Source organism: Mustelus asterias, chromosome 13 (genome assembly GCF_964213995.1).
Source record: "Mustelus asterias chromosome 13, sMusAst1.hap1.1, whole genome shotgun sequence".
In the NCBI taxonomy this organism is placed as follows: Eukaryota; Metazoa; Chordata; class Chondrichthyes; order Carcharhiniformes; family Triakidae; genus Mustelus; species Mustelus asterias.
In genome coordinates, this window is record NC_135813.1 from 24,824,578 (window position 1) to 24,960,646 (window position 136,069).

The 136,069-nt window shown below is 44.2% G+C and overlaps 1 protein-coding gene across 1 annotated transcript; it reads right to left on the bottom strand.

The window, feature by feature from the left end:
• Nucleotides 1–10,413: 10,413 nt before the first annotated feature.
• lhx6a (LIM homeobox 6a) lies at nucleotides 10,414–117,823 on the bottom strand. The gene is made up of 9 exons (XM_078227593.1): nucleotides 117,746–117,823; nucleotides 116,179–116,250; nucleotides 114,366–114,548; nucleotides 111,375–111,496; nucleotides 44,375–44,595; nucleotides 20,374–20,474; nucleotides 19,565–19,660; nucleotides 14,344–14,518; nucleotides 10,414–10,506 (listed from the first exon to the last, which is right to left on the bottom strand). Exons 1-9 carry the CDS (start codon nucleotides 117,821–117,823, stop codon nucleotides 10,427–10,429), a joined length of 1,128 nt encoding a protein of 375 aa, XP_078083719.1. The 3' UTR covers nucleotides 10,414–10,426.
• Nucleotides 117,824–136,069: the final 18,246 nt, after the last annotated feature.

Genomic DNA, 136,069 nt, shown 5'->3' on the forward strand with positions numbered 1-136,069 from the left:
GAGAGAACTGTAAGAAAATAATCAAGAGATATAAAGGAAGGAATGAGGTCTAGAAAGGAAGCATAACCAAAACTTTGAAAAGATATCACAGCCAGCAGTAGAAGTTTTTATTACTATATGAAGAGTGTTAACCCAGAATGTGGGCCCAGTAAAGAGAGATTCAAGCGACACTACAATGGATAATTGGTATTTGCTTTCGCTTTAGAGCAAGGAGACCAATCGCAGTGATACACAATAGCATAGAAATAAGTCAGAGGACAGACTTATTGGATTTAACATTTTTTTTAAATGGTAATGGAAAAAAAAGTTAGATAAGATAGACAAATCTCCAGGACCTGATTTAATACTCTAGGGTGGAAAGAGAGATGGGAAGATTAGTGATAATTTTCCAAAATTCTCTATATTTGGAATTGTATTATGGACTGGAAAATATCACTCGGTTATTTAAAACAGAATGGAGTGGAAAATCAAGAAGTTACAGACTTTAATGTCCGTTGTGGGGAAGTTACTGTAAATTTATTGTCGAGTGCAAAGTGACTGAGCATTTGAAAGAGTAGGAGTTGATCGAAGAGTGTGGGTATCTGAAGGGTAGGTCATGTCTAACCAAATTAGTTGAATTTTTAAGATTACTCATTGGATGGACAGAGTGTTGTAATAGCGTGGCCCCTTTAATGGGCAATTGTTTGTGGGCCACATGACCGGGCTGGAACCAATGGTGTGTGAGCGCACTAACAGGGGCCAATCAGGAGCGAGGGCAAACATTCCCAGGGGCTGGAAGGGTGCAGTTGGAGTCAGGGCAAGCTAAGTGTAGAACAAAGTAGGCTGCACAGAAAATGGAGGTCGACACTGGCGCTGTGGCCACTGTCATAGGTGAAAAAACATTCAATCCTTCAATCTTAACCATTCTGAGGCTACCTTGGTGATATACACTGGAGAGGCACTAAAAACAATGGGGACAACCTCCATGCCAATGTCATACATGCCAGCTATCTATCGTGGGGACTGAAGAACAGAAGCCCAGTCTCATCGGACGGGACTGATTATAACAAATAAAACTGAACTGGCTGGAAATATTTAATGTCCAGGATGGAGGATTCACAGATCTCCAATGCAAATATCAGGAGGTATTCCAGAGATAACTCAGTCGGATGAAAGGGGTTAAAGCAAAGAATTACCTAAACTCTGAGGTTACGCCTAGGTTTTTTGCCATCTGTATCACACTAGAAAGTAGAGGTCGAACTAAAAGGTTGTTTTCTATGTTCTATTCGGCTGCCGGTAGTGGTGGTGGAGGCGGATTCGATAGGGTCTTTTAAGAGACTTTTGGATAAGTTCATAGAAGTTAGTTAGTAAGATAGAGGGTTATAGGTAAGCCTTGTAGGTAGGGACATGTTCAGCGCAACTTGTGGGCCAAAGGGCCTGTTTGTGCTGTAGCTTTTCTATGTTCTATGTTCTATGTTGGAAGACCTGGGCATCATCAAACCTCTGCAGCTTTCAGAATGGGCCACGTCCATCGTCCCCTTCCTGAAACCAGACCATAGCATGAGGCTCTGCAGGGACTACAAACTTATGGTAGAGAGAGGAGCTCAGCTGGATCATTACCCCATTCCAAGGATAGAGGATCTCTATGCTAATTTAGCAGGGGGCCTCAGATACATTAAGCTGAACCTAAGGCATGTTCATCAACAACTGGAACTGGAAGAGGACTCCAGAAAGTTAGTTACAATAAATACCCTCAAGAAGTTATATGGATTATCATTTGGTGTCCCGTAATTCTGTGCCACTTTTCAACATGCTATGGAGGGCCTGTTACAAAGAATCCACAAAATGATGGTATACTCGGACAATGTCTTGATTACAAGTGCGTCTCCTGAAGAACATGGTGCAAACCTGGAAGAGGTCCTAAAGTGTTTTAAGGAAGCTGACATGCATTTAAAATGTGAGAAATGTACTTTTCAAGCTGATGAGGTTACATACCTCGGTTTCAAAGCGGATGCAAAGGGGTTGCATCCTCTTGACGATAAGGTGAAAGCTGGTGCCTAGGAATGTGACATAACTGAAGTCTTTATTAGGAATAATCAATTATGGTGGAAGGTTCCTGCCAAAAGCATCAACGATTCTGGTCCCCCTACACCAGTTTTTAATAAAAACATCAGCGATGGAAGAGGGGAGATGTGTAAAAAGAAGCTTGTCGGCCACTTACACAAGAAAGTAGAGCCAGCTCCAGGACACAAGCAAGTGGGCCTCTCGTCATGTCCGTATGTACCAGCCTCTCAACTAGAGATTCTGATGCCCATGGTGGGACGAAGCTTGCCTCAGGCTTTGGTGGCTGAGGCAGGAGAAGGGACCAGCAAGGGCCCGCTCCAGAGGTGGTTAACACGTCCACTCCATCAATAGATCCCATGTCGTTGGCTGCTGAAGAACTCTTGACAGAGTTGCAGAATTCCGCAAGTGTCTGGAAGTCTCCAGACTGGCTGACATTAATTGTCTTTCCCTGGTATCCCTTCTGTAATATTATTGTTTCTCAGACCCCATTTGGAGTGTTGTGAGCAGTTTTGGGCCCCGTATCTAAGGAAAGATGTGCTGGCCTTGGAATGGGTCCAGAGGAGGCTCACAAGAATGATCCCTGGACTGAAGAGCTTGTCGTATGTGGAACGGTTGAGGACTCTGGGTCTGTACTCGTTGGAGTTTAGAAGGATGAGGGGGGATCTTATTGAAACTTACAGGATACTGTGAGGCTTCAATAGAGAGAACATGGAGAAGATGTTTCCACTAATAGAAAAAACTAGAACCAGAGGGCATAACCTCAGGCTAAAGGGACAATCCTTTAGAACAGAGATGGAGAGGAATTTCTTCAGCGAGAGAGTGGTGAATCTGTGGAACTCTTTGCCGCAGAAGGCTTGGAGGGCAGGTCATTGAGTGTCTTTAAGACAGAGATAGATAGGTTCTTGATTAATAAGGGGATCAGGGGTTATGGGGAAAAGGCAGGAGAATGGGGATGAGAAAAATATCAGCCATGATTGAATGGCAGAGCAGACTTGATGGGCCGAGTGGTCTAATTCTGCTCGTAGGTCTTATGGATGTTAACTGTGCATTTATTCACACTCAATGTTATATTGATCGCACAGAAGGAAACTATGGATAATCCAGTCAGACACTTCATTCCTCTTGTATGTATATAACTTGCCATGGTGGTTGCAGTTAAATGAACTGCACATGCTAGGAAAGCGGATATGCATTATATAACAAACTGAGCCTGTGTAAGCTGTCATCCACTACAAGCGCACAGATATCTTTTACTGGCGTTATGAAATCTGCCCTTCGGTGTGACTGAACTGAAATTCATGAAAGCATGAAGGCTGGAGGAAATAGATGTTTGGAGGGAGGATGTACTGGCAGTTTTGAATAAACTGAAGGTCAATAAATCCTCTGGGCCTGATGAAATATATCCTAGGATTCTTTGGGAGGCAAGGGATGAGATTGCAGAGCCTTTGGCTTTGATCTTTGGGTCCTCACTGTCCACGGGGATGGTGCCAGAGGACTGGTGGCGAATGTTGTTCCTCTGTTTAAGAAAGGGAATAGAAATGACCCTGGTAATTATAGACCGGTTAGTCTTACTTCGGTGGTTGGTAAATTGATGGAAAAGGTCCTTAGGGATGGGATTTACGACCATTTAGAAAGATGCGGATTAATCTGGGATAGTCAGCACGGATTCGTGAAGGGCAAGTCGTGCCTCACAAATTTGATAGAATTTTTTGAGGAGGTATCTAAGTGTGTTGATGAAGGTAGGGCAGTTGATGTCATATACATGGATTTTAGTAAGGCGTTTGATAAGGTCCCCCATGAAAGTAAGGAGGTGTGGGATAGAGGGAAAGTTGGCCGATTGGATAGGTAACTGGCTGTCTGATCGAAGACAGAGGGTGGTGGTGGATGGAAAATTTTCGGACTGGAGGCAGGTTGCTAGCAGAGTGCCACAGGGATCAGTGCTTGGTCCTCTGCTCTTTGTGATTTTTATTAATGACTTAGAGGAGGGGGCTGAAGGTTGGATCAGTAAATTTGCTGATGACACCAAGATTGGTGGAATAGTGGATGAGGTGGAGGGCTGTTGTAGGCTGCAAAGAGACATAGATAGGATGCAAAGCTGGGCTGAAAAATGGCAAATGGAGTTTAACCCTGATAAATGTGAGGTGATTCATTTTGGTAGGACTAATTTAAATGTGGATTACAGGGTCAAAGGTAGGGTTCTGAAGACTGTGGAGGAACAGAGAGATCTTGGGGTCCATATCCACAGATCTCTAAAGGTTGCCACTCAAGTGGATAGAGCTGTGAAGAAGGCATATAGTGTGTTAGCTTTTATTAACAGGGGGTTGGAGTTTAAGAGCTGTGGGGTTATGCTGCAACTGTACAGGACCTTGGTGAGACCACATTTGTAATATTGTGTGCAGTTCTGGTCACCTCACTATAAGAAGGATGTGGAAGCGCTGGAAAGAGTGCAGAGGAGATTTACCAGGATGCTGCCTGGTTTGGAGGGTAGGTCTTATGAGGAAAGGTTGAGGGAGCTAGGGCTGTTCTCTCTGGAGCGGAGGAGGCTGAGGGGAGACTTAATAGAGGTTTATAAAATGATGAAGGGGATAGATAGAGTGAACGTTCAAAGACTATTTCCTCGGGTGGATGGAGCTATTACAAGGGGGCATAACTATAGGGTTCATGGTGGGAGACATAGGAAGGATATCAGAGGTAGGTTTTTTACGCAGAGAGTGGTTGGCGTGTGGAATGGACTGCCTGCAGTGATAGTGGAGTCAGACACTTTAGGAACATTTAAGCGGTTATTGGATAGGCACATGGAGCACACCAGGATGATAGGGAGTGGGATAGCTTGATCTTGGTTTCAGATAAAGCTCGGCACAACATTGTGGGTCAAAGGGCCTGTTCTGTGCTGTACTGTTCTCTGTTCTATGTTCTATGAAAGCACCAACATATTACAGAACTACTCTTGCATATAGCAGCTCTGAGTTTGAAAGCAGTGGACAGACACAGCCTTTGCCCGACCCTATTAACTTTGACACCCATAGTCACAAAGTGATTGTGTTGTAACTGTACTTTTACCAACACTCAATACTGTCAGTCTGAGGAGTTACCTCGCTGACATCATCAACATTAACCATGTGTTTTCCTTGTTGTTGTGGAGTTAACAAGAGGGGCGAGGTGAAATAATTCACAATTAGTGATGTTTAAGTTTTAACTTTATTTATTAGTGTCACAAGTAGACTTACATTAACACTGCAATGAATTTACTGTGAAACCCCCCTAGTCGCCACACTCGGGTGCCTGTTCGGGTACACTGAGGGAGAATTTAGCATGGCCAATGCACCTAACCAGCACGTCTTTTGGATTTGTGGGAGGAAACTGGAGCGCGCAGAGGAAACCCACGCAGACATGGGGAGAACGTGCAGACTCCGCACAGACAGTAACCCAAGCCGGGAATCGAACTCGGGTCCCGGGCGGATCAAAGGAAATCCAATTCCATGGCTAACTGGCATTCGTAATATATGGGTTTGTCATATTTCTCCTCCACATGGTGAAAGTTTTCCCCACCTCAGACCCAGCAGGGAGCTCGATCCACGCGCAGGTTGGACACTTTCTTACAAGTGTGCGGGGAGGAGCGAGAGAAACGGTTGACCTGGGAATGGATCGTCCTTCCCCATATCCATTTATTGAGTGAGATTGGCGGAGGCGTGTCTCTCAAATTAAAAAGGTGGGATGACGATGCAGATATTACTTGGAGGAAGAAAAATGTAAGGAGATTAGCCGAGGCTTGAAGTCATCAAAGTGTCAGCACTTTTATTGCATTTAATCACACGTAATACATTAACGATGCACAGTTAAAGTCTAAATGTTACAAAAACTGAAATTTTTAAAAAGTGCTTACGGAAGTTTATATTTTACAATAAATACTTGGTTAACACAGTGTCTTGACATTTTAAAAGTAGCATCCATTTTGTAATGGTAATTGTTGTAAGTCAAGACATGTAGAATCATCACATGCTAAAACAAAATTTACATTTGGATTAAAAACGCTTTAAACACATATGTACAAGAACACATATGACAAGACATGAGCTTATGCTTCAGCATAATCCGTGAACTAGAGTGAAACCTTTTTCAGGCTACAAAGTTGTACATACAAAGACAGTATGCTTGGAAAGAAGTAAACAATTGTCTTTTTTTTCCATCAAAACAAAATATCGTGGTCATTGTGCTTCTCTGCTCTCGGCTGGATGGTCCCCGTAAACCTTTACATTTTCGTTAGATACAGAAATAACAGTAAACCTTGTCTGTATGAGGTATGATGATTCAGCCAATGTTCCTGTGGTTAACTCTGTGCAATTGCTGATACATTGCTTACCGGAATTGCTTCCAAATCCATTGTGCTACTAACGACGGGATCGACACAGCTCAACTCGATTTCCTTTATGGTAAAATGCTGACAAAGGATTTATCTAATTCCATAGCTCTTATTATTTCCTCGCCACTCCAGTCAGCCAGACATGACCGCGACTCCGCATCCTTTATTAGTCACCTCTACCAGTTAAAACACATGATGACCTACGGATCCAAGTACATGATTTAAAATAGGACCTCTGGGGCTAAAAACCATTTTCCCAGCCAGCCAAACAACAGTTATCCCAATGAGGAACGGCAAAGCGTCCCCTCCTGCACTGTGCACAGGCTCACAACGGCTTTGCTGCTGGGACATGGATGGGAAAGATTTATTGGGATATGGGCCGAACGCAGGCAAATGGGGCTAGTTCAGTTCAGGGAAACCTGGTCGGCATGGACGAGTTGGGCCGAATGGCCTGTTTCCGTGCTGTGTATCCCTATGACTCTATGGTCAAATAAACAAGAGATGGATGTTACACGAGAATGCTAGCAAAACTCTGGCCTATCCTAAAGTCAAGGACTGAAGCACTCAATTTGACTTTTGAAACACTGCTCAGGGCGACTCGAGTCCTTGATCTGAAAACTTTAGCAAATATAACACCACGTGACCCTGGAGACACAAACTGACAGTTGCCTCTGATTTCAATCTACTACAGTAAGAGTTTTAACAACACCAGGTTAAAGTCCAACAGGTTTATTTGGTAGCAAATGCCATAAACCCTGTTGGACTTTAACCTGGTGTTGTTAAAACTCTTACTGTGTTTACCCCAGTCCAACGCCGGCATCTCCACATCATTCAATCTACTAGCCAGCGGTAATGGTTTGTAAAAAGAGTGAATGGCACGATTTCAGGTTCTCCCGCATTGCGATGTTTTCCTCACAAATTCAAGCTGCCCGTCTTCAGCATGAATAATCCACTGAAAGGGAGGTCGAGGGACCATACTTTGCAATGCTGCTAGAGTGAGACTCTGCTTTTCTACACTGCCGCAGTCACACCAAAGAAACCCAATCTGTGGGCATACACACCCTAAACAATTGGTCACCTTTCTGGTGAGCTATAAAATAAGCTTTTACAAAGGTAAATCTCATCCTTTAATTCACTGCTTCAGTATTGTCACTCTTGGTTTATATCACTAGCTCACCGGGTCCCAAGATCAGCCAAGCTCTTGCTACATTAGTGTCAAAAAGGATTGATTTCTCAGGTGAACTCAACAGCAGAATTTCGATAAGTTGGGCAAGAATTGTTTGCTTTAATTCAAATTTTCAGATATTCCGTTGTGGCCTCTGGCCATTTCTCTTTTATTTTTCATGCTAACATAGGCCCACGTGCCTCAGTTGGCCAACAACGTCAATCTGTTTCCACCCTCAGAGAAAAATCACATCAACTCAATAAGCGCTTCAGTTTTCCTCCAATTCTGTACCATTTCTTTCCCAAAGCCTCGATTCTTAACGTGTATGCTCTCACAAGTGACCAAAACTCACTCAAGTGACTCTAGAAAGAATGCCCAGAGCAGGCAAGTTGATACTGGAAGTTACCTCTCCACAAATGCACACCCTTTCCCAGCGCAGCTCACAAGGTAACAGTCGCAGATTTGCACCCTTCCAACGCTGGGTCAACATCGCTGCAGTCTTTCTGCTATTCAGAAGCCTTTGGACTGTTAATCCCAGTATCAAAGGGTGGTGCCTTTATTTCGCAAACCAGAAGGACAGCCCCACCAAGTGTTTCTATCCATGTCACTAAGGCAGCAACTCTATTTACAATACAGACAGCCTTGTCTGACTCGCCCTATAGTTCTACATTTCTCACATGGAGCCACATTCCTTTCATCATTACTTGAACAAATGGAAACGGTTAATTTAGGCTTCTTTTTCAGTTGAGACATCATTAATTCATGCCACACAAATAAAACATTACACAACAAATTACAGCCAGTGGCTTCAGCTCAGCTGGTCTGAGACACAATAGTTCAGCCTTGTTCAAATGCAGTAAAGTGGGGAAGAAAGATTATTTTTTGACGAGTTCCTTATTTCAAACTTTAAATAACCATTTCAACTGAGCTGAATGAGACATTGTTGGTTGTAACTAGGATGGAATAGGTGATATGATAAAGTTTGTAGTTTACTAAAAGTAAGCCGCCATAAACCACTTGAGAGTCATTCATGAGCCCAAATGAAGAATGAGTTTTGCTTTCTCTGCTGGTTTAGATTTCTGTGAACCAGCAAGTCCCATTATATATTTACATATCTTGTTTAAAACACAAAGTCATACATTTCAGGAGGCGATGGGCTAGTGGTATTATCGCTAGACTATTAATCCAGAAACTCAGCTAATGTTCTGGGGACCTGGGTTCGAATCCCACCACGTCAGATGATGGAATTTGAATTCAATAAAAAATATCTGAAATTAAGAACCTACTGACGATCATGAAACCACTGTCAATTGTCGGAAAAACTCACCTAGTTTACTAATGTCCTTCAGGGAAGGAAATCTGCCATTCTTACCCAGTCTGGCCTACATGTGACTCCTGAGCCACATGAATGTGGTTGACTCTCAACTGCCCTTAGGCAACTCGGGACAGGCAATAAATGCTGGCCAGCCAGCGACGCCCATGTCCCATGAATGAATAAAACAAAAATCTTAATGGCTTATTTAAATTATGTCTGAAAAATGAAGTCGTTATTGTGTGGGGTATTCCAAGTGACAAGACTGTTGCTAGGGGATGATGCATTCTCAGGGCAGTGAGTAAATTCAGCGTTGATGTGAACTGGCTGACGCACAAGTGGTAGAATAACGGAAAATAGGTGGGGGGGGGGACACTGTCATTAGCAAGTGGCTTTGAAAAGCAGGCTCGATACAAGGGCAATGGGATGACATATTTTTCCAATGTGGAGTAGAGTCCATGACTCACCGCTGATGGGCTGAAGAAATGCTAAACTCAGCTGTCATTGTGTCAAGTGGTTTTAGGAGACAGAAAGTACCAATTCAATCAATGCACTACAAGAAAACCATCCACATTAAGTCTACGTGTGCGATACTAGACCAGAACGTTTAAAGAAGACAGTTGTTGGCAGTGTCGGGAGGCACAATGCATTACATTTCTCATACTGCATTGGCAACAATGTCAACAAAGGTAAACATTTTAGAACTGAGATGAGGAGAAATATTTTCACCCAGAGGGTGGTGAATGTGTGGAATTCATTACCACAGAATGTAGTTGAGGCCAAAACATTGTGTGATTTCAAGAAGAAATTAGACATAGCTCTGGGGCTTAAAGGGATCAAGGGATATGGAAAATCAGGATATTGAATTTGATGATTGGCCATAATCAAAGTGAATGGCAGAGCAAGCTCGAAGGGCCAAATGGCCTACTCCTGCTTCTAATTTCTAGTTTCCATAAGAACAAGGAAAATAGACTAAGTCAAAGTAGCGAAACAAAGTTCAAAGTCTTCTCACCTCAGAGATGTGTATTTACTGATACAATGTCAGAGGTGACTTGATGCAGCAACTGCTTTCATCAACTCTAGTCTCGGAAAGCCTCAATACTGTTACTCGAAATACAATGGGGGGAACGTTGTTTTACCACTGAGATTGGTCCTTATCCTGACAAGAACCAAAAAAAGGTCCAGCCTTCGGATTAGTGAGCATGTTGTTTAGGTAGCAAACTAAGAGCAAAAAACACTGCAGATGCTGGAAATCAGGTCTGGCAAAAGGGTCCATCCCTAAAAAAGGTTAACTTTGCCTGTTCTCTCCAAAGATGCTGCTGGCCGGCTGAGTATCTCCAGCATTTTCTGTTCTGGTTTCTTTACATAATGAATTGGATTCGGTATAATTTGCAAACCAAGCCGTGGGAACAGCATGTAGACAGGTCCTAGCATCTTAATACATTACTGAGAACGTACACAAGCGGGCTTTATGAATTCAATTTTTGCTTGTCACAATGATCCACGGACGCCTTCTGTTCTTCAAAGACTGTCTGCGGCAGAAGGATCAGCGGCTGATGGGCAACTGCGGCAGAGCCAAAGCTTGGTGTGGAATCGGCTGTGCCGTCAACACCGAAAATGGGTGACCTACAAATAAAAGGAGAACAAATGTACCAATAAATGTGAATATAACAGTGATTGGTTTCATAAGTACATGGGAACATTAACAGTGTTACGGTATTGTATGGTTGATAGCAAAAAGATATTCACAGTTAATGGGTTTAGAAGATGAGAGATTAATTCATGGTGGTATCCAGAGGGATTTGGACATCTTTGTACACCAATCAAAAGTTAATATGCAGAAAGCATTTAGGAAACTAGGAGGTCTTGCTGCAATTAAGCAGGGATTTGGTGAGTCTATATCTGAAATACTGGCTACAGTTTGATCACCTTACCTAAGAAAGGATATACTTGCCTTAAAGGGGCTGCAATGTTTACTAAATTGATTTTGGGGATAAGAGGAGGGGATTGAATATAATGGATTTATATTCTCTAGAGCTTTAAAGAGTGAGGGGCCGGCCATTGGTGTGTCTGGAAGTATTTTGCAGCTTGACCCACTCAACTTGTTTGACCGCATTGTGAACACACTTTCCTTGGTCATCAAGTCTTGAAGTGTATAAAATTATTTGAGAACTTGACAGGGTAGATGCTGAGAGGCCGTCTCCCCTAGTTGGAGTTTGGAACTAGGGACTACAGTCTCATGATCAGGGGTCATCTATTTAAGTCTGAGATGAGGAGAATGTTTTCTTCACTTGGGAGGGTTTTGCTGTTATTCTACCATGAGTACATCAGCCAGTTGACACCAACTGAATTTACTCACTATCCTGAGAATGCATCACTCCCCCAGCAACAGTCTTGTGTCACAGGGAATGCCCCACACAATAACACAACTTTGCTGACATTTTTCAGACATAAATTTAAATTGAATATTTGAATCCAAGAGGAGTGTGGCTGCTCAGTTAATGAGTATATTCAAGACTGAAAAATGTCTGAGCAATAAGGAAGTAAAAAGGAAATGGGGAAAGGGGGCAGGAAAATAGGATTTATGTAGAAGTTCTGGCATGATCCTACTGAATAGAAAGCAAGTTCTAAGAGTCAATTACCCTACTCCTGTTCTCATTTTTTATAGCACCTAACATTACCTAATATTTGCATGTGGCCACCAGAATATGGGTAGAAGTATTCAATGCCTGGAGGTCTTGTGGCGCAGTGGGTAGCATCCCTGTCTCTGAGCCAGAATCTTAGAAAATCTTAGAAGAATCTTAGAAACCATACAGCACAGAGAAAGGCCATTCGGCCCATCGGGTCTGCAGCGACCACAATCCCACCCAGACCCTACCCCCATATCCCTACATATTTACCCACTAATCCCTCTAACCTACGCATCCCAGGACACTAAGGGCAATTTGAGCATGGCCAATCAACCTAACCCGCACATCTTTGGACTGTGGGAGGAAACCGGAGCACCCGGAGGAAACCCACGCAGACACGAAGAGAATGTGCAAACTCCACACAGAAGTTCCGGGTTCGAGACCCACCCCAAGACTTGATGGCCAAGGAAAGTGTGTTCACAATGCGGTCAAACAGGTCGAGTGTGTCAAGCAGCAAAATACTTCCAGACACACCAATGGCTGGCGGTAAGAGTGGGAGAGACTCCTGGTCAGCCACGCTTAATGCTGAGTGGCACCCCCTCAAGCTATAAGTCTCTGGCAAGAGACTAGCAACCTGTTCTGGGAATTACTAGCTGAGGAAACAGGACAAAATTCTGCCTTAGTGCACCATTAGGAGTGGGGGGAGGATTGGAATCTGAATTCAATGTCTACTATCAGTCAGGAAAAAACTTCCAAGAGTTATGTAACCTTGTTGTGAACTGGTAAAATAGGAAACCGCCACGATTCAGGGCAGCACGCTGGCACAGTGGTTAGCTGCCTCACAGCACCAGGGACCTGGGTTCAATTTCAGCCTTGGGTGACTGTCTGTGTGGAATTTGCACATTCTCTCTGTGTCTGCGTGGGTTTCCTCTGGATGCTCTGATTTCCTCCCACACTCCAAAGATGTGCAGGTTAGGTTGATTGGCCATGCTAAATTGACCCTTCGTGTCAGAGGGATTAGCAGGGTAAATACATGGGGCTATGGGGTAGGGCCTGGATGGGATTGTCAGTGCAGGCTTGATGGGCCGAATGGCCTCCTTCTGCACTATAGGGATTCTACGATTCCCATTCTCGTTCACTTAATAAGCTGAAAATCTGGGTCAAAGCTTGTGTGTGAAATTATTTTGTACTTAAGAGATGGAAGGGAGCTCATTATGCTTGGATTCTAAGAGTCAAAAAACCTATTTTTCAAGGTGAGAAAGTCTTGATCACACATTTGTGTTTTGGTTCAAATTGTCTCAAGGTAAAGGAGGATCCAGAACAATTTCTTCCCAGATCTGTGCAAATAAGATTTTGAAGACCACGATTACATGTCTAGGAGAATCTTCAACAATCACCGGGCAGTCTCTGGAATTTACTCTGTCAGTTGTAAACCAGAGTCAACTAATAATTACAAGTAGGAGTGTTTCCAATTTGACAGCATAAATTGGGTACAAACTGGTTCAAAATAGCCTGGGGAAATCACCTTTAATTTAGCACATACTGCTCTGAAATCATAACGTTAACTTCAGTGACATCAGAGAATCAAATCCCTACAGTACAGAAGGAGGCCATTCGGCCCATTGAGCCTGCACCAACAACATTCCCTTTCCTGTAACCCCACATATTTACCGAGTTAGTCCCCCTGACACTGAGGGGCAATTTATCATGGCCAATTTCTGGAGTGTGGGTGGAAACCGAAGCACACGGAGCAAACCCATACAGACATGGGAAGAACGTGCAAACTCCAGACAGATAGTGACCCGAGGCCGGAATTGAGCCCGGGTCCCTGACGCTGCGAGGCAGCAATGCTAACCACTGTGCTGCCCATTATAGGTAAACTTGTATAACTGTAATAAACTTCAATTAAGTTACACAGGTAACATTCTGCAGCAATTCATATCACAGGATAAGGACACATGATGGAGGCCATTGGGCCTATCTCAGTTCACTCATCTTGAGTAATTGCCTCAAGAGCTTCCCCTTCATCAAACCACCCAACTGGAACTTGAGGATTTAATCCAGTCTCTTTATACTCCATTCCCCTGAATTCCATTTCAAGTGATGGTGACTGTGTGGGTGACTTCCTCCTGACGTCACTGTGAGGGTTCACTGTGAGGCATTGCTGAAGATTTCAATGCCAATTATATCCTATACACTCCAAAGGCTCCTTCTCAGTTACTGCTGTTCAATGGGGGAAGAGTTTTGCACCTTTCCTTATAATTATGGGTGGCACAGAGGTTAGCACTTCTGCCTCTCAGCGCCAGGGACCAGGGTTCGATTCCCACTTGGGTCACTGTCTGTGTGGAGTTTGCATGTTCTCCCCATGTCTGCGTGGGTTTCCTCCGGTTTCCTCCTACAGTCTGAAAGACGTGCTGGTTAGGTGGTGCATTGGCCTTGCTAAGTTTTCCCTCAGTGTACCCAAACGGGTGCTGGAATGTGGCACCTAGGAGATTTTCACAGTAACTTCATTGCAGTGTTAATCTAAGCCTACTTGTGACACTAATAAATAATGTTACTATACTCTCCGATATCAGGTAGCATGCTCATGACACCTCTTTGCACTGGCGTTTGGGCCTAGATTAACCAAAACTGAACACAGCACTTACATTGCTTAATTTAACAGAATACGGTTCCACTTTATTTATCATAAAACAATTCCTGTACTTGTTCACAAAGCATATATAGCTTAAGGAATTGCACAGTGTTGAATGAGCAAGTCTTTACAATATTTTACTCTGTAGAATATTGTGCGAACCGGGCAGGGAACAGATCCATGTACACATCTACTTACTTTCCACATAACCATGAAGAGCCACCATCCTGGTGCGTTCATGGTGACTGAAAGCTTGGTAATGAATGTCCTCGGGTAGGGACGGAGGAAGGCGTGACCGAGGGGGTCCTGGTTGACCTACTGCGTGCTGTGGAGTGTGCTTTTTGTGGCGTGCTCTGCAGTTTTGAAACCAGACCTACAACAGCAACAGATACAATCCGTCACGATAGCCCATAATAAAAGCTCAAGTCAAACCCAATGATCAGTAATCATTTCCACGGCACACAGCTACAACATTCTCACAAATTTAAAGAAAAATCAAAAACCGCTCCATTAAGTCACTAATATTATTAGTTAACAGAGGGCAAACATGAGCACAACTTAGTGTTTGTTCAAAGCAATTCATTAGAGTGTATTCATAATGAGAAAGATCAGTGCAGACTCAATGGGCTGAAGACTTCCTTCTATGCAGTGTGATCCTATCGATCCATGACTGGACCTACAACAGAGGGGAATTAGAATGTAAATCCATGTGAGTACAATCCTGATCCTCCGATAAATAGACAATAAAATGGAAGTACCCAGACTGACCCTGTATGCATCCTTCTCGTCATCCCCAATTTTTAACTTTGGATATAGGTGGATTGCAGAATTCCTACAGTGCAGAAAGAGGCCATTGGGACCATTGAAACTGCACCAACAACAATCCTACCCAGGCCCTATTCCCGTAATTCCACATATTTACCAAACTAATCCCTCTGACACTAAGGGGCAATTTAGCATGGCCAATCCACCTAACCAGCACATCTTTGATCTGTGGGAGGAAACTGGAGCACCCAGAGGAAAGCCACGCAGACACGGGGGAGAACATACAAACTTCACACAGACAGAGGCCCGAGGCCGGAATTGAACCTGGGTCTCTGGCGCTGTGAGACAGCAGTGCCAACCATTGTGCCATCGTGCCATCCTGGATGCAGAGGCAAGTTGGGAATCCAGTGGATGCTGCAAATATGCTGGCATCACTTGACAAGACAAGGTCACTGAGGTCCTGGAGTGTACTAATTCCATCAGTGCACCTTCATTACTGTGTGCTGGCTCAGCCACATTCAGATGCCAAACACTCAAAGACCTTTTGTACGGTGAACCACGTACACGATCATCTCCCGGGCATCCATATCTCCGTCACAAGGACACAAGTGAGGTAGGAAGATGCTGGGTATTGACACTAACAACTGGGAGACAGCAGCGGCCTCTGGAGGCTGACTGTTCGCAGGAGCATTGGGAAAGGTGAGCAGAGAAGGAAATCACAGCTGGCCAAGAAGAGGCCCCAGAGAAAACAAAGGCCGAGAAATCCTTCACCATGTCAGCCCACTCTCTCCCTCTGCAGCAAATGCAACACAGGCCACCTTGCCAGAGTGCATCTCCTCCGGAATTGCCCCAGGCGATGCTCATCGCCACGACACCAACTATCCCCAAGAGATGAAAGGCTGACAACCACTGCTGCTAATATCAGGCCTGGGCTATTTTAACTCCCGGGTCTCATTAACACAACACTAGTCCGTTCCTGGTCAGCTGGAAGTTGACAGGAAACAGCTGCTGGCCTGAGGAAGTCTGTGTGTCCGCAGTGAGGGGTACGGGTGACTGGGAAGGTATGGTGGGATGAAATGGAGGTGGGGATGGATGTCTGTGGGGCCCAGACTAACCATCCTGTTCCTGCTGACCTCATAAAAGAAAATGTTCAAAGATCTATTGAGGTCTCTCCATTTTCTTGGCAGGTCCTGGTTCTCTTCTGCCCTGCGGAGGAGCCATCGGAGCAATCAATCATGCCTCAACCAAACCCCAATTTGCATGTTTAAAGCCCAGCACCCTTTCAGAAACCTGTATAAAAGTCTCAGTCGGTGAGAGTGGGCAGCTCGCCACACGAAGACACTTTCCAGTCACTGGAAAGCAAACAGGAGCAGAGACTGATTTATCTCTCCCTAACCCACTGGTAGGAGGTCTTGTGGCAAAACGGTTAGTATCCATGCCTCTGAGCCAGAAGCTCCAGGTTCAAGTCCCACCCCAGGACGAGTTGGCCAAGGAAGGTACGTTCATAAGGTGGGCAAACAGGCTGAGTGTCAACTTTCAAAATCCTTCCAACACACACCAATGGCAGGCAGTAACGCAGGAGAGACTCCGGGTCAGCCATGTGGTGGAACTTTAACCATACGTGGTTTCAGCCTACAGTGTATAAATATGCAACTGGATAGTTGGTTCAGTTGGCTGGACAGCCAGTGTGAATTGGATTGGTGCCAGCAGCACCAATGGATTCAGGACCTGCCTCCTTATCCTACCCATGGTGGAGGTCACGACACAGTGGAGCTTTATTTTTATTTGGTCCTCAGATGTGGGCATCGCTGGCTGGGCCAGCATTTATTTAAGAGTCAACCACGTTGCTGTGGATCTGGAGTCACATGTAGGCCAGATCAGGTAAGGACGGCAGATTTCTTTCCCTAAAGGACATTAGTGAACCAGGTGGGTTTTTCCGACAATCAACAATGGTTTCATGGTCATCATTAGACTTTTAATTGCAGATTATTTTATTGAATCCAAAATTTAACATCTGCCATGGTGGGATTTGAACCCGGGTCTCTAGAACATTCCGCTGGGCCTCTGGATTACTGGTCCTGCAACAATACCACTACGCAACTGTCTCCCCTACAGAGAAGAGAAGAGGAACCCATGGGTGCTGATGTTAACTGGAGCACCCCTACCCCAGTGGAGCTAAACTAATTTAAAGACCTGGGATTGGGATACAACATGGTGACTTTGATCTCCAAAGCACACCTTCTTACTGGACAAGCTCGCTGAGTTGTGGGCAGCCAGGATTGAACTTCTGGCCACTTCTAAGTTCAGACTACACTCGTTCAGATCTATTCCTGCAACACTGCAGTTCCAACCAAGATAAGCTTTAGACTGCATCTGAGCATTCAGGATAAGTTCACTCACGGCTTTGGTTAAAAATAAATGAAAATTGATAGCTTATTGAAGAATGTGCCCAAAATTCAGATTTGTGAATCTAAAAAAAAAATCACTTCAAATCCACAGCTGGAAGTTAGATTTGGAAACCAGAAAATAACATTTAGGATAAGCAGTTTGGATTTAAGTTCTCCAGCACACCAATACCTCACTATTAAACAGTCTACTCTTATAATTCTAGGTAAAGATTATTCTTTACCAGAGAGATGGCAATTATTGTCAGGCATATGGAAAACAGATACAATGATATCAACAAGCATATTACACTGTAATTTCTCTCTGCATCTTGGCTGCCATTGTGCGTCTGTGTTCCATCACTTCCATTGTGAAAGCCAATAATATAAAAAGGTGATGAAAATTACTCTTGGAATCTGGAGATATGTAATTCCTTCAGCGCTGAAAATTTTAATTTTCAATATTTGTCATGTTGGAAGTTCTTTCGGAATGTGACATGCATCAACTTTCAGCTCACCGACAATATGAACTGGGCTGGGGAAAAAAACCCAATCCCCACAGGAACAAAATATGCTTTGGGAATAGTGGGATGGGGGGGGGGGATGGGGTGTCTGGATATGAAAGAGCTGCCATGGGCCAAAGCTCAATACCAGACAACAGAGAATTGGAAGGATGAACTCAGTGCACTGGAGTCTGCCCCAATTCTTAGTTCATCCAAGAATGGAGGGTAACTGAACTCAGGCCAGCTGAAAAGTAGAATTTTCCAACGCCGATCACTTTGCGTTGAACTTCAGTGAAAGATGTTTTTACTCACTTTTACATTCCACATAAATTGAAGAAGTTAATACTGTTGAAAAAAAATGCTTTTAAGAAAACTCCTACAAAGATTGAATGCATAAAAGTGCAGCGACAGTAAATGTTAACATATCAGGTATATACAGATCACACATTACAGGAAACAGGTGAGAGAAAGACATCACACGGAGCAACAGTGAACCAAATAATGTGAGCACCAAGGACATGAGTCTTGAGTTAATATGATCCACATCTTAAGATGTGTGCAGTACTATTGCCAAGTCAGGTACTCAGTTCACATCCATGCCAATATATGCAGATTGAGTGAGATCATTCCAATATTATACCCATACTTAGAATTTTTGTTGCATTTTGTAAGCATGAATAACAACTCAAACATGCCATATGGAGCCAGACCATTTATAAAACTCTCACCTTTCATGCAATTGATATTAATGGGCTCTTAAATAAAACAATAATGATTGTAGATCTGACTATCAAAAAGGTAGCACAAGTTGTAATACAGATTAAGTGTGAAATGGCAAACTTAAAGTTTTACTTTTGTTTTCAATCCATTTTGATATTAGAGTTAGCTGACTTTTTTTTATTCATTCATCGGACATGGGCATCGCTGGCTGACCAGCATTTATTGCCCATCCCTAGTTGCTCTTGGAGGGCAGTTGAGAGTCAACCACATTGCTGTGGCTCTGGAGTCACACGTAGGCCAGACCAGGTAAGTTTGTCAGATTTCTTTCCCTCAAGGACATTAGTGAACCAGATGGATTTTTCCCGACAATCGACAATGATTTCATTGCCATCAGTAGATTTTTAATTGCAGATGTTTTTATTAAATTCAAATTCCACCATCTGCCATGGTGGGGTTCGAACCTGGGTCCCCAGAACATTAGTTGAGTTTCTGGATTAATAGTCCAGCAATAATACCACTAGGCCATTGCCCCTCCCCTTCCAGGTCTTTCAGCTGTGAAGCTGCAAAACATTAATTGAGCATTAATTGGCGATTAAGGGCCTCGGTTGCCAGCAGGGTGGGGTTGGTTGTTACAAGGCTTCCTGCCATGGACATAATTGGGGTGGAGGCAGGAAAATGTTAGGATCCCACCTGGCACCCTCCAACTGGTTAAGAGTCTCCCCTCTATCAAATTCTCCATGGGGCGAAGGGGAGGCTATTAACTTAAACCTCCAGTGTCTGCTGCAGTGAAAAACAACTGACAGCCAAAATAATAGAATGGAAACAAATACGGGGACTGACTATGTCTAGAACCTGGCTGGTTATAGATCCCCAAAATAAAAGATCAATAATCATTGTTAGGGCTAGCTGTTCTTCGTGATCTAAGCAAAAAAATGCTGCTGGTATTCATTGTTTGATATAACGTCATGAGCTACTCAGTGCTTTGTCATTTCAGCCGTGACTCAGCTCCTCAATAAGAAATTCTTCATTATGTGAACCTATTCATACCTGGATAACACGTCTACTCAGCCCAGTCATGTCTGCAAGCTTCTGCAGAGTTTGTGCATCAGGGTTATTGTCTTGTGCAAACTGTGCCTGCATCACCTGTACAGATAGTGAGAAAGGTACTGTCAGCAAGGGCAGAGTTCAGTACAAGGATAGTAAAGCAGCATCTCCCATTTAACATCAATTCTTATCTGAGGAAACGATGATCATTGACAAGGTGCTGAAACTGGAATGCGATCTACATTCTGACATTAGCTGTCACCGTGATGGATAGAATTCAATTTAGTTCAAAATCTGAGATGACCAGAGAAAGGGAACTTTGATCCACATGCAAACGTTTGACTTTCTCTGATTTAGGTCATTTTGGGCATCCCTTTATTAAATGTCCATCCTTCCCTGAATAAACACTTGTGTTTATAAATATCTTTTCATTACTCTCCCAATCGCTAGCCAGGAATATGTCTTTGTATACTGCCTCCAGCAACAGCTCCAAGCACCTCAGGAGTCAGCTGTAGCATAAAGCCTTGCTATTTTATATATAGGAATTAAACACCACAACCGATGGGAGATTCACTTTAACATCAAAAAGTGTAAGGTAATATAATATAGAAATAGGAATAATTGATGGGATGTAATCTAAATGGAGAAGTATTCAATCAGTGCTGTTTAAAGTTTTTTTAATTGCACTGGTGAGTTATCCCACGTTCCCCACTGACTGGCGGTGGTATTCATCAAGCATGGTTGAGAATCACAAGTAGCAACATCTATGGAAAGTGTTTGATTTTAAATGGATTTTCCTGTAGCAATGCTACCTGTAATTGCTCTGCAGTGAATGATGTCCGGGCTCTCTTTGCTGGTTTGGGGTGACTGTCTTGGTCTGAAGGTACAGCTCCCTCCAAGGTCAGCCCATTACCTGAATTTAAACAGAATAAAATGTGTACATAAATAGTGGATTTGACTGGCCAGTTTGTAAGATACAGTGAGATAGAATACGCACAATTGCAAACGTGAATATTGTAGGAATGGTTATATCAGTCTTAGTTATAAACATTTTTCAAGCCATTTTGTTTTGCAATCAGGAATTAGCTTGCCTTGGGTTTGAAATATATTGTACCACACGATACTGTAAAAGTAATGGTGGAAAATGTTACTCACTTAAGACAGCGAAATAAAAAAGAACTAGCAACAAAAAGGATGTAACATCTGGGATCCAGTGTTTGGTAACATTGTTCCCTCCATCACTGCTCCCTCCATCACTGCTCCCTCCATCACTGCTCCCTCCATCACTGCTCCCTCCATCACTGCTCCCTCCATCACTCCTCTCCACTCACCACAGTCTAACCCTGCTGAAGTGCCCCATGTCTGCAGAGAACACTTATTTTTGCTTTGATTTTTAGTGCAGGCTAAATGTAAACAGGGATTTCCACAACCCATATCCAGCATGCACGGACAGAATCTCAGGGCACAGGAAGAACGAGGCATCACGGTTCTAACAGAAAGGCTCGACATAAAAATCTCTTGGGATGTTTATACAGAAAGGTTAGAAAGTGGGAAGCGAAAACACAAAGAACAAGAGGATAAGAAACTAAAACAAAATAAATGGCCAGAAGTGTAACAAGTAGACTACATGCACAATATTTTATATATAATTGTCATCATCCACAATATTGTATATATTAGGTGCATTGGCCATGCTAAATTCCCCCTCAGTGTACCCGAACAGGTGCCGGAGTGTGGCGACGAGGGGATTTTCACAGTAACTTCATTGCAGTGTTAATGTGAGCCTACTTGTGACACTAATAAAAAAAATTAAAAATCAATAAGATGATGCGGTAGAAAAGGGTTGTGTGAAGTGTGTTTTTTTGCTCAGGGTATATTGAAGGAAATTGTTCAGGTTGATGTAATCGGCTGGCGAATAAACTGTTATCCCCCCAACGTGAAATGTGAAGGCAACATATTAGGTATGAAACGAACACAATACATCCACATCTCGGGTTTGTAAGTGGACTGGCCATTTATTAAAGCTGACATCCCTGTATTCCCTGTAGGACAGAGTGAGTTCCACCAGTTGAGAATTTCCATTCGTCCCACTAGTTTCCGTTCGGGAAGAGGAGACTGGGCTGTTTTGAAATGGGCTTGTTGTGTAAATGAGAACCGGTACAAAAATACAGGCTCGGTTTGGACTTTATAAATGTCCACAAAGCAAAACCAGTGAAATAGCTGGATGATGTGAAAGTTAATCATTTTACAAGGTTCCCATTCTTGTAATCTTCGGGATCAAAGTAACCCATTTCTATTATAATCTGCTAACGCTGATTAAAGTGTCTATCTATTCAAAATAATGATTTAAAAGTACTTATTATGAAATAACCTCTTTCCTAAAAAGCGGGGAAATTGAAGGAAGTTCAGATGGCGCCCCGGGGCAGTTTTGTAATTGCGACACACACAGCCACCTAATGCAAAACAGAGCAAAATGTTCTAAACTTTCAGACGGATGGGGGACCGGATTGCGCCGGGTCCAGGGGAGTTCGGGATCTTGCTCTGCCTCTAGCAAACTGTTCTGAATCAGGAGACATTCCTCTCCGCAAGTTGTCATCTTGATGCTCCACACCCCATGATTACAATGAGGAGCTGTGAGCTCTCTGGAACACAGCTGCCTGCAATGATCAATAACTCCTCTCCAGAGACTCATTATTCTTAAAAACTGTGCCGCAATTTCCAAACAACTCAAAGCCGCAGCCTCCATCCATCCAGAGCACCCGTCCATCGACCCGCCCTGGTTAAATCTCGATGTAACCCCACTCACTCCAAACTGCAGCCGGAGCTCCCGCTCTACCATCCTGGATAAATGCAGCTCACTTTCCTTTAACCCCCAGGTGCAACTTTTATTTCCAATTCAGAGTTACGATGCAAGATCTCACAAATGCAAATTTGTCTGAAAGGGACAGTGTTGACTGTATTTTCCCAGAGATTTTTCATTGATCCATGACTTTTTTTTTACGGTTTGCCCTTTCAGGCGATTTCCTCTCACGGTCCAAAGATGTGCAGGTTAGGTGGATTGGCCATGCTAAATTGCCCCTTAGTGTTAGGGGGATTATTAGGGTAAATACGCGGGGTTATTGTCGGTACAGGCTCAATAGGCCGATATTGCTACAATACAGACTGTATATCCTGTATTGTATGTCCGGCATATCTACAGGATATACAACGGAGGAATACTGGATATCTATAGAATACACAATACAGGAGTACTGGATATCTACAGGATATACAATACTGGAATACTGGATATACAATAGAGGAGTACTAGATATCTTCTACAGGGTATACAATAGAGGAGCACTAGATATACAATACAGGAGTATTGGATGTACAATACAGGAGTACAGGATATACAATACAGGAGTACTGGATATACAGGATATTCAATACAGGAGTACTGGATATACAATACAGGAGTACTGGATAGACAATACAGGAGTACTGGATATACAATACAGGAGTACTGGATAGACAATACAGGAGTATTGGATGTACAATACAGGAGTACAGGATATATAATACAGGAGTACTGGATATACAGGATATTCAATACAGGAGTACTGGATATACAATACAGGAGTACTGGATATACAATACAGGAGTACTGAATATACAATACAGGAGTACTGGATAGACAATACAGGAGTACTGGATATACAATACAGGAGTACTGGATATACAGGATATTCAATACAGGAGTACTGGATATACAATACAGGAGTACTGGATATACAGGATATACAATACAGGAGTACTGGATATACAATACAGGAGTACTGGATATACAATACATTGGTACTGGATATACAATACAGGAGTACTGGATATACAGGATATACAATACAGGAGTACTGGATATACAATACATTGGTACTGGATATACAATACAGGAGTACTGGATATACAGGATATACAATACAGGAGTACTGGATATACAATACAGGATTACAGGATATACAATACAGGCGTACTGGATATACAATACAGGCGTACTGGATATACAATACAGCAGTACTGGATATACAATACAGCAGTACTGGATATACAATACAGGATATACAGTCTGTATTGTAGCGACATCAGTATGTGCCCTTTTGAATCACTTTTCCTCCTCTCTCTCCCTCCCGCTTTTTGTAACATCAGGCAGCTTTGGCTTCATCCCATTCCCTCCGGAATAAAACCAGCAAGCCAAATAACTGCCAACATCTGACTCCTTCGCCGCTATCTGGCCAGTCAGATCGGCGTCAAATTCTGGACTTGGAAAGTGAATCTAGCTGAGCCTTGAACTGAATTCTAACAAAAAGCCCACGGAGCAGCTGGGATCCATCAGAAGGAGCTGGGAGCAGCGAGCATTTCCCACACACTCTCTGCTCTTTCTCCACAGTGCGAGAGTTAGCCCCCCAAATGTTCCATCGCACTGGTTAAAGGTGATTATCACCTTTAGATTAAAAGTAAATGTCTTTGTGGTACCCACACGCTTTTTTTTCCTCGGAGTTTTGAAGTTTGGTTTGCATCAAACGCGTTAAGCAGGCTTTGTACAGTCACCGCGGCTTTTGTCAGAATAACAGGGCAGTCTTTTTGGGTTGTGGAAAGCACACATTCGAAATGATTTAGTGATGTCCCCGGATCTGGGGAGAATGTATTGTTCCTGTATGACAAACGCCCAGTTCTAATTGGTAAAGGACTGGTTCCAAACAGTTTGAGCTCCTCAACTAAAAACAAAATGCTGGATAAAATCAGCAGGTCTGGCAGCATCTGTGGAGAGAGAATGGCCACAATTCCCCGGCCGTTCACGGCCCACCGCTGCCGCCAGCGAGGATGGAAAATTTGGCGTTCAGTCAAATCTCCATCCATTGCAGCGGGACCGGAGCATCCCGACTGCCAGCGAGGTCAGAGAATCTGGCCCAAAAGGTTAATGTTTCTTTCCAAAAAATAATCACATTGAATCTTTAACTCTGTTTCTGGCTCCACAGATGCTGCCAGACCGCCTGGATTTTTTCCAGCACTTTTATTTCAGATTTCCAGTTCCTGCAGTCTTTAACTTTCAGTCTGAACCCTTTACCTGGCAACTGTCTGAATAGATACTATCTTCTCAGAGTGTGAGAATGGAACAAACACCAGGTTTGCCCTAAAGACGCGCAAGGGAACCAAACTCAGGAATGCTTTATTTAAACAATAATGTCCAAGAGGATGTAAGGAACTGTTTTAGTACATACTGCTCTATCACTATGCCACAAATTGTATCTCCAACTGCTGTCTTTCACACAGCATTGCTAATTACAAAAGCAAGGGACACTGAGGGACGTCCTTCTCCCAGGATACTATCCATAGGTCCATTTTATTTATGATGTTGGACTGGGGTGGGCACAGTAAGAAGTCTCACAACACCAGGTTAAAGTCCAACAGGTTTATTTGGAATCACGAGCTTTTGGAGCGTTGCTCCTTCATCAGGTGAGTGTTCAGGTGACTCACCTGATGAGGGAGCAGCGCTCTGTAAGCTCGTGATTCCAAATAAACCTGTTGGACTTTAACCTGGTGTTGTGAGACTTCTAACTGTGCTCATTTCATTTAGTTTACTGTACTAACATCCATGTGTTTTTCATTCATTCATGGGATATGAGCATCACTGGCTAGGCCAGCATTTATTGCCCATCCCTAATAGCCGTTGGGAAGATAGTGGTGAGCCATCTTGCTGAAGTCCCTCTGGTGTAGGAACAGCCACAGTACAGTTAGGATTTTGACCCAGCAACAGTGAAGAAACAGCGATGTATTTCTAAGTCAGGATGGTGTGTGGCTTGGAGGGAAACTTGCTGGAGGTGGTTTTCCCAGGCACCATAGAGTCATACAGCATAGAACGAGGCCCTTCAGTCCATCATGTCTGTGCCGTCATAAAGCAAAGAAGAACAAACAGAACAAAGAACAATACAGCACAGGAACAGGCTATGTGGCCCATGAAGCCTGCGCCAATTCCTAATGCTTATTTACACCCACTTATTGTCCACACATGGTTTCGATCCCTCTGTTTGCCTCTGTTCATGTGTCTATTAAGATACACTTTGAACATTGCCAACATGACTGCTTCCACTATCTCCACTGGCAGTGCGTTCCAGGCACTCACAACTCTCTGTGTGAAAAACGTACCTCACACATCACACCAAAATTTCCCCCTCTCACCTTGAGCTCGTGTCCTCTTCTAGTTGACCTTTCCACCCTGGGAAAAAGCCTCTGACTATCCACCCTGTCTATGTCTCTCACAATTTTGTAGACCTCTATCAAGTCATCCCTCAGCCTCCGTCTTTCCAGTGAAAACAATCCGAGTTTATCCAACCTCTCCTCATACCTAAACCCTCCAGACCAGGCAACATCCTGTAAACTTTCTCTGTCTCTCTCCAAAGATCTATAGACCTATCTCTTCTAATCCCATTTTGCAGCACATGGTCTGCTGCCCTTCTGGGCGGTGGAGGTTGCGGGTTTGGAAGGTGCTGTTGAAGGAGCCTTGGCGATTTGTTCACATAGAGTAATGGAAACCTGGATCTTTCTGCCCCGTCGATGGTAGTCATGATGTGGAGAGGCTGGCGTTGGACTGGGGTAAACACAATAAGAAGTTTAACAACACCAGGTTAAAGTCCAACAGGTTTATTTGGTAGCAAAAGCCACAAGCTTTCGGATGACATGTTGACGGCTCCGGAGGAGATGCCGTAGCTTCTCCGCTCCGGGGAAGTACTGGACAACGAAGGGTACTCTGTCCGCCGTATCCCGTGTTTGTCTTCTGAGGAGGTCGGTGGGGTTTTTCGCTGTGGCACGTCGGAACTGTTGATCGATGAGTCGAGCACCATATCCTGTTCTTATGAGGGCATCTTTCAGCGTCTGGAGGTGTCTGTTGCAATCCTCCTCATCCGAGCAGATCCTGTGTATATGGAAGGCTTGTCCGTAGGGGCCTCCGGAGCCTTCAACATGTCATTGATGAAGACAAACATCTCGCCAAGGCCATCCCCATACCCCCACTTCTTGCCTTCAAACAACCGCACAACCTCAAACAGACCATTGTCCGCAGCAAACTACCCAGCCTTCAGGAGAACAGTGACCACGACACCACACAACCCTGCCACAGTAACCTCTGCAAGACGTGCCGGATCATCGACACAGATGCCATCATCTCACGTGAGAACACCATCCACCAGGTACACGGTACCTACTCTTGCAACTCGGCCAACGTTGTCTACCTGATACGCTGCAGGAAAGGATGACCCGAGGCATGGTACATTGGGGAAACCATGCAGACGCTGCGACAACGGATGAATGACACAGCTCGACAATCACCAGGCAAGACTGTTCTCTTCCTGTTGGGGAGCACTTCAGCGGTCACGGGCATTCGGCCTCTGATATTCGGGTAAGCGTTCTCCAAGGCGACCTTCACGACACACGACGGCGCAGAGTCGCTGAGCGGAAACTGATAGCCAAGTTCCGCACACATGAGGACGGCCTCAACCGGGATATTGGGTTCATGTCACACTATCTGTAATCCCCAAAGCTTGCCTGGACCTGCAGAGTCTCACTGGCTGTCCTGTCTGGAGACAATACACATCTCTTTAACCTGTCTTAATGCTCTCTCCACTCACATTGTTTGTACCTTAAAGACTTGATTAGCTATAAGTATTCGCATTCCAACCATTATTCTGTAAATTGAGTTTGTGTCTTTATATGCCCGGTTTGTGAACAGAATTCCCACTCACCTGAAGAAGGGGCTTGGAGCTCCGAAAGCTTGTGGCTTTTGTTACCAAATAAACCTGTTGGGCTTTAACCTGGTGTTGTTAAGCTTCTTACTGTCTTTCTGCCCCATCAGACTGGGTGCTGGATTGAAATTTGTTGGATACAGATTGATAGATATCGCCTCAATAATCAAGGAACACAGTGTAAAGTGGATAAGTGGCGTTTAGCACAGATTAGCCATGATCCAAGAATGGCAAACAGACTAAAGGAGCTGAATGGCCCACACCTATTCTGTGTTCCAAGCTCTATTCATTCAATGAATAAATCCCTAGATATTATTTATTATTTCTTAGTAACATTTCTGCAGCACTTGGCATTTCAATTAGCCAATAATTGAATTCAATTAGTTGAGTTTCAGACTTTCCCTTTGCCCAACTCTGCTCAGAGTGAAACTCTCCCTGAGGGATGAGAATGAGATGTTTTTAACTTTCAGATAACAACCCAATTCAAAACAACTCAGTAAATCAAGCTTGCTGTCTCTGACTGATCCTAGCCAAAGTGTCTCCCTGACTGTATGCATCTGAAGGGATAGCCTCATGAGATCTGGCTCATTTCCTGTGCTATCATGCAAGGGCTGCAGCCCCGAATCATTAGGATGATACTGGGACTGAAGGTATTACGTTACGAGGGCAGTGGGCATCGACTAGGGACAGAATTCCCTTCCCACTGGTAGGATCTTCTGGTCTCGCCAAAGTTGACCCCTACCGATGGCGGCACGGTAAGGAATGTAAATCACCATCAACTTCAGTGATCCTGCAGTTGGGGCATAACCTCAAACTTGGAGCTAAGTCATTCAGGAATGATGTTAGAAAGCATTTAACTCACACAAAGCGTAATGGAAAGGTGGGCCCCCCAAAAAAGCTGTGGATTAATTGAAATGTTCAAAACTGAGACTGATAGTTTTCGCTAGATAAGAGTTACAGAACAAGGCAAGTAAATGGAGTTAAGATACAGATCAACCCTGGTTCTAATTAGATGGTGGACAGAGTTTGAGGGATGTTCATAGGTTCCTAAGGCCTGTTGCCTTGTGCATAACCATTACTATGTAATTGAACAGCAGTAAGGGGCAGTGAGCAGTTACAATTTGGAATGCACTGTCAGAGAGTATGGTAGAGGTAGATTCAATCAAGCATTCAGGAGGGAATTAAATTATCTGAAGATAACGGGGAGAAGGTGGGGGAACGGTATTTGAAGTGCTCCTTCAGAAAACCAACACAAATACGAAGGGCCAAATGGTCACCTTCTGAGCTGCAATCATTCTGTGATTCGATAACAATATTATTCTGATGAAGAACTTGGGAAATTGTTGCATCTAAGCTACTCAACCATTGGCACATTCAACATACAACTGCACAACGCTTAAAACCAAAGGAAAGACTTGAGAGATTGCAGACTTCAAGCTCTACTTTGCAATTATAGAGGGAGGTGAGAATTCACTCCATCCAGAGCAAAAGCAGGTAATATAGTTTATTTCTCTATAAGATTATTACCTGATGCATTGAGTGTGTCAAAGATTCAGATGAACTCTAACCTTTAGTTGCAACTAAAAAATTGCTATTCAGGATGAAACACCTTACAATAGCAAGGCAGCACCTGGAGAAGGTATTTATCCAGAAGTTTTAAAAGCCACTCTGAATAAGAATGCTATTGGAATACACACCCCAGGAACGATGGCCATTCCTTACAGTTACCATTCTGCTATTGATGACTAGAACATAGATCCTTTTTGGATGTTCCTGAATTTAGTTGTGTTCTTTTATCCATAAGGGGTAAAGATGTAAGCCCAAAAGCTACTGAATATTTTCACTGATATCAATCAGATTGAAGTTGTTTTCTGGGTAGTTGTGTAGGATATTAAATGTAATCAGAAAAAAGAACAGACTCATTTATCTTCTTATGAACAATGTGTAGGACAGCTTAAAGTTTAAAGTTTATTTATTAGTCACAAGTACATTACATTAAGACTGCAATGAAGTTACTGAGAAAATCCCCTAGTTGCCACACTCTGGCATCTGTTCGGGTACACTGGGAGAATTTAGCATGACCAATGCACCGAACCAGCACATCTTTTGGAGTGTGGGAGGAAACCAGAGCACCCAGAGGAAACCCACGCAGACACGGGGAGAATGTGCAGACTCCGCACTTTATGCAAGATCAGAGTATTGGGAGATTAAGGAAAAGGAGTTTAAATGACATTGTTTTCATAAACATCCAAAAGATGTGGTGGTTAGGTGGATTGGCCGTGCTAAATTCTCCCTCAGTGTACCCAAACAAGTGCCGGAGTGTGGCGACTAGGGGATTTTCACAGTAACTTCATTGCAGTGTTAATGTAAGCCTACTTGTGACACTAATAAATAAACTTTAACAGAAACATTTACCTAGCATATCATGCAGCTGGAAGATTTACAGAGACACAATACGATGATGGGTTCCGCACAGATTTACTAATCAAAATATATATGAAGAAAGTTTACAGCAGACGAGAGAAATAAAACCCAATCATAAGAATTAGGTGCAGGGGTACACCACACTGCTCCTCGAGCCCGCTGCATCATTCATTGCTTCTCACCTTTACTTCCCCGTCCTATCATCATATCCCTTGATTTCTTTAGTGCTTGACAATCTACTGAACACAAGTCTCGAATGCACTCAATAACTAACTGATAATTCTAAAGACTTACAATCTTTAGGTGTCCGGATCACCAACAACCTGTCCTGGTCCCCCCCCATGCCAATACTATAGTTAAGAAAGCCCACCAACGCCTCTACTTCAGCATGTCCACTACGACTCTCACCAATGCTTACAGATGCACCATAGAGAGCATTCTTTCTTGTTGTATCACAGCTTGGTACGGCTCCTGCTCTGTCCAAGACCACAAGAAACTACAAAGGGTCATGAATGAAGCCCAGTCCATCACTCGAACCAGCCTCCCATCCATTGACACTGTTTACACTTCCCTCTGCCTTGGAAAAGCAGCCAGCATAATCAAGGACCACATGCACCCCAGACATACTGTCTTCCACCTTCTTCCATCAGGAACAAGGTACAAAAGTCTGAGGTCACATACCAACCGACTCAAGAACAACTTCTTCCCTGTTGCCATCAGACTTTTGAATGGACCTACCTCACACTAAGTTGATCTTTCTCTACACCTTAGCTCTGACTGTAACACTGCATTCTGCACTCTCTCCTTTCCTTCTCTATCAACAGTATGCCTTGTCTGTACAGCACGCAAGAAACAATACTTTTCACTGCATACTAATACATGTGACAATAATAAATCAAATCAAATCCTCTGAATGAAGAAAATAAAATTGCCACTATCTCATTCCTAAATGGCCGACCACTTAACCTAGCCCCAGACTCTCCAGCCAAGGGACACAATTTCTCAGTACCTAAGGGCTGTCAACGCCTCTAAGAATTTTAAAGTCAATACAGCCCTGCACCTCCAGCTGGTGGAGTTACGGGACGTAATGTGTATCTGTGATGTGGTGGCTACTCACTTATTTTGATAAGTGTTCCCGCGGATGATTAGCACTTGCAACTGGTAACCATATTTCGTGGGAAGGAAGATTAGTAAATGGATCTCATGTCAAGGTGGTGCCATCCACCCAGTGATGGGAGGTAGGAACCCTATATGGTAGACTTTGATGTCGGAGCTGTGAGTCTGCAAGGCTATAGGGCACTGGTGATGATAAATCAGCCAGCTTGACTCAATAATGGAACTTGAAGATGTGGACATATCACTGGGCTGATATTCTCCCTATTTTACTCCATCCAATCTTATAGGAAAATACTCTTGTGGGCAAGGTGGTCCTCGCTAAATAAAAGTGGAAATGTATATTGTTTATACTCCCACAATACTTACTGCCCACACGGGTGTACATTAGCTTTGGTTCTGCCAACTTGTACTTATGTACTTACACAAATAGAATGTGTACTTACAGATGGAGATTGTGTACTCCATAATACCATATAATCCCGATAGTGCAGAAGGAGGCCATTTGGCCCATCAAATCTTCACCCACTCTCCGAAAGAGCATCTTACCCAGGCCCACTCGCCGACCTATCCACATAACCCATGCATTTACCATGGCTAATCCCCCTAACCTTTGGACACTAAGGGCCAATTTAGCATGGCCAATCCACCTAACCTACACATCTCTAGACCGTGGGAAGAAACCGGAGCACCTGGAGGAAACCCAGGCTGCTCCTAATAGGGCTAACAAACTCTAACAGTATGATTTCTCACTAGCTTGGTTTAAACACGTCAGCTACTCTGTCATCCAAAGGAAAATATTAATGAAAAAATATGTGGAGAAGAAAAGTTTACCACAATACGGAAAAAATGTGGTGTACCTCTCAGACCGTGGAGAACTGCTGCAGAACATTTGTAATCCACGGCAGCATTGCTACCTCTACTGTGACTAGTCAAAACCCCACTACTGCCCTTCGCCAGCTTCTCTCAGAGTTCCACATTTGACGTTAGACTGCTGGATACTGTCCATCGACAAGCATTTTGGTTTTTTTGGCAGTAAGTCCGTGACACAACACACGTTTCAAAGTGAAGAAGCACAGGCAGTTGTCAAAAGTTAAAATAATAAAATGGACCGAACAGTTCTGGGGAAAAAAAATAATGGCATCGTTCTCCACCAGCAATAAGTGACCTCTAGATTTCCACACGATACGAGCAAATGAAGAAAATCTTCCTGAAGCCTATACATTTACACGTAGAAACAGAAATCCTTCCAAATAAATGGCGGACTGGTACTCTAATCAAGCAACGAGACATGTCTCTGTTAAAGGGTATTATTAGTACCTATTGCTATACATGCACAATAGCTATTTGGCATGATCACACCAGAAATTAACTTGAAAGTCAAGTGTAAAACAAATTTATAAATCTCTCAATTGAAGTCATAAAACATAATTTTATGATTGCACCTTATCATTTCAGATTTACTAAAGCTTCAGCTTTAAAAAAAACTAATTACATCATTAATTGAGCAATAGCCAAATGCTAAAATGCTGAACATTTAATAATGGGTGCTTATTCAATGAGGAGTTGGCTGTACCTTCAAATTGCTGCCCAATTCTTCTGCTCAAACAAGATCGGTCAGGCAGCAACACAGCTCTTAAGAAGTTCTAATCCCTCAGCTGGATGCTACCTGCTCCTTTACTTGGAGCTCCCATTTGATGTGCGAACTACATTGGAGAGATCGAGGAGCGAGAACTGACCTCGCAAGTGAACAGGAAACTCTGGACTCAGTAAAACCTCAAAACCTCTGACAAAAATCAGTCACTTCTTTCACTGGTCAGCTCCAGATGTACAATTCCTTCAGGAACGTGCTGACATTACAGCTTCACTGGAAGTAAAATACTTTGGGTTATTCTGGAGGTTTTTTTTATTCATTCATGGAACATGGGCGTCGCTGGCTGGCCAGCATTTATTGCCCATCCCTAGTTGCCCTTGAGAAGGTGGTGGTGAGCTGCCTTCTTGAATCGCTGCAGTGCATGTGATGTAGGTTGATCCACAATGCCCTTAGGAAGGGAATTCCAGGATTTTGACCCTGTGACTGTGAAGGAACGACAATATATTTCCAAGTCAGGATGGTGAGTGGCTTGGAGGGGAACTTGCAGGTCGTGGTGTTCCCATGTATCTGCTGCCCTTGTCCTTCTAGATGGAAGTGGTCTTGGGTTTGAAAGGTGCTGTCTAAGGATTGTTGGTGGATTGCTGCAGTGCATCTTGTCGATAGTAGACACTGCTGCTACTGAGCGTCAGTGGTGGAGGGAGTGGATGTTTGTAGATGTGGTGCCAATCAAGTGGGCTACATTGTCCTGGCTGGTGTCAAGCTTCTTGAGTGTTGTTGGTGCTGTACCCATCCAGGCAAGTGGGGAGTATTCCATCACACTCCTGACTTGTGCCTTGTAGATGGTGGACAGACTTTGGGGAGTCAGGAGGTGAGTTACTCACCACAGTATTCCTGGCCTCTGACCTGCTCTTGTAGCCACTGTGTTTATGTGTTGAGGTTGTGAAGGAATGGGACTGCTTATATCCAATTGTTTTCATTCTTAGAGGAAAGATGCACATTTCCAATATCTGAGGGAGGGACAGTAGAAGGCTATAGCTGAAGGAAATACTCTGTGTTATTGAGAGCAGCAAGGAACAGGAGTATGTCACAGATATCAAGAAGGGCAGAGGCTCTTGTCATTTTGTAATTGCTCTCGGATTTCATTTGTTCATTTCAAGGAAGTATATTTAAAAAATCATCATAAGGATAGAATTTTTTCATTATATTCAACTGCTATTACATTAGAGTTGCATCAGATTTAATTTTGGGACAGTTTGATCAGTTTCTTAATGTGGGAATTCATTGAAAACAGTTAAAATGAAATGGGGGAACAGAGAACATAAAAAGTGGAACAGACCATCGCAGCCCAGTTAGCCATTCCCCCCAACTGGAATTATGCAGAATAAAGTATTGGTTTCAAGGAGTAGGTTTCTATCCTTGGCTTAAAATGGTGCCTTTAGGAGATCAAATGAAGAGAAGTCTGGGTGGGATCAGTTTACAAGATGAATGTGCCCGTGGGTTTAGACACTGGCCAATGTGTCTCTAATGCCATGACATCTAAGAAATATTTAGCAAACTGTAGCCATGTTTGGGCCTGGTTAAACAGTATCTGCTTATGTTTGTGAACACAAGTCTCTTTTCTATTTACAGCTTTGCCTCGATTTTACACCATTTCCTTTTCTCCTGGGCTCTTGCCTCTGGTCAACCCATTGGGAGGGCAGACACTGTCGACTCTTGTGTAATTCTAACACTAACAGTACTCCATGTTGTGTAATTCTAACACTAACAGTACTCCATGCTAAAGTGCCAGGAGAAATACATGGAAGAGGGCCAGATTGAGATACATTGGTAGCTTTCCCTCTCTCGAGATGTCCTGAACAAAAACCTTTTTTGAAATTCTGCGCACTAAACCATGAAATATATTTCCTCAATGGTTCAATGAGTAAATGCACCTTGTGGTATGTTATTGAGCCTTAAAGACAAGGAAGGGTTCAGATTGGGTTCCTGTGTCGGATTCGTGGATCTAAACTTGGCAATGCTTGGCCATTGGAATATACCTCAGTGCTTCTAGGCGAGGAAGGGAACATAAGCAACAATGTTCCCAATCCTGGTGGCTATCCATTTCTAATTTTGGAAAGGTCATGCATCATATTAACTGACTGAGTTGTCATCCGATACTCCCCATGGTCAAAAAGATATAGGCTTACCAGTGAGTGAGGAATTAGAGATGCCACCTAATGTTGTGTAGCATGTAGCCCATTAGAGTACAAGATTTCTCCTTCCTCCCCTTCAGTTTTCTCCCCTTATTTTGGAGACAACCAAAGGTAGGTGGGAATAATGAAACACAGTTTATATTAATTAAGCATCAATGACGTCACAAAATCCGCAAGAAAATTATATCCTATCAAAGAAATATCTCATGTACAATTGATTCTATAAGGGTTCCATTCGCAATTTGTTTGAAATGAGAGACTATGCAATACATCTGTAAGAATTATAGCATGGAGGGTTTCGAGGGATTGAGAGAGGATGTGAGTGCTGTACTCAAAAGTGAATCTCTGTGAGCAAAGAACACGTTTCAGCCAATGTCAGCATCAAGCGCTGCCAGATTATGTACGATATAGATCTATAGCTCAGTCAAAGTGCGGCGTAAAGTTTGTTTTGCAAAACACAACAATGCACCTCACATAAGTCTGAGGACTTATAGGGCGGCACGGTAGCACAGTGGTTAGCACTGCTGCTTCACAGCTCCAGGGACCTGGGTTCTTTTCCTGGCTTGGGTCACTGTTTGTGTGGAGTTTGCACATTCTCCTTGTGTCTGCGTGGGTTTCCTCCGGGTGCTCCGGTTTCCTCCCACAGTCCAAAGATGTGCGGGTTAGGTGGATTGGCCATGGTAAAATTGCCCCTTAGTGTCCTGAGATGCGTAGGTTAGAGGGATTAGCGGGTAAATATGTGGGGATGTGGGGGTAGGGCCTGGTTGGGATTGTGGTCGGTGCAGACTCGATGGGCCCAATGGCCTCTTTCTGCACTGTAGGGTTTCTATGATTCAATGAGGACACTGTGCGATAGATACATCAGTAATAACGTAACGGGTGGAGGCAATTCCATGGGAAGCGGTTTTACAATCATAAAAGGTTCAGGGCTGTGGATTCATGCCCTGTAGAAGCTGTTTAAAATTGTTTAACCTCATTTCTAATGGAACCCCTGGAGAAAAAGATCTAGTGAAGAGACTTATCTCATCAGTGTGTGTTGATTTTGAACCCAGGCTCCTGAAGGGAAAGATCAGAACCAAACTATCACCCAGATCATTTCTGAACATGGGAAGAGCATGTTGATATGAGTGATTTTAATATTCTGCATGGAATCCTTAGAAAGAGAGCCAGAGAGTGGTGAATCTGTGGAACTCTTTACCGCAGAAGGCTGTGGAGGGCAGGCCACTGAGTGTCTTTAAGACAGAGGTAGATGGGTTCTTGATAAATAAGGGGATCAGGGGTTATGGGGTAAAGGCAGGAGAATGGGGATGAGAAAACAAATCAGCCATGATTGAACGGCGGAGCAGACTCGATGGACCGAGTGGCCTAATTCTGCTCCTATGTCTTGTAGTCTAAATCTATGATCCAAATCATCAAACAGCTCAAATATCTACCAGAGAGAGATCACTGTTATTTTATTTTACCTAGCTAATGCAAAATTCGAGGATCGAGTTCTACTCACTATGATTCCAAATAATGATCTTATTCTCCCTAATCTCCAAATCTAAAAAAAATTAGGGTTCGCACTGACAGTTTAAAACATGTAACGCTTGCTCTCAACTGAGCCATCAATACAAAGCAGAGAGTTAATGCTTCCCCATTGGGATAAAGGAAACACAAATCATAGGCAATCACACAAAAAACAACATTAACATTGCATTTAGGAACTGATATCAGATTCAACGCCATGGGCCCTTCACAGCTAACCTCACAGGTAAGGAATGATGTGCCGAGCAGTGAACATCCAAGAAAGAGAGGTTCAAAGGAATCTCGGTGAATAATTACTTCGCATGAATACATTGTTTTTCTATTAAGTGAATAAATGCAATATTACAGCTCTATTCCATGAGTAGCAATTTCCAACTCATTGAAACAGACTAGTCCTTTCTAAAACTCTGTCATAAAAACATTTGTTTTTTCACTAGCATTTGCTCTATGCTTCCCATTATCCCATTGCAACTGAAAGGAAGACTACAGCCAGTCCGGGATGTGGGGTCTCTCTTGCATTTCCTGATTTAATGCCCTACAAATAGTTTGTTTTTGTTGTTCCAGATGCAGAATAAAATTGTCTTCTGATGCACACTTTAACATGATGGTGATGAATGGCAGAGCAGGCTCGAAGGACCAAATGGCATCCTCCTGCTCCCATCTTCTACGTTTCTATAGGTAAGGAAGGTTAGGACCTGGCCAGACAACAATCATTTCTACACGGTGCAAAGTTATCAGGTTGTATGTATCAATGTCAAAAATCTGAAATCATTGTGAGAAAATGCTTGGGAAAATCAATGGGGGAACCCTGACCTTAGGAAGGATGCACTGAATTGAAGACAGGCAGTGATGTGGAAGACAGGACTAGATTTGCAGAAATACGTTGAAAGGTATCAGAATCAGATTCACTTAGGTTTGTCTATTCTGCCACTTAGAAGCAGCACAGAAAGCATGAATTGAATGTCGCTGGGATCAACTCGCAAAGAGCTCAAGCATCATTGAAGCTGCAGAGATAGTCTGTGAAACTAGATAAACCAAGCCTCATCTACACCCCCTTAATATAAGAAACAAATTGATCCTGCTCCCAATTTAGCTGCAGCTTCATGGACCCAGCTACTTTGGAGTGCCCAGAATGTGGTGGGTTTTGTGGAAACACTTTTTTCCACAAAGGGTAATGGAAATGTGGAACTCTTTCCCCAAAACACTGTTAAAGCAAGAGGGTCAGTTAAAAAGTTTGAAATAGAGATTGATAGATTTTTGTAGGTAAAGATATTAAGGGACTTGTGCCAGAATTTTACTGGCACGCCTGTGGGCGAAGCTCATAGATTCATAGAGGTTTACAGCATGGAAACAGGCCCTTCAGCCCAACTTGTCCATGCCGCCCCTTTTTTTTTTAAACCTCTAACCAGGACAGATAGACTGAGGTATATTCCAATGGCATTCTCCGTTGGCCTCGGGTGGGATTTTACGAGCCTCAGGCGGACGACGTGGTTAACATTCCGGCAATGGAGTTAAAACAAGTAGATGGCATGAAGATATAACAAGAACAGAGACTGCTGGAGGAACTCAGCAGGTCTGGCAGCATCTGTAAGGAAAGAGAAAGCAGAGTTAACGTTTCGAGTCCTTTTGACTCTTCTTCAGAACCGAAGGGAGGGAGAATGTGTTAGGTTTTAAAGTGTAGCTGTGAGAGATTGCAACAAAATGTAGCAGCTTTAAGGACAAAACACAGATGGCCTGGTGTGGGTGGGGAAGGGGTGTCTGCATTGGGAAATGTATGGGATATTTGAAAAAAGGGGTTTAAGATGAAGGAGAAAGGTCACAACCGAAAGCTGCCAAACGAGGGCTGTAACATTCCCAACCGGAAGATGAGATGCTGCTGCTCCAGCTTGTGCCGGGTTTCTCTGGAGCATTGCAGCAGTGATGTGGAGATGCCGGCGTTGGACTGGGGTAAACACAGTAAGGAGTCTGACAACACCAGGTTAAAGTCCAACAGGTTTATTTCCAAATAAACCTGTTGGACTTTAACCTGGTGTTGTTAGACTCCTTGCATTGCAGCAGACCAAGGATGGACATCCCACACCAGGCCATTTGCCTTTTGTTCGTAAAGATGCCACGTTTTGTTGCAATCTCTCACAGCTACACTTTAAAACCTAACACATTCTCCCTCCCTTCAGTTCTAATAAAGAGCGAAAAGGACTCAAAACATTAACTCTTGTTTTTCTCTCTCCTTACAGATGCTGCCAGACCTGCTGAGTTTTTCCAGCATCCTCTGTTCTTGTTTCAGATTCCAGCATTCACAGTATTTTGCTTATTTAATTGTTAAATATAAATCAGCCATGGTCTAACTCAATGGTGGAACAGGCGTGAAAGGACTGAATAGACTCCTCCTGTTCTTGGATTTTAGCCTTTTTCCTGTAGTGTAGGTGGATGAGGGGTGACCTTATGGATGTTAATAAAACCATGAGGGACATAGATAAAGTGAATAGCCAGGGTCTTTTCTCCAGGGTAGGGGAGTGCAAAACTAGAGGGCATAGGTTTGATTGAGAGGGGAAAGATTTAAAAGGGACCCGAGGGGCAACTTTTTCACACCAAGTGGTGCTTATCTGGAATGAGCTGCCAGAGGTGGTGATAGAGGCGGGTACAATTACAACATTTAAAAGACATTTGTACAGGTACATGGATGAGAAAGGTTTAGAGGGATATGGGCCAAATGCAGGCAAATGGGACTAGTTCAGTTTAGGCAACCTGGTCGGCATGGACGAGTTGGGCCAAAGGGCCTGTTTCCATGCTGTATATCTCTATGAGGCTACGACTCGGTCAGGCAGTTGACTGGCAAAATGGGTGGGGCACAGTGGTTTTAGCAGTGCTGCCTCACAGTGCCAGGGACCTGGGTTCGATTCCCGCTTGGGTCACTGTCTGCGTAGAGTCTGCACGTTCTCCCCGTGTCTGCGTGGGTTTCCTCCAGATGCTCTGGTTTCCTCCCACAGTCTGAAAGACGTGCTGGTTAGGTGCATTGGCCATACTAAATTCTCTCCCTTAGTGTACCTGAACAGGCGCTGGAGTGTGGCGACTAGAGGATTTTCACAGTAACTTCATTGCAGTGTTAATGTAAGCCGACTTGTGACACTAATAAATAAACGTTAATCAATGTTGCCGGCCAAAGACTCAGCCCACTTCCAGGACCAGGCTTCATTAACATGTATACAGTGGGTAGCAATCTGACACCATACTGGGCAGCTCAGAGCCTGATTCAGACAGGAATAGGATAGATCAGGGGAAGGTCATGCTGGGGTGTGGAGAGTAACCTGGCAGGAGAATCTCACCTTATTCCTGCAGAGCTCGGAGGAACACTCCTGCTCACTCTGGCCCCTGAACATGAATTATAACATTGAAGTGGAATGGCTTCATTGGTTTATCTGCCAGGCTTCACTGAACAGAGTGAACATGCTGCCCATTAGGCAATTAAATTGGAATAAGATCTTGATTGGCATTGATTAACTAGGCTGCCTGCCATAATCAGGCAAAGCCTGGCAACCCTTTGGAAAGGACTTGAGAAACAGGGTGGAGAAGCCGGAACTAGCACCTCCATTTTAACTCGGCTACCATCGTGTTTCCTTCTCCCAGTGGGAATTACAATCCTAGGTGAGTTTAATATTTTAATCCCACGGACCATGCAAAGTCATTTTCTCATCAAGATTGTGAAAGATGAAGTGTTAACTCTGTCACTCTCCACAGATGCTGCCTGACCTGCTGAGCATCTCCTGCGATTTTGTTTTTGTAAAATATGCTTTTGTTTGTTTTATGCGATAGGAATAAAAGATTCAAAGACTATAGGATTTCATTGGATAGACCCCACATCCTCTCTATCAGCAAGGACTCTGTAACATTACTTATCTCCATCCCCCCACCTCAGCCCAATTGCTTTTCAAATCCCTTCATTCATGACATTTCTTTTCTCGCTCTAACTCCTCCAGCCCTACAGATTTTTGTGTTCCTCCAATTCTGGCTTTTCGCACATCTCTAATTTTCTTGCCACGCTATTGAGTAATGTGCCTTTGGCTGTCGAGTCCTCATTTGGAATTCTCTTCCTAAACCTCTCCACCACTCCTCCTTAAAAGCACTCTTTCAAACCCTACCTCATCATCCATCCTAATACCCCCTTATGTGGCCTGGTATCAAATGTGGCTTGACCAATTGTCTTGTTAAGCACCTTGGAATCTTTTATTATATAGCCAGTGCTATATAGATGCATGTTGTCGTATGGCTAGTTATTATTAATTTTTAAAATTCATTTATGGGGTATGGGCGTTGCTGGCTGGCCAGCATTTATTGCCTATCCCCAGTTGCCATTGTTCAGAGAACAGTTGAGAGTCAACCACATTGCTGTGGATCTGGATTCACATGTAGGCCAGACCAGATAAGGCTGGCAGATTTCTTTCCCTAAAGGACATGAGTGATGGGTTTTTTCGACAATTGACAATGGTTTCAATGTCATCAGTAGATTCTTAATTCCAGATATTTTTATTGAATTCCAATTTCACCACCTGCCGTGGCGGGTATCGAACCCAGGTCCTCAGAACATTAGCTGAGTTTCTGGATTAGTAGTCTAGTGATAATACCACTAGGCCATTGCCTCCCCTCCTTTGGTCAGGTACACAAGGTCATTTATTGTGTATGAACAATAGATGAGCAGACAATGCAACAATACCACAACTGATTGAGAAATTATGAATCAATAAGGGACCACAGAATGGCCATTGGAAGTGAGGCTCCAATAAGAGCTCACGAATCTTAAAGTTCTATCATTACCATCAAAAAAGAAAATGATTGCACATTTTGATTTTCAATGATTTTGTAAGGCCAACATAAATGGACATTATATCTCCAACATGAAAGTATTCTTATCTTCAATAAAGTACATTGATCTTGACTGATTTTCCAGCAAAGTCTTATTTTGGTTAAATGCCAGAATACCTCTGTGCCACTAAATGGCCCACATATTACTGTGCTGGCGAAGGCAATTACACCCCATCCCCATCCACCACAGCCAACAAAATAGGAAACAGTACCAAGGAGATCACATTTCAGAATAAGCCAGGAGGTTATGTTAACCCTTTATAAAGCACTAACTCAGTGCCAGCTGGGGACCACACTCCAGGGAGGTCAAGGCTTGCGAGAGAGAACAGATGAGATTCATTAGAATGGTTCCAGGAATGACCATTACAGAGACACACTGAAGAAACCGAGATTGTTCTCCTTAGTGTGGAGAAGACTAAGAGCAGATTTGATCGGAGGTGTTTAAAATCTAGGGCGCTTTAGATACAGGAACTAAAAAGCAAATTATTCACAATTTTCAAAAGGCCAATAACCAGAGAGCACAGATTTAGGATGATTGGCCAATAAAAAGAGGCAAGATGAGATGAGGAAACACTAATTTGAAATGGGAGGTAGTGGTTTGGAATGAAAACAGAAAATGCTGGAAATGCTCAGTTCAGGCAGGCACCTGTGGAGAGAAACAGAGTTAACGTTCCAGCTTGATGGTGCTCCATCAGTTCAGATGCTGCCTGATCCACTGACTGTTTCCAACACTGTTGATTTTAATTTCAAATTGCCAGCATCTGCAGTATTTTACTCCTGGACGAGATTTGAAATGCACTACCTCGTAGGATGGTGCAGACAGATTCAATAGTAGCCTTTATTTCCACTTACAATAGAAGCAAGAACTAGGGGGCATAGCCTCAAAATATGGGGGGAGTCAATTTAGAACAGAGTTGAGGAGGAACTTCTTCTCCCAGAGGGTAGTAAATCTTTGGAATTCTCTGACCAATGAAGCAGTAGAGGCTACCTCGTTAAATGTGTTTCAGTCACAGATAGATAGATTTTTAACCATTAAGGGAATTAAGGGTTATGGGAAGCGGGCAGGTAAGTGGAGCTGAACCCACTATCAGATCAGCCATGATCTTATTGAATGGCGGAGCAGGCTTGAGAGGCTAGATGGCCTACTCCTGCTCCTATTTCTTATGTTCTTTAAAAGATAATTGGATATCCACATAAAGATGAAAAGAAATAGGGATACGGGGAAAGAATGGGGGAAGTGGGACTAACTAACTAGGTTGTTCTTCAAAAGAACCAGCGTTGGCTCGATGGACTGAATAGCCTCCTGTGCTGTACTTTTCTATGACAATAACAAGGTAACATTAAGAGGCTTCGAGAAACCTTTGGAAGGGTGCCAGCCCTTTCTGATAAAATGCTCCAAAGTACCCTTTTGTGGGCTTAACATCCATTATTTAAAAAACCATGCCTGTTTCACCATATCCATGTTAATATAACTACTACAATAAATCATTTCTTTACCAATAGATTCAGTTGCACAAAAGTAGATACTGGTAGCTATGACGTGGGCAATTAAGAGCTGCTGCACCTCGGAAAGGTATACAAAATATACTTGAAATGCAAAACAATGAGGAAAGCGAATATCATGAACAATTTATTGCTACTGCCAAACAAAATACTTCAAAATATACAGCTTAAAGAGTATGTTACCGCACTGTCCTTTGAACTCTAGGGTCTCAATTTGAATTATGTGGGGACATCGGAACAAGAGTAGGACATTCAGCCTTTGGAGATGAATGAATTAAATTATGGTTGCTCTGTATCGCGGCCTTATTCACCCATCTTGGTTATATCCCTTAATATCCTTCCCAAAACCTAACCATCTCAATATTGATATTTTTAATTGACTTCTACATTCAACAGCTTTCTGGGGGGTAGGGTTCCTAATTGCCACAACCGTTCAAAGATTGCTTCTTAATGTCACCACTGAATGGCCTAGCATTGATGTCCCCCCCCCCCCCCCCCCCCGAGAAAATAGTTATCTATTCTATTGACCCCATACTGAAGCCTCTCATGACCCAGGCAAATTCTCATCAAAATATGTTAACGGCAATCTCAGTTACGAATGGTTATAAATCCTCGGAATAAAGCTGTCCATATTTTCAAATTGTTCATCTCAATTCAACAAGTCACAAGAATGGCCAGCATAAGACATTGCATGGAAAGAGTTACACATGGAATGCGAAAGTGGAAAGAATTTCCATTTCCCAACACTGATACAAGGAAAATCAAAGCGAAAAGCCAAATAAAAAGAAACCCAAAATGTTGTTACACCATCAAAGCAAAATGGGTAAGTGCCTCCTGGCCATCCAGTTTTAGCATCTGGCGCTTCCTGTGAACCCCACCCAAATTGTTTGGTGGAGTGGCACATGGACACAAAACCCTCAATTTTCAGAGGAAAACAGAAAACAATCATTTCCAGATAAAATTATGTGCCCTATAGCCCAGTCATAGACTGCCATTGATGGCAGGTGTGTCCTTGTAGTCAACACCAAGAATGTGGTGCTACGTAGGCCACAAGGGCAAAAACAAGGTAGACAATGGATAAACGGCATGAAAGGACACAACCAACGTTGACTCTTTGTGGCGAGAGCTACTGTGGTCATTTTTACACCACATACGCATACAGCTCCAGATAAAGCTTAAGGTTTTAAAGTGTATTTTATTAGTGTCACAAGTAGGCTTACATTAACACTGCAATGAAGTTACTGTGAAAATCCCCTAGTCGCCACACTCCAGCACCTGTTCGGGTACACGGAAGGAGAATTTAGCATTATCAATGCACCTAACCAGCGCGCCTCTCGGACTGTGGGAGGAAACTGGAGCACCTGGAGTATACCCATGCAAAGTGCAACTCCTGATTGATTCATGGAAATCCAATGTAACATGTCACCCTATCATATACAGCTTCTGATCCAAGGTAGAGCACAGTGAACAGCCAGCACAACTCAGAACAAGACATGTTACCAGAACAGTAATTACAGCCAGACATAACCAGTGACATCAAGAGGCAGCAAAACATTCCAAAAGACAAAGTGTTTTATGTTGCTTAGACTGATTTGGTGAAAGAATTAAGAAGTGACTGTGGTTCATCAATTCACAGATTGAATATTTTATCTGCCCTCCGAACCATTTGTTTTTTAAATAAAGACATCTCAATCCAAGCACAATATTTCTTGACTGCATATACTGTAGCCTTTGATGGATAGAATGCATTGTGTCACGTTTCTTTGCTGTTCTGAGGGCACAGGCAGTACATTAAAATGTATCAGATGAACAATCTCACTGCAATTACCATTCTCTGCTGCCTGTTTGAGGTTCTCCAGCATGGTGTCGTAGTGGATCCGACACAGCACTTTCTCCTCGACCAGCCCAAATTCCTCTCCCGTGGACAGCTGCCTCTTACACGAGAAACAAGCGAAGCAGGCCAGGTGGTAGGCATTGCCCCGTGCTCTTCGTACCCAGTCACTGGCATAGATCTGCCGGCCACAGCGGGCACACTTCGTGCCAAACCGGCTGAAAGAGAGAAAAAAAGAGGAAACAATATATCAGAAAAAAGGCAATTAGGTCTCAGTTATGTAGCTTGAAGTCATGTATCATAAAATGTCAGGAAATGAATGAAGCTTTAATCGTGGGTGGTCTACAATATGGCGAGTTTTGAAAAAAAAAGCATGATATATAATGAAAAAGTAATGAAAGAAATCTGGTGCCGCCTGCCCCCAACATTAATTCATACCATTAGAAACAGCTGAAGGCGTACCTGTTTTTAGTGAATTTGGTAATTACCATCTGACTCGATCTTAAACTAGGGGCCTGAGCAGGGGTTCTGCAAAAGGCTGCCTTCACTGCTGGATAACAGATTGGAACAATGGTGTATTCCCCCTTAGAAAAGATCGAGTTACACTTTGGAAAAGTTACTTTCCCGCACCTTTGGAATGGTATTATTCTAGAAGAGGAGTGTTCCCCTCGCCCCTACTCACATCGCCTTCAGGGGTCTCCAGTGTCACTCACTTGGAGAAGGGGAATGGGTCACCCCTCAGGTTTGGTGATGTGACACATTTTTTAAAAATGCAGCACTACTTCTGAAAACAGTTCCATATGTTTAAGTGCGTTGGCGAACCTCTTTTTCTTTTTGATCACGGATCCCGCCAGTAGGCCGATTTGGTGTTGACAGAAAGAGGTAAAATACATGTTTGAAATTAAGAATTCGGATATTTCTTGGCTCAGCACGTTTTGCAACAAGACAACTTAAAAAACAAACAGCAACCATAGCAGCAAGGTTCAATGCAGCACCGTAACTTTCACAAATATATAACCTGATTATTTCCTCATTGTGTGCAATCATATTTTAAGGCCAGACACTGATTTTTAGGAAAAAAAGAAATTCACACCTTTGAACTAACTGAATAACAAATTTAATTAAAGTTGATTGAAGATTTTAAAAATCCCACCAAGACAATCGCCGATTATAACAGCAAAGGGTTAACAATATTAAATTTGGTTGAAGATTTTTTTAAAATCCCACTCAAGGTTGGCCACTCTGCTTTGCAGCCTGTTTGTGATCAATAGTCCCCTGTCCAGTGCAATCTCAGTGAGAGCAGCTTTGAGATTCAGGCACAAGGCGGTAGTTTTGGGGAGGAGTTAAGAAAAGCCAGAAGCGGCGCAACAAGGTGTTTATAACACAAGCTACAAGCGGCTATTTTTCACGGTCCTGTGTTTATTTGTGTGGGAAATGCCGTGACGGTATTCATCATCTCTCCCAGACATGAGAGCGAGTAACCGCTCCGCCCCATTGTACCCAACTTTTAACTCATTCGCTGCTGAATGGCAGGACACACAACTAAAGTTCAAAGTTGAAGTTTATTTATTAGTCACAAGTATTAACATTGTAATGAAGTTACTGTGAAATTTCCCTAGTCGCCACACTCCAACGCCTGTTCGGGTCAATGCACCAAACCAGCACGGCTTTCAGAATGTGGGAGGAAACCGGAGCACCCGGAGGAAACCCACGCGGACACGGGGAGAACCTGCAAACTCCACACAGACAGTGACCCAAACCGGGAATCGAATCCAGGTCCCTGGAGCTGTGAAGCAGCAGTGCTAACCACTGTGCCGCCCAATTATCTCTCTCGACGCTGCGGGCTGATCAGTTTCTGAGTTGTGTCTGATAATTTTAGAGACTGGAAGTTTCCCTCTGAAGTCGACAGCATATTCTAATATTGAAGTTCTCTCTCTAGTTGCTCTCCCCCGCCCGCCTTTATAATCTGGCGGCACACGTGGGTTTGATTGAAAAGCAAATCAAACAAAGTTATTAAATGTCAGAGCACCATGGACTTTCAAAAGGCAGAATGTTTGCAATTCTTCGCATTTGTTTAACAGCATTTACATCAGAGAGTCAACTTTTATGACACCGTGGCACATCAGTTCCATGGCATAAGTGTATCAACTTTGAGAGGGGGGAGGGTAGTACTGGATTGTTTAATTTTCTCAAGGCAGGCGGAGAGAGCAGATTGAGGATGTGAAATCACGGATGGAGGTTCCATGGGATATGAGATCAGGGCCCACGGGATTGGAGATGTAGCCAAAGAAAGCAACAGCCCAGAGAAAAAAAATGGACCAGCCTGAAGCTGCCAAACTGGGATTGCAGTGACCACTTTTAACCAAAGCTAATATACCACTTTCAATATTGAATTTGGTGGCCAGCGCGTACACCACTTTATAATCTCTCCGCAGCAAAGTTTCAGACACAATGTATGCATTTCTGAATAAACACAATCTCACCACGCAACAAGGAAACACTTTGTAGCCAGTAATTTGCGACAGTTTGCATTTTTTTACATGTAGCGGCAAAGTCATTAATATTCACTGATAATCACACAATTAATGCATGCAGAATAAAGACAGCGTTTAATGGCCGTTAAATCAGTAATCCTCTCCTTATTGCTATTTTTCTCCCTTTGCATATCTGCGGTTAGACCAATTCCACTATCAGTCAATTTTACTTACGGGCCTAAATAAAGTTGATGAGCTATTATTAAACTCGGAGATTCTAAGATTGAAGAAGTGCCTTTAGGCATTACTGCCAGAATGTCCTTTTACAAAAAAAAATGTCAACACGTCGCTTGACAAATATCAATTTCTCCTAATGCATTTTAAATAATAAAATATTAGTGATTGTGACAAACTTTAGCGGTTTAAAGAAAGTACTAAGCAGAAAATGAACCGACAGATATGGAAGAACAGTGCAATGTTATGACTTGTCTGAGAATCCAGCAAGACAAATCTCCAGCTCCTGCTACCAGAAGCGGCACTGAATTGGACGAACAACGCCCAAGAGGACAGTGACCCTTCTCCGTGCTTGTAATTTGGGTGCAATTGTCCTTTAAACATTGGTAATTGTCTTGATTCTGTGATATCTGTTTTCATTGGAAGCAGCGCTTTTTTCAGTTTAGTTGCTCTCACCACACACTTGCTGGGGACCAAGACAAAAACCGTCCTTACACATGTATTGCACACTTTAACTAAATTGCGTGCCATCTTAGAAATGTGTATTGCAGCTTTGTTTTGGCCGAAGGCAGAGACTTAAACAGGGTTTCTCTGCCAAACTGCCCCGAAAAAAGAACAGAAATACATTAAACAGAAACATAATTACCATTTTACAATAACATTTGTTCCCCTTGACCCAGATACTGGCAAAGCACCTTCCAAAATGGGTGCGTACAGAGCTTTGTCAAGTAAATAGAAACATCTTGTAAATGCAACACAATTTGTAACTGTCGAATTCCGTTATTTTGTGCCACATTTTTTGTCCCCCCCGCCACCCCAATTTCCAAATTTTCCTTGTCTCACCCTGACCCGCTCCCCCACCCCGTCCCAAGCTGGGCATAGCCCAATGGATTCCTGCAGTCCACAAGTACCTCAATCAGTGCCAACAGGTTGTTTGACTGTAATAAACTTCGTAGTCGGGGCTAATTCGGCTCTCAGTTGAATATGGACACGCACACACTTACACACTCATACTCGTATTTCTTCGTTCTGACAAACTTGCATTTATATAGCAACCTCGGTACCTCTCAGAAATGTCCCAAAATGCTATTATAGACAGTGAGTTCATTAGAATGTGGTCGATATCTTTATGCAAGTGAAGTCCAGGTATTCACGAAGCGCTGTATTAGCAGTGGACTGTCTTTTGAGGGAAAGAAGTTTCGTACACTGGCAAGTTTTTAAACCATAGACTATTCCGAGGCTATAAATATAAAATCTACAGCCCTTTAAAGACAACGTGTGTTTGCTCTGCGCTTTGGTCTCAGTCGGTTCAGTTTTATTCAGCCTGACGTCCATGCAGAATATTATTGCAGGAAGCAATATGCGATGGGAAACATAATAGTTTCTCACAAACTAAAAAAAAAGGAAATCAGTCTTTAAAGGGTAATAGAAGCCAGAACTTGTTATTGTTGCAATTTCTCCTATCAATCAAAACAAATAGGAATTCAAGTTATTTTCAAAAATCAACATTTGCAACAATGGAGAGTATTTTTAGAAATTTGCCAGTATAGTTGTAGCGAGTATATCCTTAACTTGCAGTCCTAGCGAGTTTATTTCTTTTAAGGTAAGGACATTTATTCAACTGCCAATGCTGCAGATTTATAGTCAGAAAAGTGGTCAGCCAGGCTCCCTCTTACATTGCCAAGGCACATCTGTAAGTACTGTATAGAAACAGTAAATCCCAGAACATGAATATTACCAGCATTAAAAACTCATTACATAACAAAGTTTAATGACATTTTGCCACTGGTTTATTAAATACACTTTACCATTATCAAATGAAGTTACCACTCACACATTCAAAGGCGGGGGTGATGCAGAGGGAGGGGAGATATAGAAATTTTGCTCAAATACCAATTATGCATCAGCTATGGCTTGGTGGGAGCGCTCCCGAGTCGGAACGTTGAGATTCAAATTCCTGCACGGGTTTGAGCATAGGAATCTCGGCTCAACAGTTCAATGCAGTACTGAGGGAGAGCTGCACTGTTGGAGGTGTCGTCCTCCAGGTGGGTCCCTGTCTGCCCTCTCTGATATGAAGGGTCCCATGGCACGCCGGCATCTCCACATCATGACTATTTTCAAGAGCAGAGAGGGGAGTTCTTCCTGTTGACCTGGTCAACGTTTATACTTCATTCAACATCACTAAGAACTGATTATCTGGACAATTATCGCTTTTCTGTTTGTGGGTGCTGCGCTTGAACTAGTTGCTAAGCTTCCTATTTTACAACACTGACCACAGATCAAATCACTTCACTCACTGTCACGCATTTTGGGATTTTTGAAGTACTGAAAGGCATTCCAGAAATCCACATATTTCTTATTTTTTTATTCTCTGCTGAATTCATATCCGTTTTACATACCATCTTCTCTGCTGTCATCAGACTTTTGAATGGTCCTGTCATATATTAAACTGATCTTTCTCTACCTGCAACTGCACCACTACATTCTATCCTTTCATTCTCACCTGTGTACTCTATGGACAGCATGCTTTATCTGTATAGCGTGCAAGAAACAATACTTTTTCACTGTATCCCAATATATTTGACAATAATAAATAAAATAAAATCATCAGATTGATTCAGATTATGTTGATTGGTGCATTAAAGATGTTCTGGAACATATATTTAATTTATTTTAATGACATTACATACACCATTAAACTTTTATATTACCCATTTAATGAATGAAGATCAGTGGTTGCCTCAAAGATGTTCCTGCTGGATTTGTGCAGTCTAAAATTGTACTTTAACTATAGTCACTGACATTTTTTTTAGAAATTCCTAAAAATTCACAGTGGCATCACCAACATTTGAATGCCTCTTATTGACGGGACAGATGTTGCAGGGAAACTTTCTAGCACGAAGCTGGGACTCCACAATTGCTGCTCTGAGACGATGCAGAAATCCTGGCACAAGAAACATTGTAAAAAGGTTGATAAAAGATATATCCTCACCAACAAAAGTTTTCTATATCTTTGCGAGCCTTTCTTGCTTGTGTCTCTTGAAATTATTTCGCACAAGTTCAACTCTTCAAAATCTGAATTCACAACACCCCAGTCACAATACCCCAGCTTTGACAAAGGGCCATCTGGGCTCGAAACGTCAGCTCTTTTCTTTCCTTACAGATGCTGGCAGACCTGCTGAGATTTTCCAGCATTTTCTCTCTTGACCCCAGTCACAAAGTTCCACTCTGTAAAGTGGGAGCGGTTGCCCGTTTTCATTTAGTCATGAAATGGAGCTTTGTGGCATCAGAGACAATGCTACACAAGATATCTACTCCAACTTGCCTCAAACACAGCATTTTAAATCATTTAAGTACATTAGCAATGGATATTTAAGAGTCATTGATAAATATTTAATGCATTCCTTTATAAGATTTAGTATCTGATAATTCAATTAAATATATTTTCTGTTTAGAAGATTTAATTGTGCGCATCTAAATTTAATTGTGCAAGAATTAAGATTGGATAAGTTTATAAGTTTATAATTTTTCTACGATGAACAACAGTCCGTGCAGTTGAAAGAGAATTTCAAATAGAGAATGAAAGACATTTAAATTGCAAGCCTCAAATTTCAATCCAATCCAAATATCCGGAGGCTTTTTCTGAACCTTCAGGCACATGTATTTTAACCATCCACTGTTCCATTTTGAGATTACAGACAGTCTGTTAATTTACTTCATAAAATAATTGATTGCTGATGGATGTGCAGAGGACCGGTTTAAATTATTAGCAACCAAGACTAACATACAAAAATAGAATATTGCCAAATTGACTCATCAAAATATGGTTTAGGGTTATTACTACCTAACCGTAATTAGGCTGATAAGTGTCTTTATTGAGTGTCACCATTTCATTGTAGGAAGCATAGCATGAGGGGCATTGCTGGCTATCAGAGATATAGGCTAGCCTTCACTTCAATGGAGATGTAACACAGACATTAGTTAACGAAAAAGACCCAATGCAGCAGCATTCAATGATGACTGATTTTGGATAACTATTACTTTTCTCCTCCAGTCCGGCTCTGATCTTTGCAAGCTTTGTTTAATTTATCTATCTTGATGAATTTCTGATTTATACAAAAGCATTCTGTTATCCAAACTATGTATTTTTTAAAAATTAAAAAACTTGGTTTCAGGAGTGACTAGGGTTCTGATCATATTGTCTCAATATGCTGTGTTGTTTGTGTTGGATTATGATGTTATCATTTTAGAATCTTGCCAATCTAAACCACATATGAATTTGTGTCCCAAATGGTTGCCGCAGTAAATATTTTTCACTTTAAAACATTCTCCAAATGCACAAAGAAAATTTCCTGCAGGAGTATAATGTAATTTGTATTTTAAAATATTTATATCACGGTTCAGACTAAATCTGAACTTGAGCTACAGAGTGGTTTGATACTTTGAAAAACCTTTCAGCCTTGTTATCTGCTACCATTCACAGAGAGATCGATCCAGTGGTCTGTTTGAACAGATATATGTTGTTTCATTTACATTTCAAAAATTGGTTTTAATGGGCTTTTAAAAATCAGGAAAATTGACATGGCTTGTCAATGTTGCATCGTAACATCAGTATTAAAAGAAAATTATTTATTTTCATAATTCTGGTGTTACATGAATGTTTTTTTAAAAAATCTTATTTTGGCTGCAGTTTTCAGACTGTAATTGGGATAATATTGCCCAATGGGCATTTGGCTGCAGTCGGTAAAACACATTTATTCGTCACTTGTGAAAATTAACTTTGTCGGTCAGAGAAGCTACATCCAAAGCCAAGAAGGTACCAAAATTGCCGCATAATCGGTTCTGTAGCCAATGTTAAAGCCCACTGCTTGGCTTCAGTTTATTTTCCTGTGTGTGATCTGCCCTTCCACTGCTTTTACTGGACTCAAGACTTTGGCTGATGTCTCAGTTTACATCCGGCTAACTACTCAGGCGTATGTTTTCAAAGTTACCGTTGTGGTAAAAGCCTAAGCTAGACTGCCCATAGGTTGCTCCCCTTTGTCTTAAAGGCATGAACATTTGTGACGTATTCCACTAGATTTTGTAGTTTGTATTCATTGGGAAATCCAGGTGTAGGCCCAAGGTCCCATCATTCAAGAAACATTCAAAATTAAAAAGTAAAGGAGATGAAATTCAGGGGACAGTGTAAAGAGGATTCCCAAATGTAGTTGTAAAAGTTTGAAGATCATTAATGGTAGGAAAAACCGGGAAAATAAATACTTCCATAAGTAGGTGATGCTGGAAATATTTAAAAGTTAGACTACGCAGATATGACACCTGGAGTAATGATGTTATATTGAATATTGCATTTGCCCTAACTGTGTTTTGAACAGCACAATAGGGATAGACTTAAATGGAGAGCCATTTAACCTTGTTAGTGTATAGGGCATTCTTACATTTTGTCAAATACACATTTATAAATCACGTCACTGCCCCTATGATGTGAGGCTCATCTCTTTTATGCCAAGTGTCCATTCCTTGAGTTGTAATGTTAAAAAATAAATAAAAGCATGCTTAAATTACTGGACAGATGAACAATATGACATTAAGAATTACTTCAACTCAATTTCAAAATATTATGTAGAACAGAAAGACTTTCGATGTCATGTGTAGCTTCTCACGGAATTCTCACACATGATGATCTAGCAGCAGCAGATTCCTTTAGCAGCTTAAGGAGTGTTAAAAGGTACACATTATGATTATTCATTCTTCTGTGACCAAACACAGTACAGTAGAATAATATTTTCCAGACACATCAGTTCCATTTTTAACATGAGGCAGGGTACTTGAATAACTGGCTTCATGTGAACAAGAAACGGCAGTGCTTCCCTTCTCATGTGATCTGCTTGTAGCTACACGACAGGGATCCGAGTGCTCATGGCAAGGTAACTCCATAATAATGGAGAATGGAGTTTGTCAGCTGGAACTTCTGGGTACACCTAAACTTCATCCATAACATGGAGATACTTTTCCAATAGCACCAAGAGTGCTCAGTGTTACAAAGTTTTATTGGGAGAGACTATTGTGCATCATTGCTTTAATGGCACAATATTATTACTTCCGTAATGAAAAAGTATGCCCCTCTTCCACTCCTACTTTTACTTCAGGATTAGATAAATACATCCATGTGCATTTTTGATATCCTCATATAAAAAAAAGTTTAAAGTTTATTTTATTAGTGTCACAAGTAGGCTTACATTAACACTGCAATGAAGTTACAGCGAAAATCACCTAGTCGACACACTCCCGGCGCCTGTTCAGGTACACTGAGGGAGAATTTAGCATGGCCAATGCACCCTAACCAGCAGGTCTTTCAGACTGTGGGAGGAAACCAGAGCATCCAGAGGAAACCCATACAGACACGGGGAGAATGTGCAGAATCCGCATAGATAGTGACTGAAGCCATGAACTGAACCCGTGTCCCTGGTGCTGGGAGGCAGCAGTGCAATTCCAATGCAAAGTGTTTTTGGAGAATAAATTGTTGCTTTTTGACTGGCTGTGACGTGATGCATACACTGGATGCAGCAAACTTCCAAAGTAATCAAGGTAAGTTGGCCTTGGTGTGTTTAACTTTTAACCCCCAGTTCTTCAGAAACCTCTTATTTAAAAGAAGTCATACTGCTCATTTATCCAGTAGTTTAAAAATGATTTTATTTATTTTTTAACATTAAATCTCAAGAAATTGACACTTTTAAAAATTCATTCATGGGACATGGGCGTCGCTGGTTGGCCAGCATTTATTGTCCATCACTAGTTGCCCTTGGAGGACAGTTGAGAGTCAACCACATTGCTGTGGCTCTGGAGTCACATGTAGGCCAGACCAGGTAAGGATGGCAGATTTCCTTCCCAAAAGGACATTAGTGAACCAGATGGGTTTTTCCGACAATCGGCAATGTTTTCATGGTCATCAGTAGCTTCTTAATTCCAGATATTTTTTATTGGATTCAAATTTCACCAGCTGCCGTGGTGGGATTCGAACCCGGATCCCCAGAACATTAGCTGAATTTTTGGATTAATAGTCTAGTGAAAATGCTGCTAGGCTATCGCCTGCCCCACTTGGCATAAAAGGGACAATCCTCATATCATAGGAGAATTGATGTGATTTATATTTGAGAAAGCGTAAGAATGCCCCATACACTAACAAAGTTAAATGGCTCTCCATTCAAACCTGTTAATAAACCATAATCCCAATGTTCAGAACAAAGAATTTGAAGGAAAAAGAACAAACCAGCTGATGCATTTTTAAAAAATTGTGCCTTAAGTTAAAGAAGCCTGCCGACCCAATATTATGCAATCCTGTTTCTGTATAAAATTAAAACTTCAGGACAATAATTGAATGTATTAGGCTTTGGAATTTAGCTGATCACACAGATTACTCCTGGACGTTGTTGCGAGAATGGGAAGCTGGTTTTGGACTCCCACATTGGGAAACACAGCTGCCGATTCTTAAGCGTGAGCCCAGCTCAATCAGAAAGATAATGAGATTGGCAAAACGAGAGACTGCTTTTCACATTTACTAACAAGGTGAACTGCAAATAGTCTAACGTAATAAAATGAAAGGGTTTATCTACAGTTGCAACACCTGCTTTAACCCACATTAAAAGGATATTGGGGTCACTGTCATCTCCAATCATTTTTTTGTCTTCTCTTCATATGGAAGCTTGTGCGAATCAAGAACTCTGCCCACGCAACATTCCACACAACCCAGGCATCTGGAGCACAATCCAACCATCTGAAAAGCTTAACTTTCAGAGTTCGAGTGACACCACCAAAACCCACAAGGGTTCTGACACAGCACAACAGAGCAAACTAATAATAACATCACTTCCAGGAATCAACTTCCAGAGAATCATCCACAATCCAAAGTTCACTCACTACCACAACATACCAAGTATTTTAACCTACCAAGTAGAAAACATGGCTTTTTAAAAAATTCACATCAAATAAATATTGAAAATATGGAAGTATGGAGCAAAGTACCTCCTCAACAATGTCTACCTTTTCAAAGAACACTGCTTAACACTTTGTTTTAAAGTATTTCTGAAATTTCATAATGGATACTATTCAGATATTCACTCCAGAGCACCATTGATGACGGACTCATTAATGTCTTACTCAATCATAAAGAAGGAGAGATCAGAGAACTGAGTTGAATGAGGACTCATCTCACTTCGAATCAGGGTATAGTGGGTGGACATTACTTTCTTTTTCATTCATTGTCTAGGCCAGCATTTATTGCCCATCCTTAATTACTCATGAGGTGGTGGTGATTAGTTGCCTTCTTTGAACCACTGCAGTTCCTGAGGTGTAGGTACACCCACAGCACTGGGGGGGGCGGGGGGCGGGGGGGGGGGGGGGGGGGGGGGGACAGCAGTTCCAGGATTTTGATCCAGTGACAGAGAAGGAATGGCCACTATATTCCCAAGTCAGGATGGTGAGTGATTAGGAGAGGAACCTTCCAGGTGGTGGTGTTCCCATGCATCTGCTGCCTCTGTCCTAGATGGTATTGGTCATGGGTTTGGAAGGTCTAAGGGCCTTGGCGAGTTCCTGCATTGCATCTTGTAGATGGTACACACTGCTGCTTAAGTGCATTGGTGGTGGAGGGAGTGAATGTTTGTGGAAGGAGTACCAATTAAGCAAGATACTTTATCCTAGATGGTGTCACTCTTCTTGAGTGTTGTTGGAGCTACACTCACCCAGACAAGTGAAGAGTATTCTATCACACTCCTGACTTGTGTCTTGTAGATGGTGCTCAGGTTGTGGAATAGGATATCACAACAACCACTGTTTCTAGTCTCCCTTGTGCCCATTCTGCTCTGTGCAATGATGTCTTTATCTCAAAGCCACAGGGGAACTTGGAACCATTCTAAACAAGGTTCCCGAGATAGCTCATCAATTATCTGGTTAGCCTTGCTTTAAAATGTAGTTACTATATACATAAGTCAAAGCAGGTCCGTCAGATTATCGGTTTCATTGTATTTGAACAATACAACTTTTTTATTCAGAACTTTTATCTTTTTGGCTAAGACCAAGTGTCAGGTCGAGCACAAGATGGGGTGCAATGCCTCATCTTATCAGCTAAGAACTTGGTCGTCTTCCATATGGGAATCTTGAATTGGATTCAATAATATAAAAGCAAAATACCGCGGATGCTGGAACCTGAACAAAAAAAAATGCTGGCAAATCTCAACAGGTCTGAGAGCATCTGTGGGGAGGGAGAATAGAGCCAACGTTTCAAGTCAGGCTGATCCTTTGTCAGCTCTGATGAAGGGTCATCCAGACTTGAAACGTTGGCTCTAATCTTTCCCCACAGATGCGGTCAGACCTGCTGAGATTTTCCAGCATTTTCTGGTGTTGAATTGGATTCAGAATTTGGTTTTTCGAGCAAGCAAGGAATGGATTTGAGTTTTCCCAGTCCACTCTGAGCACTGGCTTTAAGGATGGAGTAATAAAAAAAAATGTATACTCGGCTTTGGATGTTCGACCATATGAGGCATCACAACATGCGCTGCTTTCAGCTCAGTCGCTAGTTAGCCCTCAGATTTAAAAATATATACTCCCTTGGCTAAGAACACTGGGTTCAATTGCAATATCTTGGTTTCCTTGACTTTTGAGCCCAACGAAATCAGCTACAGTTTTTTTGTTGTAACTTTTCCATTTCAATCAAATCAAATCCAATTCAGAGTCTCAACAAGTTGAGACATTTCCGATCCAGACTGACAAGACAGGGCAAGCGACCAAATTGCCCTGTCCTGGGCCTGATCTACATGAGCCAAGCTGATTGGAGGAGGGGGAGGTTTCCTCCTCCAAGGCTTGATCTCATTTGCATCTTAGCCAAAAGGCCGAGATGCCGCTTTTAAAAATTGCTTCATATGAAACATATGAAGCTTCAATGTAACCTAATGACCTCAACCAAGTGCAGCATCCAATCCATACTACACTTGATCTTAGCCAAAAGGCCGAGGAGTAGTTTTACATCGACTGCCTCCTATATCTCTCCACAGATGCTAATTGACCCGCTGAATAGGTGCTGCTTGTCCAGTTTCTGTTCTCAGCGGCAAGGTGGGGACAGGCCAGCTGCAGAAATCTGCTCCCGCTGGGATTGCACCATTCCCAGTAAAAAAGGTTCCACACACCTCAACTCGCTTCGCCTGCAGAAAAAACGGATTCCCAACACATTTCCTGCTTACACTCTGAACAGACCCAGAATTATATATATCTAAAAAAAAACACAAGTGAGGAAGGTGGATATACTAAGTGGCACCTAGTGATGTAATGACATGAAATCGTTAATTGTGTAATTGCAGTAACCATTTTAATTGGATACTTTAGTTCCTTGGTGCCAGGGTGGTTGCTAAGGGAACAGTTATTGACTCGTGTTAGAGTTCCTGGAACACGTGGCTGTGTTTAAACCTGCAACACAATCTCTGATAACAAAACCAAACCAGGGACAAATAGTTGACCATGCTCCCGGTGCTTTACATGAACGAGTTTTAATACTCAGACAAGAGGATTCAGAACGGGCCGATCAGATCCGAATGTTCCACTGGTACCGAGATACAGTGAATAATTGAGTGCCACCTTTGCACATTACGGGCTGTAATTATTGGCTATCTTTTTAAAAACAGAGTATGTTGTGATTTTGTGAATGTCACGGCATAGCTAACTTGCTAACACATCTGATGCCAAGGGCAAGCTTGTTTTCCTAAATAAAAGCGGCATTTACTTAAAATGACACTACTCTTTGATAACTTCACTACAACTTGCTGCTCAGTTGACTAATAACTATTGTATCTGAAGGTTCTAGACTGTGTCTCCTCCCATCTGGTCGACATTAAAACCCTAAACATTGCGTGTGAGAGTGTTCCATGAAATGAAATATGTGTATGTGTGTGGGTGGGAGGGGTGTGTGTGTGGGGGGGAGGGGTGTGTGTGTGGGGGGGAGGGGGGTGTGTGGGTGGGAGGTGTGTGTGTGGGATGGGTGTGTGTGTGTGGGATGTGGGGGTTTATGTGTGTGAGGAGGGGGAATGTGCGTGTGAGGGATGTGGGGGGGGGGGGGTGTGAGTGTTTGTGTGTGTGAGAAGGAGGGGTGTGTGGGTGTTTGTGTGTGTGTGAGAGATGTGGGGATGTGTGTGTGTGGGAGGAGGGGGGTTCCGGGATGGTGGTGCTATGTTAGCCCTGTGGTACACTGTGCAAAATGTATCACACTCTCAATATTCCGCCAGTAAAGTCCGTTCGCAGAATCTCCAGACAGCTTTCTCATCCTGCCTGCCTGTCTCATACACACAGCAGAGATGTTAACGCACTGACCCACACGATTTGCCCCTTACATTCAGGTAGATGATTACACCAGGCCGCGCCTCCTCTCTCCCTCCTGGTTATTGATATTTTCTTCCTTTTACAACTTCAGGTCGTCCCAAAGTCCCTTCACCGCAGATTGTGTGAAATGTAGTTACTGTTGTAAATTAAACTATGTACACAAATTGTGAATTTTTTTTGTTTTTAATTAATATTCAGTCAGTGACCTGTGACTGGCAACTGACTCAATCTGAAACAGTTCATGGCGGTAATGTTTCTAACCCTGTTTATTGGTTATATTAATTACAATCGATTACAGGACTTTGTTAAAAGGGGTGGTGGCGTGTTAAAGACAGCTAGGTCACAGAATGAATGGAATATACATAACCGCACAGTGATCATTATAGATAACACAGTGAGATTATCACAACCTCTCAAACCTGGGACGAATCTTCAGAACCCTCACAGCGCCTGCTAAAGACATACAATCTTGGGGGGATAAGGTTTTAAAACTGTGATCTGATGAGAGCTATCGAGAGCAGGGGAGTGAAGCAGCTGGAGTTACCACCCTATACCACCCCTCTCCCCATTCTTTTGATTTATTATTGTCACTTGTATCGGTAGACAGTGAAAAGTATTGTTTCTTGCGCGCTATACAGACAAAAGATACCGTTCATAGAGTACATAGGGGAGAGAGCGCAGAATGTAGTGTTACAGCCACAGCGAGGGTGTAGAGAAAGGTTAACTTAATATATGGTTAAACCCAATCTCCCCAACCAAGCCTGTCTGTTACTGGACACATCACAAGAGCATTGACATTGCATTGTCTTATCCCCGCCGTCAGTGCGGAAACAATCCAAAGTACCTTACTGCCATAGATGGAAGACATTCCTATTTCTTCAGGAGGGTTACATACACATGCTTAGCGCCCAGATGCTAAATGTGGTGCCTAAGCACATAATTCCCCCACCCCTCCGGCAATTCATTACACTGCTTCTCAATGATTCCCCGCTCAGGGCTTCCTGGATCGGATAGCGAGCAGTCAACAGCTATATTGATGGCATTTTGTTTTTGCAAACGACCTCTTTCAGGGACACAAGGTGAGAGTTTATTCCTGACTCTATCTCCCCCCCCCCCCCCCCCACACACACACTCTCTCACTCTGCTTGTAGGAAATGTCCATTCAGAATCCTGAATGCAAAGTTGTTCTAATCTATAGTTTTACTTGTATAATTTTTCAAATAAATCGGTCGGTAAACCGAGTTTTATTGTGATTGGCCTTATTCTGATATGAGAGACACTGTTCCGGCTCGGCAGTTATTTACCTTAGCCCGCTTTGCTGGTCCAATCTCTATCCGACTGACTGATGGAAATACACCGTTATTGGTCAGTATTTTGTTATTAAATAAAACATTTTGACGGTGCTTTATAACAAAAATGCAATAAACGTGAAATAGATTTTCAAAGCTTTTAAAAAGTTCTACCCAAACCCGTCCCCCCATGTTCTGGAATTCTACACCTGCACCTTACATGTTACTGTTTCACGGCACCTTTGTGAATCTGAAACATTTAACTTTAACAAATGAAAAGAAACATGAACGCGTGAAATTTAATTCCTCAACAGAACAGAATGCAAGAAATAAATTAAAAGACCTCATTTTGACGATTGTACACAGACACACCCACCGCAGACGTTCACACACAGACACACACACAGATACACACTCAGACACACAGACACTCACACACACACAGATACACACTCACAGATACACACACACAAAGATAGACACACAAACACTCACACACAGATACACACTCAGACACACACACACACACAAAGATAGACACTCAGACACACACACACACACACACAAAGATAGACACACAAACACTCACACACAGATACACACTCAGACACACACACACACAGACACACAAAGATAGACACACAGACACAAATGGATACACACACATAGCTACACCCACATGCACTCTCAGAAAAACACACTCAGACACACACACATACACACAGTCAGACAAACACACACAAATATAGACACAGACACACACACACAAATGGATGTGCTCACAGACACACACATAGATACGCCCACGCATACTCAGACAAGCACACTCAGACATACACACACACAGAGATACACACACTCAGACAAATGCACACAATGATAGACACACAGACACACACACAAGTGGATACACCCCCCCCCACACACACACACACAAACACCCCACACACGCGCCCACACATTCAGACAAATACACTTACAGACACAGACACTGCAGCCCCCCCCTCCCCCCCCCACACACACATACACAGATGGGAGGGATCAATACTTTGGGCGTATTAACGATTATTATTTTCCCCTTGAAAGTATTGTTTGAACATGGTAGCACTGATAAGTCCAACTAAGTTTGAAATATTAAGAGAATTCAATTATCAGGCTGCCACAGCACGTGCCATATGCCATGATATATTTGTGAAGCATACTGGCTCATTTTAATGTTGTCCATTTAAACAGAGCACAAATCAGGATAAAAGATTCGCAGCAAGTTTTAAAATGGATAAGGTAACTAAGATTTGAAAAGGTAATTTTACTGGACAAATTGTCAATATATTTTTAACGTGAAAACATTTTTAAAACACATTTACGGAATGTGGGCATCACTGGCTGGGCCAGCATTTATTGCCCATCCCTAACTGCCCTCTGAAATGGAGTCAGGAACATTGCTGTGGTTCTGGAGTCACATGTGGGCCAGACCAGGTAAGATTTCCTTCCCTCAAGGACTTCAGGGAACCAGAAGGGTATTTCTTTTTTACAAAATGATTTCAGTGAATTCAAGTTTCACCATCTGCCATGGTGGGACTTGAACTCAGGTCTCCACATCTTGCTCTGGGTTACTAGTGATGATACTAACAGGCCACTGCCCTCACCCTTCCCCCCTCCCCCTTATTGCTCTGCTATAACTTGTGGCATGTACAACTCATGTGGAATATAGGTAACTCTTGCTGGACACACAGTTAATCATAATAAACCTCAGAGGTGGGTCCAAACAACACACACATGATTTCCCCATGGATAATCTTGGGTACTCACTAACTGATATGAACTTTCTGAATGTGTGCTTTTTTAAGCAAAATAAGGAGAAACATATTTCCTATTAGAATTTCTCAAATGATTCATCCGTGTCTTGATCCCTAAGGTGGATATTAACTGTACTGTAATAATACAACACATCCCAGTGACAAAATCCCAGCAATGCAGAGGGCAGCACATCACGCAGGATTCCACGTGACACAAGATTCAATATCACACAGGGTTCAATATTACACAGGATTCCATATCACATAAGATTCAGTATCACACAGGATTCAATATTACACAAAATTCCATATCATACGGGATTCCATATCCCACGGGATTCCATATCCTATGGGATTCCATATCCCATGAGATTCCATATCACACAGGATTCTATCTCCCACGAGATTCCATATCACACAGGTTTCAATATCACACAGGATTCCATATCCCACGGGATTCCATATCATACAGGATTCTATCTCCCACGGGATTCCATATTACACTTCAATATCACACAGGATTCCATATCACACAGGATTCCATATCACACAGGATTCTATATCACACATGATTCTATATTACACAGGATTCCATATCACACAGGATTCCATATCACACAGAATTCCATATCACACAGGATTCCATATCACACAGGATTGATATCACACATGATTCCATAATCACACAGGATTCTATTTAAAGATCGAAGCAACACTTGTAGCAAATAAGGCTCTGAAAAATCTTTTACATCCTGTTGCAGAGTACCTGTAACTTGAAATCAAATTATTCTTCCATACACAGACAGCTAGATTTTTATGGTCTTGCCATGATTTCTTTAAGATTCAATACACCTCACAAATATTCTTTGGAGAACTGAGCGATTCAGCGGTAGTAATCCGGATTCAATCCAAATGATCGCATTCGGTGTGGTGACTGGTTGGGAATTTAAACTACAAAAGGGAGCTTAAATTGACAAGTTGATGAATAAAAAGGAGCAGTATAATTTCCCAGTTCTGAGAAAAAAATGGAAAATTTTGACCTTGTAAAATGTTTCAATGTGGTACACAATACTCACACCGGCCTCACCAGAGCAGACACAAAGGCTTTTCTGTTCCTCTCTAATAATTACATTACCTACACTGCACATCATGGAAGGAGTGGGCATTATTTTCATGTAATTGTCTCAATGAATCGCGCAGTTATGTGAAAGAAAGCGGAATTTAATGAACTACATTAGATGAATGCCAAGTAGCTAAAAAGCTGCTTCAGAACGAGTGGAAAACAAACCGGAAATACAAGTTATTCAGCAGGATAGCTTCGGTGCTTTAGCACAGACGCGGAGTTTCAACGTGGACACAGCTTGTAGATCAGAGCTGAGAGATTTCTGATCAGATGGTTGCAGCTTTGAAGCCCTCCCTCAACTCCCCCGTCCAGAGGATTCTGCAAAGGACAGGCTGATATCACCTGTCCCCACTACCTGATTCCAGCAATCCAGCTTTCGGCATTTGTTAAAAGGACCGATTCTAAATCCCCACCGCCTCCCATCGCACCCTCTCCCTCCCATCCCCACACCCACACACACATACACGAATCAACACACACACTGACACACACTCAAATCCACATAGACTCTCTCTCTCTCACACACTCAAATCCACACAGGCACTTACACACACACACACACACTCAAATCCACACAGACACTTACACACACACACACTCAAATCCACACAGACACTCACTCTCTCACACACCCACACACAAATCCATACAGACACTGACACACACGCACCCAAATACACACAGACACTGACACACACACACACACAATCCACACAGACACTGACACACAGACACACACACATCCACAGGCACTGACATACAGACACAGACACTGACACACACACACCCAAATCCATACAGGCACACACACATGCACACACAAATCCACCCTGACACTGACACACACACACCCAAATCCACGCTCTGCAAGAAACTCCAAGGTGTTTTATGAAGTCAACCTAGACCTTAAGTTTTTACATTTGATTTTGGCACCTGGCTGAGCACCAGGTGTTACACTCCAGGTATGATTCAAGTGACCCACCAAGAAACTTTTATCAAAGAAAGTTTATTTGAGAACACAGTTAAAATATAACAAAAAGATTTAGTGTAACTTTTATCAATTACAAGATTCAAACATGATGCAATCTAAACCTTAACAGCTGGCTATCTATGATGTTCCAAGTCAAACACCATTCCACAGATGTACAGACTCAGTACAGAAACAAGTATGCTCACGTGATGCTGGATCTTACAGCTTTCTAACACCCCGCTGTGAATTGGTCCTTAGAATGTTGGATCAATTCTCGGAGGCTTCCCAGTCCTGGGACTTTCTGCGTGCCTCTGGAGAGAGAGACAGAGACAGAGACACTGCCTTCTTCCACCAGCTTCTAACAGCAACTGAACCAAAACTAAAAACCCAACTCCAAAGAAAGTTCATTCTCTCCATTTCAGGCTACTGCTGAAGAGTAAAAGTAAAAGCTGGACATTTCTGTGGAAAAAAAGATATCCCCAGGCATATCACCTCACCTGATCCCCAAATCAAGTTGCACTCAGCAAGGACCATGAAGCCCAGAACACTGCATTAGTCCAGATTAAAATCAACATGATATCAATTATACTGTCTCAGTAACAGTATAGGACACCAGCTACCAAAATAAAATGCTACAAAGGAACATGATTAAAATACATTCCTTAAAGGCACAATATTGTCACCCTTAAGAAAAAATGAAACAATATTCAAATATAGCTTCATTTTTCAAATCCTTTTTCTTTCACACTACTAGTACTCTAGAATATATATAGATACAGTTTATAAAAGCAAAACATGTAAGCATAACAGTGGTATAGTCCACTTGAGTTCTTGCCTTCTACCATCGAACACTCCTCCTTTCTTTTCTTGACACGCTTTGTTCATCTGTTTCCTCGTTCCCCTCCAAAATTTTCCTTCAGCCCTTAATCCTTCTGTGAATTCCCATTCAGAGCTGAATTGTGTTGTTACAATGATAAATTAACTCTGGTAATGTCTGCAGAGAACTAGGCAGGATCAGGAGGATAAAACTTTACATGTATGTAGACAAGGCCATTATCTCTGTCCCCTTTCTTGTTAATTGGTCTTGGCTCTTCCGTCAGGCAGTCCAACACCATTCTTCGCTCTGGATTTTCATCATCATTTTCTACACACTCTTTGGCAAAGACACACAGCAGATGTCTTCCTTGGTGTCTGAATCCATTGCAAGCATGGTTCTAGAGATCACTGTGGCAGTCACATTGTTGCGAGAACCAACATACTCGAATACCCGCTGTGTACGGTACTGTTTCATTGGGTTTCCACATCCGTGAAAATGATACAGATTCCTTATCCCAGCAGTTCATTTCGAATGATGGTACAGTTTCAACAAACAGTCTCATTTTACGTCGTTGTCCTTTTCTTTGATCTGTCGTAGTATGACACTTCTGCTCCTCAATCTCCTTTTTGTGATCACACATGATTGTTGATTCATCTACATTTTTCTTCACATGGATGATGAACTGTTTTTGACAATCCTGCAATTTATGTTCAGATAATGTCAACAACTCAGGAACAGGTTCCAAAACAGTCAACTTGTCCTCTATCTGTTGCCACACCTGCCCACTTTCTTTGTTCACATTATTGTCCAGTAACTTGTTCTCCTTCTCCACCTTCACCAGTTTTACCTGATTGATCAAGACTTTTGGCTGCTGCATTTCAGACTGAGTAAACATTAACTTCTCTTTCTGAACCTGTGCCAACTTGAGAAGATTATGTCTATAGGGATAATATTCAACTGAAACAACATTTTCTGCAATGACCTCAATCTCAATTATTTTCGTACTTCGCAGCTTATTCCCACATATCTCTCCATGTGATTTTAATAACACTTTCGAGTCAGGTCATTTCGATTTTCCTCCAGAACGTAACTCAATAATTTATTCCCATTTCTGGTAACTTCCCCATTATCCATTTAATTTGAGGAATGTCAAATTCAGAATCATCTGAATTTGGTTCTTCACTCTGAGTTATAACCATTAACACATCCTCCTTCTGCTTTCCTTCCCGATCAAAATGCAGTTTGAGCATATTCACATGACACACTCTGAGTTTTCATTCTATCTGGCATGCTTAACCAATAATTCACCTCAATCAAATTCCTTTCGATTAGATAAGGCCCGCTCAACCTTGCTTTTGAAGGTGAACCTACCGCTGATAGCAATACTAAGGCTTCTTCCCCATTAGCAAAATTATGAATTTTTAATTTCTTATCTGCTTCCTGCTTCATCACATGGTGTGCCACTTTTAAATGTCGTCCAGCCAACTCACCTGCTCCATTCAATCTTTCCCTAAAATTTGACACACTAATGTATTCTCAGAACGCTGACTCACCAATTTCTCTTTAATCAATTTAAGCGGTCCTCTTACCCCATGACCAAAAATCAATTCAAATGGACTGAAGTTGGTTGATTCATTAGGTGCAGCCCTAATTGCAAAAAAGTACAAATGGAATTCCTTTATCCCAATCCTCTGGATAATCTTGACAATAAACCCTCAACATTGTGTTGAACGTTTGATGCCATCGCTCTAATGCTTCCTGGATGGTACGCAGTTGATTTAAATTGTTTTACTCCTAAATTATCCATAATCTCCTTGAATAACTTTGATGGATTTCTGTGGGTAGATCATATCTAATAAAACATTTAAGTAACACCCCTACAATCCTTTTAGCTGTAATATTGCGTAATAGAATAGTCTCTGGAAATCTAGTAGACACATTCATCATGGTCAATAGATATTGATCCCACACAATCAATTAAGACCCTTGTGAAAGGTTCCTCAAATGCTGGAATGGTTATTAATGATGCTGGTTTTATCACTGTTGAGGTTTCCCTATGACTTGACATGTATGACACCACCGGCAAAATTCAATCACATCTTCATGAAGTCCAGGCCAATAAAAATGTTTTTGTATTTTAGCTCGAGTTTTCCTTATGCCCAAATGACATCCTACTGGTACCTTATGTGCGACCCGCAATACCTCCTTACAGTACCCTACTGGCAATGCCACTTGATGAACTTCTACCCATTTTTCATCCATTTCCTCATTAAGACATCATTTTTAAGGTAATAACATTCCAGTATACATTCAGATTCTTCATCTGTGCATGCATTCTGATACAACAGTTTCATCTCGATACCTTTCTCTTGTAACTCTGCCAACTTTCCTGAACTAAAAATATCCACTTCATCCTCCACCTGTTCTTTTTCTTTTCCAACTATCCGACCAAAATTGGTCATTGAACTTGAATCTTAACTCTTCGATTTCTCCTCTTGTCTTAACCTATGACTTTGTGACCTTGTTACCACACAATCAGGCAAAATCCCAGGGTATGCATCCTTTAACAACTCAGTTGTCTGATTTTCCTCTGGCTTTTCAACCACAGTAGGCATCACTCCCACCTATGATCCAGCTATATCATTACCCAAGATAAACTGTTTTCCTAGTCAAGATAATTTCTCTATTACTCCTAACTACCACTTCACCACTCTTCACTGGACTCTCCAACCTCACCTTATATAATGGAACACTACTCTTAGAAACATAGAAACTAGAAGTAGGAGTAGGGCATATTTGGCCCTTCGAGCCTGCTCCATCATGCATTATGATCATGGCTGATCATCAAATTCAATATCCTGATCCACCCTTCCCCACATATTTGTTGATCCCTTTCGCCCCAAGTGCTATATCTAATTTCTTTTTGAAATCAGACAATGTTTTGGCCTCAACTACATTCTGTGGTAGTGAATTCCACACTTTCACCACCATCTGGGTGAAGAAATTTATTCTCACCTCAGTTCTAAAAGGTTTACCGCTTATCCTCAAACTATGACCACTAGTTCTGGATACCCCACCATCAGGAACATTCTTTCTGAATCTACCGTTTAACTGACTCAGTCATCCTCATATGATGGACCTGCTATCCCAGGTATCAGCCTGGTAAACCTTTGCTGCATTTCCTCTACAGCAAGGACATCCTTCCAAAGATAAGGACACCAAAACTGCACACAATACTCCTGGTGTGGCCTCACCTATACAATTGCAGCAAAACATCCCTATCTCTACACTCAAATCCTCTTGCTATGAAGGCCAACGTACCATTTGCCTTCTTCACAGCCTGCTGTACCTGCGCGCTTACTTTCAGTGACCAATGCACGAGGACACCAAGGTTTCACTGAGTATCCACTTCTCTCAATTTACACCATTCAAGTAATAACCTGTGTTCCTATTATTGCTACCAAAGTGGATAACCTCATATTTATCCACATTATACTGCATCTGCCATGCATATGCCCACACACTCAGCCTGTCCAAATCACGCTGAAGCATCTCTGTATCCTCCTCACAGCTCACCCTCCCACCCAACTTTGTATCATCTGGAAATTTGGAGAGAATACATTCAGTTCCCTCTTCCAAATCATTAATGCACAATGTGAACAGTTGGGGTCCTAGCACAGATCCCTGTGGAACCCCACTAGTCACTGACTGCTCCTTGCTTCCTATCTGCTAACCAGCTTTCTATCCATCTCAGGACCGTGGGAGGAATTCTCTCAAAAAAATTCCAAGTGGCGAATTTGTGTGAAAACTGGAGTAATCCACACTGTTTTTTTCAGTGAGAGTTCAGAGAAGAATCTCTCACACTCTGTGCACTGCAGAGGCCACCAACATGAGGCCACAATAGGTTAGACCAAGGAGAGCCAATGGATGTTATCTATCTTGACTTCCAAAAGGCCTTTGACAAGGTGCCTCACGGGAGACTGCTGAGTAAAATAAGGGCCCATGGTATTCGAGGCAAGGTACTAACATGGATTGACGATTGGCTGTCAGACAGAAGGCAGAGAGTTGGGATAAAAGGTTCTTTCTCAGAATGGCAACCGGTGACAAGTGGTGTCCCGCAGGGTTCAGTGTTGGGGCCACAGCTGTTCTCTTTATATATTAACGATCTAGATGACGGGACTGGGAGCATTCTGGCCAAGTTTGCCGATGATACAAAGATAGGTGGAGGGGCAGGTAGTATTGAGGAGGTGGGGAGGCTGCAGAAAGATTTAGACAGTTTAGGAGAGTGGTCCAAGAAGTGGCTGATGAAATTCAACGTGGGCAAGTGCGAGGTCGTACACTTTGGAAAAAAGAATAGAGGCATGGACTATTTTCTAAACGGTGACAAAATTCATAATGCTAAAGTGCAAAGGGACTTGGGAGTCCTAGTCCAGGATTCTCTAAAGGTAAACTTGCAGGTTGAGTCCGTAATTAAGAAAGCAAATGTAATGTTGTCATTTATCTCAAGAGGCTTGGAATACAAAAGCAGGGATGTACTTCTGAGGCTTTATAAAGCACTGGTTAGGCCCCATTTGGAGTACTGTGAGCAATTTTGGGCCCCACACCTCAGGAAGGACATACTGGCACTGGAGCGGGTCCAGCGGAGATTCACACGGATGATCCCAGGAATGGTAGGCCTGACATACGATGAACGTCTGAGGATCGTGGGATTATATTCATTGGAGTTTAGGAGGTTGAGGGGAGATCTGATAGAAACTTACAAGATAATGAACGGCTTAGATAGGATGGACGTAGGGAAGTTGTTTCCATTAACAGGGGAGACTAGGACGCGGGGGCACAGCCTTAGAATAAAAGGGAGTCACTTTAGAACAGAGATGAGGAGAAATTTCTTCAGCCAGAGAGTGGTGGGTCTGTGGAATTCATTGCCACAGAGGGCTGTGGAGGCCGAGACGTTGAGCGTCTTCAAGACAGAAATTGATAAATTCTTGATTTCTCGAGGAATTAAGGGCTATGGGGAGAGAGCGGGTAAATGGAGTTGAAATCAACCATGATTGAATGGTGGAGTGGACTCGATGGGCCGAATGGCCTTACTTCCGCTCCTATGTCTTATGGTTTTATGGTCTTATGAATATCGTCAAAAACTAGGGGGCAGGGCCTATCCCCGCTGGAGTGGCTGAAATCAGCTTGCTGAGCGGGTTACTGTGCAAGCAGCGATCTATCAGCACCGAGATGGGCACATGCACAGTGGCCCCGCACTGATGGCCTCCCGATTGTTGGTCAGCTCAATCGCTGCCCAGCCCCACGACCCCTGCATCACCAGCCCTCTGTACCCCCCGTCACGGTCTGCTGGGTCATTCCTGGGCCCAGTCCCGATCCCCCCCCTCCCGCCCCACCACCATCTCCAGCCCCTCTTGATCCCTTACCCCCACAATCCTGACCTGCCCCTGTAGTCCCAACCCAACCCCCCCACCACACCCCCGACCCCCCAGCAGGCTGACCACTCCCCACCCCCCCCCCCCCCCTGGCTTACCACCCACCCCACCCCCCACCCCCCCACACCCCGCCTCGATCGCTGCCCTCCCTCCTTCTCCCATTGATCCTTATGAAGAGTGGCAGCGGGACACTCCCCCCATCCCCACCAATCGCCCCCAGGCCCTGCCCCATCAGGCCCCGCCCATGAATCTCTCGGCCCTCTGCGCTTAAAGATTAGCACAGGGGATGGGGGAATCGCAGTAATTACCTGCAATCTCATGCGCTTTAACTTTACATAATAGTCTGCTATGTGAGACCTTGTTGAAAGCCTCCTGAAATCTAAATAACCCACATCCATTGGTTCTCCTACTCTACTGGTTATATCCTCAAAGAATTCTCATAGATTTGTCAAGTTTGAATTCCACTTTGTAAATCCATGCTGACTTTGCCTGATTATACCACTGCCTTCCAAATGCTGAGTTATGAAATCCTTGATAATGGGATTCTAGCAACTTCCCCAGGACTTCTTCTCACCCTGAATTCCACATATTACCACCTTTACTGGCAATATTCCTTCTAAACTACATAACTCCTCATCTCTCACCATCAAAGATAGACTTGCTCACACATCTCTTAAAATCTTAACTTCTTTACCTACTCCCCCTGTACAATATGAGTAAACTTTACCCACACAAGTAAATCCTTTAAAGAAATCTGGCACTCTCTTATCAACCAACCCCTGACCAGGCTGTACATTCTTTTGCACCTTTTTAGCTTCAACTGTGGTATCCTTTACCACTGGCTTATCTTGTTTTACCACGTCAGTCTTCCCAGTGCTTTTCTTAAACCACCAACACTGCGACTTTGCATGTCCTAATTTATTGCAGTGAAAACATCTGAGGCTTTTCATTTCTCTTCCATGCTCATGTACACAACATGGATATAGGAGCAGAATTAGGCCATTCGGCCCATCGAGTCTGGTCCGCCATTCGATCGTGGCTGAAATGCTCCTCATCCCCATTTTCCTGCCTGCTCCCCATAACCCTTCAATCCATTACCAATTAAAACTCCTCCTTAAATTTACTCACTGTCCCAGCATCCACTGCACTTTGGGGTAGCGAATTCTACGATTCACAACCCTTTGGGAGAAGTAGTTTCTCCTCAACTCTATTTTAAATTGGCTACCCCTTATCCTAAGACTATGACCTCATGTCCTAGAATGTCCCACAAGAGGAAGCATCCGCTCCATGTCTACTTTACCCATAGCTTTTATCATCTTATAAACTTCAATTTGATCTCCCCTCATTCTTCTAAATTCCAGAGAGTATAGGCCTAAACTATTCAATCTCTCTTCACACGACAAACCCCTCATCTCTGGAATCAAACTAGTGAACCTCCTCTGAACTGCTTCCAATGCCATCATATCTTTCCTCAAATAAGGGGGCCAAAACTGTGCACAATATTCCAGGTGCGGCCTCACCAATGCCTTGTATAGTTGCTAAGATGTGGAGATGCCGGTGTTGGACTGGAGTAGACACAGTAAGAAGTCTCCCAACACCAGGATAAAGTCCAACAGGTTTATTTGGAATCACGAGCTTTTGGAGTGCTGCTCCTTGACTCACCTGATGAAGGGGCAGCACTCCGAACGCTTGTGATTCCAAATAAATCTGTTGGACTTTAACCTGGTGTTGGGAGACTTCTTATTGTATAGTTGCAACAATACTTCCTTACCTTTATATTCTATTCCTTTAGCTATAAATGCCAGCATTCTATTCACTTACTTTATTATCTGCTGTACCTGCATGCTAGCTTTCAATGACTCATGAATGAGGGCACCCAGATCCCTCTGCACCAGAGCACCCCGAAGTCTCTCCCCATTTAGATAATAAGTTGCATACCCATTTTTCCAACCAAAATGCATGACCTCACACTTATCTACGTTAAACTCCATCTGTCACATTTTGGCCCACTCTCCTAATCTATCCATATCCATTTCTAAGGTTCTTATTTCCTCATTGCAACTTACTGTCCTACCTATTTTGTGTCATCTGCAAATTTGGCTACAGAGCCTTCTCTCCCTGTATCCAAGTTATTAATACAGATTGTAAATAGCTGGGACACAAGGACTGAACCCTGTGACACCCCACTAATTGCTTCATCAATGACCTTCCCTCCATCGTAAGGTCAGAAGTGGGGATGTTCACCGATGATTGCACAATGTTCAGCACCATTTGCAACTCCTCAGATACTGAAGCAGTCCGTGTTAAAATGCAACAAGATCTGGACAATATCCAGGCTTGGGCTGACAAGTAGCAAGTAACATTCGTGTCACACAAATGTCAGACAATGACCATTACCAATAAGAGGCACTCTAAACACCGCCCTTTGACATTAAATGATGTAACCATCACTGAATTCCCCAATGTCAACTTCCTTGGAGTTACCATTGACCAGAAACTCAACTGGACTCGCCACATAAACACAGTGGCTACAAGAGCAGGTCAGAGGCTTGGAATACTGCGGCAAGTAACTCACCTCCTGACTTCCCAAAGCCTATCCACCAACTACAAGGCACAAGTCAGGAGCGTGATGGAATACTCCCCACTTACCTGGATGGGTGCAGCTCCAACAACACTCAAGAAGCTTGACACCATCCAGGACAAAGCAGCCTGCTTAATTGGCACCACATCTACAAATATTCAATCCCTCTACCACCGACGCTCAGTAGCTGCAGTGTGTACTATCTACAAGATGCACTGCAGCAATTAAGCAAAGATCCTTAGACAGCACCTTCCAAACCCACAACCACTTCCATCTAGAAGGACAAGGGCAGCAGATACATGGGAACACCACCACCTGCAAATTTCCCTCCAAGCCACTCACCATCCTGACTTGGAAATATATCGCCGCTCCTTCGCAGTCGCTGGGTCAAAATCCTGGAATTCCTTCCCTAACGGCATTGTGGGTCAACCCAGAGAACATGGACTGCAGCGATTCAAGAAGGCAGCTCAACACCACCTTCTCAAGGGCAACTAGGGATGGGCAATAAACGCTGGCCAGCCATCGACGCCCTTGTTCCATGAATGAATAAAAAAAAGTTGCTTTTTGCTATCCAGAAAAAAACCCATTTATCCCGACTCTCTGTCTTCTGTCCACCAGCCCGTCACCTGTCCAAGCTAATAAATTATCCCTAATCCCATGTGATCTAACCTTGTGAATTAACCTTTTGTGTGGCACCTTATCAAACACCTTCCGGAAGTCCAGGTATACTACATCTACAGGATCCCCATTATCCACTTTGCTTGTTACATCTTTGAAGAACTCCAGAAAATTAGTCTAAGATGATTTGCCCTTCATAAAACCTGTGCTGACTCTGATGGATAGTGTTTTGACTTTCCAAATGTCCTGATATTGCTTTCTTGATAATTGATTTGAATACTTTCCCAACAACAGATGTTAAACTAACTTGTCTGTAATTTCCCACGTTTTGCTTCCCTCCCTTTTTGAATAAGGGCATTACATTAGAATTTTTCCAATCCACTGGAACCTTTCCCATGGTAACTGATAGCCAAGTTCCGCACACATGAGGATGGCCTCAACCGGGATCTTGGGTTCATGTCACACTATCTGTAACCCTCACGACTTGCCTGGACTTGCAAAATCTCACTAACTGTCCTGTCTGGAGACAATACACATCTCTTTAACCTGTGCTTAATGCTCTCTCCACTCACATTGTCTGTACCTTTAAGACTTGATTACCTGTAAAGACTCGCATTCCAATCATTATTTTGTAAATTGAGTTTGTGTCTTTATATGCCCTGTTTGTGAATAGAACTTCCACTCACCTGACGAAGGGGCAGCGCTCCGAAAGATAATGGCTTTTGCTACCAAATAAACCTGTTGGACTTTAACCTGGTATTGTGAGACTTCTTACTGTATTTACCCCAGTCCAACGCCGGCATCTCCACATCATGACCTTTCCCGTGCCCAGGGAATTTTGGAATATTATAACCATTGGATCCATTATTTCTGATGCCATTTCCTTTAATGCTCTCAGATGTAGACAAAGCCCACAGACTTGTCTGCCCTCAATCCCAATAGTTTGCTGAGTACCTTTTCCCTATCATAGAGTCATAGAGGTTTACAGCATGGAAACAGGTTCTTTGGCCCAACTTGTCCATGCCGCCCTTTTTTTAAACCACTAAGCTAGTCCCAATTGCCTGAGTTTGGCCCATATCCCTCTATACCCACCTTACCCACATAACTGTCTAAATGCTTTTTAAAAGACAAAATTGTACCCGCCTGTACTACTCCCTCTGGTAGCTTGTTCCAGACACTCACCACTCTCTATGTGAAAAAATTGCCCCTCTGGACTCTTTTGTATCTCTCCCCTCTCATCTTAAACCTATGCCCTCTAGTTTTAGATTCCCCAAGCTTTGGGAAAAGATGTTGACTATCTAGCTGATCTGTGCCCTCATTATTTTATAGAGCTCTATAAGATCACCCCGAAGTCTCCTGTGCTCCAGGGAATAAAGCCCCAGTCTATCCAGCCTCTCCATATAACTCAATCCATCAAGTTCCAATAGCATCCGAGTAAATCTTTTCTGCGCTCTTTCTAGTTTAATAATCTCCTTTCTATAATAGGATGACCAGGACTGTACACAGTATTCCAGTGTGGCCTTACCAATGTCTTGTACAACTTCAACAAGACCTCCCAACTCCTATATTCAATGTTCTGACCAATGAAACCAAGCATGCTGAATGTCTTCTTCACCACTCTGTCCACCTGTGACTCCACTTTCAAGGAGCTATGAACATGTACCCCTCGATCTCTTTGTTCTATAACTCTCCCTAACACCCTCCCATTAACTGAGTAAGTCCTGCCCTGGTTCGATCGACTAAAATGCATCACCTTGTATTTATCTAAATTAAACTCCACCTGACATTCGTCAGCCCACTGGCCCAATTGTTCAAGATCCTGTTGCAATCCTAGATAACATTCTTCACTGTCCACTATGCCACCAATCTTGGTATCATCTGCCAACTTACTAACCATGCCTCCTAAATTCTCATCCAAATCATTAATATAAATGATAAATAACAGTGGGCCCAGCACAGATCCCTGAGGCACACCGTTGGTCACAGGCCTCCAGATTGGAAATCTATCCTCTACAACCACCTTCTGTCATCGATTCCCGGCTTGGGTCATTGTCTGTGTGGAGTTTGCACATTCTCCTCGTGTCTGCGTGGGTTTCCTCCGGGTGCTCCGGTTTCCTCCCACAGTCCAAAGATGTGCGGGTTAGGTTGATTGGCCATGCTCAAATTGCCCTTAGTGTCCTGGGATGCGTAGATTAGAGGGATTAGTGGGTAAATATGTAGGGATATTGGGGTAGGGCCTGGGTGCGATTGTGGTCGGTGCAGACTCGATGGGCCGAATGGCCTCTTTCTGTGCTATAGGATTTCTAAGATTTCTAAGATGTGGAGATGCTGGCGTTGGACTGGGGTAAACACAGTAAGAAGTCTCACAGCACCAGGTCCAACAGGTTTATTTGGCAGCAAAAGCCACTACCTTTCGGAGCGCTGCTCCTTCGTCAGGTAAGTGGGAGTTCTGTTCACAAACAGGGCATATAAAGACACAAACTCAATTTACAAAATAATGGTTGGAATGCGAGTTTTTACAGGTAATCAAGTCTTAAAGGTACAGACAATGTGAGTGGAGAGAGGGTTAAGCACAGGTTAAAAAGATTTGTATTGTCTCCAGCCAGGACAGTTAGTGAGATTTTGCAAGCCCAGGCAAGTCGTGGGGGTTACAGATAGTGTGACATGAACCCAAGATCCCGGTTTAGGCCGTCCTCATGTGTGCGGAACTTGGCTATCAGTTTCTGCTCAGCGACTCTGCGTTGTCCTCTGTCGTGAAGGCCGCCTTGGAGAACGCTTACCCGAAGATCAGAGGCCGAATGCCCGTGACCGCTGAAGTGTTCCCCAACAGGAAGAGAACACTCTTGCCTGATGATTGTCGGGCGGTATTCATTCATCCGTTGTAGCATCTGCATGGTCCCCCCAATGTACCATGCCTCGGGACATCCTTTCCTGTAGCGTATCAGGTAGACAACGTTGGCCGAGTTGCAACAGTATGTACCGTGTACCTGGTGGATGGTGTTCTCACATGATGCTGGTAAGAACCAGTTGCCGGTTCACATGTGAGAACACCATCCACCAGGTACACGGTACATACTCTTGCAACTCAGCCAACGTTGTCTACCTGATACGCTGCAGGAAAGGATGTCCCGAGGCATGGTACATTGGGGAGATCATGCAGATGCTATGACAACGGATGAATGAACACCGCTCGACAATCACCAGGCAAGAGTGTTCTCTTCCTGTTGGGGAACACTTCAGCGGTCATGGGCATTCGGCCTCTGATATTCGGGTAAGCTTTCTCCAAGGCGGCCTTCACGACACACGACGACGCAGAGTCACTGAGCGGAAACTGATAGCCAAGTTCCGCACACATGAGGACGGCCTAAACCAGGATCTCAGGTTCATGTCACATCATCTGCAACCCCCATGACTTGCCTGGGCTTGTAAAATCTCACTAACTGTCCTGGCTGGAGACAATACACATCTCTTTAACCTGTGCTTGACCCTCTCTCCACTCACATTGTCTGTACCTTTAAAACTTGATTACCTGTAAAGACTCGCATTCCAAATTATTTTGTAAATTGAGTTTGTGTCTTTATATGCCCTGTTTGTGAACAGAACTCCCACTTACCTGACAAAGGAGCAACGCTCCAAAAGATAGTGGCTTTTGCTCCCAAATAAACCTGTTGGACTTTAACCTGGTGTTGTGAGACTTCTTATTCTGTCATCAAGCCAATTTTGTATCCATTTGGCTACCTCACCCTGGATCCTGTGAGATTTAACCTTATGCGACAACCAACCATGCGGTACCTTGTCAAAGGCCTTGCTAAAGTCCATGTAGACAACATCAACTGCCCTGCCCTCATCTATCTTCTTGGTTACCCCTTCAAAAAGTTCAATCAAATTCGTGAGACATAAGTTTCCACTTACAAAGCCAGGCCGACTGTCCCTAATCAGTCCTTGCCTCTCAATGTTGATTGTTCTAAGTTCTACCCTTTCTATTACCTCTGACTTGCCTGTTCCTATAGGAATGGTACTAGTATCCTCCACCATGAAAACTGAGGCAAAGTATTGATTTAGCATCTCTGCCATTTCAGTGTTCCCCACTATTAACTCTCTGGTTTCATCTGCCAAGGGACCAACGTTCACCCTAGCGACTCTCTTCCCTTTTAGTTACCTATAGAAGCTTTTGCTATCCTTCTTGATATTTTGCACTGGTTTTCTTTTGTAATTTACCTTAGTTCTTTTTATTACCTATTTACCTTTGTTTATGTTTGAAAGTTTCCCAATCTTCCAGCCTGCCACTGGCCTTTGCAATATGGTATACTTAGTTTGTGACTTTATACTGTCCCTGACCTCCATGTTTAGCCCTGGATGTTTTTCATCCCCCTTACCCTCTTTCTTCCTCACTGGGGTATATTTTAGTTGTGAGGAATTGAGGATCTCCTTAAACAACTGCCACTGCTCATCCGCTGCCCTACCTTTTAGCCTTCTTGCCCACTCTACTCGGGCCTCATGCCTATGTCATTTCCTTTCTTTAATTCTCGAACGCTCGTGCGGGACTCCACTTTCTCACCCCCAAACTGAATTTTGAATTCTATCATACTATGGTCACTGCTCCCTCGAGGAATCCTTAACCATGACGTCATCAATTAATCCCTCCTCATTACACAATACCAAATCCAGAGTAGCCTACTCCCTGGTTGGTTCCACAACATGCTGTTCCAAGAAACAATCTCTAATACACTCAATGAACTCTGCCTCCAGGCTACCTGTGCCAATTTGATTCTTCCAATCTATGTGCATATTACAATCACCCATGATTATTACCGTACCTTTCTTGCAAGTCCCAGTATTTCCTGGTTTATACTGTGCCCCACTGCGGAACTTTCTTTCCTTCCCAAGTACTTCTTCCCTTTGCTATTTCTTATTTCTACCCAGACTGATTCCACATCTTGATCTCCTGTGCTTCTATCATTTCTCATTACAGCACTGATCCCCTTCTTCACCAACAATACTACACCACCTCCTTTCCCCTTCAGTCTATCTTTCTGAAAAGTAGCTTTGAATATTCAGTTCCCAGACCTGGCGTCCTTGTAACCATGTCTCAGTAATCGCCTCCAAATCATACCCTCCTGTTTCTATTTGTGCCATTAACTCATTAATTTTGTTCCGAATGCTTCCTGCATTTAGATACAAAGCTTTTAAATTTGTTCCACTGGTAAATTTCCCTACTCTTTTACAATTGCTTGGTGCATAAAGACATTCACCAGTTCTGTCCCTCACTTTTATTATCTGGTAACCATTCACCACATCGCTAACCTGCACTTTTACCTCCTCCTTTAATTTGGGTGTGCTAATTTCCCCTACAACTGAACCCTCCCCGCCCCCGGTTAATTTAAAACTCTATCTACAGCCCTAATTATGCGATTCGTGAGGATTCTGGTCCCAGCATGAGTCAGATGAAGACTGTCCCATCAGAACAGGTCCCCTCTTCCCCAGTAATGGTACCAATATCCCATGGTTTCAAACCCATTTCTCCCACAGAAATCTTTAAGCCACACATTTACCTGTTTAATTTTATTGACCCTGTACTAATTAGCTTGTGGCTCAGGCAGTAATCCAGAGATTATTACCTTTTTGGTTCTGTGTTTCCTTTTTAACCTGACTTTATTATCTCCCATGAGATCTCCTTTACCTTTACCACATAAAAATTTCTCTTTTCCCCAGTTTCTATCCCTGACAGGCTGAAACTGATGTCGGAAATCAAACTTTGATTCATGAACTCATTTATAATCATCTGCCATTTCTGCTGCTAACCTCACAGTTTTAACCCTCTGCTCTTCCACATGAGTTCTCATTACTTTGGGAAACGAATTTTTAAACTTCTCCAAAGTAACTGTTTCACTAAGAGCTTCATAAGTCTTGTCTATTTTCAAAGCCTTATTCACCTATCAAAATTACTGGCCAAGATTCTCCCAGAAATTTCTAAGTCTTCAATTCGCGTGAAAACCGTTGTAACCCCCGCTGTTCTTTTAGTGGGATTTTTAGAATGGGTCTCTGAGCATTGCAGAGACCCCTGGCAGGATTCATGCTGAAAATCAGTGGCCTATTCCCGTTGGAGAGGGTGGTGGCGTAGCGCTGAGTGGGCCACTGCGCGTGTGCCGATCTGTCAGCACCATGATCAGCACATGCGCAGTGGTCCAGCATTGCTGGCCTCCTGATCGTTGGCCAACCCCACAAGCCACCGTCGCTGCACCTCCAACCTCCCCCACCACCCCCTCCCCCCCCCCCCCCCGATCGCTGACCTCCCAGAGCTCTCTGGGTTAGCTCCAAAATCCCGCTATGCGCCCCCCCCCTCCCAGGCCAGTCCCGATTTTCGCGACCCCCCTCCGCCGCCCGGCAGCCCTGACACACCACCAACCCGGATGGTGAGCCCCGATCACCTCCTCTCTCTCTGTCCCAAAGCCTCAAGTGCAGAGAGGCAGCAGGACCCCCCCATTCATCCCCACTTCAGTCTTGGGCCCGCTGATGGGATGAAAATGCACAAAAGATCTTTGCTGTGGAGGCGCGCACAGAGGCCGTGGTGCCCAGTGAAGGGCCTGCAACACAGATTCTGCTGATATCACCACAGTGGGCTGGGAGAATCACCCCCACTTTGTTCGATCCTTCCAAATTCTACGCACATTTGACCAGGTTCTTTCCTTAGATTTCTAAACCATTGTCTGTAAGCTTCTGGCGCAAGTTCATATACATTTAAGATGGCGTTTTTCACCTAATCATAATCCCCAGACACCTCCCTAGGTCTACCTACCAACTTTATTTGAATCAACAAAATCCACATGATCTGTGGCCATTTCATTTGTTTAGCTACTTTCTCAAATGAAATGAAGAAAGCTTCTACATCCTTCTCACCAAACTTTGGCAACACTTGCTCATATTTAAATAGATTCCCACCAGGCCTCTGACTATGACGCCTTCACTCTTCCTCATTATCCTCGTCACTACTCCCAGACTGCATTTTTATCTTTACCTCCACCCTTTTAAGTTGACGCGCACTTTTCATTTCCAGTTTCTTGAAGTTCAGATTCTCTTTCTTTTTCCCTTTCCATTGGTTGTGATTCAAGCAGTTCCAATTCTTTTACTCTTTGTTCCTCTCTTTCTCTTGCTTTTTCTGCTGCAGTTGCCTCACTCTCTTTTCCTACTCTTTCTTTCTCCTCTGATGGATTGAGTCATAAGGAGAGGCTGAATAGACTGGGACTTCTTTCTCTGGAGCGTAGGAGGCTGAGGGGTGACCTTATAGAGGTCCATAAAATAATGAGGGGCATAGACAAGGTAGATAGTCAATATCTTTTCCCAAAGGTAGGGGAGTCTAAAACTAGAGGGCATAGGTTTAAGGTGAGAGGGGAGAGATACAAAAGTGTCCAGAGGGGCAATTTTTTCACACAGAGCGTGGTGAGTGTCTGGAACAAGCTGCCAGAGGTAGTAGTAGAGGCGGGTACAATTTTATCTTTTAAAAAGCATTTAGATAGTTACATGGGTACGATGGGTATGGAGGGATATGGGCCAAATGTGGGCAATTGGGATTAGCTTAGGGGTTTTTTAAAAAAGGGCAGCATGGACAAGTTGGGCCAAAGGGCCTGGTTCCATGCTGTAAACTTCTATGACTCTATGACTCTGCTTTTAATTGCAAATCAAACAATTTCATTTCCTTTTCATGTTCAAGCTGTTTCATTTGCAATTGAATTCTAGCCATTTCCAATGTTTCTGTGTTTCTGGCAGTTATCTCTGCCTTCCTCACCCTGTCGGGTAATGCCAACACCAACATTTTTGCCATTTCCAAAAGCTTTGTTTTAATCACCCTTTGTAAACCACCCTGAGTGACTTCTTCTGCACCCAGGAACTTTTTGCCCCTGAAACAGCCATTATCCGACAAGGCACTCCCCACTGAAACTGAATGCAGCAGCCGAAAAGAAAACACAAATACACTCACCACTCACTGTCTTTGAGTCCAATAATCCCAAACCAAATAAGGAATGTAGAAATTTAACCCCGCAAAAGGGCCCTCAATTATTAAGACCCAGTGTTTTATGAAGAAAGCCTAGAACCTAAGTTTTACATTTGGATTTAGCATAGGTGAGCATAAGGTGTTTCACTCCAGGTATGATTCAAGTGAGCCACTAGGAAGCTTTTATCAAACAAAGTTTATTTAAGAACACAAATAAAATATGACAAAAGATTTAGCGTCACTTTTATCAATTACAAGATTCAAACATGATACAGTATAAACCTTAACAGCTAGCTATCTATGATGTTCCAAGTCAAACACTGTCCCACAGACATACACCCCTGTTCAGACTTGGCACAGAAACAAGTGTGGTCACGTGATGCTGGATTTTACAGCTTTCTAACACCCGCTGAGAATTAGTCCTTTTAATGTTGGATCAATTCTCGGAGGCTTCCCCAGTCCTGGTTCACCTCTGGAGAGAGAGGGAGACAGAGACAAAGCCACTGCCTTCTTCCACCAGCTTCTAACAGCAACTGAACCGAAACTAAAATCCCAACTCCAGGGAGAAGGGAAAGGCACAGTTGCTTTTCTCCACTTCAGGCTGCAACTGAAGAGCAAAACTAAAAGCTGGACTTTCCTGTGGAAAGATCTGTGACCAGGTATATCACCCTGTCAAACATTCCAGAAACAGAATCCACTCAGCAAGCCCAAAGGACCATAAAACCCCAGAACACTGCTTTAGGCCAGATTAAAATCAATATGATATTCATTATACTGTCTCCGTAACCATACGGGACACGTGTTACAGATATCACAACACCAAAGTAAAATGCTGCAACGAAACATGATTAAAATACATTCCTTAATGGTGCAGTATCGTCACTGACAGACACACCCAAATCCACACTGACACCGACACCAACACACACACACACGCACGCGCGCACGCACAGACACACACGCACGCACACATGCACACACACATACACAGACATGCGCACACGCACACATGCACAAATGTACACACACATACACGTACACACACACACACACACACATACACACACACACAAATCCTTAACACCGGTGCCTCACAAGGCTGTGTCCTTAGCCCCTTACTATACTGTTTATACACCAATGACTGTGTGGGCAAATTCCCCTCCAAATAATTATCAGGTTTGCTGATGACACCACTGTAGTGCGTCAGATCTCAAACAATGACCGAGACTGAGTACAGGAATGAGATAGAGAATCTGGTGAACTGGTGCGATGACACTAACCTCTCCCTCAATGTCAACAAAACGAAAGAGATAGTTATCGACTTCAGGAAGTGTAGTGGGGAACATGCCCCTGTCTACATCAATGGGAATGAAGCAGAAATAGTCGAGAGCTTCAAGTGTTTAGGTGTCCAGATCATCAACAACCTGTCCTGGTCCCCCCACACCGACACTATAGTTAAGAAAGCTCCACCAACGCCTCTACTTTCTCAGAAGAATAAGGAAATTTGGCATGTCCGCTATGACTTTCACCAACATTTACAGATGCACCATAGAAAGCATTCTTTCTGGTTGTATCACAGCTTGGTATGGCTCCTGCTCTACCCAAGACCGCAAGAAACTACAAAGAGTCATGAATGAAGCCCAATCCATCATGCAAACCAGCCTCCCATCCATTGACTCTGTCTACACTTCCCGCTGCCTTGGCAAAGCAGCCAGCATAATTAAGGATGACACGCACCCCGAACATTCTCTCTTCCACCTTCTTCCTTTGGGAACAAGATATAAAAGTCTGAGGTCACGTACCAAACAACTCAAGAACAGCTTCTTCCCTGCTGCCATCAGACTTTTGAATGGACCAACATGCATTAAGTTGATCCTTCTCTACACCCTAGCTATGACTGTAACACTACATTCTGCACCCTTTCCATTCCTTCTCTAAGAACGGTATGCTTTGTCTGTATAGCGCGCAAGAAACAATACTTTTCACTCTATACTAATACATGTGACAATAATCAACCAAATCCACACAGACACTGACACACATGCACATAAACGCAAATCCAGACACAGACATGCACACACACACACACACACACACCGTCACACACACCACACACTTCCACACAGACGCCAACACAGACACATCCAAGTCCACACAGACAGGCACAAACGCACACACACACAAACAAATATCCACACAGACACTGACACAAACACACACACACACACACTCGAATACACAGACACACACACAGACACCCCCACACACACACCCAAATACACTCAACCACTCACAAACACCTACACACACACACACACACACACACCCAAATACACACAGATATTCACACACACACATCCATACAGACCCGACACACAACCAAATCCCCACACACCACAACACACACACAAACTCAAATACACACAGTCAACGACACACATACGGATGTCCGCTCAGACACGGGCCTACACACACGCCCAAATCCACACAGACACTGATACACACACGCACACTCAAACACACATACACTGACACACAACCAAATACACACAGACTCTGACACACATGCACACAAACACAAATGCACAGACACACCCACAAACAAACCCGCACAGACACCGGCACTCACACAAATCCATACACATAGCCACAAAGACACCAACACGCACACACACTCGCACACACACAAATACCCAAATCCACACAGACACAGACACATACACACCCAAATGCACACAGACAATGGCACACGCACACACACACACAAAGAAACACACACCCAAATCGACACAGACCACGACACAAACACACACACTCAAATACACACAGCCAGCAACACACACACACCCAATTCCATACAGACACCGGCCTACACAGACACAGACATTGACACACAAACACACACACACACAGATATTGACACGTACACACGCACATTCAAACACACACTGACACACACACACATCCACACATCTCCACGGACGCTGACACACACGCAAAGCCAGACACACATTGACACACACAAACACAAATCCACACATACACTGACATACACACACACACACATATACACACACACACACAAATCCACACAGTGACACACACACAACACACACAAACACACACACACACAAATCCACACAGACACGGACACACACACACACACACACACGCACACACACCCAAATCCACACAGACACAAACACAGACACACTAATCCACACACACTGACTCACACACACACACACATACACAAATCCACACAGACTCTACCACACATACAAACACACACACACACTGATACACACACAAATCCACACAGTCACTGATACACACACAGATACAGAAATCCTCGCAGACACTGACACACGCACGCATACACACACACACCCCCAGATCCACACAGACACTACCACACATACAAACACACACACACACACTGATACACACACAAACACACACAAATCCACACTGTCACCGACACACACACACACATAAATCCACACACACTGAGACACACACACATAGAGTTCCTCACAGACACTGACAAAACCATATAGACACTGACACACACAAATACACACAGACACCGACACACCAACACTCACACACACACCAATATACATACAAACCCACACAGACACTGACACACACACACACACAAATACACACACACATACATGTGCGGGCACACACATAAATTCACACAGACACTTTCACACGCATACACACACAAATGCTCACAAACAGTAAAACACACACACACACATACACACACAAATCTACACAGACACTGACACACACACACACACAAATTCACACACTGACAGACACACAAACACTCAAGACACACAAAACTAAATGGACACAGTCACTGACACACACACAAATCTACACAGGCACTAACACTCACACACAAAGCCACACAAACACTGACACAGACATACACACAGACACAAATCCACACACATCTGACACACACACACACCCAAAGCCACACAAACACTGACACACACACACACACATGAAGCTACACAGACGTACTGACACACGCAAATCCACACAGACACTGACACACACACACAAATCCAGACTGACACTGACACGCACACACGCAAATCCACACAGACATTCACACACACACACATGCGCAAACACACACACAAATCCACACAGACACTGACACACAGACATACAAATCCACACAGACACTGACAGACACACACAGAGGCACACAACCAATGCGCAGAGACACTGAAACACACTCAAATCCACACTGACACACATACATACACAAATCCTCACAGACTCTGACACACACTCACACGCACATGCACACAAAAATCCACATGGACACTGACGCACATACACACACATCCACACAGACTCTGACAGACAGACACACACATCTACGCAGACACTGATATGGACACACCCACACACACACCAATCTACCAGAGATTGACACATACACACACAAACCCATACAGGTACATACTCAAACACACACACACAAACACACACACAAATCCATACAGACACTAACACACACACACACATCTCCACAGACACACTCACACGCAAAGCCACACACGCATTGACACACGCGCACACACACATACAAGTCCACATAGACACTGACACCCACCCACACACACACAGACACACCCGCTCCCAAATCCACACAGACACTAACACACACTCACATAAGTCCACACAGACACTGACCCACACACTTATCAAATCCACACAGACACTGACACAGACACACATACACACACACACACACGCGCGAACCCAAATCCACATAGACACTAACACGCACACACACTAATCCATACTGACACTGACACACACACACAAACACACACACATGTGCACGCACGCACACACTCCAAAATCCACACAGACACTGACATGCAAAACACAAATCCACACTCATACTAACACACACACAAATTCACACAGACACTGACACAAACAGACACACTCACACACACACACACACACAAATCCACACTGACACACACACACAAACACACATACTCACACACACACAAACACACGCGCGCACACAAACCAAAATCCACACAGACACTGACACACAAAACACAAATCCACACTCACACTGACACACACAGACAAACACACACAGACACACACACAAATTCACTCGGATACTGACACACACAAACGCAATGACACACACGAATCCACACAGACACAATGACACACGCACACAAACACATATACATGCGTGTGCACACACACAAATCTATACAGACACTGACACAAACAGATACACACACACACACACACAAATCCACACAGACACTGATACACACACAAATCCACACTGACACACACACAAACACACACACATATACACGCGCACACACACACCCACATCCACACAGACACTGACAGACACACACACAAACACATGCACAAACATTGACACACATATACACACACACAAATCCATTCACTAACAGACACACGCAAACACGGACACACACCCAAATGAACACAGACACAAACACATACACACAGAAACACACAGACACACACTGGCACATACTGACTTACAAATCCATACAGACACTAACACACACACACACATCTCCACAGGCACACACACACGCAAAGCCATGCACACACTGACACACACATACACACTAATCCACACAGACACCGACACGCACATACACAAACACACACACAAATCCACACAGAATCTGACACACACTTACATAAGTCCACGCAGACACTGACCCACACACTTATCAAATCCACACAGACACTGACACAGACACACACCCGCGAACCCAAATCCACATAGACACTAACATGCACACACACTAATCCACACTGACACACACACACAAACACACATACTCACACACACACAAACACACACACATATACATGCGTGCACACACACCAAAATCCACACAGATACTGACACACAAAACACAAATCCAAACTCATACTGACACAAATACACAAACACACACAGACACTGACACACACAATGACACACACAATTCCACACAATTACACACACACACCCCGAAATGCACAGACACTGACACCCACACACACACACACAAATCCATACAGACACTAACACACACACATACACACACATCTCCACAGACATACTCACATGCAAAGCCACACACACATTGACACACACACACAAACGCACACACACACATACACACACACGCTCCCAAATCCACACAGACACTAACACATGCTCACACAAGTCCACGCAGACACTAACTCGCACACACACAAATCCACACAGACACTGACACATACACACACACACACGTGCGCGAACCCAAATCCAAATAGACACTAACTCGCACACACACAAATCCACACAGACACTGACACATACACACACACACACGTGCGCGAACCCAAATCCAAATAGACACTAACTCGCACACACACAAATCCACACAGACACTGACGCACAGACAAAAGCACACACACACACTGACACACACACTGACACACACACAAATCCACACAGACACTGACACACACACACAAATGCACACACAGACACACACCAAAATGCACATAGACACTGATACACACGCAAACCCGCACAGAGACCAACACCCACACACAGCCACACAGTCACTGACACACACACACAAATCCACACAGACACTGAGACATACATATACACAAATCCACACTAACACACATACAAACACATACACACACACACACACCCACCCAGGTCCACACAGACACACACACACACACACATGCGTGCGTACACACAAAAATCCACACAGATGCTGACACACACAAACAAAAGTCCACACAGACACTGACGCACACACACACACACACAGATACACAGACACTGACACAAACACACTCACACATACATACATGCGTGCACAAATCCACACAGATACTTACACACACAAACACAAATCCACACAGACACTGAAACAAACAGACACACATACACATTCATATACACACACAAATGCACACAAACACTAACACACACACACGCAAATCCACATGGATACTGACACACACACATGCACACACACACAAATCCACACACTGACAGTCACATGCACACATAGACACACACACTAAAATGCACAGACACTGACAAACACGCAAATCCACACAGACACTAACACACACACATGCAAGCACATCTCCACAGACACACACACACACACAAAACCACACACACATTGCCACACACACACACAAATCCACACAGACAAAGACACAAACACACACACACACTAACACACACAAATCAACACAGTTACTGACACACACACACACACATATACACACACACAAGCCCATCTCCACAGACACACACGTGCAAAGCCACACACGCATTGACACACACACACACAAATCCACACAAACACTCACACAAGTCCATGCAGACACTGACCCACACACGCACACTATTCCACACAGACACTGACACGCACAGACACACACACACACAGGCACACACTGACACACACAAATCAACACAGACACAGACACACACAAATCCATACAGACACTAAAACACACACACATACACAAACGCACATACACACATACGTACACACAAAAATCCACACAGACACTGACACACACAAACACAAGTCCACACAGACACTGACGCACGCATATACACACGCACACAAACACACAGACACTGACACAAACACACACAAATCCACACACTGACATACACCAAAATCCACACAGACACTGACACACACGCAAACCCTCACAGACTAAAATCCACCCACACAATGAAATACAGACACTGATACAGACACACAAAGCCACACAGGCACACTGACAAACACATAAATACACACACACCTGAATGCCCACAGTCACTGACACACAAAACACAAATCCACACAGATATTGACACACACACAAACAAACAGACACACATACACATCCACACAGAGTCTGACACACACACAGACCCACACGAACACACACACAAATCCATACAGACACTGACACACACACAGACCCTGACACAGACACACACACATGCACCCAAATCCACACAAACACTAACACACACACACACCAACACACACAAATCAACACAGTTACTGACACGCACACACAAGCCCATCTCCATAGACACACACACACAAATCCACACAGACACTGACACACACAGACACACAAATCCATACAGACACTAAAACACACACACATACACAAACGGACATACACACGCGCGTACACACAAAAATCCACACAGACACTGACATATACAGACACACACACATATCCACACTAGCACGCTCACGCACACACAAACTTCCACCAGACACTGAAACACACAAACACAAGTCCACACAGACACTGACACACACAGACACACACACGCATGCACATACACAATCCATGCAGACACTGACAGACAGAAACAGAAATCCACACTGACACACACACACACACAGATCCATACAGACACTGACACACACACAATTCCACACTGACACACACACATGCACACACACACATGCACACACACACATGCACACACACACATGCACACACACACATGCACACACAAATCCACACTGACACACACACACAAATCCACACAGACAATGACATACAAAAACACACACAAAACACAAACCCACACAGATACTGACACACACAGACACACACACAAATCCACACAGTCAGTGATGCACACAAACACAATGACACACACACACTCTCACAAATCCGTACACTGACAGACACACGCACACACAGACACACACACATCCACACAGACACTGAAACACACACACTCACACCAACACAGACACCCACCCACACACCCACCCACCCACACACACACACCCAAATCCACACAAACACTAACACATACACACACTAATCCACACAGACACTGACACACACAGAGATACACAAATCCACACAGATACTGACACACACACACACACATGCACATACACACACAAATCCACACAGACACAAATGCACACACACAGACGCACCGAAATCCACACAAACACTAACACACACACACTAATGCACACAAACACTGATGCACACAGACATACACAAATCCATACAGATACTGAGACACACACATATACACAAATCCACACTGACACATGCACACACACAATTCCACACAGACAATGACACACATGCACACACACGCAGATCCACACAAACACTGACACATACACAAATCCACACTGGCACACACGCACACATCCACACAGTCACTGACACAGACACACAAACCCATACAGACACTTACACACATAGACAGTCACCCAAATCCACACAGACACTGACACACACAGAGACACACTCAAACCACACACAGAAACACACAAATCCACACACGCATACACACAAATCCACACAGACACTGACGCACACACGCAGACACACACACAATCCACACAGACATTGAAACACACACACACACAAATCCACACAGACACTGACACACACATCCAAAAATCCACAATACACTGATACATACACACACACACACACTGACACACACAAATCCACACACACTGACACACACACACACAAACATACACACAAATCCACACACAAACGCACAAATTCACAGACACTGACGCACACACACAAACATACACACACAATCCACACAGACACACACAAATCCACACAGACACACACAGAAACACTCACCCAAACGCACACAGACACTGACACACACACAAATCCACACTGACATTGACGCACAAGAACACACACATATACATGCGCGCGCACACACAAAAATCCATACAGACACTGACACACAAAACACAAATCCACACAGACACTAACACCCACACACAAAGCCACACAGATACTCACACACACACACGCACACACACACACACACACAGACTCAAATCCACACACACTCTGACACACAAACACCCAATGAAACACAGACCCTTACACAGATACACAAAGCCACACAGTCACACTGCCGCACACAAATGCACACAAACACAAATGCACACAGACACTGACACACACACACACGCGCACATGCACACCCACACACACATACAAACACACACACATATACATGCGCGCGCACACACAAAAATCCACACAGACACTGACACACACACACGCGCACATGCACACCCACACACACATACAAACACACACACATATACATGCGCGCGCACACACAAAAATCCACACAGACACTGACACACAAAACACAAATCCACACACAGACACACACACGGATGCACACAAAGACAATGACACACAGACACACACAGATTCACACACAAATCCACACAGACACACTGACAAACACAAATCCACACAGACAATGACACACACGCACACACAAAATCCACACACACACACACTGGCACACACACACACACACACAAATCGACACAGACACTGAGACACACACATATACGCAAATCCACACTGACATGCACACATATACACACACACACACACAAACACAAAATCCACACTCACACACACACCCAAATCTACATGGGCACTGAGACACACACACACAAATCCACACAGACACTGACACACACCCACACCCACACACAGACACTGACACACACACACAAATCCACACAGACACTGACACACACAGAGTCAGACAGACACACACACACACACGTGCGTGCACACAACATATCCACACAGACATTGACACATACACACACACACAATCCACACAGATGCTGACACACACACAAAGCCACACAGACACTGACACACACACACACACAAATCCACAGAGACATTCACACACACACACACACATGCGCACACACATACACAAATCCACAAAGACACTGACACACAGACACACACATCCACACAAACACACAGACACACACCCAAATGTGCACAGATGCTGACACACAAACACACACACACACACACACACAAAATCCACATGGGCACTGAGACACACACACAAATGCACACAGACACTGACACACACACACTCGGAGACAGACAGACACACACACACAAACACACGTGTGCGCATACACATATATCCACACAGACATCGACACATACACACACAATCCACACAGACGCTGACACACACACACACACAAAATCCACAGAGACATTCACACACACATACCCAAATCCACACAGACACAATCACACAAATCCACGCAAACGCTGACACAAACACACACAAATCCACACAGACACTGACACACACACACACACACACACACACACACTCACAAAATCCACACTCACACACACACCCAAATCTACATGGGCACTGAGACACACACACACAAATCCACACAGACACTGACACACACCCACACCCACACACAGACACTGACACACACACACAAATCCACACAGACACTGACACACACAGATTCAGACAGACACACACACACGTGCGCGCACACAACATATCCACACAGACATTGACACATACACACACACACACAATCCACACAGGTGCTGACACACACACAAAGCCACACAGACACTGACACACACACACACACAAATCCACAGAGACATTCACACACACACACACACACACATGCGCACACACATACACAAATCCACAAAGACACTGACACACAGACACACACATCCACACAAACACACAGACACACACCCAAATGTGCACAGATGCTGACACACAAACAAACACACACACAAAATCCACATGGGCACTGAGACACACACACAAATGCACACAGACACTGACACACACACACTCAGAGACAGACAGACACACACACACAAACACACGTGTGCGCATACACATAAATCCACACAGACATCGACACATACACACACAATCCACACAGACGCTGACACACACACACACACAAAATCCACAGAGACATTCACACACACACACACATACCCAAATCCACAAAGACACTGACACACAGACACACAAATCCATACATACACACAGACACACACATACCCAAATCCACACAGACAGAATCACACAAATCCACACAAACGCTGACACAAACACACACACAAAATCCACAGAGACATTCACACACACACACACACATACCCAAATCCACAAAGACACTGACACACAGACACACAAATCCATACATACACACAGACACACACATACCCAAATCCACACAGACACAATCACACAAATCCACACAAACGCTGACACAAACACACACAAATCCACACAGACACTGACACACACACACACACACACACTCACAAACACACACACACAAAATCCACACACACACACCCAAATCCACATGGGCACTGAGACACACACGCACAAATCCACACAGGCACTGACACACAGACACACACGTCCACACAGACCCTGACATACACACACACAGACACTTACCCAAATGCGCACAGACACTGACACACACTCAAATCCATACAGACACTGACCCACACACACGCTCAAATCCACATAGACTCTGACACACACACACACACACACACACACACACACAAATCCACTCAGATTCTAACACACACACAGAAATCCACAGAGACATTCACACACACACACACACACACACACAAATCCACTCAGATTCTAACACACACACAGAAATCCACAGAGACATTCACACACACACACACACACACATACACACATGCGCACACACAGACACAAATCCACATGGACACTGACAAACACACACAGACACACACACCCAAATCCACACAGACACCGACATACACACACAAACCCATACAGACACTTACACACACACACAGACACACACAGTCACCCAAATGCACACTGACACACAAAGAAATCCACACAGACGCTGACACACACACAGAGACACTCAAACCACACACAGAAACGCACAAATCCACACATGCATACACACAAATCCACACAGACACTGATACACACACACACACACACACTGACACACACAGATACACAAACACACACACACACAAATCCACATGGTCACTGACACGCACACACACACACACACACAAATCCACACAGACACTGAAACACACCCGCACACAAATCCACAAAGACACTGACACACACATACAAAAATCCACAATACACTGATACATACACACACACACACATTGACACTCACAAATCCACACAGACATTCACACACAAACTCACATACATACACACACACGCGCACACACATAAACAAATCCACACAGACACTGACTCAGACACACAAATCCACACGGACACTGACTGATACACACATAGACACAGACCCAAATCCACACATACACTGACACATACAAATCCACACACACTGACATACACACACACACACACACACACACACACACACACTCGCATACACATTGACACTCACAAATCCACACAGACACTGACACACACACACGTGCACGCACACACACATATCCACACAGACACACACACAAAGCCACACAGACGTTGAAACACACACAATCACATGCACACATACACGCACACACACAAAACATCCACACAGACACAGAGGGCCCAATTTTACCATTGCGTCGCGCTCGTTTTCAGGCGCGAAAACGTGGTAAATTCGGGGGTGAGGCCATTAACGTGATCCCCGTCCGTGTCTGCGCAGATCGCCACTTTACTGAGATCTGGGAATGGCGGCGATCCGCTTTGCGCCCAAAACGGGCGCAACGACGATTTAAATGCATTTGCATGCATTTAAATTGAATTAATGAACTGCCCGCCCAACTCTATCAGCATTTCCCCCTTTACCACCATGTTTGCCGATCCGGAATCGCGCCATAATGGACCTGCTAAATAAAAGTCTGAATCGGGCGCTCCAGCCTCCGAAGAGCGCGTTCAGAGCTTCCAACGGCTCTCTGACTCAGATCAGTGGTGGAAGGGAGGAGGGAGGCAGGTCAGATCATTCTCTGGTTGGGGGGGAGGAGGGGAGTGAGGTCAGATCGTTGTCTGGTAGGGAGGGAGGAGGAGGAGGAGGCGGGTCAGATGTATCTCTGGTGGGGGGGGGGGGGGGCAGTGAGTGAGGCCAGACCATTTTCTGGAGGGGGATGAGTGAGGCCAGATCATTGTCTGGGGGGGGAGGAAGGGAGTGAGTGAGGCCAGACCATTCTCTGGGGGCTGGGGTAGGGGGGGGGGGGCGGAGGGGGTGAGGCCAGATCGTTGTTCTGGGGGGGTTGGGGGAAGGAGGGAGGACAGACCATTCTCCGGAGTGGGGGGAGTGAGGCCAGATCGTTGTCTGAGTGGGGGAGGAGGGAGATGGGTAAGATGTATCTCTGGTGGGGGGGTGAGGGAGGCCCGATCACTCACTGGTGGGGGTGGGGGGGTCAGATGTATCTCTGGTGGGGAGGGGGGGAGGCCGGATCGCTCACTGGTCGGGGGGGGGGGTGGTGTCAGATTGATCTCTGGTGGGGAGCGGGGGTGTAGGCGGATCCGCTGCCACTCTGTGGGCGATTGGTGGGGAGGGAGGGGGGCAGGGGTGGTGATCGGTCTGGGTAGTGGGGGGGGTGGATAAGGGGGACAGTGATGTGAGTGAGGGCCATCGCTCCTGCTTTTCGCTCCCGAGCCACTTTCTCTGCTTTTCGCTCCCGGAAGTGATCTGACATGGGCGCGCTTTTTCAAATTTTTTCTAACTGCGCATGCGCAGTTCAGAGCTCCGATCGTTTCGGCCGCACGAAGCCCCGCCCACAGCGCGAATGGGACTGGAGATGGCCGAGTGCGTATGGGGGCGCCTGAAAGCAGATTTCTAAGTCGGATCTGAATTGCGCCCAGATTCAGCACTTAGAATGAAAATGGCAAAATCAGGCCCAGACACACACACACACACACAAATAGAACCATAGAACCATAGAAAATTACAGCTCAGAAACAGGCCTTTTGGCCCTTCTTGTCTGTGCCGAACCATTTTTTGCCTAGTCCCACTGACCTGCACTTGGACCATATCCCTCCACACCCCTCTCATCCATGAACCCATCCAAGTTTTTCTTAAATGTTAAAAGTGACCCTGCATTTACCATTTTATCCAGCAGCTCATTCCACACTCCCACCACTCTTTGCGTGAAGAAGCCCCCCCCTAATATTCCCTTTAAACTTTTCTCCTTTCACCCTTAACCCATGCCCTCTGGTTTTTTTCTCCCCTAGCCTCAGCGGAAAAAGCCTGCTTGCATTCACTCTATCTATACCCATCATAATCTTATACACCTCTTTCAAATCTCCCCTTAATCTTCTATGCTCCAGGGAATAATGTCCCAACCAATTCAATCTCTCTCTGTAACTCAGCTTCTCAAGTCCCGGCAACATCCTTGTGAACCTTCTCTGCACTCTTTCAACCTTATTTACATCCTTCCTGTAACTAGGTGACCAAAACTGTACACAATACTCCAAATTCGGCCTCACCAATGCCTTATATAACCTTACCATAACACTCCAACTTTTATACTCGATACTCTGATTTATAAAGGCCATTGTACCAAAGGCACTCTTTACGACCCTATCCACCTGTGACATCACTTTTAGGGAATTCTGTACCTGTATTCCCAGATCCCTCTGTTCAACTGCACTCTTCAGAGTCCTACCATTTACCCTGTACGTTCTACTTTAGTTTGTCCTTCCAAGGTGCAATATCTCACACTTGTCTGCGTTAAATTCCATTTGCCATTTTTCAGCCCATTTTTCTAGTTGGTCCAAATCCCTCTGCAGGCTTTGAAAACCTTCCTCACTGTCCACTACACCTCCAATCTTTGTATCATCAGCAAACTTGCTGATCCAATTTACCACATTATCATCCAGATCATTGATATAGATGACAAACAACAATGGACCCAACACTGATCCCTGCGGCACACCACGAGTCACAGGCCTCCACTCAGAGAAGCAATCCTCCACAACCACTCTCTGGCTTCTTCCATTGAGCCAGTGTCTAATCCAATTTACTACCTCCCCATGTATACCTAGCGACTGAACCTTCCTAACTAACCACCCATGAAGGACCTTGTCAAAGGCCTTGCTGAAATCAAGGTAGACAACATCCACCGCCTTCCCTTCATCCACTTTCCTGGTAACCTCCTCGAAAAACTCTAATAGATTGGTCAAACATGACCTACCACGCACAAAGCCATGTTGACTCTCCCTAATAAGTCCCTGTCTATCCCTTATCACACCTTCCAATAACTTGCCCACCACCGACGTCAAACTTACTGGCCTATAATTTCCCGAATTTCTTTTGGAACCTTTTTTAAACAACGGAACAACATGAGCCACCCTCCAATCATCCGGCACCTCCCCCGTGAATACTGACATTTTAAATATGTCTGCCAGGGCCCCTGCAAATCCACACAGACAATGACAAACACATACACACACACACACAGACACACACAAATCCACAGAAACATTCACACACACACATAGACAAATCCACACAGACACACACACATAGACACACACCCAAATGTGCACAGACACTGACATACACTCAAATCCACACAGACACTGACACACACACACACACAAATCCAAATGCACACAGACACACACACAAATTCACACTGACACCGACATACACGCACAAACCCAAACAGACACTTACATACACACAGTCACCCAAATGCACAGACACTGACACACACACAAATCCACACAGACACTGACACACACACACACACACACAGACACACACAAATCCACACAGGTACTGACACGCACACAACACACACGCAAATCCACACAACACACACGCACACACACACACGCAAATCCACAAAGACACTGACACACACACACACATCCACACAGACACTCTCACACACACACACACACACACACACACACACACACACACACACACACATCCACACTGACACACACACACATCCACACAGACACTCTCACACACACACGCAAATCCACACAGACACTGACACACACACAGGGCCTTATTTTACCATTGCGTCGCGCCCATTTTCAGGCGCGAAATCATAGTAAAGTCGGGTGTGAGGCCATTAACACGATCCGCGCCCACATCCGTGCAGATTGCCACTTTACCAAAATCCGGGAATGGCGGCGATCCGCTTTGAGCCCAAAATGGGCGCAACGACGATTTAAATACATTTTGCATGCATTTAAATTGAATTAATGAACTGCCCGCCCAACTTTATCAGCATCTCCCCCTTTACCACCACGTTTGCCAATCCGGAACCGCGCTGTAATGGACCTGCTAAATAAAAGTCTGAAACGGATGCTCCAGCTTCTGAAGAGCGCATTCAGTGTTTCCAATGGCTCTCTGACTCAGATCAGTGGTGGGGGGGGGAAGGAGGGAGGCGGGTCAGATCATTCTCTGGTTGGGGGGGGGAGGAGGGGAGTGAGGTCAGATCGTTGTCTGGTTGGGGGGGAGGAGGCGGAGGCGGGTCAGATGTTCCTCTGGGGGATGGGGGGGGGGGAGTGAGGCCAGACCATTCTCTGGGGGGGTGGGGGGAGGAGGAGGAGGGAGGTGGGTAAGATGTATCTCTGGTGGGGGGGGGGGGGGGGGGGGGAGTGCGGGGAAGCCCGATTGCTCACTGGTGGGCGGGTGGGGGGGGGGTGTCAGGTGGTTCTCTGGTGGGGGGTGCGGGGGTAGGCGGGTCCACTGCCACTCTGCGGACGATCGGTGAGGAGGGGAGGGGAACAGGGGTGGCAATTGGTCTGGGTTGCGGACGGGGGTGGATAGGGGGGACAGTGATGTGTGTGGGTAGTGGGGGGGCGTGGATAAGGGGGACAGTGATGTGTGTGGGTAGTGGGGGGGCGTGGATAAGGGGGACAGTGATGTGTGTGGGTAGTGGGGGGGTGGATAAGGGGGACAGTGATGTCTGTGGGGACCATCGCTGCCGCTTTTCGCTCCCGAGCCGCTTTCTCCGCTTTCTGCGGCCCGGGAGCGATCTGACACGGGCGCGCTTTTTCAAATTTTTTCTAACTGCGCACGCGCAGTTCAGAGCTCCAATCGTTTCGGCCGCGCTAAGCCCCGCCCACAGCGCGAATGGGACTGGAGATTTTTTTTTCAGGCTGACTGCGTATGGGGGCGCCTGAAAGCAGATTACAAGTCGGATCTGAATTACACCCAGATTCAGCCCTTAGAATGAAAATGGTAAAATCAGGCCCACACACACACACACACACACACACACACACACAAATCCACATAGACACTGACACACACACACACACACACAAATCCACATAGACACTGACACACACACACACACAAATCCACATAGACACTGACACACACACACACACAAATCCACATAGACACTGACACACACACACACAAATCCACATAGACACTGACACACACACACACACAAATCCACATAGACACTGACACACACACACACACAAATCCACATAGACACTGACACACACACACACAAATCCACATAGACACTGACACACATACACACACAAATCCACATAGACACTGACACACACACACACAAATCCGCATAGACACTGACACACACACACACACAAATCCACATAGACACTGACACACACACACACACAAATCCACATAGACACTGACACACACACACACACACAAATCCACACAGACACTGACACACACACAAATCCACACAGACACTGACACACACACACACACACACAAATCCACATAGACACTGACACACACACACACACAAATCCACATAGACACTGACACACACACACACAAATCCACATAGACACTGACACACACACACACAAATCCACATAGACACTGACACACACACACACAAATCCACATAGACACTGACACACACACACACACAAATCCACATAGACACTGACACACACACACACACAAATCCACATAGACACTGACACACACACACACAAATCCACATAGACACTGACACACATACACACACAAATCCACATAGACACTGACACACACACACACAAATCCGCATAGACACTGACACACACACACACACAAATCCACATAGACACTGACACACACACACACACAAATCCACATAGACACTGACACACACACACACACACAAATCCACACAGACACTGACACACACACACACAAATCCACATAGACACTGACACACACACACACACACACAAATCCACACAGACACTGACACACACACACACAAATCCACCCAGACACTGACACACACACACACACAAATCCACACAGACACTGACACACACACACACACACAAATCCACACAGACACTGACACACACACACACAAATCCACATAGACACTGACACACACACACACACACACAAATCCACACAGACACTGACACACACACACACACAAATCCACACAGACACTGACACACACACACACAAATCCACACACACACACACACACAAATCCACACAGACACTGACACACACACAAATCCACACAAATACTTACACGCACACACAGAAACACAAATACACATGCACACTGACACACACAGATACACAAACACACACGCAAATCCACGCAGACAGTGACACACACACAGACACACAAATCCACACAGACACACACAAATCCACACAGACACAGACGCACACACACACACATGCGCACACACACACACACACAATCCACACAGACACTGACACACACACAAACACACACACACACATACACGCGCACACACACACAAAAATCCACACAAACACTGACACACACAACCACAAATCCACACAGGTACTGACACGCACACACATACACACGCACACTGACACACATACACACGCACACTGACACGCACAGATACACAAATCCACACACACACACATCCACACAGACACTGACACAGACACACAGGGCCCGATTTTACCATTGCGTTGCGCCCGTTTGCGGGAGTGAAAACGTGGTAAAGTCGGGTGTGAGGCCATTAACGCGATCCAGGACAGGGGATGGGGCGATCCGCGCCCAAAACAGACGCAATGACGATTTAAATGCATTTGCATGCATTTAAATTGAATTAATGAACTGCCCACCCAACTTTATCAGCATTCCCCCTTTACCACCGCGTTTGCCAATCCGGAACCGTGTTGTAATGGACCTGCTAAATAAAAGTCTGAATCGGGCGCTCCAGCTGCTGAAGAGGCACGTTCAGTGTTTCCAACGGCTCCCTGACTCAGATCAGTGGTGGCGGGGGGGGGGGGGGGGGGGGGGGGGGGGAGGGAGATGGGCCTGATCATTTTCTGGTTGAGGGGGGAGGGGAGTGAGGTCAGATCATTGTCTGGTTGGGGGGGAGGAGGAGGCGGGTCAGAGGGAGGGGGGAGGGATGATCATTGTCTGGTAAGGAGGGAGGAGGAGGCGGGTCAGATATTCCTCTGGGTGGGGAGGGTGAGTGAGGCCAGACCATTCTCTGGGGGGACGTGGCGGGGAGTGAGGCCAGATAATTGTCTGGCGGGGGGGGGGGGGGAGGAGGGAGGCTAGACCATTCTCTGGGGGGGTGGGAGTGAGACCAGATCGTTGTCTGGGGGGGAGGAGGGAGGCGGATAAGACGTATCTCTGGTGGGGGGGAAGGGGAGGCTCGATCGCTCACTGGTGCACGGGGGTGTCAGATGGATCTCTGGTGGGGGTGGGGGGTAGGCGGCTCCGCTGCCACTCTGCGGGCAATCGGTGGGGAGGGGAGGGGGACAGGGGTGGCGGGTCAGATGTATCTCTGGGGGTGGGGGAGGGAGGGGGGAGGGATGATCATTGTCTGGTAAGGAGGGAGGAGGAGGCGGGTCAGATATTCCTCTGGGTGGGGAGGGTGAGTGAGGCCAGACCATTCTCTGGGGGGACGTGGCGGGGAGTGAGGCCAGATAATTGTCTGGCGGGGGGGGGGGGAGGAGGGAGGCTAGACCATTCTCTGGGGGGGTGGGAGTGAGACCAGATCGTTGTCTGGGGGGGAGGAGGGAGGCGGATAAGACGTATCTCTGGTGGGGGGGAAGGGGAGGCTCGATCGCTCACTGGTGCACGGGGGTGTCAGATGGATCTCTGGTGGGGGTGGGGGGTAGGCGGCTCCGCTGCCACTCTGCGGGCAATCGGTGGGGGGGGGAGGGGGACAGGGGTGGCGATCGGTCTGGGTAGCTGGGGGGGACAGCGATGTGTGTGTGTGGTGGGGTGGGGGGGGGGGTGGATAAAGGAGACAGTGATGTGTGTGGGGACCATCGCTCCAGCTTTTCGCTCCCGAGCCACTTTCTCCGCTTTCTGCGGCTCGGGAGCGATCTGACATGGGCGCGCTTTTTCAAATTTTTTCTAACTGCGCACGCGCAGTTCAGAGCTCCAATCGTTTTGGCCGCGCTAAGCCCCGCCCACAGCACAAATGGGACTGGAGATGGCCGAGTGCGTATGGAGGTGCCTGAAAGCAGATTTCTAAGTCGGATCTGAATTGCACCCAGATTCAGCACTTAGAATGAAAATGGCAAAATCGGGCCGACACACACACACACACACAAAGCCACTGACAAACACACACACACACACAGACACACACACACACAGGCACACACAAATCCACACAGACTCTGACACACACACAAATCCACAGAGACATTCACACACACACACACTCACACACACATGCGCACACATATACACAAATCCACACGCACACTGACAGACACACACATAGACACACACTCAAATGCGCACAGACACTGACATATACATAAGCACAAATCCACATCGACTCTGAGACACACACACACATACACACACACACAGACACATACAAATCCACACACGCACACACACAAATCCACACAAATACTTACACACACAGAAACACAAATACACATGCACACTGACACACACAGATACACAAACACAAATTCACATAGACTCTGAGACAAACACACATACAGACACACACACACACATGCAAATGCACACAGAGACACACACAAATCCACACAGACACCGACATACACACACAAATGCATACAGACACTTACACACACACAGACACACACAGACAGACACACACACACACACACACATAGTCACCCAAATGCACAGACACTGACACACACACAAATCCACACAGACACTGACACACACACACACAGACACATACAAGTCCACACGCAGACACATACAAATCCACACACGCACATACACAAATCCACACAAATACTTACACGCACACACACACGCACACTGACACACACAGATACACAAACACAAACACACAAACATACACAAATCCACATAGACACTGACACACAAACACACACACAAATCCACACAGACACTCACACACACACATCCACACAGACACAGATGCACACACACACACACACACACGTGCATACAGACGCAAATCTACACAGACACTGACACACACACACACACACACAGACACACATCCAAATGCACACAGACACACACACAAATCCACGCAGACACTCACACACACAAATCCAGACAGACACCGGCATACACACACAAACACATACAGACACTTACACACACACCAACACACACATCCACACATATGCGCACGCACACACATATCCACACTGACACTGACACACACACACACACACAAAGCCACACAGATGCTGACACACACACAAACACACACACACACATACATGCGCGCTCGCACACAAAACTCCACACAAACACTGACACACACAAACACAAATCCACACAGATACTGACACACACAAATCCACAGAGAAATTCACACACACACACATGTGCAAATCCACACCGACACTGACACACACACATACACAAATCCACATCGATTCTGAGACACACACACGCACAAATTCACACAGACACTGACACAGACACAGACACACATCCAAATGCACACAGGCACACACACAAATCCACGCAGACACTCACACACACACGCACACACACAAATCCAGACAGACACCGACATACACACACAAACACATACAGACACTTACACACACACAGACACACACATCCACACATATGCGCACACACACACATATCCACACTGTCACACACACACACACACACAAAGCCACACAGACGCTGACACACACACAAACACACACACACACATACACGCGCGCTCGCACACAAAACTCCACACAAACACTGACACACACAAACACAAATCCACACAGATACTGACCCACACATATCCACAGAGGCATTCACACACACACACATGCGCACACAAATGCACAAATCCACACCGACACTGACACACACACATATACAAATCCACATCGACTCTGAGACACACACACACACACAAATTCACACAGACACTGACACAGACACACATCCAAATGCACACAGACACACACACAAATCCTCGCTGACACACACACACACACACACAAATCCACACAGACACCGACATGCACGCACAAACCCATACAGACACTTACACACAGAGTCACCCAAATGCACAGACACTGACACACCCACAAATCCACACAGGTACTGACACCCACACACACACATACACACGCACACTGACACACACAGATACACAAACACCATACACACAAATCCACACAGACACACACAGACACATGCAAATCCACAAAGACACTGACACACACACACATTCCACACAGACACCCTCATGCACACACAAACACATACACACCCAAATCCACAGAGACACTCACATATAAACAAACACAAATCCACACAGACAATGACAAATACACACATATCCACAGAGACATTCACACACACATGCGCACACACATACACAAATCCACACAGACACTGACACACAGACACACAAATCCACACGGACACTGACAGACACACACATAGACACACACCTAAATGCGCACAGATACTGACATACACTCAAATCCACACAGACAGACACACACACACAGACACACTCAAGTCCACACGCTGACACATAAAAATCCACACACGCACACACAGAAATCCACACAGATACTGACACGCACACACACACACATACACTGACACACACAGATACACAAACACACAGACACAAATCCACACAGACACACACAGACACACACACAAGCAAATCCACACAGACGCTGACACACACAAATCCACACAGACACTGACGCATACACACACATGTGCGCGCACACACACACTTATCCACACAGACACTGATGCGCACACACAAACACACACACACACACATACACACGCGCATACACACACAATTCCACACAGACAGTGACACACAAATCCACACAGATACTGACATACACAGACACACACAAACACATGCACACACACACACATACATGCGCGCAAACACAAAAATCCACACAGACACTGACACACACTAACCCAAGTCCACACAGACACACACATGCACAAATCCACACAGACACTGACATACACATACAAAAATCCACTCATACACTGACACATACACACACTGACACACACACACTCACAAACACACACTCACAAATCCACACACACCCAAATTCACATGAGCACTGAGACACACACACACACACAAATCCACACAAACACTCTCTCTCTCACACACACACACAAATGCGCACAGACACTGATACACACAGGCACAGACACACATACACGTGCACGCACACACACATTTCTACACAGACACTGATACACACACAAACACATACACACACACACGCACACACACACAAATGCACACAGACACTGACACACACAAACACAAATCCACACAGATACTGACACACAGACAATGATAAACACACACACACAAACATAAACACACACAAAGCCACACAGACACTGACACACACACACACGCAGACACACACACATGTGCATGCACACACACATATCCACACAGACACTTACACACACACAAACACAAATCCACACAGATACTGACACACACAGATACACACACACACACACAGACACACACACACACAAATGCACACAGACACTGACACACACCGATAACACACAAACGCACACAGACACACACACACACAAATCCACAAAGACACTGACACACACACACACACATAGACACAGACCCAAATGCGCACAGACACTGACATACACACAAACATAAATCCACATAGACTCTGAGACACACACACACACATATACACACACACACACAAATCCACACAGATACTGATACACACACAGAAACACAGACACACATCCAAATGCACACACACACACACACAAATCCACACGCAGACACACACAAATCCACACAGATACTGACACGCACACACACACACACACACACACACACAGACACATACACACAGATACACAAACACACACACACAAATCCACACAGACGCTGACACACACACACACTGACACACACAGATACACAAACACACAAACACAAATCCAAACAGACACTGACACACACAAAGCCACACAGACGTTGACACACACACACAAACACATGCACACATACACGCGTGCACAAACACAAAAATCCACACAGACACTGACATACACAAATCCACAGAGACATTCACACACTCAAACACACATACATACACACACACACGCACACACACATACACAAATCCACACAGACACTGACACACAGACACACAAATCCACACGGACACTGACTGATACACACATAGACACACACATAGACACAGACCCAAATGCACACAGACACTGACATACACACAAACACAAATCCACATAGGCTCTGGGACACACACTCACACACACACACACAAATCCACAAAGACACTGACACACACATACACGCCGCATACAAAAATCCACACATACACTGACACATACACACACAGTCACCCAAATGCACACAGACACTGACACACACACAAGCCCATACAGACACTGACACACACACAGACACACACAGGTCCGCACGCAGACACATCCAAATTCACACACGCACACACACAAATCCTCACAGATACTGACACGCACACACACACACACAGATACACAAACACACACACACGCAAATCCGCACGAACACAGACACACACACACAAACACACACACAAATCCACACAGACACTGACGCACAGGCGCACAAATCCACATAGACACTGACACATACACACACACAAACACAAAAGCACACAGACACTGACACACATCCACACACAAATGCACACAGACACTGATACACACACACACACAAATCCACACAGACACTGACACACACACGCACAAATCCACACATACACTCACACACACACACACACAAATCCAGAGACACTCACACACATACACAAATCGACACGGACACTGACACACAGACACACAGATCCACATAGATACTGACACAAACACACCTAAATCCACACAGAAACTGACAGACAACACAAACACCTGAATCCACACAGACACACACACACCCTCACACAAACCCACACAAACACACCTAAATCCACACTGACACTGACACACACACACACACACACACAGAACCAAATACACACACACACACACACACACACTGATACAGACATTGATGCACACACATACACAGACACACACACACAGCCAATTCCACACACATACACACACACAAACCCACACAGACACTGACAGACATACACCCAATTCCACACAGACACTGACACACACACACACAAATTCACAGAGACACACACACACACACACAGAGAAATCCACCCAGACACTCACACACACATAACACAGCTAAATCCACACAGAGACTGACACACACACACACACCTAAATCCACAGACACACTTTCTCTCTCTCTCTCTCTCTCTCTCACACACACACACACACACCCAAATCCACACAGACACTGACACACACACACACACACAAATGCATGCAGACCCTGACACGCATCCGCGCACAAATCCACACAGACACCGACACCGACACACACACAGACAAACCCACACTGACACTGACAGACACACACACACACAGAACCAAATACACACACACACTGACACAGACACTGACGCACATACACACACACTGACACAGACCCTGATGCATACACATACACACACACACACAACCAATTCCACACATATACACACACACACATTACACACACACACAAACCCACACAGACACTGACACACACACACACACACACACACAAATGCTCGCAGACCCTGACACACATCCACACACAAATCCACACAGACACCGACACACACACAGAGAAACCCACACTGACACTGACACACACACAACACACCTAAATCCATACAGACACTATCTCTCTCTCTCTCTCTCACACACACACACACACACACACAAATCCACACAGACACTGACACACAGACACACGCATTCCACACAGACACTGACACAAACCCACGCACAAATCCACACAGACACTGACACACAGACATGCACAAATCCACACAGACACTGACACACAGACATACACAAATCCACACAGACACACACATCCCCAATCTACACAGACACCGACACACACGGACCCAAACACACAACTCTGCAAAGACACCGACACAAACACACACTCACACACACATACACACACACATAAATCTACACCGACACTGAGACACATGCACAAGATAATACACACACACACACACACACACACACCCACTGACACACATACACACACACACACACAATAATGCACACAGACACACACATACAGACACTGATACACACACACCTAAATCCATACAGGCACTGATACAAACACACACTCAAACTCTCACAGTCACTGAAACACACACACCCAAATCCACACTGACCCTGACACACACACACACACACACAAATCCACACAAACATGAACACACACACATATCCACACAGACACACACACACAACTCCGCTCAGACACAGTCGCAAACACACACACACAGACACCCACACACATGCACACAAATCTACACTGACACACGTACACACACATGCACACACACCCTAATGCACAGACACTGACACACACACACACAAACCCACACAGACATTGACACAAACACACACACAAATCCACACAGATACTGACAGAGGTACACACACAAATCCACACACATACACACACACACACACACACACACATAAATCCACACAGACACTGACACACACACATGCAAATCCACACAGTTACTGACACAAATATACACACAAATCCACACAGACACTGACACACAGACTCACCCAAACCCACACTGACACTGACATACACTCACCCAAATCAACACAGACATTTATACCCACACACACACAAATCCACACACAAATCCACACAGACACTGATGAACACACACACGCACACATATCGATAGAGACACTGATGCACACACACACACCCAACTCCACACAGACACAGACACGCATGGACACAAACACACAACTCTGCAAAGACACCGACATACACACACAAATCTACACCGACACTGAGACACATGCACAAGATAATCCACACAGACATACACACAAACACACACACAAATCCACACACCCACTAACACACATACACACACATATACACTCACACAATAATGCACACAGACACTGACACACATTTATACGCAAATCCATACAGGCACTGACACACACACACACTCAAATCCTCACAGACACTGACATACACACACACACACACACACACTCCCAAATCCGCACTGACCCTGACACACACACACACACACACAAATACACACTCACATTGACACATCCACACAGACAGTGACACACACACACAAATCCACACAGACACTGACACAGACACACACTGAGACAAACCAACACTGACACTGATAACACACACACACACACAAATCCACACAGACATTTATACACACAGCCATATCCACAAAGACACCAACACACACAGACACAAACACACAACTCCACAGACACCGACACAAACACACAGACACAGAGACTCACACACACAGACACACATGCACACAGACACATGTACACACAGACACACAGACACACGCACACAGACACACGCACAAGACACACACAGACACACACACACGCACAAATCTACACCAACACTGACACACATACACACACACACAATAATGCACACAGACACTGACACACACATACACGCAAATCCATACAGATATTGACACACACACGCACACACACACACAACCAAATCCATACAGGCACTGACACATACACTCAAACCCTCACAGAAACTGACACACACACACACCCACCCAAATCCACACTGACCCTGACACACACACACACACACACACATGCACACCCAATCCACACAGACAGCGGCACACACACACACACATACAAATCCACACAGACACTGACACACACACACATACAAATCCTTACAGACACTGACACACACACACAAATCCATATAGACACTGACACACACACACACCCACACACAAATCCACACACCCACTGACACACATACACACACATACACACACACAATAATGCACACAGGCACTGACACACAAACACGCAAATCCATACAGACATTGACACATACACGCGCACACACACACCCAAATCCAGACAGGCACTGACACGTACACACATACTCAAACCCTCACAGACAAACACACACGCACACACACACCCAAATCCACACTGACCTTGACACACACACACACAAATCCATGCATGCACACCCAAATCCACACAGACAGCGGCACACACACACACATACACACACACACATACAAATCCACACCAACACTGACACATACATACAAATCCGTACAGACACTGACACACACACACACACCCACACACAAATCCACACTGACACTGACACACACACATACACAGTCACTGATACACACACACAGACACTGACACACAGTCACTGATACACACACACGGACACAAATCCACACAGTCACTGACACACACACACAAATCCACACAGTCACTGACACACACACACAAATCCACACAGTCACTGACACACACACACAGTCACTGATACACACACACAGATACTGACACACACACAAATCCACACAGACACACACATACACAAATCCACACAGACATTGGCACACACATACACACACACACACATATAAACCGACGGACACTGACACACACACACCCGCACAAATCCACCCAGACAGTGGGACATCCCTTTTAAAGATCTAACTTTCACTGAAGAAAGTTGTGTTGAATACAGATCCTTCAACTCAGAATGACTGTTTTAAAGTGCTGCAAATGCTGGTTGTGAAGACAAGGTCTCCAAGTATTTATGTCCGGAATCTCCCTAGCGCCTTTACCATCCTTTTCAAATAAGAAGCGCTTCAAGAGGCTTTCCCACAGGAGAACAGAAACCGCCATCCAGATTCCCAGGGGAACGCGGTGGGTTCTTACCTGAAATAGTCCACTTTGCAGAAGATCTCTTTGTTTTTAATGTAACAGCTGGTGTGTCTGCGGAGGGAGGTCCTGCAGACTGAGCAAGCCAAACAGCGAACGTGCCAGATCAGATTATTCACCTGTAATGTAATCCACAGACTCCCATCAACTAACTGTCGCAGGGTCAGATTAAACACTCCAGCCACTTAACCTCAACTCATCCAATGCGTAATATGTGATACATCGAGGCCAGCAATTAACCTGTTTGGAATATATTTCCGATGAGACTTGTTGCATTTCGCCTGATCTGTTTAAGTAGCGGGGACGATGCAGCTGCGACATCAAGCAGAAATGTGTCAAACTGCCCTGTATCTGTGCTGGAGTTCATCCCGTTCAATGCCAATGTGTCAGATCTACCAACGAATGGTTTAAAATCAAACGAGAATCAAACCGTGCCGAACTCCTGTTTAAAGTTTATTTATTCGTGTCACAAGGGTTACATTAACTCTGCAATGAAGTTACTGTGAAAATCTCAATTGGGTGGGATGAATTCTATGAATATCCACATTTTCTTTGCATTAAGCTGTTGCAGTGTTTTTAAAAAAAATTGTTAATACATTAGACAAAACCACATGAGTCTATTTTATTATTGTGACTCTGGGCGGTGGGGGGGGGGGCAAACCTCTCTATTTGTATCGGTTTGTGTTGAGCTGACAGGGACAGATCCACCTTAACTGGTTTTAAGATGGACCAACCACCAGTTGAGAATTTCTTATTCAGCGTCATGGATTTGTGGCCTGCTTTACAAAATATTCAACTTCACTTTGCCACTCAACTTACATTTATACATAAAATATGAATTAAACGATCATAACTCATTTGTAACCTGGTGCCGATACGCCCCCACCCCAGGTGTAAGGATATTTCACTCCGGAAGATCGAAGGATTAATGTTTTATGAAAGTCATTTGGACATCTTAAATATTGCTCATGAAGCTATTTTTTTTTGCTGGCCCAAGAACCAATAAGGATGGTAAACACAATAAGGTCTGCTAAACACAAATTGATACAAGTACAGAGGTTTGCCCCCCAGAGTCACAATGGTAAATAGATTAATGTGGTTTTGTCTGATGTATTAACAATTTTTTTTTAAAAACACTGCAACAGCTTAATGCAAAGAAAATGTAGATATTCATAGAATGCATCCCGCCCAACAGGGATTTTCACAGTAACTTCATTGCAGAATTTAATGCAAGCCTGTTAGTGACATGAATAAGTAAACTTCAAAAAAGGATTTCGGCATAGTTTGATCCTAGTTTGACTTTAAACCATTCTTCAATGTGACACACAATACTATCCCCCTCCTGTCCTCATCTGCTTCTCAGCGCCCAAAGTCCAGTGTCGGAAACAACCAAACTTTGAATGCGACGTGATTCAAAGTTTAACAGGAACTCCAGTGCGTTGTAAGCGACGCCCCGACTTATCCACTGATGATGACTGCCGCACAGACAGGAATTCAATCCACGCATCTGTAGAAAGCCGGCTCATAAATCGCCCGGGTGAAGAAGTGGGAATTGAATGAATCGGTGTGGCGCTTCCCTCAACAGTTCCCGGCTTAAATCACACTTGGCAGCATTCTGGTCATCTCGGAGCTGAACGTATGCAGCAACCGATAGAACTGCGAGTGTACCTTCCATCTCACCCTTTAGTCAGAGTTCACGCATTCAGAATAACCATTCATTTTGTTAAAAAACAACGTTGCTCGATTCAGTCAATACTAGTGTTAAAATGTAAAGTTGTATCGCTAGTAAAGATCAGTATTGCCTGTCACAAAGAGTTAATAACCCACGGCTAACATTAAACATTTAAACAACATCACCTTCTAACTCCTATACAACCCGGGTCATTGTCCGTTTGCCCAGAGAACATCTTCAATAACAGTAACTGAGAATTTTCCACGAGATTCAGAATCTGTTCAGACAGTTTATACAGCGACCTTTGCTGTATTATTTTGATTTTTTTTAAAAAATACTCTGATACCTCGTTTAAAAGTTGCATTTAAAACTTGGAGAATGGTGTTAGGATCTCTCCCTGTGTCCATGTGTACTTGAATTAACCCGGGCATCTATACAGCACAGCAATGCACATGTCAGGTATAGTGAGGGGTTGGCACATTGTTGAATTGTAGACTCAAAATACATCCATTTTATTCCCGTCCCCCCCAAAAAACATATCTATAGAATATGTTTCTACTTTACCTTGCACTAATTTGATCTTTCTCTACAGCCTAGACATGACTGTTACATTACATTCTGCACTCTCTCCTTTCCTTCCCTATGAACGGTATGCTTTGTCTGTGTAGTGCGCAAGAAACAATACTTTTCACTGTACATGTGACAATAATAAATCAAATCAAAATGTTATTATTATGAGAGGCATAGATAGGGGAGTTGAAATGTCTAATACGAGGGGGCATGCACTTGAGGGGGAAAGTTCAAAGGAGATGTGAGGGGCAAGTTTTTTTAACACGGAGTGTGGTAGGTGTCTAGAACACGCTGCCGGGGGTGGTGGAAGCAGATACCATAGGGATGTTTAAGGGGCTTTTAGATAAGCATATGAATAGGCAAGGAATAGAAAGATATGGACCAAGGGCAGGCAGAAGGGATTCGATTAATTTCGTGTTCGGCACAGCATCGTGGGCCGAAGGGCCTGTGCTGTTTTATGTTCCATATCACCACCGAATCGGAATTAACGCAGTGAGAAATCTGACTCGGCCAAACCTATTTTCATTAATCATGCTTGTGAGATACTAAAACTTCAAGATACGATTGCTTCTCTTAACACCCAATACTTCCCTACTTTGTAAACTCAACTGAGATTTCAGACTGTGTGTGTGTGTGTACTGAATGAGAGCGCATTATTCGAACTGAGTGCATCCTACTAACCGAGATCCTGTTATTCCGGCTCTATTCCCTCCTTTGATTTAAATCCTCTGATTTAAAGCACTCACCTTTAACAGGTATTTGTCCAGGATTTCCAAACCGCAGCTGGCACAGATGTTCTTGTCGGCCGAGGCGATGGAGTAAGAGGACGATGGCGGAGACGAAATGGAGGGAGTGGATGGAGGACTGGGGGAAGATCGAATCTCATCCTTTTCCACGTTCCTCCCCAACGAGTCCCCATCAGAGTGAGACTGGACAACAGCGGGAGTGGGAAGAGGGGGGGGGGGATAAAATCAATTAATCAAATCAATCCAACTGCAAACCGATTTTAAAAAATATTTATATCCGTTCTAGAACCCCTTTAACTAAACCAATTTGCAATGCTTTAATGTTCTTTAAATTGAAAAAATTATCAACTGTGTGTTGCCATTGACAATTTTCTGCCAGCATTAGCTATAAAATTAGGCCGAATATGAGATTGGATTTTTTAAAAAATTATTAAACTAACTTTTCACGCGAAGAAATAAAGTTTACCAAAGAATTGCAGGTCAAATAAATTATTATCGAACACACGTATCCCAGGTAGTTCAGACCCAACCAGCTGCACGCCTCTCTAAATAAGCTTCGATATTATTTATCGACAATACTGGCTTTTATTGACCAAGTCCCCATCAGATTGGGGAGGATAATATTGTTTTTAAAAAACGCGCCTATCTAAATATGCTGGAGTTTGGGATTCCCTTCAGCCTCGGTTGAGAAATGGCGCTCAGAAGAATTCATGCGTTATTTTCTCTGGGTAAGCAGATTTGACCTGCATCTATCTATCCTTCACCTGTCGAGAAAGCAACAACCAGGGGCTTTTTTCTGCCCCCCTCCCCCCACCCCCGCTCCACCGCCTGCCCTTTCTCCCGAAAGGTTCAAAAATGTTGGCCCACTTGACATGGTCCTAAATACCCAGCCATGCCAACCTTTTTAACCTGGTCACTTCTTCTCTCTCAACATCCCCCCCCCCCCCCCCACCACCCCACATCCAACCAACACTAGATTATGCATCACATTCCAGGCGAGGCGGGTCAGTTTGTGTTTAGCGTTGGGCATTCTTTGACACGGGTTGTTACAAAAAAGATCTAAATATTATGAGTTTAGCCAACAATGTGCACTTCATAGTGACAGCTGCGCTCACTTTGATCCCTGTCATTTCGAAAAGAAATACAAATATATTGTTGGCTCCTGTACTATATACAGCGGCATGGCTGGGGCGCCCTAACTACTAATAATCCCCACTCACATTTACACCTCTCTACCCTGTAAAATCTAGCACACACTAAAGGGGGGCTAAAATGCAAGAGATTATTTTCAAACGACAACCCTATTTGGAGGTTAAAAAAATCAGCTGGCCATTACAATGTCAATTTCATACAGCTTTAAAGGGATCACTTTGATGAATAAGGAATGTTATCAGCGTTGAAATATTTTCCCCCGGCACAAATATTTTTGAAAGTGTGGCATAATAAACGAGAAAACAGCGCAACGGCAAAAAATTAATTAAATGTCAGGCCGCTCACGTTGCCTGTGATTCACCAGGATTTGTTGTGTGTGTGCGTTTTAGTTTGCAAACTTCGATTGTTTGAATAGTGGCGGCGGGTTAGAATCGCCAGATTTTGTTGACATTGAGGCGAGCAATACGAGTGGGATCCCTGGTAACTTCGAATTAAATTTAGGATTCCGCACCAGGCGGGAGGGGGAAAGAAAATATATATATATATATTTAAAATATTAACAATAAAATAGTAATCAAACCCAAAGCTGCATCGTAAGCCTGGGAGCGAATGGAACTAGTTGTGACTAATCACAGTTCATCTCAAATGTCCTCATACTTACCATGATGTGAGAGATTTTCGTTTCCACGCAGAGCGAGGTGACTTGTTTATGTTGATTGTCCTGTGACATTACCTTTAGGAGAAATTTCAAGCGGAAACATTAATGCAACGCTTTGCTGCCGCCGGTCTTATGATGGAGAACTGGACGTTGATATATATATATATAGAGAGAGAGGGAGAGTGAGAGAGAGAGCCTAAAATAATAAATAATATTTTTTTTCTCTAGTGGGCATTTAAATCTATGCAACAATACTGCATTTAATGAAGCAGTCTTAATTTTGATTCGATCTTTTCTCCACTTAACCCTGGGCTCTTGAAGTAATCGCTCACTTTCTGTGTAATCCAAGGCAGGGTAATAAACTACCTGCAATTAGAAACGGGATGAAATCCGGAAGATAAGTGCTAACCAGGGTGTCAATTACAGCTGTCAATCAATAAAACATCCGGGCACCACAGAATTGAAAATTTGATTTCCTAAATGGCAGTAATTAAAAATCTAATATTTTTTTGAACGAATGGCTGGGAGATGAGCGAGTGAAGTGGTCAGCTTGAAAGCTTTTTTTTTGTGCATTCAGAAGACCTTCTAATTTCAGATCGAGATTTACAATTGCAGATGCCTCCTTTTTTTTAAACCAGCTGATGTTGGGGTGGGAAGGTAGTAATTTTTCTTAGATCTATAGTGCTGGGTCCAATGGAAACAAAGCAGGGATTTTTTTTTTCGATTATCCGTTGCATTTTAAGGAGACGGTACAACTTACAAGAGATCTCTGGAAGAGCAGTCGTATCTGAGAGGGTTGTTCTTTTTCCTTCCCCTGTTTGGCACAGACACACACACATTGTATCTCGACATTGCATTTTACAATTCTGTTTGGTTTGCAATACGTTTCTGACCAATATGCACTCGCTTGAATATATTCTTCAATCTTAAATTGCCATGGACCTCATTCCAACTGAAACAGCTGATTGGGAATGCCCACACCATACTGTTCCGCCGTGTCCTTAACTCCCCGAGTCCTCCACTGCTAAGGGCTATTTGTTATCATATCCCACTCCATATCCCCCTACACGCTTACATTTGAAGGGGCGATTCAGCTTTCTGTTTGAGAATTTCATTTTCCGAAAGTTCGCCTTTAATATTTGGAAATCTTAGGCCTATTGGCTAAGATCAAGCCCAAGCAGTGCCTCGTCTTGTCAGCCTGGACCTTGTCTGTCTCTCTTGTGGGGACCTTGAATCGGATTCAATTGGATTTTGAATTTGGTTTTTGGAGCAAGCGGGGAATGAGTTTGCCCCGGGTCCACTCTGAGCATTGGTTTGGCAACTTTAAGAATGGAGTAAGAAAAAATTAAAAAGCTGTGTCTGAAATGCTGCGGTAAACTACAGGAGGCGGTTTAACCTTCATTTCACCGATTTCTAAACCAGGATATGCAGCCGATTGCCTCCCTCAGTGTAAAATGCATCGGGCCGACAAGAAAGTTAGTTAAAATCTCAACACAATGAACTTACACACACGTCTGTCCAAACACTTCTTCTCTCTCTCTCCCTCTCCTCTAACAGAGAGATGCTTTACCTTTTCGGCTGGGATTCCTTCAGATAAAACCTTGTTCCCCTCTGGCAGAGGAGCCAGACTTTCACCTTTCCAGTACATTTGGGGATCGCCGAGTCTCGGGAAGAACTTGGTTCCCGCAAACACTCAGGAACTGCTCGACAGCCTTCAGCTTTTCCCACCAACCGCCCCCCAACACCCCGAAATTCTCAATTCTTCTTTTTCTTCTCGTTCCCTCTCTCCCACTCTGCTCCTCGCCTTGGACTAAAAGCGTTAAAAAAAAAACCACTTGTGGAGTCAACCCCTGCGTTGCGGGAGACACACGGCAAAGACGAGACGGCATCCACATTGATCGGGGAATTGGGGTGGGGGGGTGGGGGGTAAGCGGAAAATCCCAGTTAGCGCCGAGGTATGAAGGGGGGGCATTGAGAGAGAGACTACGTTGCGGATCTCGAACAGCAACGCCTGCTATTCCTTAGCCGTGGAGAGAGACAGAGACACACACACCCCAATGTGGATGGAAGTTTTAGATCCTGGACTCGCACTGCAGTCGCTTTCTCTCTCTCTCTGGCGGAGTAAATGTTTCCTGAACTTGGGTAGGTTTTTTTGGGGGGGTGGGGAGGGAGGGCCAGGCCGTGGGGAGGGGGGGGGGGGGGCGGTGGTGGTGGGGGAGAGATCTTCCTTCCACTTTTCCGTTTTGCGGCGATGTTGCTGGAAGCCAGGATGGGAAGTGACTCGACCATATAGGGCACGTCTGCTCCGTCAGCTCCAGAGAAAAGTCCATCTGCAAGTGCGAGAGGGGCTCAGGGATCTGTTTAATCTAACTGCAGCAATCAGGAGGCTTTGAGAGAGAGAGCGAGGGAGAGAGAGAGAGAGAGAAAGTTCACCTCCTCGCAATCTCTTTAACCGCCGTGAGTTCAACTTTAACCAGAAGTGGCCACCGGGTGGTTTGAACAAGCGGTTGTAAAGATTTATCTGTTTTCCAATATTTGTTTTTTTTTCGTGGACGCTTATTGAAATATGGAATGAAATTCCTCCCGCGGGTTATTTGGACTGCTGGAAATTCATGGGGGGAGGGAAAGGTGGGGGGGGGGGGGAGTGGGGTGGGGGGAGATATCTATCTATATTTCAGTGACCCATCTCCCTAACTGCAGCCAGCAGGTTTGACTCGGGCACCTTGCGTCTCCTTAGCGGAAAAACGCAATTTGGGGGGTTGCTTTGGCTATTGCACTTGTTCTGGGAACGCACAGGTCTGCGATGAAAGGTACTAGTTAACTGAAAATGTGTGGGTGAGATTAGCTGTGCGTTTAAACCTCATGTCTGGACTGCAGTGATCGGTACACAGGACATTGTTACTGTCACTTGTCCCCACAACACAATATGGACAGATTTATTTTTTACAATGCAAATTATTCGCTCAATTTTCTCTCAGCTCAGATTTTATTCGATACATGGGCAGTTCTTTAGTGTAATCCTTATTTTTTTATTAAATAGATTATATCTCTTATCCTTTTTTCTTATGTTGTTCCGCCACTCATGTTAAACTAGAAATGCGTTAGTGGAATATTATGAATTTGTATCGAAATATCTGTTATATAAAGGCTAATGTCTATCTAAAGTTAAAGTTTATTCATTAGTCACAAGTAGGCTTATATTGACACTGCAATGAGGTTACTGTGAAAGCTCAGTGTGTGAATGTGATTATTTGCAAGCCGCCTATCAACCTGGGTTAAGGATAGTTTCTAGTTGAAGGGGTGAGACAGAAAGATGGGGTCAGGATGCCTCGGTGTCTACAATAACTCGTGTGTCGAATAATCGAATTCCTCCCTGTTCTAAGTGGTTGTGTTAGGAATGTATCCCCTCACCCACCCCCCTCCCCTCCCCCCCCCCCCCCCCCACAAGTCGAGAATGGGACCACCGATGTGACTTGCAGGTGAGCCGCTCCCTCATAGAAACACCGCACCGACAGTATTTCTCCCAGAGCTGTGTGTGTGTGCGTGTGTATGAAAGAGAGAGTGTGTGGATTTCACTGTATTCAGAATCTCTCAGCAATCTGACATCTCTGACGGGCTTACTTATCACTTGGCATCCATTCCCCCTCCCCACCCCCCACCCCACCGCACCGCCCTCACCTCACTATATTTTCATAGAATCCCTACAGTGCAGAAGGAGGCCCATTCGGCCCATCGAGTCTGCACTGACAACAATCCCAGGCAGGCCCTATCCCCGTAACCTCACTCTGCTAATCCAACCCCCTCCCCCCCGCCCCCCGCGACACTAATGGTCAATTTAATCTGGGTAAGAAGTTTAACAACACCAGGTTAAAGTCCAACAGGTTTATTTGGTAGCAAAAGCTACCAAATTAATCAAATTAATACCAATTTAATCTGGCCAATCCACCTAACCTGCAGATCTTTTCTATCTCATTGCTGGAACTGGGAATCAGGCTGCAGTCGGTTAAGTGGTCATTTTGTTCTCAGTGAAGCAGTAAGTCCATTTTACAAGTTGCTGGATCAGTTAACTTTGACCACAATATCTCCTAAATCACAGTCTTTACCGGCGGTGCTAAATTGCCTGTTCACCTGCAAACCAACCCGCCCCCCCCCTCATTTTGGAAAGTACAATTCATATTAATTACCCGCTCCCCTAGAGCAAAACAATTCCACTGTCCAATCCGTACACGCGGAATGTATTCGGTGTGATGAACAATCCCAGTGAATATGGAAGAGGGTCGGAGAATCAGCTTGTGGCGGAGAGCTAAAGGCTGAGGCTACCTGAATAACTATAATACACCCAGGGATAGCTCCCCCCCGAAACACATCATTCAAATCCTCACACCCAAAACCCAACACTTCCCACCCCGCCGGCTAATGCAACTGGGGCGTCCCAAGTACAAGCGGCAGTGAGTTAAATGCTATTGCCTGCTCAGACGCCAGGTTTGAGTGACAGAAAAAGACAAAAAAAGAAAGTTCTTTTTACAAAAGGGACCAATTTCTCCCCTGGGGGATCAGTTTGGCTGGAATGGGGTGAGTGAGTGAGTGCACTGTTACATTTTACCTGACTGATTCTCAGCCACTGTATTTCTTTGCTTAACTCTGCCTTTTCTGGTTAAAAATACGAAACAAAGCCCTCAGAGGCAAACTGGAGAACGAATAAGTGGATTTTAAAACAATGGCCCAATGCCTCGCCACTGACATGTGAGTGTGGTTGATCCCTACCGAGAAGCAGGGTCCTAGCTCCCTCCCCTGTTCAGCGCCGAGATGGTTAAAAATAGACTTGCCTTCATGTGGGGCATTTCATCTCTCCGGGACGTCCCAAGCACTGGTTCTAAAGCAAGCCAATATACACATAGCAAGCTCCCAGAAACAGCAATGTGGAAATGACCAGATGACATTTTGTGACCTCGAGTGAGAAATAAATATTGCCCCCACTAGGGATTTGATTTGATTTATTATTGTCACATGTGTTGGAGCTACAGTGAAAAGTATTGTTTCTTGCGCGCTATACAGACAAAACATATCGTTCATAGAGAAGGAGACGAGAGAGTGCATAATGTAGTGTTACTGTCATAGCTAGGGTGTAGAGAAAGATCAACTTTATATATGGTAGGTCCATTCAAACGTCTGTTGGCAGCAGGGAAGAAGGTGTTCTTGAGTCAGTTGATATAAGAATCTCAGACTTTTGTATCTTTTTCTCGACGGAAGGATGTGGAAGAGAGAAGGTCCGGGGTGAGTGGGGTCCTTAATTATGCTCAGAGGATAGATCATCTGCTCTGCATCTAAATAGAGGCAGGTGTCTCTTAAATCCAGCTAAGAGCACAGACAAAGCTCAAGTTTTAAATCTGGTGGGAAATGGGTCATTGGCCAACAATGCAGCACTCCCTCAGTGCTGAACTGGAGTATTAATCCAGCAATGCAGCACTCCCTCAGTGCTGAACTGGAATGTTAATCCAGCAATGCAGCACTCCCTCAGTGCTGAACTGGAATATTAATCCAGCAATGCAGCACTCCCTCAGTGCTGAACTGGAATATTAATCCAGCAATGCAGCACTCCCTCAGTGCTGAACTGGAATATTAATGCAACAGTGCAGCACTCCCTCAGTGCTGAACTGGAATATCAATCCAACAATGCAGCACTCTCTCAGTGCTGAACTGGAGTATTAATCCAGCAATGCAGCACTCCCTCAGTGCTGAACTGGAATATTAATGCAACAATGCAGCACTCCCTCAGTGCTGAACTGGAGTATTAATGCAACAATGCAGCACTCCCTCAGTGCTGAACTGGAATATTAATGCAACAATGCAGCACTCCCTCAGTGCTGAACTGGAATATTAATCCAACAATGCAGCACTCCCTCAGTGCTGAAATGTAGTATTAATGCAACAATGCAGCACTCCCTCAGTGTTGAACTGGGATATTAATGCAACAATGCAGCACTCCCTCAGTGCTGAACTGGAATATTAATCCAACAATGCAGCACTCCCTCAGTGCTGAACTGGAGTATTAATGCAACCATGCAGCACTCCCTCAGTGCTGAACTGGAGTATTCATGCAACAATGCAGCACTCCCTCAGTGCTGAACTGGAGTATTAATCCAGCAATGCAGCACTCCCTCAGTGCTGAACTGGAGTATTCATGCAACAATGCAGCACTCCCTCAGTGCTGAACTGGAGTATTCATGCAACAATGCAACACTCCCTCAGTGCTGAACTGGAGTATTAATCCAGCAATGCAGCACTCCCTCAGTGCTGAACTGGAGTATTAATGCAACAATGCAGCACTCCCTTAGTGCTGAACTGGAGTACTAATCCAGCAACGCAACACTCCCTCAGTGCTGAACTGGAGTATTAATCCAGCAATGCAGCACTCCCTCAGTGTTGAACTGGAATATTAATGCCACAATGCAACACTCCCTCAGTGCTGAACTGGACTATTAATCCAACAATGCAGCACTCCCTCAGTGCTGAACTGGAATATTAATGCAACAATGCAGCACTCCCTCGGTGCTGAATTGGAATATTAATGCAACAATGCAACACTCCCTCAGTGCTGAACTGGACTATTAATCCAACAATGCAGCACTCCCTCAGTGCTGAACTGGAATATTAATCCAACAATGCAGCACTCCCTCAGTGCTGAACTGGAATATTAATCCAACAATGCAGCACGCCCTCAGTGCTGAACTGGAATATTAATGCAACAATGCAACACTCCCTCCGTGCTGAACGGGAATAGTAATGCAACAATGCAGCACTCCCTCAGTGCTGAGCTGGAATATTAATGCAACAATGCAGCACTCCCTCAGTGCTGAACGGGAACATTAATGCAACAATGCAGCACTCCCTCAGTGCTGAACTGGAATATTAACCCAACAGTGCAGCACTCCCTCAGTGCTGAATTGGAATATTAATGCAACAATGCAGCACTCCCTCAGGGCTGAACTGGAATATTAATGCAACAATGCAGTTTTCCCTGAGTGCTGGAATGTCAGCCGAATAATGCGGCTCTCTCTCAGTAATGAACTGAGTATCAGCTTGACAATGTAGCACACCCTGAGTGTTAAACTGGGATATTACCCCCGTGTGATGAAATCTTATTAGCCCGACAGTGCAGCACCCTCCCTCTGTGGAGTAGAATTGGGCCTTGACGGCCGCGTAGACACGGTGGGCCGAAGGGCCTCTTTCTGTGCTGTAAATCTCCATGAGTTTACTGAGCTGGAGTGTGTTGGACTTGACTTTTGCGTTCACGTTCTGGAGTAGGAGTTGAACTCACCACCGTGTGGCTCAAGGGCGAGAGTGCTACCAACAAACACAGCTCAGGCTGATGGCTTAGGGCAGGTCAGAGTTACTACATGTTCCCTTGTGTTAGGAAGAGGGAAGGATCAGTGTATCCTGCCAGACTGGCTTTGGTGTATAGAGAGCATCCGGCCGGCCGGTGATTCATCCCATGGTTAAATAGTCTGCACTTATTGGCAAACTCATAAATGTACCGTGGGCACTTGGAAGGAAGCCGGTGCCTTGAGGAACTCCAGCCTAGCAAAGAAACTCACATCTGCTGGCTGGGGGTGGGAGGGGCGGGGCGTAGAATGGAGAATCCTTTTACTCACAGATCAGGCGAAACTGGTATAAAAAACTAAAATTTCCCACTGAAGCTGTTTACCAGAGCTCCTCCTGTCAGTAGTTTGTGTGGGAAAAGTGACTTGAGGATGATATACCACTATGCAGCTTAATAAATATTTCAAATGAACAGTTGTTACAAAGTACATTTCACATGATCACTCGGCAAGATGTCAACACAAGTGGACCATTAAACTGAACATCAGTCGGCAATAATGCCACTCTTTGCAAAGGGGCTGCTCTGATCGATAAAGGGAGCTGCTGTAATCGATATTGGGACCCTCAGAATTTTCCTGCGACTCTAAGGAAAGATTACAAAGTGGAATCCTGATATTGTGCTTTTGGCTCTGCCAATGGGTGTGTGAAAGTCTGGTTTCTAACCTATCCCGGGGGCTGTTCAGTCCCGATTCTGTACAGTGCACAGGAGCTGATAGCAATGTAAGATTCATTCGCTTCAGGGAGAGGATGACCGACTTGAACAACACACGTTGGGTCACAATGGTTGTTACCTAGTTAAGGGCGGGTTGTTACGAATTTTAGATACACTGTCGTTACTTTTTTAAAGGTGTTATGATTCGTTCAGAAAATAGTGTTACTTTCAAAAGGAGAATTGTTACAACTCCTCTGCAATCGATACATTCCTTCAAGCCACGAATGTATTGACAAAGCAAACCACTGACGTGTTTACAGAGCAAGTTATGTTCCTGAGATTGTTTATTGTTGCCAAACACATTCAGAAAGCTGGGAATTGTTTTGAAATTCTCAGTAAACCGGGGCTCTCTTGCAATCAGCATATTTATTATGCTGAAACCATCCACCCCCACCCCCCACCGTCAATTTATCACCGGTTCATCTTTAATCCATCCAGAATTTGTGTTGAGTATTTTATATGAGTGTTTAGATGCTGTATTAAATATATTTGTATGAACCACATGAAACATGTGCAGCCACATCATTCAAGGACGGGTTGAATAAATGTGCTGATCACTGTAATGATGTCTCCTCCCGTCCTTCCCAGATTCAGCTGGTTCTTTTCCACCTGCCGTTTTTCTGGATGTCACACAGCACATTCTTAAAACGGAGATAACCGGCTCAATATCAGCTACGTATTTACCCATGATCTCTTGAACTACGGGGCTGACATAAATGTAACAAGTTATCACTTTGGTCTCATCTCTGCATTGGGGCAGATGTCATTGCGTCTTTTTAAAAAAAGGCTGAAAATGTCAACATACTAAGATTAAAACTAGCCCAGTTTTACCTTACAACTTCCTCCTTTAACTTCATTTAACCTCAGTTCGATTGCTCGACCTCTTAATGATCTCAGTTTGTGCTGGTGTCTGACTGCAAGGGTTTGAGTCAATCTTCCTTCTTTAAGTAAAGGTAAATTACTGCGGATGCTGGAATCTGAAACAAAAATAGAAAATGCTGGAAAATCTCAGCAGGTCTGACAGCATCTGTGGAGAGAGAATAGAACCAACGTTTCAAGTCTGGATGACCCTTCGTCAGAGATCTATTCGCTCTTGATTTTGATTTGATTTATTATGATCACATATATTAGTAAACAGTGAACAGTATTATTTCTTGTGCGCTATACAGACAAAGCATACTATTCATAGAGAAGGAAAGAAGAGGGTGCAGAATATAGTGTTACAGTCATAATTAGGGTGTAGAGAAAGATCAACTTAATATAAGGTAGGTCCATTCAAAAGTCTGATGGCAGCAGGGAAGAAGCTGTTCTTGACTCGGTTGGTATGTGACCTCAGACTTTTGTATCTTTTTCGGGAGGGAAGGATGTGGAAGTGACCCTTTGTAGTTTCTTGCGGTCTTGGACAGAGCAGGAGCCATACCAACCTGAGTTACAGCCAGAAAGGATACTTTGGGCCCTTCTTTGTATCCTGCATAAAGTAGCCCTCAGCAGCAGCTTCAGTTGGTAGTCATCAGTACAGATAAAGCTTTGCTTCTACGAGCATCCGGATCCACTTGGCATCTTGTAGATCAATCAGGCGATTCCTTTGTTTTCACAAATTGCCTGTGATTACTTTGACACTGTTCCCTAATGCTCTTCACCTTCTAGGTCTAAGAACAAGCCACCAGATATATGCTGTGTTCCCCACTGCTACATGGATACATTCTCTTCACTTATCTTTAGCTCTTGTCCTTTTCCCTCTTTTGTAATCTCTTCTTACTTCTTTCTAGCTTTCAAAAACACCTTCCATACTCCTTGGCTTGGGAAGGGAAATAACATTTTGGCTCTTTGTTCCGTTAGGATTTGCACTGGAGCACAGCCAGCTCCTTCAGTTGGAGTGTTTCTCTACTCAATCTGGAATAAGCAAGGACCCTGGTCTTCTGAGCTTCCTTCATCAATCTTTTCATTCTTTTAACTGCATTTTCTTCTCCACCATTAGATGGTGCGTCATTTTTTAAAATGTTGTTATTTCCACAGAGCCCTAATCTTTTAAACCCCAAGTTTGAACCACAGAACCCATAGAATCCCTACAGTGTAGAAAGAGGCCGTTCGGCCCATCAAGTCTGCACCAACTCTCATCGTGAATGTAGCCCAATCCATCACGCAAACCAGCCTCCCATCCCTTGACTCTGTCTACACTTCCCGCTGCCTTGGCAAAGCAGCCAGCATAATTAAGGACCCCACGTGTTCCGGACATTCTCTCTTCCACCCTCTTCCTTCGGGAAAAAGATACAAAAGTCTGAGGTCACGTACCAACTGACTCAAGAACAGCTTCTTCCCTGCTGCCATCAGACTTTTGAATGGACCGACCTTGCGTTAAATTGATCTTTCTCTACATCCTAGCTATGACTGTAACACTACATTCTGCACTCTCTCATTTCCTTCTCTATGAATGGTATGCTTTATCAGTGTAGCGCGCAAGAAACAATACTTTTCACTGTATGTTAATACATGTGACAATAATAAATCAAATCAAATCAAAAATCAAATCCTCAAGAGCATCTTACGCAGGCCCAACCCCCCTCCCTCCATCCCTGTAACTCTGCACATTGTAAGAGTTTTAACAGCACAAGGTTAAAGTCCAACAGGTTTATTTGATAGCAAATGCCATTAGCTTTCGGAGCGCTGCTCCTTCATCAGATGGAGTGGAAATCTGCTCTAGTCCAACGCCACATCACTCTGCACATTTACCATGGCTAATCCACCTAACCTACACATCTTTGGATGCTAAGGATGATTTAGCATGCCAATCCACCTAACCTGTATAACTTTGGACTGTGGGAGGAAACCAGAGCACCCGGAGGAAACCTATGCAGACACAGGGAGAATGTGCAAACTCCACACAGACAGTAACCCAAGGCTTGAATCGAACGCGGATCCCTGGCGCTGTGAGGCAGCAATGCTAACCACTGTGCCAGATCAAAAATCCATCACCACTGCAGAAGCAAGTTCTTCTGAGCACTTTTTTAACAAATTGATTGTTTAAATCAAAATGCTGGTGTCATTTCAGCTTTGAGCACTGACCTTAGCTAGGACTCAAGTCAGTCTTAGTATTGCCTGGTAAGAGATGGCTAGAGAACGCAAGTTAATCAATTTGTTAAAATATTGGGCACTGCTTCAACAAAGACTTTAATGTAGCCAAATAAATGGGCTAAATTCTAGCTAGTGTGTCACAAGACATGAAATGTGATTTAAGTAACAGCATCCAGTGATTTGTTAACCTCAAAATGCTTTGTGTAGTCGTTCATGCAATGACATTTTTTTCTATTTAGAATGAATTCATCAACATTTGGCCCAAACCTGCCTGAGACATTGGTTAGACACCAAATGTTCTTCAGTCTGTGAATTACAATCTGGTTTAAAAATGCCACATGAAGCCGCATTGACTAACTTTCAGCATTGAAGCTACACCAGCCTGCAACATATTTCTGGCATTCTCCAGATGTTCTTTAATTCCAACATGGCTGGAGTGGATTACCCGCTTCTCTCTAAGAAACTCGATTCCCTTGCAACAAGATTTCTTTTAATCAGACTGGCTAGGTTGAATATAGTCACATCCATTAATCCCATAAAGACCACTATTTTTTGCACGTCCATTGTAATTACATATTTACATTTTTTGGAGGGTTTACCTTACTGGAGGGGCATGGACAGGGTGGATAGGGAGCAGCTGTTCCCCTTAGTTGAAGGGTCAGTTACGAGGGGACACAAGTTAAAAGTGAGGGGTGGGAGGTTTAGGGGGGATTTGAGGAAAAACGTTTTTACCCAGAGGGTGGTGACGGTCTGGAATGCGCTGCCTGGGAGGGTGGTGGAGGCGGGATGCCTCACATCCTTTAAAAAGTACCTGGGTGAGTACTTGGCACGCCATAACATTCAGGGCTATGGGCCAAGTGCTGGCAAGTGGGATTAGGTGGGCAGGTCAGGCAGGGCGTTTCACGCATCAGTGCAGACTTGATGGGCCGAAGGGCCTCTTCTGCATTATGGTATTCTGTGATTTTGTGATACCTTTTTTTGAGGGTGTTTTCAGCCTAATTTCGGTGAGTCTCTCTGTTCCAAGATACAGTAAGAAGTCTCACGACACCTGGTTAAAGTCCAACCGGTTTATTTGGTATCACAAGCTTTCGGAGCGCTGCTCCTTCATCAGGTATCCTTCGGAGCGCTGCTCCTTCATCAGCGCTCCAAAAGCTCATGATACCAAGTAAACCTGTTGGACTTTAACCTTGACATTTAACTGTGCCCACCCCAGTCCAACGCTGGCATCTCCACATCTTGTTCCAAGACAGGAGAACAATCTCTTCAATTAATTTCTCCACAGCAGCACTTCCTGATCACCCTCTTTATTTGTCCAGGCAATTAAAATCGGCTTTAAGCATCAGCATTGCACACATATGCTTCTTGTTTGTTCTATAATTTCAACATGTACTCTGCAAACATTCTTTGTAATTTGGACACTGAAAGGAATGATTCTTACGATATTTTCAAAGAACCCAGTCTCCATCAAAATGTTTCTTCCATACACATAAATCTGAAGCCTCTTACAGCCACATCTAAAGAAAAGCAAATCACTGCGGAGGCTGGAATCTGAAACAAAACCAGAAGATGTTGGGAAATCTCAGCAGGTCTGGCAGCGTCTGTGGAGAGAGAATCGAGCCAATGTTCCAAGCCAGGATGACCCTTTGTCAGAGATCCATATGCTTTGACAGGCAGCTCTATCTCATTTAGAGAGGTGATAGCCTAATGATATTATCGCTAGGCTATTAATCCAGAAACTCAGCTAATGTTCTGGGGACTCGGGTTTGAATCCCGCTATGGCAAGACGGTGGAGCTTGAATTCAATAAATATATCTGGAATTTGAGAATCTACTGATGAGCATGAAACCATTGTCGACTGTCGGAAAAACCCATCTGGTTCACTAATGTCCTTTAGGGAAGAAATCTGCCATCTTTACCTGGTCTGGCCTACATGTGACTCCAGAACCACAACAATGTGGTTGACTTTCAACCGCTCTCCAAGGGCAACTAGGAATGGGCAATAAATGCTGGCCCAGCCAGTGACACCTGTATCCCACGAATGAATTTTTTAAAAGTACATAATTCATTCCTGGTAAAGATTGGAGGTGCATTTTGCTGATCCTTTTGGGATCAACATTGCACCAAGATCTGATTGCAATGGTCCACATTGTAATGGGATCTCTTCCTTCAGATCACAGCATCGACAAACTGGATGTTCCATACATTTTTTTGTCTTCAGTCACAATGGGTCCATATCCATTTCTAATCCAATCTTACATACATTTCAATGGTCCAGTTACAGTCAACAAATGCAGAATGTAGATTGCATAGAAGAATCAACGGAATCCATAGAATCCCGACAGTGCAGAAGGAGGCCATTTTGTCCATCAAGTCTGCACCGACTCTCTGAAACAGCATCTTACCTCCACGCTCAGGCCCATGCCTCCTGTAACCCCATGCATTTACCATGGCATTTACCACCTAATCCATACATCCTTGGACGCCAAGGGGCAATTTAGCATGACCAATCCACCTAACCTGCATAACTTTGTGACTGTGGGAGGAAACCCACGCAGCCACAGGGAGAATGTGCAATCTCCACACAGATAGTCACCCAAGGCTGCAGGTCTCTGGCGCTGAGAGGCAGCGATACTAACCACTGTGCCACTCTAACAACAAAAGACAATTCAGCGTACCCACAGAGTGCTTGAGTGAATGGGCGTAACTTAGTTTCAGCAGCTACGGGAAAGCTTCTACTTTATGTTCTTGTGGCTTCAAGTTACTAATAATTAATAAGTAATTCATATATTAGCTTCAAGTTGCTCTCATGTGATGTCACAAACAGACAAGAGTGAATCTTGCCATGGCCTCTATGGTAGCAATAAGACCAATTCTTTCTCCGCACACTAAAATGTCATTGCAATAACCTTGGGACAGGGACAAGTTTAGCTGATGTTTCACATCTATCATCTCAGCCATAGACATTTCCTTTCTCCACTTGATGCTACCTGATGTGTTTCCAGCATTTTCTATTTTTATTTCAGATTTCCAGAAGCATCGATATTTTGCTTTTTTGTTTTACTGCAGTAACTTTAACTTATTGAGCATTTTATGCATTTGTTATTCCCTATAGCCGATGTCCACATTCACTGCAGCCTTGACGGTTACCAATAGACTTGCATCGTTGCTACTTTGATTTACAAGAACACATCTCTGACATCTATTACAGAGAAAATCTTTCTTAATTGGCTCCTTATTTGCAATAGCAATTTTATCCAGGTTGTGCATTATTTATTTAATGTTAATATGATATGCATATAGCTGATAAACCTGGTTTTCAAATACATATTCATAACTTTCTTAGTCTGCTGCCATATTACAGGTATCAGTATATGTATAATAACACAGAATCCCTACAGTGCAGAATGGGGCCATTTGGCCCATCGAGCCTGCAGCAGCAACAATCCCACCCAGGCTCTATCCCCTCGTATTTACCCTGCTAATTTTCCTGACACTAAGAAACAATTTACCATGACCAATCGGCCTAACCTGCACATCTTTGGAGTGCGGGACGAAACCGGAGCATCTGGAGGAAATCCACGCAGACACAGGGAGAACATGCAAACTCCACACAGACACCTAAGGAATCGAAGCCGGGTCCCTGACACTGCCAACCATATATATACAGTTATATATAAAGTATGAAATGTAGACAAAAGCAGGGGCAGCTTGTGCATTTTCACATGTGCTGATTGCCAATTCCTGGTTCATTTTTAACACAATCAGACAGTTGGAAAAAGCTCCCGGAAGATTCAATTGGTGAGTGGAAACTTTTGAACTCTATTTGCCCAGGTTGTAGTTGCAGTCACTGGGAAGCCCAAGCACTGTGAAGCTACCTCTGGACTTCAGTGCACTATTGAATTACACCAACGCTTTTGGATCAAATGCCTTTTATATTCATACTGGTTTGTTAATTGCCTCGACAGTATTTGCATGTTGCAGCAGCAAACTGCATCTTTAGAAAATTTATTTTCTGACACATTTCTGCATTTAATAATGATGTGACATCTGCATCTAGAGCTTGGATCTCAAGATTGTGTTTAACTCCTCTGTACAATTCAATCTACATTTGCCTACCAGACATGGTTCACCTTTAGTACAGAATGTAGCAATAATCTATCTGGAATTAAAGATCCATGGGAAGTGTTAATCATGCCATTAAAAAAAAATTAGTGAATAGAAATGTAAATTAATTCAGTTTTATTGCCAGTGGATATTTTTAGCCTGACGGAAAGAGATTCAGCAAATCTGGACTCCCTCAAAAGTCATTCTGGGTCTCCCAGGTAGTTTAACAACAACTGAACTAGACAAGCAGCAGCTGAGAACATTCATCCAGCTCTAAAGAGCAGGGATCAGCACAAAAGATGCGTCGAACCTTAACCATCGACCCAGTCATTTCCATATCATCAAAGGTCGGATTCACAGCAACAGGGACCGGGGTTCAATTCCCGGCTTGGGTCACCGTGTGTGTGGAGTCTGCACACGCTCTCCCCATGTCTACGTGGCTTTCCTCCCCATGCTCCAGATTCCTCCCACAGTCCGAAAGACATGCTGGTTAGGGTGCATTGGCCATTCTAAATTCTCCCTCAGTGTACCTGAACAGGTGCCGGAGTGTGGCGACTAGGGGATTTTCACAGTAATTTCATTGCAGTGTTAATGTAAGCCTACTTGTGACGCTAATGAATAAACTTTCGAGCATTAATAACTGCTCTTATGAGTGAAATCAACCTATGAGTTTGTCCGTTAGAAGCAATTTGGCATTGAAAATAAGCATGTATCTGCTCCTGTACTTTATAGTGAAAAGTATATTTGCTTCTTGGTGAATTGACCCTTTGATCTATTTATTACCTTTTAGGTGTTTATGAAGCGAAAGCTTCAAATTCCCATGAGAGGGAATGAACCATAATGCTGAACATTGCATCACAGCTTTTCAAACATTTCTGCTCATCTTTTTCGATGTGTTGAGTTGAATGTTGGTTCTCTGGTGAAATGCTGATGGGCATGGTGCGACTGATTGCTGATAGTTGTCTGACGGTGCTGGGGCGGCTGTTCGCTCTGTATGGAGCAGCCCTCATGGAGCCGGTTCATGAAACCATTGCAGCAAAGTTTACGTCAATAAATCCCAGGCCAAAAGGTTTGGGAACTCCGTCACTGAACGCACTACAGCTGAGTTAAATCAGACCGACTGATTTTAATTACCGCCCAGTGGAACATTTCTGGTCTTGAACATTCATTAAACCAGGTCCATAAGACCATAAGATATAGGAGCAGAATTAGGCCATTCACCCCATCGAGTTTGCTCTGCCATTTAATCATGGCTGATATGATTCTCATCCCCATTCTGCTGACTTCTCCCTTGATCCCCTTATTGATTATTGACGATCATGAACATGAAATCGATTGTTCGGGAAAACAAAATGAACTACCCCTTCCATCCTCTCTCTTTTGAGAGATGGAGCAGAAAATGGAGAAGCAGAGAAGTTTATTTACTAGTGTCACAAGTAGGTTTACATTAACACTGCAATGAAGTTACTGTGAAAATCCCCCAGTCGTCACACTCCGGCGCCTGTTCGGGAACACTGAGGGAGAATTTAGCATGGCCAATGCATCTAACCAGCACGTCTTTCAGACTGTGGGAGGAAACCGGAGCACCCGGAGGAAACCCATGCAGACACGGGAAGAACGTGCAGACTCCGCACAGACAGTGATCCAAGCCAGAAATCAAACCCAGGTCCCTGGCACTGTGAGGCAGCAGTGCCTGCCACTGTGCTTTACTGATGGTCTTACAGACAATTTGATGGTTTGAGTCCTCATCACCCCTGATTTATTTTTAACAGGTATTTTATTCCGATTTCTATAACCTTTTCTGCTTCTGAAGTATAAGAGCAAAGGTTAGTACAATGGGAGGTAAGTGTAAATTTACTTTTGCTCTTCTCCCCTCTCTATTATCACAGGCAGTGACCTAAGCCGGGAATCGAACCTGGGTCCCTGGCGCTGTGAGGCAGCAGTGAGGCAGCTAACCACTGTGCCACTGTGCTGCCCAGAAAGAATACTATCAGTTTCCACTCATTAAACTGGAGTAGGTAGGAGCACCTCACATCACTGACACTCAATGCCATTGAATTATTTGTCTTATCTCCATTATTCCAAAGTGACAGTGGCTGCACTTTCACTTGAGGGAGCAGATTATGGGTTATGAGCATCTTGGCTGATACTGCAGTACTGAGGGAGGTGGATATTAAAAGATCCCGTGACACTATTCCAAAGAACTGCAAAGGGTTTGTGGAATGGCCAGTACTTAACCCTCAAGCAACATGGCTAATATCATATTATCTGGTGTTGCTGTCGGCAATTTGGCTGTTGCATTTCCTACATTGCAATAGTGACCACACTTCAAAAGTACTTCATCATCTGTAACATGCTTTGGGATGTCCTACGCTTATCAAAGGTGCTGTAGAAATGGGCTCAATCTTACTGCCCATTCACGCCATGCTCCCGCTGCAGTGAGGTCAGAATATTTGGCGACCAGTCATATCCCCATTCACTGCAGCGGGATGGGAAAATCCCCCGGTGTGAACGGTGGTAAGATTCCAGCCCATGTATTTCTTTCTCACATTTCATCTTGCTTTTCCCTTGGTTTGATGAGGAAATGTACAGACGCATTTAGAACTATTACTGTGTGATTTTTCCTTCAATTGTTAAATTGGTGAGATGCATTCAAATCCTTATGAATGGAACAAGTCACCCATTGTATGACAAAATACAATTTTTAATGGAAACGTTTCAAAAAGTAAGTAGATCTGGTTTTTTTTCAGTCTTTCATGGGTTGTGGGCATTTATTGCCCAAAAGCGATTTCAGTGGACAGTTAAGAGTCAATCACTTTGCTGTGGATCTGGAGTCACATGTAGGCCAGACCAGGTAAGGATGGCAGATTATTTCCTTCCTTAAGGGGCATTAGTGAACCAGATGTGTTTTTACGACAATCGATAATGGTTTCATAGTCATTGTTAGACTTTTTTAATGGGTGCCATTTACGAACAGCTCCACCATATTAGGGACAACATTCATTATGGAGATGCAATTTAATTGCATTGTCCCTGTTCCTGGTTGTGGTCTTGCCTGCCATGTACGGTCCAGTACTGGACTTGGCCTTTTTTTGAAATAGCATGCGTTTTGATTGTCCCTATACCTTAGTCTCGGTTGTGGTCTTCTGAAACACTTGCAATAGCTCACTGTCTGACATCTATAACCTTCTGGAATATGCTCCTTAGGAGTCTGAAGGCTGTTGCTGCCCTTCCTTGACTTCCTGGTGATGTGACTTGGGCTCCACTGCTGTACGGGATTCTGTGATATTTTATTGATGTGTTCGCTCTCAGTTGAGGGATGGACATTGAATGATGCCATTCCCCCAATCAGAGAACACTGCTGTCTGACGTCCCCTGTAATTCCTCAGCCTCTCTCTCTCTGCATTCTCCAATGATAAAACTATCTCAAATTGATCCAAATTGGGTTCTGCCAATAATTATTTTATGACATTCATATTGTTAATTCCACAGACCAGTCTATCTCGCAACATGTCATTCAGGGGTGGCCCGAATGCACAGTGCTTTGCCAATTTCATAACCTGGTTAGAAATTCGGTGACAGACTCCCAGTGGCACAGTGGTTGGCACTGCTGCCTCACAGTGCCAGGGACCTGGGTTCAATCCCTGTCTCAGGCTACTATCTGTGTGGAGTTTGCAGGTTCTCCCCGTGTCGACATGGATTTCCTCCAGGTGCTCCAGTTTCCTTCCATAGTCCAAAGATGTGTAGGTTAGGCTGATTGGCCATGCTCAATTGCCCCTCAGTATCAAGGAGATTGGCGGGATTAATATGTGGGTTTATGGGGATATAGCCTGGGCGGGATTGTTGTCGGCACAGACTTGATGGGCTGAATGACTTCTTTCTGCACTGTACGGATTCTATGATTTTAGGGGTTTGCTGCTGTGTTAAAGCGATATCGCTGGTGTATGATGGAGTCCAAAGATGTGCGGGTTAGGTTGATTGGCCAGGTTAAAAATTGTCCCTTAGAGTCCTGGGATGCATAGGTTAGAGGGATTAGTGGGTAAATATGTGGGGGTAGGGCCTGGGTGGGATTGTGGTCGGTGCAGACTCGATGGGCCGAATGGCCTCCTTCTGCACTGTAGGGTTTCTATGATTTCTATGAATATTTGGGACATATTAGTCTTTCACCAAGTCCACCAATTTATCAAAGGTTTTGGAGTCTGGGGCTTTTATTACACTGAAAGCCAGGACCCCACGTCTTGAAAAAGTATTGCATGCGCTCTGCGTCTTGGACCCAGTCTTCTCTGTTTGCCTCATAGGCTTCAAGTTTACTAAAAAGAGGCATTTCTCTTACCGGAGGATTACTTGTCTCAACAGTAAAGATGATTTGGGGGGAAGAAAAAGATGTGCTTTACTTCACGTTGCCAATGTAATAATCTTACCATGGCTGGTCTTCCGTCATCATTACCCTTAATTTACAACATGCTCAAAGTGCTGTTCAGCGGCTACAATGTACAGGTCAGCCTCAAGGTCTTTCGACTGCCGGCCTGAGATCAGCCAGCTGGTTTTAAACCCCCCGCTGTTCCTTCCCTATTGGGTGAGCCTCCACTCACCTAACAGGGGAGTTTATATACTGTGAAGCCCACA

Bases quoted from the DNA above. Each gene is read 5' to 3' on its own strand.
- lhx6a (XM_078227593.1), bottom strand. From the start codon at position 117,823: ATGTACTGGAAAGGTGAAAGTCTGGCTCCTCTGCCAGAGGGGAACAAG. The intron at 44,596-111,374 runs GTAAGAACCCAC...TCTCTCTTTCAG, and splicing joins TGCAAAGTGGACTATTTCAG to CCGGTTTGGCACGAAGTGTG. The intron at 10,507-14,343 runs GTAAGTAGATGT...TTTTATTTGTAG, and splicing joins TCTTCATGGTTATGTGGAAA to GTCACCCATTTTCGGTGTTG.